Genomic DNA, 121896 nt, shown 5'->3' with positions numbered 1-121896 from the left:
CCAACTGTTTCAATTCTTGACCCCCCAAAGACCCCCTGACCCGCCAGCTGCTGTGACAAATTGTTCAAGAAAACCATAAATATATATTCATTTTTTTTTTTTTTTTTTTTTTATATATATTTTTTTTTTTTTTTTTTTTTTTATATATATTTTTTTTTTTTTTTTTTTTTTTAAAGAAAAAACTCATAACCAAATGTAGGGCGGGAGGGAGGGAACTTCTACCAACAGGGAAAATTCTGGAATGATTTCCCAACAGCCTGTGCAACATCCCAACCCTTTCCTGCTCCACCCACACACCTGACCTGCTCCTCCAATAAGGTAAGCTGCCCTTTTTCCCCCTAACTAACTCAGTAAAAACTTAACCCTTGCCGACCTGTTCCTCCCATAGTCATGCCGACCCTCCGTCTAGATTTTCCTCCGGGTCGCACTTGACTATAGGATTCGTCAACTGCGGTCTTACATTTATCTTATAACTATAATAACCACACAACGCTGCGTGACATGGGTTTTAATGGCCACAACAGCCTTTTATTAACCAAAATAAATATAACCATAAACATAACAATTCTTAACACCAGGAGGGGGTCTTTGGGGTCCCATTTTGCTCAATAACCACTGTGACCTCAGCTGTGCCCCAGCCGGCTCGAGGACATTGCGACTTTCCAAATTTCTCTTTCCCTTGGGACCTAAGTCCTGGGAGAACCACCAACAACAAACCAAGGTGGGATCCCATACCCTGTATGGGTCCCCCAAAATTTAACCAACTGTTTCAATTCTTGACCCCCCAAAGACCCCCTGACCCGCCATGCGAGCTTGAGTGACACCTCACTAAAGCGAGTCCCTCCACACCTGCAGAGCCCTCTGCACCCCTTCCTGCAATCCTAAAAACCAAAAATCGGTTCCAACCGCATTCAGATGTACACCGTCATCCCTCCAATACCTAATAGATAGGTCTTCTAGATCCCGATGGCGAACCACCACACCCCCAAGGCGAGACACAAAACGCCCAATCTCCCTGTTGGCCTTTATCCGTGCTTTATTCAAGCGTTCAACGGAACGCGCATGTCGCCAAGTGTGTCGTGCCACTATGTCGGACCACACTATGACGACCCCAGGGAAGTCCCGCATCAGTCGCAGAATGTCAAACTTTACATCCCGAACAATGTCCCTAGCTGCCCGGACCCCCATATCATTCCCTCCCACGGAGAGCACCAATACATCAGGGGGCCTGTCCACTCTAGAGTAATAGTGGAATTCCGGAAGAACCCGTCCCCACATCATGCCTCTAACCCCCAACCATTTGCATACTGCTTCACTCCGGGGAACTCCAAGCTGTCTCCCTTCGGGCCGCGCATCTGCTCTGATCGCCCCCCAGAAGACATAAGAGTCGCCCAGAATCCACACCAGGCCTTGAGGAAAACCTGTAACAGACAACCAAAGAAAACATATAGCCCAAAACATAACTCCAACAGATCAATAACATCATGAAAAAACATTATAGCATGTGCGGACGTACATAAATTTTAAAACGATCAGATTCCCATCTCCCTATGCGCATAACCATCTGTGGACTCAAACCCCAACGAGCTGCCTCCGTAGCTGCCCCTACCCTAAAAGAATGAGTGTTAAATTGAGCGGCTGGCATTCCAACCTTCAACAAGCAGCGCTTAAAAATTGCCACGAACTGGAAACGCGACAAGGATGAACCATCCTCGTGCTGTAAAAAAGGCCCTTGCACGCCCTTCCGAACCTGAGCGAAGCGCTGAACAGAACGTACCGGACACACTGCCTCCGGAAGCACCTTAAATAATGTCACATAAACCCCCTTGCCCAATTGATCAGTTTTAGATCTACTGATCAGGAGCTGAACGCTATCCGTATTGATCTGTACCTCCGAAAACAACAAACCCCCCACACCGCGTTTAGTTTTGCTCACCAGCTCCCCAATCCTCAAGGCTCCAAAGAAAGCCAAAGAAAAAGCTGCCGTAAAAAGTTGAACCTCATAAGGCGAGGAACAAACCCTGGGCAAGATTCCTACCATATCCTGTAGCAGCCCAAAGGACACTGGGCGCCTGGTATCTCTTACCACGCGTCCGCGCCGGAAACCCTTCATGGCCTGACGCACCATAAACTCCTTGGTAATATCCCGCAGGCCTTGTAGCTTATAAAGAAAAGCCAACGCAGCCAATCTCCGGTTCATTTTCGACACCGACTCTCCCTTGGAAAACTGCATCCCAATCACGTACAATAACAGTGAGAGCCTGTCCTGATCCGAAACACAACCCCCTACCGAACTTACCAGTTCGTCCCATTCCCGCCAAACCGAAGAGTAAGCCGCCCATGTTCCCGCACTCACCGAACGCTGTACCAAGCCACCAGCTATTCCAATGCCAGTCTCCACAGATGCCTGGGACAAGGAACCGACCTCTGCTCCGCCGCCGGCGCCAGCTTCCGGAACCTGTCCCACTGAAAACGAGACAAGGCATCAGCAATGGAATTCTCCACACCCGGTACATGCACAGCTTTTATAAAACAATTCAAACTCAAACAACGAAGGACCAAAAAACGTAACAAACGCACTACGGGCGGAGACGAGGCAGACAGACTAGACACAACCGCCACCACCCCCATGTTATCACAGTGAAAACAAACTCGCCGATTTTGAAAGCGAGATCCCCAGATGTCCAATGCCACCACAATCGGGAAAAGCTCCAATAGCACCAGATTACTCAAGAAGCCCGCGACACGCCACTCCTCCGGCCATGCCTCCGCACACCATGCCCCTTGACAGTACGCCCCAAAACCCAAACTGCCCGCTGCATCCGTGTACAAATCGAAATCAAAGGCCGATACCACCGGGGGCCATCCACAAGGACCTCCCGTTATAGGTGGCCAGAAACTCCTCCCATACCCGCAGATCTGCCTTGTGTTCGGCCGAAAGCCGAATAAAATGATGTGGCATTCGTACCCCCGAAGTAGCGGCACTCAGGCGACGGCAAAAAATGCGCCCCATCGGCATGATGCGGCAGGCGAAATTAAGCTTCCCCAGCAAAGACTGTAATTGTTTCAGCCTAACTTTCTTCGCCTGTAGGGCCGCCCTCACCAACAATCGCAAGTCCTCCAATTTTGCCGTCGGCAAGCGACACTCCATTGCCTGTGTATCAATAATGATACCCAAGAATTGCATCTCAGTCGACGGCCCTTCCGTCTTTTCCGGCGCGAGAGGAATCCCGAAACGCCGCGCCACGCTTTCCAATGTTCGTAACAAGACCGAACAAACCGTGGATTTTGGGGGGCCAATACAAAGAAAATCATCAAGGTAGTGCAGAACCGAGCGCACTTGTGACTCTTCCCGAACCACCCATTCGACAAAGGTACTAAATGTCTCAAAGTAAGAACAAGAAATAGAACAACCCATGGGAAGACAACGGTCAACAAAAAACTGTCCACCCCAAAAACAACCCAGCAACGGCTGGCTATCCGGATGAACCGGTAATAAACGAAAAGCGGACTCAATGTCCGTCTTAGCCAATAATGCCCCCTGTCCATATCTCTGAACCCAACTAACGGCCGTATCAAACGACGTATAGGACACCGACGTCAAATCAGGCTCAATCGCATCATTTACCGAAGATCCCTTAGGATACGACAAGTGATGAATCAGCCGAAATTTATGTGGTTCCTTCTTAGGTACTACCCCCAAAGGAGACACATGCAACCCAGGTATGGGCGGGCGATCGAACGGGCCAGCCATTCTACCCATCTCCACTTCCTTAGCTAACTTATCCGTCACCACCTGAGGAAACTGAGAAGTAGATTTCAGATTCCTGGGCATAGAATCCCCAGACAAGGGTAGCGAACAGGGAATGCGAAAACCATATGCAAAGCCCTCGGCAAGAAAAATCGCCGCCTCCGTCCTGGGATACCTACTTAGGTACGGCAGCATCTCGGACAGATTTACCGGCGTCCTCCCTTTTTGAAACGGACTCACTAGATTGCAGCTTCCCCTTCTTAAAGCATTTGGCAAAACCGTGAGAGCCTCCGCATCCGGAGCACTCGTGACGGAACCGACAGGACGCGCCAAAGCGGCACGCTCCCTCGTTGAACTGCCAACAGTAGTTTTTACGTTGTGAGGCCGGCTGCCCAGTGCCTGAACCGCCGGCCCCCCCTGGAAAGGGCTGTCCTGAAGCCCGAGCCTGCACCATGAGCTTCATCCAAAGCCCAATATCCTTATGGTCCCATCTTAGCTGAGGCCTGACAGCTTTCCGCTGACGAAACTGTTCGTCATAGCGAAGCCATGCCAGTCCTCCATATACCCTATAAGCCTCCCCAATAGCGTCTAAATAGCAAAAAAGCGGAGAACAATTCTCCGGCTCCTTTTCACCTATGACGCTGGCCAATATCGCAAAGGCTTGCAGCCAGTTAGAAAATGTCCTAGGGATAAGCCGCCAACGCCGCCTCTCCTCCTCCTCCTTTTTACTCTCATCTGCTTTTCCTTTATCTATGTTAAACTTCTCTAGCGGCAAAAGGGAGAATATCTCCACGTATTCCCCCCGCCAAATCCTCTCCCTAACTTCGGGCTTGAGATGTACCCCTAACGGACCCTCGAAGCATACATAAACCTCACCGTGTGCTCTATCACCCAAACGAACCCCATCGTCCCCCGACTCCTTAGCCTTACGCGACTCCGCGCCACTGACCCTCGCCGTCTGAGACGCAGACTCAACTACCGCTGAGGATAATGGGATTACCGTATCCGCTTGTCCTTCCCGCTGGGACGCCGTGCTCACCGCCGGCGGCAGCGTAGAACTACACGCAACAGGGGCATCACAGCCCAATCCATCCGACGTGGTCTCGGCAGGGACCCACGCCCCCGTCGGCCCTGCTACTGGTCCTGAAGGCCCAGGCGGGGCGCAACGGTCCAACAGTTCCCGAAAACCCGCAAAAAATTCCGCCAAACCCGCCACACCAGGTTCCCTCCCCATCTGACCCGCTTGCTCCCTGCCCCGTGACCCCCCCTTTCCACCCTCCGTGAACCCAACACCTTGCCCTACAAAAGTAGCAGAATTAAAATTGGACTCACCAGGCTGCCTGCGCACCGAATCCCGAGCAGCCGCACTTCCGGATCCCAGCTGACTCTGCACGGTAGGGCGCATGGCCGGTGATCGCCCATCGCCGTCATCGCTGGACACCTCGCCGGATTCTGCTGATGACTCACGCACCGACTGTGCCGCAGGCGTCCTTCCCCTCGATTCCTCTTCTTCAGCACGCCCCGGCGTACCCTCATCTTCCTCCGCCTCCATCTGACAGCTGCGGGGTCCGCGTGCACCCCCAACTGTGGAAGGGGGTCGCCGGCCCTTTAATTGAGCTTGGCCACTCCCCCGTGCAGCTGTCACTCTATCTCTGCTTGAAGATGGCTGCAATGTCTGTGTAGAAGCAGCAGAGGGCGCCAACTGCCTTCTGCTGCCTGTTTCTCCAGCCTTCCCACGCCGAGCCGACGCTTCAGCCACAGGAGAGGGAGCTGATCCTCCAGATGACGCTGCCGACGAGCGCAGGTACCGGACCTCCTGGCTCCCACAGTCCGCTCTGCCCACCGATCCAGAAGGGACAGGGCTCCCGCCCCTCCCTGCATCCGACTGTGTCCCTCGCCGAGCCGGCCTCCTGCTAGGCACATCAGCAGGAGAGCCGGCCGTGACATCCTGAATCACTGTAGAGGGGGAGGAGGGGGGAAGAGAGCGCAGCGGCCCCCCCTCCCGCAGGTCCCGCCGATGCTGGGGATTCCTCCCAGGCCCTCTGCTGTGGCCAGAAGCTGATGGCCTAGCAGGGGACACTGAAGGGTTCCGTGTGGAGCTCCCATGCGGCCGCCGGACCCGGGGGGTATGAGAAGGGCTCAAGCGCTCAGGAGGGCGAACCCTCCTAGCGCGCTTAGATGAAGGGGGAGATCCAGGAGGAGAGGGATCAACCCCCGACCCCCCTAACATGCCTAACAATTGTTGTTGGAGCCACTGAGGACCCCGTGTAGAGGCTGCAGCCCTGACCTGGTTCCACAAGGCCTCCAAATCGCTCATCCTGCCTGTATTTCTCTCCGCAGGGGCTGACAGAACTTCTACCAACAGGGAAAATTCTGGAATGATTTCCCAACAGCCTGTGCAACATCCCAACCCTTTCCTGCTCCACCCACACACCTGACCTGCTCCTCCAATAAGGTAAGCTGCCCTTTTTCCCCCTAACTAACTCAGTAAAAACTTAACCCTTGCCGACCTGTTCCTCCCATAGTCATGCCGACCCTCCGTCTAGATTTTCCTCCGGGTCGCACTGTACGTACATACACTGTTTTTGTATGTGCTTGTTCAATATCGCCCCTGCGTGGGTAAACCATGGCTTGTCATACCCTTTAAAACAGTGGTTCTCAACCTGGGGGTCGGGACCCCCTTGGGGGTCGAATGATGATTTGCCAGGGGTCACCAAATCCTTGGCTGTTCCTGAAGCCCTCACCGATCTCCCAGCCTTTTTGCGGCCGCCCAACAGGGCTTTCCCTGGAGCCCGTGGCCGCCCACTCAACCTCTTCGCAGTCGCCCATTCAGTTCATGGCATGACTGGGGGGCAGAGACTAGAGGTCAGCTGACTGGTGAGGAATGTGAAGTGAGAGGGGCTGGAGGAGACCCTGTCTCCTGATTTTGGCATAGGTGTCACTGCTACAAGACACCACAAAAAAAGAGACACTGAAGCTGGAGACACAGTGAGTAACACTACCTGTGATTAGAGTTGCCAATAAAAGTCCCCACTACAGTTCTCAGATCAGCAAATGACCTTCATCAAGAGCACCTAAGTTGGCTGATCAGAACTCCCCCCAGCACTGCCACTCATCCCATCCCCCCCACCAAGGAGTAAGAGAAGGAATAAAAATAGAGAATACGTGGAAGGGTGAGGAAAAGAGGGGGAGGAACAAAGAAAAAGGGGGAGAAAGAATAAGAGAAAGAACAAGAAAGACGGCTAGAAGGAGGGATGGGGAAAAACGAGAAATTAGGATAGAGAGAGATAAAAGGGAAAGAAAGGAGAACAAAGAGAAAGAGTGGTACATCCTAAAATGTACCATAAGCGATTTTAATACTGTATGAGTGAAAGGGACTCAGGGAGTGCTAAATGTCCGTGGGTTAGGGGCACAAATTACTTGTCTTGCCTTGGGTGCTGACAACTCACGCTACGAAAATAATTTTACTGTTAGGGGTCCCCACAACTTGGGAAATGTTATCAAGGGGTCACAGCACTAGAGAGGTTGAGAACCACTAAAAATATTGAAACAGAAACACTGTAATGTTTGAAAGTTTTTTATGTACATAGGGGCAGCCATATTTGTTCATTACATACCTAAGCTGGGTATACACATACTGAAATTGGCCGGGTCAGTAGGAACTAGCCAACTTTCAGTAAATTTGTACTGCTTTCTGTTCTCTGTTAATCAGAAGCCAGTCAATAGAGAGGGTCAGTGACAAGGCTGGTGAAGTAAGAGATTTCATGGAACTGGTTGTCACAACTAAAACTGTCTGGGAGGAAGATTGTGAGAGTGTGGATTTGGGTAAGTATTACTCTCTGTTGAATCATTCTAGGGTTCCTCCAGAGATTTTATGGTGCTGACTGTGCCATATGGTAGTATCGATAATCCCATTGCACACTTTCCAGGATAAGGCTTTACGAATAGTGGGTGCTGCAGTAACAACTAGCTTGAACTTGAAACATCACAGACCTTGGATTATCAATTCGACATGCACGACGAAGGGGTCCTGAGTGGCTCCAAAACGTTGCAATATGCCCATTGTGATGTGATCATTCTTCAATAAAGATTTGGACCTAATTGACGATCAGTGGTGTGCTGGCGAATATGTGCATTTGATCTGCCATGTGGTGCCTACATCACTTGGTAGAGTTGGCAACATGACACCAATGATATTTTTAGCTGTTTGTAAGGATAGCATTCTGACCACCACTGTAACGGGGATTCTTCTCACTGACCATCAATGTAGGGGTATTTTTCCAATTGGCAATCCATTTTTTTTGTTTTAGTAGGGGATCCCTGAGACCTGGAAACTATTTTAAGGGTTCCTCTCAGGTAAAAGGTTGAGAAAGACTGTTCTGGACAAAACTGGCACTATATTCTTCATCTGCTGGGAAAGACCAATTTAATGTTGACCTTTTAAAATGGTATATGTACATTTTACTGGGTTAGAGGTGAGGGGAAAATTATAAGGGGGTTCACTGACAGTAGGTGAAGAAACTGCAAAGTAACTTGATTGGCAAGACAATTGAGCCAAGACAGTGGGAGAGAAGAGGGCAAGCTCCACATATGTCTTGCGGCCTCTATAACTTGACATTACTATCAAGATGCTTTAGTACAAACTGTTTTACACCATAAAGGTTCTCCCCGTTAATCTCAAACACTCTGACCTGATATGTTTTTTACAGAATGTTCCATTGGTACATTTGGACCACAAACCCGTGCATTCAAAATGCATGCAAAGGTTACTCTCCTACTTTGTACATGGGTTTGTGGTTACTCTCCTACTCCTACCCACCTTCCAGAAATGGGGGACCTAATTTGATCTTGAAATACTGAACAGAACTTGGTATCATAAACAAGATACACAAGGGACTGCATTCATGGCACCTCAGTTTACACAGATACTTGACCAGAATATGATACTGTGCATTAATTTGTTATTTGTTCTCCACACTTCCCTCCAATATACCACATTGTATTCAGTACTTGTATGCTAAATAGCCACCACGCATACCATTTTCCCCACTTGTGGAACAACCCGGAGCTCCTAGACTCCTTAAACTTTACGTACCTATTGATACACAACAGTCAATAGCTCAGTGTTTTTGATGCAATCAGTGATATCAGACCAGACCTTAGGCCCCTTTCACACAGTCGGACCGTTCAGGTCCGCCTGTCAGTTTTGTCGGCGGACCTGAACGGGCACTCCATGCTAGTCTATGGAGCGACGGATGTCAGCGGTGACATGTCCACTAATGTCCGATCCGCTAAAAGCAGACGGATGCCTCTACGTTCAGATCCGTCGATGGCGGATCGGATCGGGTGAGATCTGATGAAAACGGACACGCTGTCCATTTTCGTCCGATCTTTCCATAGAAACCAGCGGCGCTCGACAAGCCCCTCCCCACTCAGTGAGCAGAGAGGGACCTGTCATCCGCCGGCTTGATCAACAGAAAGATCTCCCGCTCTCCCGGATCCGCCTCGTGAGAAGGAGGCCTTAAACTAACGACTCTCCAACTGAAACACCACTTACTTCCTGAAACATATTTTGCAATTTAATAGCCAGGTCCTTCTCCCCTTTCTACAATTACTGTCAGGTATAACACTGATGGTCACTACTTTGTATCATTCTACATACTTATCCATCATATCATACCAGAGAGGCGTGTGATTGGCCCCAAATTTATACTGCAGCAGGACAATGACCCCAAACATACAGCCAATGTCATTTAGAAATATCTTCAGTGTAAAGAAGAACAAGGAGTCCTGGAAGTGATGGTTTGGCCCCCACAGAACCCAGATCTCATCATCATGGAGTCTGTCTGGGATTACATGAAGAAACAGAAGGATTTGAGGCAGCTTCTATCCACAGAAGATCTATGCTTAGTTCTCCGAGATGTTTGGAGTTCATTCAAAAACGATGTTCAGGTGTACCTATAAGAATTGATGCCGTTTTAAAGCCGAGGGGTGGTCACGCCAAATATTAATTTGATTTCGATTTTTCTTCTCTTCCCTCACTTTGCATTTTGCAAATTGATAAAAATAAATAATAAAATATATATTTTTGAGCGCATTCTTACTTTTGCGGCATGTCTTCACACCTGCCTAAAACTTTTGCACTTTACTGTATGTATACATGAATATACAAATTGCAAACCCTGGGGAATATACTACATGAATGAGTTGTGTGAGTAAATTGTTACAGTTGAACTCAACTCTATCTGAGCACCACAAACTATAAACGCTACTTAAATCGTTTTTAATATTGAAAGCAAATTCACCCATCCATCCGTGCCTGCATGCTTTATTTTGTTGAGAAATCACTTTGAACCCACCCCCCTGAATTTTAAGGTGCAGCCATCTTGAGTAAAGGCAGGTAAATCATGCAGCATTTACTTCCTGGAATTCATCTGCCCTTAGCTCAGGCACGCAGGCAGGAGGGTGTGGTTAACTGAGAAAGCCCCTCCCTCCCCTTCTCCAGATAAAAACAAATGCCAATGAAGATTCCTTGGATGGATAAAATAATTTTGACCTAAGCCAGAAACCAGGAAGCAGCTGAAGAAATGTATAAAAAAGTAAATATGATATACTTTCCTATCTATTTATTAATACTATCAGCATAAGGATTAAAAAATAGTTAAAGGTTAATTGAGAGAGTTTAGTTCCACTTTAAGATTTAGCTTAACCGGTTGCGGATCAGCCGCCGCAGTTATGTTCTCCTGGGCGAGGCGTCGTAGCTGTACATCGAGTGCGCGGCTGCCTAGGGGGCACGCACGCGCGCACCCAGCGCACCCGCGGCGATTGGATTCGCTTCAGAACCGATCAGTTTCCAGGCCCAGGCCAATGCTTTCTGGCCTGGACCTGGTGATCAGTTCTGGCGAATAGGAGACACAAGTGTAAACACAGGCAGGGGAAGTGATGTCATCTCCCTCTCTGGAATTCTTTTCCGTTACAGAGAAAGGAGAGAGGACATCTAAACGTGAGTTGTACCAACATACACTGACACAGAACACATAGGCACACTTTTCACCCCCCCCCCCCCCCAGTTAACCCCTTCACTCCCTGTCATAAAGTCACCAAGTGCAGTTTTCATATTTTTCTTTGATTACTGTACTGGTGTCATTTGTGACACTAATCAGCGTTAGGGTACCCCCTTAATAAGGTTTAACCCCTTGATCACCCCCCTGTCAATGTGTAGTTAGCCAGGTAGCTAGTTACTGTCACTGTCAGGTTTATATAGCGTACCCGCCATATATTGCTGAATAAAGGTTTAGGGTCTGCGTCAGCCCCATGCAGCATCAGATTAGTGCCAGTAGCGCTAACACCAATGCATGCACCATACACCTCCCTTAGTAGTATAGTGTGAACGGATCAATATATTTGATCTGATCAGATCTATACTAGCGTCCCCAGTAGTTTAGGATTCCCAAAAAACGCAGCGTTAGCTGGATCAGCCCAGATATTTGCTAGCACCTGTGTTTAGCCCCTCTGCCCAACCCACCCAAGTGCAGTATCAATCGATCACTGTCACTTACAAAACACATAACTGCAACGTTCGCAGAGTCGGGCCGGATCCCTGCGAACGCTAACAGTTTTTTTGGCAGTGTTTGAAGCAGTCGCTGACAATCAGGTGCTCTTTTTTCCTGTGAGTTTCACTAGTTGTACCAGTAAATTTAGAGGCCACAATGTCCAATTGAAGGTACACTAGTGAAGAGGCCTACACGTTTCTGACCATGACAGATGAGAGTGAAGAGGAAGTCACCCACCTGTCAGATTCAGGCCCAGAATACGAACCGGTAGACAACAGCGGCACCCTGACAGATAGCTCTGACGACGGAGTAGTGGTCCCTGCCAAGGTCAGGCGTACCCGACCCTGTTCTTCTGCTGTTGTTGAGGTGCAAGAACCGCAGGGCTCTTGTATGGAGCAGAGAGCCAGTACTAGCCCTGCTCATCCTTCTGGTGAACTGGCAGGCACCAGCGGCCTAGTACATCCTGGTCCTACATCCAGCACTGCAGTAACACTTGGTAACGTGGCGAGTCCCATAAGTGCAGTTCAAATTGGTGCGGTGGCTAGCACAAGTAGTGTCCCGCAGCCACCAAAAAGACGAACACAGGCCCGTCTAGCCCATAGTGCTCTTTCCGCTGCATTTGCCAATCCGAATTGGGAGCCCACCACTTCTGCAGCGCCCGTACTTCCCCCATTCACTGGCCAACCCGGAATTCAGGTGGAAACAGTTGATTTTATGTCACTTGATCTTTATTCGCTGTTTTTCACGGAAGATCTCTATAGATCTATTGTGAACCAAAGCAATTTGTATGCTGGTCAATTCATCGCCGCTAATCCCCAGTTGGCCCTTGCCAAAGATTGGAAACCTATTACAGTTTCCGAATTTAAGACCTTCCTGGGCCTATTCCTCCTCATGGGCATAACTAATAAAAGTGAGTTGCGGTCATATTGGTCCACTGACCCAATTCATCATATGCTCGTGTTCTGTGCTTGCATGACCAGGACACGATACGAGCAGATCTTGCGATTTATGCACTTCAATGACAATGACTCTGTCGTCCTTGGAGTGACCCTGGATATGATCGGCTGTACAAAATTAGGCCCCTCGTAAACCACTTCAACCAACAGTTTGCAGCCTTGTTTACTCCTGATTAAGTTGTCTGCGTTGATGAGTCCCCTTGTCTATCAAACAGTATCTTCCCAGCAAGCGTGCCAGATATGGAGTCAAGATGTATAAGCTCTGTGACAGGGCAACAGGCTATACATGTAGTTTTATGGTTTACGAGGGAAGAGATAGTCACATGGAGCTGGAGAACTGCTCAGACTACATAGGGAGAGCTGGTAAGATTGTGTGGGACTTGGTGTCACCCTTATTCGGAAAGGGGTACCACTTGTACGTGGACAATTATTACACAAACGTGCCACTTTTTAGTCACCTTTTTGATTGTGGAATTGGTGCATGTGGCACCGTGCAATCTAATTGCCGGGGCTTCCCCCAATGGCTTGTAGAGTTGGGGGGAGAAGCCTGCTTGAGAAGTAATAATTTGCTCACAGTGAAGTGAAGGGATAATCAGAATGTTTTCATTCTGTCCTCCCTTCACGCAGATACAATAGTCCAAACTCCAACGGCGACTGGTGTTGTGGAGAAACCCCTCTGTGTCAACGAATATAACCTTAACATGGGAGGGGTGGACCTCAATGACCAGATGCTGGCGCCCTACTTAATTGCCCGTAAGGCCAGACGCTGGTACAAAAAGGCATGTTGAGTCCATGTAATATTTTATATTTTGCCACAAGTGTCGGAAAAAGAACAAACTTTTTTTTTTTTTTTTTTGCACAAAGTTGTCACTAAATGATATATTGCTCAAACATGCCATGGGCATATGTGAAATTACACCCCAAAATACACTATGTTGCTTCTCCCGAGTACGGGGATACCACATGTGTGAGACTAGCCATGTACAGGACCCCGAAAACCAATCACCGCCTTCAGGCTTTCTAAGGGCATAAAATGGTGATTTCACTTCCTTACTACCTATCACAGTTTCGAACGCCATGAAATGTCAAGAAAGCACAACCCCCCCCCCCCCCCCCCCCCCAAAAAAAAATTACCCCATTTCGGAAAGTTGACACTTCAAGCTATTTGTTGAGAGGCATGTTGAGTCCATGGAATATTTAATATTTTGCCACAAGGTTCGGGAAAATTATTATTTTTTTTTTTTTTTTTACACAAAGTTGTCACTAAATGATATATTGTTCAAACATGCCATGGCTATATATGGAATTACACCCAACAATACATTCTGCTGCTTCTTCTGTGTATGGGGATACCACATGTGTGAGACTTTTTGGGAGCCTAGCTGCGTCCAGGACCCCAAAAATCAATCACCGCCTTCAGGCTTTCTAAGGGTGTAAAATGGTGATTTTACTCCTCACTACCTATCACAGCTATGGAGGCCCTGAAATGTCAACATAGCACAAAACCCCCACAAATTACCCCATTTTGGAAAGTAGACACCCCAAGGTATCTGTTAAGAGGCATGGTGAGTATTTTGCAGCTCTCATTTGAAAATAAAGATTAAAAAAAAGGAAATTGTATTTTTCTTTTTCTTTTTTCAATTTTCAAAACTTTGTGACAAAAAATGAGATCTGCAAAATACTCAACATGCCTCTCAGCAAATAGCTTGGGGTGTCTACTTTCCAAAATGGGGTAATTTGGGGGGGGGGGGGTTGTGCTATCTTGGCATTTCATGGCCTCCGAAACTGTGATAGGCAGTGAAGAGTGAAATCAAAAATGTATGCCCTTAGAAATCCTGAAGGCGGTGATTGGTTTTCGGGGTCCTGTACACGGCTAGACTGCCAAAAAGTCCCACACATATCCCCGTACTCAGGAGAAGCAACAGAATGTATTTTTTGAGTGTAATTCCACATATGCCCATCGCATGTTTGAGCAATATATAATTTTGTGACAACTTGTCCATAAAGTGTTTTGACCTACTTTAAGGCTCGGTTCACACTGGTGTGATGCGGGAACCCCGCAAATTCAGTGTGGGTTCACCTGAATCACACACTGGTTCACACTGAGATCTGTGAAGTTAACGACACCCCCAGTTCGGTTCGCAGATCGCAGTGCAAACTGTGAAATGGTGCAGGAATCAGATCGCATGGGTGTAAACACCCATGCAATCTGATTCCAGTGCGGAACAAAAAAAGGGTTCTGCACCATTCTGGCGCGAATGTGATGCGATTTCAGCCATACATGTGATCTGCACAGCAATGCGGTGTGAATCACATACAATGTCTATTCTAAGGGCTCTATTCATAAAACATTTGTTGGCCAAATGTCAAAAAGCTTTTGTGCAAGCTGTACAAAAGTTTCTCTTTTTTTTTCTAACAGTTTATTCCTGTATCATCAGCTTCATCTAATGGCCAAAAGATGGTATTTTTTTATTGAAGTAATTTAGACAACTATACTGCATTTTGGCCACTAGATAGAGCTGATGACACAGGAATTCATCTATTAGAGAACACACAGTGAAATTTTGTTCAGCTTGCACAAATGTTTCTGACATTCATGCAATGAATGTTTATTAAATGGACCATTAAATGTATTGTAAATAGTACTTTAATCTGTGGTTGTGCATGGCTCATGTGGTCAACTACATATCAGCTTTATGACGGGGGGAGCTGAGAGTTAAAGTGGAGTTCCACTCCTAAAATTATTTTAGCATTTTTCAGCTGCATTAAAAATGATTAATAAAATTTGGAAAAATTTTTTTTTTTTACTCACCTCTTAATGCCTGTTGCTAGGGGGTCCCTCGTAATCTGCCTCCTTACTCACCTCGGCTCCTTGCGTCACTTCCCTCAGCACCGGAAGGAAGATCACCTCTACCCCTCCCTCTAGGCAATCATCTGGGACACGTCACAAGTCCCAGATGATTGCACGGCCAGTCACGGTGCGCGGCTCGCACATGCGCAGTGGGTGCCCGGCTGTGAAGCCACAGCTGGGCACCCACAGTTACAATGCTGGCGCCGCTGAGTGGAGGGGGAGACGAGCAGGGCTTTGATCCCCCCGCATCTCTGGACCCTGGGACAGGTAAGTGTCTGATTATTAAAAGTCAGCAGCTGCAGTATTTGTAGCTGCTGACTTTTATTTTATTTTTTTTAAGCGGAATTCCGCTTTAAACTATTTGGACTTTATTGCATTGCTCAGTGCTCTTTAATCTTGCCATTGGTGCTTGCTGATCGGTGGAGAGAGCTGCTGCTCCTTTACCATCCAATCACAGGCCTGGCTGAGTTGTATTACTCTGACTGCAATGGAGAACAGTGAAAGGTTAGGATTTTGAGTAGTGTTTGGCAGGGTGTCTGGATTAGAACTAGCTGTATAGAATTACAGTTTTTGGCAGGTAAGACTGGTCACACTTGTATATCAAATGTGTATTTAGCTGTTTGCTTACAGTTACACATAATTAGAACTTTTAAAAAAAGAAACTGCAATGTATCTGTAAAAGGAGATAAACCAGCCAGGTGCTGTCTGCAATTACACCCTGTACACTAGGTTAGTATTGGATATGTGTAATTGTTTTAACCTTTAAGGCCCGTACACATGGGCAGAAGGTCGGGAGACATTTGCCGGTACTGTACAAAAAACACCAGCCGTCATTCTGCCCGTGTGCATGTCGGACATGCATGCTGGAAAACCAGCAGCCGACCAACTCCCGATCAGCGCTCTCAGCCAAGGGCAAGGGGGTGGGGGGGTGCGTCCCCTTGTTAGATCACAACAGCACAATGGGGGAGATCGCTGGACTAACCTCTCATGGTTAGTACAGCCGCTTCCAACCAGAGCTGTCAGTTTTTGGGGTTGCACAAAAAAACTGTAGTGTGTATCCAGCTTTACTTTACATAGTTTTTTTTTGTCCTGGTGTTCACAATTATTTGTTTGCTGTGCTCTTCTTTGAAGGTGATATTTCACATACTGATTGGCTGAAGCACGTTCCATTGCAGCCTTTCTTTACCTACTGTATTTACCCTAGAGAATACATTTCAGGTCTTGGGGAACTGCCGCCTGTGGTTGAGCTGTCCTATTACTTTCCTTCAACCGCTACCCCCTTTAGCCGCACATACTGAACACAACCTATTCAATGAATGTGCCTGCTCTGCAAGCACCCTGCACGCGGTTGCAGCACACTGGTACAGGGATCAAGGGGTTCGAGCGGGCAGTGAGGAGGTAATACAACCCCTCCTCCCTGCCTGTCAAGCACTAGTGTGCACGAGCCCTTACAGCGGAGGTCAGAATACGACACTTATGGACAGCTAAAATGAACATTACTGTCATGTGGCTCGCTCGGCCAAGTGGAGCTGGCCACAGAACTATACAGGAATCATTACATAGCAGGTCAATCACAGCTCAAGGAACCTCCTATGAACTTCTGGTGAAACCCTGGTTAAGAATGGATGCTGTAGAGCAGCAGTTGTCAACTTATAAGCTAAAGGAGGCCTCAAATGCAACCCCTAACATCACCAAAGGGCCACACATAATGTTCAATACGTGCAATACTTTAGATGTCAGAAACTGTTGACCTAATAGAGGAAAGGAGGCTCATAGAGTGTGTACAGGATACATTTTTGGCTGGGGATATGCTGCAGAAGACAATATGAAAAAGGGAACGTGTTACATGAGGCTAATAGAGACCAATGCTACCCTAATCAATGTTCCCACTACAGACTGCTGATGTCCACAGGTCCTATAATAAAAGGCCTCATACAGCCCTTGGCCTGCAGGTTGGGTACCAGGGTTCTACATATTTGTATTTAAGAGCATATTCAGGATAGTGGTGGTGTCATTACCCAAATATGACAATGCACATATTTGGAAAAAATTGATTTTTAAAACAGCTTACCTATAAAATCCTTTTCTTGGAGTACATCATGGGACACAGCGCACCATAGTAATGACTATCTGGGTTATATGCTACCTTTAGGTGATTGGACACTGGCAACCAATAGTAAGAAGGTTCCTCCAATATAACCCCTCCCATACAGGAAGTACCTTTAGTTTTGTAGCAAGCAATGAAGATCCCAGAAAAGAAGGGAGGGACCTCTGTGTCCCGTGATGTACTCCAAGAAAAGGATTTTACAGGTAAACTGTTTTAAAAATCCATTTTTCTTTATCGTACATCACGGGACACAGAGCACCATAGTAATGACTATCTGGGATGTCCTAAAGCAATGCATTTGAGGGGAGGGAACACAGTATTCCAAGATCCCCTTCAGACCCAGGACTTAAAAGGCTGACGTCCAGTTGGTAAAACCTGGTGAACGTATGAACTGAAGACCAAGCTGCCGCTTTGCAAACCTGAGCCATAGACACCTGTTGGCGCACTGCCCATGATGTACTAACTCCTCTAGTAGAGTGAGCTTTGAAATATCTAGGTGGAACCCTGCGTTTCAACTCATAAGCTTGGATAATGAGCTGGTGAATCCACCTAGAGATAGTTGAACTAGTTGCTGCCTGTCCCCTCTTAGGACCCTCTGGCAGGACAAAAAGGGAGTCAGTCTTCCGAACGGGAGCTTACATATTTAAGTAGACCTTATCCGCTCTCACCACATCCAGTGAGTGAAGTGACTTTTCCTCTTTAGTCTTAGGATTGGGAAAAAAGGAAGGTAAAATGATATCCTGATTCAAATGAAAATTGGAAACCACCTTAGGTAAAAAATCTGGACGGGGGCGCATCACCACCTTGTCTTGATGTAAACATAGAAACGGTTCCTTACATGAAAGGGCGGCCAATTCAGACACCCTTCTAGCCGAAGTTATGGCTACCAGAAAAAACAATTTTCTGGTCAACAGGATTAAAGGTATATGCCTAATTGGTTCAAAGGGTTGAACCTGTAGGGCTGATAACACCAAGTTCAAGTCCCAAGGGCTTAAGGGAGGCTTAAGGGAGGCTTAACCGGCGGTTTTAAGTGCAGTACCCCTTCACGAAGGTTCGCACTAAGAATTGAGAAGCAATTGGCCTTTGGAAAAAAACTGATAAGGCCGAAATTTGCCCTTTAATGGTTCCTAAAGATAAGTTTAAATCAATTCCTTATTGAATAAAGGCAAGGATCCTCCCAATTGCATACTTGCGAGGATGCCATCTCTTTTTCTCGCACCAGGATATATACTTCCATATACTATATTTCCAGACCCTATGGTAGATACTTCTAGAAACTGGCTTTCTAGCATTAATCAGGGTAGATAAGACTGAACCTCTGATACCACGGTCCTTCAGTACCCTGGTCTCAATAGCCATGCCATCAAATTCAGCAACCGTAAAGAAGGATGGTATATGGGACCTTGAGATAACAGATCTGGACGGTCTGGGAGACATAGCGGGTCCTCCACCGCCATCCTCACAATCTCGGAATACCAGGATCTCCTGGGCCACTTCGGGGCCACCAGGATCACTGTACTCTGCTCCTCTTGTATCCTGCGCAACTGGTGTGGCAGCAACTGGATCGGAGGGAAAGCATAAATCAGGGAATACCTGTCCCAGGGAACCACTAATGCATCCGTTCCGATAGCGAGAGGATCCCTGGTCCTGGATACAAACCTGTCCACCTTGGCATTGAATCTGGATGCCAGAAGATCCACATCTGGCACCTCCCAATGCTGGCAGATCTGAAGGAAAACTTCGGGGTGAAGAGACCACTCTCCCGGTAGTAACTGCTGGCGACTTAGGTAGTCTGCCCGCCAATTGTCTACCCCTGGAATATAGACTGCTGACAGAAACGGCACATGTCTCTCTGCCCAAGTTAATACGTGATTTACTTCTCTTTGCGCCGCTCGGCTCCGGGTGCCCCCTTGGTGGTTGATGTATGCCACCACCGTGGAGTTGTCGGACTGAATCCGGACAGGAAATCCCTGCAGTCTGGACGTCCAAAATAGGAGAGCCAGGCGAGCTGCCCGAATCTCTAGCAGATTGATGGGTAAGGACTTCTCTGCCTGAGACCATATTCTCTGGACGGATGCCTCTTCCAGGACTGCTCCCCAGCCTAGATGACTGGCGTCCGTAGTTACTACCTTCCAGGTTACTGGTGGAAAGGATTTTCCACCATTCAAGTTGCTGGTCTTTGACCACCAAGAGAGTTCCCTCGTTATCTTTAGGGATAGAGACATAGGATGATCCAAGGTTTGAATCGACTTGACCCAGGCTTCCAGGATAGCTTTCTGGAACATGCTGGAGTGAAACTGCGCATAGGGAACTGCACTGAAGGAAGATGCCATCTTGCCCAACAGCCTCATGCATAGACGAATCAAAGGACCCTCTTCCCCCTTGACTCTCTGAACCAGCTCCACTATAAAGCTGACTCTCAAGGGAGGTAGAATTACCTTTTCTTGGGTCGAATCCAAGATCAGACCCAGATATGTTAAGGCCTGAGCTGGACGAAGGGCCAATTTGTCCATATTTAGAATCCAGCCTAAAAACCTTAGGAAACGGACCGTAGTCACAATGTTTTCTACCAAGGTGGAGTAAGCTTGATCCCTTAACAAGAGGTCGTCCAGATATCCTACCACCGAGATCTTTCGGGACCTTAGGCAAGCCAATACTGGGGCCAGAACCTTTGTGAAGACCTGAGGGGCCGTGGCTAGACTGAATGGAAGTGCCACAAACTGGAAATGACACCCTTCTACTGCAAATCGTAGGAATCTTTGATGTGGACCAAAAATCGGTACATGCAGGTATGCGTCTTTGATGTCTATGGACACTAAAAAATCTCCTTTTCTCAAGGATGCGATTACTGAACGAACTGACTCCATCCGGAAAGTTCGGACGTTTAGAAAGGAATTGAGGGATTTGAGGTCCAAGATGGGCCTTACCTCTCCGTTTGGCTTCAGCACTGTAAATAGGTTCGAGTAGAACCCCCTGTACCTTTCTTTTTGCGGAACCTTGATGACTGCCTTTCCAGCTGTTCTAAAGCCAGGAATAGGCCCATCCTTTTCTCCGGGTCTGATGGAACCCTGGATACCAAATATTGATTTGGGGGAAAATCCCGAAACTCTATTTTGTAACTTTGAGATATGGTGGAAATAACCCACTTGTTCTGAACCAATCTTCCCCAAGCATCTGCGAACCACTGCAGTCTGCCCCCCACCCGCAAGAGTGGGGGCGCCCCTTCACAAGGAAGACTTGGAATTGGTTTTAGCTGGTTTCTGGGTTCAAGGTCTCTTTGGACCTTGAGGCTTCTTAAAGGTAGGTGGCTGAGGCCGTCGATACTTCTTAGGGTAAGAGGCACCTGGCCCAGGAGCATTGGGAATCTTAAAGGAAGGCTGCTTACCCCTTCTTTTGACCGGAAGCAAGGAGCTTTTCCCTCCTGAGAGTTTTTGGATGTATTTGTCCAAATCCTCCCCAAATAGATGCTCACCGTGAAAAGGAAAGGCCGCCAGTAGCCTCTTGCATGGCGTCTCGGATGACCAATTCTTTAACCACAGTACCCTGCGCATATGAATTGAGAGTAGTGCAAACCGGGACATCTGCTGAATCGAGTCCTTTAATGCATCTACCGCAAAACATAAAGCACAAGGAAGTTCTGATGGTTCGTCAGAAACTTCCTCTTGAACAGGCAGGTTCCTGACCAATTTCTCAAAATGGTCCTTCACCACCTGACAGTTACCGATAGCCGCCACTGCCGGTTGTACTGCTGACCCAGCTACTGAAAAAGAAGCTTTTAGTAAGGATTACAGCTTTTTATCTGCCGGATCCTTAAATCCCTGGGTATTATCCACTGGGCAGGTCAGACTTTTATTCACTGAAGAAATGGCAGCATCAACCAAAGGTGTATCCCACGTCTTCCTGAATTTTTCCTCCATAGGATATAAAAAAGAAAACCTCTTTGGAGGCAAGTATGTCCTGTCTGGGTGGTCCCAGTCACCGTAAAGTACCTGTTCCAATAATGGATGTAAAGGAAACGCCTGGGAACCTGGTTGAGGACGCAAGGACCCTAATGTAGAACAGGAGGGTCCTGGTCCCTGCACCGGAGGTAATTTAAATCCAGCTCTCACCATCTCGGCCAAGGACTGGATAAATCATTTTTGAGATTCAGAGGCTGAAATTGGTTCTTCAGAACCTGAATCCCCAGCCGAGGACTCTTCAGCCTCCCCTTCCTCTTTGTCTTTAATGGCCTCCTCCTCCAAATCCTCTGTCCATTCTGGATCCAAATCACAGGGACCCATGCCAAAAGTATCCTGGTGCTCAAGTGTTTCACCACTGGGACCAGGCTCAGGGGAGGGAGATCTATGACGTTTCTTCCCTCTTCCCTGTGTTACTGTAGCAATCATACCTGCTATCTTGCCTTCAAGGCCAGCTAGGGCTGATGCTGAATCATCTTTAGTAACATAGGCTGATGCAGGGATATTGGTAGTGGCCACTACGCCTGACAACTGTAATGGCTCAGCTAGGCCAAATGCCGCAGGTCTTTCAGGGGAGACTGATGCTGTAGTAACCTGAGGTTGATCTCCTATTTTTGAAGGAGTCCCTTTAACCCCTGGACTTGCCCTGCTCCCCGTACCTCGTTTCCTGGAAGACATTGCTTACAAGTTTGAGGAAAAAAAGGCACTGCCTCTGAGTTAACTAGCTGGGACCAGCGTATAGCTGCCACCACAGCCTTACCAGCCTTCAACCTGTTGCAAATGTCCAAATTTACGCCCAGACCTCTGTGTCCCACTGCACACTAGGCTCTGTTGAGTTTAACTGACTAGCAGCAATGAACATGCAGGTGCGTAACCTCCCCTTATTGCGCCGCCCAGTGACGTACGCGTGGCCGTGCTTCTACTGCGCACGTGCACCCTGCACGACGTGCACACACAGGCACGCCGCGACCCATGCGGCGACCTCGTGCACACATGCGGCCTGTGCGTGGCACACACCGCCACGTGCGGGAGCCACACATAAGCTGCACTTGTCAGCTTGCTCTGTAACCTCAGTAACCGCTTGCAATGAGACAGAGGGCCTACTAAGACACTCTATATTAGTAACAACAGAAATATTGATAGGCCTCCCAGAGGGAGTACTCACCGGTCCTCGCTGCAGGGCCTGCACAGGCCCAATCTTCCCCCATCACGGTGGGTATTGCCACTGAGGACCTTCAGGGACCAGGTCCCCCATTGAACGGGGTCCACACCCCTGGACCTGTAAAGCACCCTTTTGGTTCCCTTGGGCAAGAAAAGACCAGGGATACCATATAACAAGGGTCCAGCGCCTAAAAGGACACATTACAAGCAAAACCTTGTTCTTGAACCAAGGCTCGGGTACCATCCACTTTAGCTTTTTATGCCATCCGAATGGATCCGATATAACATCCTCACTGGGACATTTATTTGAAGAAATTTGAAGAGCTTCCACAGCCGTGACCATCACCTTCAAGACACTGGCAAAAAACTAAAGGTACTTCCTGTATGGGAGGGGTTATATGGGAGGAACCTTCTTACTATTGGTTGCCAGTGTCCAATCACCTAAAGGTAGCATATCACCCAGATAGTCATTACTATGGTGCTCTGTGTCCCGTGATGTACGATAAAGAAATTATGGAAAACTTGTGTCACTGGGTGGGCAGGGCCTGATGGGGAACTGATAGACTAGTTCTTTATCAGGTCAACTTCTCTGTTTATTGACAGTGCTATTGGTCTGAATAGTAGCTATGGATCCTCCAACAGCTGCATGGTGTCAGTCAACAGCCAGGCAAACATGATGGGGATCAAGTCTCTCTGATTCCTATTAGGAGCTGCTCATCCCTACTATAAAACTATCCTCCGACTTCAGTGCCCGCCAGCAACAAATTCATGCATCTGTCCGTGACAAGTACTTGAATCAGCTGTCCACAATTTTGGTACAGTGGCTGACAGAATTTTAAAGGGTGTCTACAACGCCCTCTATGAGGTTCCCCCATTGTCCTTAGAGAAAGTCTTTTGACATGGCTCTGTCCATGCAGCTGCACTGGGGATAAAAGAAGCAGCTCTGCTAATGACAGCAGATATAGCTGCCTGGCATAATGTGGTAATGTAAAATGGTGCAATAAAAAATGCCTTTACAGAAAAAGTAATGCTTTATTTACTGTATGCCAACTTGATATATTTGATTGCACTGAATCTGTACTACCTTTAAAATAAAAAATAAAAATGAATTATGAGGTGAAAAGCGGGCACATAATTGTGGGTTCCCCTGTGCCTGTAGGTAGCCTTCAATTCCAAGACTTATAATGAAAATGTTGACTTTCAGCTTTGAAAGTCAGAACTCTGGCACACTCTCTGCAATACACAAATTTCTGTTGGTTATAAAGATGTGGGCACCACTGTGTGAACAGTGGGGGGGGCTGGAAAAGCTTTGACCACCATTGCACATCCAGAGCCCTGGATTGCTGGTGATTACCTATATTTTAATGTTTATTGTAATTTTCTTCAAAGACATAATTAATTAGTAGTAAACTTGAATGTTTTTAGATTATATCTACTCTGCATATTCTTTCTTGAAAGCTGAATTCCAGGAATTCGGTCACTTTGTAAGAAGTAGAGGCACACTATGAGTAAAGTTCAAGGAGATGCATGACATCTCATGAACTTATCTGTATTAGTTACAGAATTTATGACTCTGCTCAAGCATACACTGACATACACTGACACTCAAGGCACACAAAGCAGCTATGCCCGCCCCTCCCCTCTGCTGCCCATTCGGAGAAGCCTTTGTATTTTTGGATGAGTTCACATAATACAAAGGCTTCTGTGATTGGGCAGGAAGGAAAGGGAGGGGCAGGCATAGCAGCTGCACCAACTCTAATGTTGTAGATGCTTAGACCTGAAGCATCATCATCAGACTCCCACAAATACAGTGATATCCATCTTCTGGGAGTTCAATAAAACTGTCAGATGTAAACAGAGATAAGCCGAGGAGATGTCATGCAACTTAACTCATAGTGTACCTTCATGTTTTACAAAGGAGTTTAATTCCTGGAATTCGGCTTTAAAGTTGAACTTTAGAAGTACCTGTAGAAAGGTCTAATGGAAACCTTACTGGAGGGAGCATGAACTTTGCTGATTGCTGATGTCATATAAAGTGTGACAGGACTGAAAGCTAAAAATTGGCCTGGGCAGGAAGGGGCTGAAAGTGCCATGTATTGAAGTGGTTAAAGAGACCACCTGGCAGGTCTCTAAACAAGGCAAAAGGCCAGTTCCCTGTTAGAGAAGAAGTATTATAATGACCATTCTTGCAGCCCTTGACTGCTCCCTCCCTCTATCACTCTCATTAAAATTTGACACATCCAGGAGTGTCAGATGTCTGTGTACTCATGCAGATTAATGTGCATTGAGAAGAAATACTATGATCTTATTGAATGGGCTGCCAATGCTCTACAATGTACAACAAACTGGACCTACATTTTTATAACACAGTGCACGTACATTGGGATCTACTGTAGTTGCGTGTTGGGGTGCCATTGTAAAAAACTGCTCACACAACGCACCACACAAATTACTGTCCATTAGCTTGTACTGCAGATCTTTGGAACAACACCCACCTTTCAACATGACCACCAGTCACTGGAGCACCGTGGCACACTTTTAACCCACAGGAATTGTTTTCTCTCATAAAAGGACTGATTCGGAACATTTTGTATGGCAAATTCAACCAGTCTTTGCATTTTTCTTTATTCAGTACAAAGAAACACATACACCTTCTATTTATACATATATTATTTCATCGCTTAAGTTGTCAATGGGCTAGAACGGTGGTTTGCAAAGTGTCCATTAGCTAAATATCAGCTTATGAAATAATCAAAGTACAAGCTCATAAATAAAAATGCGAGGAAGCCTTCAATAATAATAAATGATTAAGGAAAATGCAATCCTTCTCATTGGACAAGCCGAGTTCCTGTAATTGCATTTGAATAGCCTGGGGTTTTGAAAGCCTCTCCATCAATAATGGGAGTAGTGTGTGCCTGTGCTGTATAACTGCTAATTTACGCCATTATATCTCTCATGAGAGATCTCTCGGAATAAATCCCATTGCAATCAGATCCGTTCCTTTCTGAAAGTCCCAGTGTGAATCCAGGGCTGCATTGTGTCACCAACAAAGAATTAAAGGTTACAGATGCTGAGATAGTTTCCAAGCCCTCTGTTATGTTTTGATGTTTGTTCTAAATTCATTTTGCTATTATTGCTTCAGATAGATTACAGACTTACAACCTGCTAATTGCTTCGAAGCGCACTGAGCTGGGGTTGATTAAGGACGACACTGATACCCCCGTGTACTAAAAATATTGAAACTAGCCCTTCCTTTTAATGCTTACCTACAATTTGCCTTTTTAGGTAACAGGTTAGCTGCAGGGCCGTATCTACAGTGCATGGAAAAAGTATTCATACCCCTTGAAATGTTCCACATTTTGTCATGTTACAACCAAGAACGTAAATGTACTTTACTGGGAAGTGGCACATATTAGTGAAGTGGAAGGAAAATGATAAATAGTTTTCAATTTTTTTTTACAAATAAATACCTGATAAGTGTGGCGTGCATTTGTATTCAGCCCCTAACTAAAATCTAGTGGAACCAATTGCCTTCAGAAGTCACCTAATTAGTAAATTAGAGTCCACCTGTGTGTAATTTAATCTCACTATAAATACAGCTGTTCTGTGAAGCCCTCAGAGGTTTGTTAGAGAACCTTAGTGAACAAACAGCGTCATGAAGGCCAAGGAACACACCAGACAGGTCAGGGATAAAGTTGTGGAGAAGTTTAAAGCAGGGTTAGGTTATAAAAAATATGCCAAGCTTTGAACATCTCACAGAGCACTGTTCAATCCATCATCCGAAAATAGAAAGCGGATGGCACAACTGCAAACCTACCAAGACATGGCTGTGCACCTAAATTGACAGGCCGGGCATAGAGAGCATTAATCAGAGAAGCAGCCAAGAATCCCATGGTAACTCTGGAGGAACTGCATTATTAGTTGTGCACTCCACAAATCTGGCCTTTATGGAAGAGTGGCAAAAAGAAAACCATTGTTGAAAGTAAGCCATAAGAAATCTTGTTTGCAGTTTGCGAGAAGCCATGTGGGGGACACAGCAAACATGCGGAAGAAGGAACTCTGGTCAGATGAGACCAAAATTGAAGGTTTTGGCCTAAAAGCAAAAGCTATGTGTGGTGTAAAACTAACACTGCACATCTGAACACACCCTCCCCACCATGAAACGTGGTGGTGGAAGCATCATGTTGTGGGGATGCTTTTCTTCAGCAGGGACAGTGAAGCTGGTCAGAGTTGATGGGAAGATGGATGGAGCCAAATACAGGACAATCTTAGAAGAAAACCTGTTAGAGTCTGCAAATGACTTGAGACTGGGGCGGAGGTTCACCTTCCAGTAGGTCAACGACCCTAAACATACAGCCAGAGCTACAATGGAATGGTTTAGATCAAAGCATATCTATGTGTTAGAATGGCCCAGTCAAAGTGCAGACCTAAATCCAAATGACAATCTGTGGCAAGATTTGAAAATTGCTGTTCACAGACACTCTCCATCCAATCTAACAGAATTTGAGCTATTTTGCAAAGAAGAATGGGCAAAAATGTCACTCTCTAGATGTGCAAAGCTGGTAGAGACATACCCAAAAGACATGTAACTGTAATTGCAGCGAAAGGTGGTTCTACAAAGTATTGACTCAGGGGGGCTGAATATAAAATGCACACCACACTTTTCACATATTTATTTGTAAAAAAAATTGAAAATCATTTATCATTTTCCTTCTACTTCACAATTATGTGCCACTTTGTGTTGGTCTATCACATAAAATCCCAATAATTTTTTTTTACCTTTTTGGTTGAAACATGACAAAATGTGGAAAATGTCAAGGGGTATGAATACTTTTTCAAGGCACTGTATGTGTGATGGATCTCCAAAGTAAAATCTTTAAGAGTGCTGCGGCAAAGCACATGTTACAGCATGCAGTAACACATAGCAGTGAAGTCCAAATTCATTTGGAATAGCATCTTAACATACATGCGGCACAACCCACAGCGATGCATAGCAACACACCATGGTGCATTGCAGCTAATTTTTTTAATTAATTGGGACTTTTTGGTGCATTGGAAGCCCGTTGATTTCAGTAGTTGGTCTTAATGCAACACATGTTGACATAATGCACAACAATGTACTGTATAAATGTTACTGGGCCCTCAAGTGTATTTTAAACCCCCCAAAAATATATATAATATAATGTAGTTTACTAGTCTTTAGATGTGGTGGCTGTATTGGGTTTCTTTTTTCAAGATTTGTTTGCTTTTTTTCACCTGATGATTCTGTCAGTAGGTAGCACCCTCCTAAGTTCAGAGTAGGCTGCTAGGTATGTAGCACCCTCCTAAGTTCAGAGTAGGCTGCTAGGTATGTAGCACCCTCCTAAGTTCAGAGTAGGCTGCTAGGTATGTAGCACCCTCCTAAGTTCAGAGTAGGCTGCTAGGTATGTAGCACCCTCCTAAGTTCAGAGTAGGCTGCTAGGTATGTAGCACCCTCCTAAGTTCAGAGTAGGCTGCTAGGTATGTAGCACCCTTCTAAGTTCAGAGTAGGCTTCTAGGTATGTAGCACCCTTCTAAGTTCAGAGTAGGCTGCTAGGTTTGTAGCACGCTCCTAAGTTCAGAGTAGGCTGCTAGTAACATTTTTAATTTAGTTAGCTCCTCTGTAAAAGTGGAGCAAGGGTTTATTATTTAGGGCTGTTCAGTGTCTCACAGTTTGCTCTTCTGTTACTCACCCCTGTTTTCCAGCAGTATAGTAGGAGGGAGTGCAGGACAGGAAACTCCAGCCAATCCATGGGGAGGTGTGCCCAGAAGGTGGAGGGAGAGCCCATATATATTCTGAGGCCTGGCAGCCAGGATGCAGAGTTCCTTGGTCCAGTTCTTCAGTTCTGCCCCCTGAGGCAGAGAGGAAGTCAGAGGAGCCTTTGAAGACATTGAGGTCCCAACTAGGTTTGACTGGGAGGGCCTAAAAAAGAGAACTGTGTTCAGAGACTGAGCAGGGCCAGAAGAGAGATGGTGGGATGGGAGGAAGCCCAACCATTCTGGGGCTGAGTGAGTAACTGATCCTGCTATACAGAGGAGAAGTGACTGTGGAGCAGTTTAATCCCCCCAAGCAAGTGCAGCTAGGAGTTGCGTAAAACAGCCAGGAGTGTACAATACTGCTTAGAACTTTGCCCAGTACAGCCAGGGAGTTGTGCAAGACAGCCAAGAGAGTATAGTGCAGACACAGCCTGCAATTTTGTACAGAACAGCCAGAAGCCAAGCAGCCTACAGTTCTAATGTATCCCATGCTCCCCATCCCTATCCAAGTTACTGTTCTAATAAAAAACCCTAATATAAACCCGTAGACTGATCTTTGAGCCAGAGGAAGAATGCTGAAAATTCTTTCTGTATGCTGTGAGTCGGGCAAATAGACTCAAATTACCAGTGACAACAATCACTTGCCTTTCTGTAATAGGACAAAAGAAAGAAGATAGGACTACAAAACCCTGCCACTTTCTTATTGTCCATAACATAGAATAGCTTTTTTCAACCTTTTTAAATTTCATGTCATGGGGAGCCCCTTGTAAATTATTACATCATTAGCCCATGGCACATTTGCATGGTCAGTACGTTGTAAATATAATAATAAATAATGGGATAAGAACGTATTGTGTAGTATATTTGATATCCAGAGCAAAAAGTTTTTAACACTAACTTGCTCTGTAAGAAAAAAAAAGTTTTACTAACAATCATGAAATGTTAAAAATATTAATAATGGCCAGGAAAAAAAAAACACCAATGGTGAAAATTGTAGTGTTCCTTCACCTTGGTGGTCAGTGGAAAAGTGCCTTCTTATATTGGTTTTCAGTGTAGTTGTCCCATACATTGGTGGTCAAAGGGAGAAGAGCCAGTTGGGGATGGACATTCTTGCATCACTGACCAGTGGAAAAACTGCCTTGCGCACAGCTAAAAATAAAAAAAAATATTAGTGTCCCCCCACGCTACAGTTTGCTCCCAGATGGGGTGTCTGGGCACGCTTGACAATACGTCGTACTTTACATTCATCATTTAGAATTGCTTACATTGTTCACATATGCTGGTTATTATTGCTCTATCATTCATACTTTTTTTGTGAAACTATTTATTAGATCCTACTGTACAGCAGACATTGTTCATTTTTATTATGTTTCTCTCGGATAAGCTTCAGAAACAACACTTTGAAATTAAACTTACAATGGCCTTTCAAAAAAGAAATAAAAAATATTAGTGGTTACTGCAAGGTAGAAACTCTTCATTGCTCAAGGAGCCCCAAACAACCTCTGGAGGTACCACAAGGTTCCATGGAAGCCTGGTTGAGAAACCTTGACATAGAGGGAAGTGGTTCTGTAGGCCCCAGAAAACAATGTAGTTGATACAATTCAGCATCAGCACAGTCAAAAATTACAAGCAGTTATTAGCTCACAAAATTTCTGGCAAGATCAACAGGTACTTTTTTGAACTTATTAAACAGGGAAAACAAAATTCCATAATTGGTGTATTGAAGCTGTGTACGCTCAAATCCCTTGCAGGGTCAAAACTTGCACAGAGATTACAGTGAAAGAGGGACTCTGGGTGGTGAACAGAGCAGCATGAAAGTCCATGGAAGGTAAGAAAAAACTTCATATCTTGCCTGCCATTTAGAAGACCTATTACTTTGCCCATGCGGGCTTAATTTAGCCCTTTCATTCAGTAGAACATTTAGGAGACTTACCACTATGATGCAAGAATTTGCACCCCTTTTGCTCATTAGAGCACCCTCAAATATCTTAGAAAATTCTCACCATATATGGCCTGAGATCCCACAGGGCTAAAGACACTTACCCAACCCCCACATGACAGCACTGGGACCTAGTGATTTCAGCCCTGGATTGTGGAAGGCTTTGTGAAACAATAAAAAAATATCTAAAGACAAAACTTGTGGTTTTCATTTTGGATGAATTTGGGAATGGCTACAATTTCTGTTTTTTTTTTTTTTTTTTTTGGGAAGGGGGATCTCTAGAATAATCAAAGGATGAGAGCACCGCAAAGCTTGAATAAGTCAAGTAAGAATTTTCTTGTTTTGAACGTGGAATAAGCAGACACGTTTTAGGGGCTCAAATCTCCCCCTCCCCCTAACAGACAGGCTAGCATCAAATATTATAAGCCAAGTATCTACGAAAATGGGAATGGTTGGGGGGGGGGGGGGGGGGGTTCTTTCACTTTCTGCTTTGTACAGACAACAGGAAATGAGAGGACATCTCTCCAAAATGAAGGAAATCACTTAAGCACAAACACAGTAGAAGACAATGTATGAGCACTCCATTACAAAAAATTACAGGTCCGGTTTTTCGTACATTGCAGGGTTTTGGCAGCCCTTTCAAAAAAATTATAATAATACTTCTTCCTCAATGTGCATTAACACACGTACGTGGTATGCAGGCATTCGACACACCCAGAAGCATCAGATGTCAATGAGAGTGACATTAGGGAGGAAATAGTCTTTGTAGGTGAACCAGCCCTAAATTTGAGCCAAGGGTGGTCCTATTGCCATCCCCTTCCCCAACATTCTTCGATCTGAAAGTTAATGGAGCCAGGTGGAAAATAGTCAACTGAACAGCATCTGGATCAAAACAGATGCAGCCATTGTTTGATTATTTGGGTATTCTGATAGCTGTGGATGCCAACTGTCAGATCACAATAGCCAGCAGGGGAGAGACCTCCACTTATGCTGTGGAATGGAAGACTCAACAGATTTCTTTTCTTCAGCCCACAGTGTTGAATGAGAGAAAACGTACAGTGTATGGCCAGCTTTAGATAGCTGTCACCAAAGAGCAATAAAAGAGGGTGCTCAACCTGTGGCCCTCTAGCTGTTGCAAAACTGCAAGTCCCATGAGACATTGCAAGGCTGACAGCTAAAAGCATGACTCCCGAAGGCAAAGGCATGATGGGACTTGTAGTTCTCCAACTGCTGGAAGGCCACAGGTTGAGCACCCATGGTCAAACCTATCCGGCAGTGGCCAGCAGCTCTGTGCTCAGTGACACTGAGCTTGTGCTTTTAACAGGCTCTGCATCACTCAAGAGGTTTGCCAGGGAGCTCAGTAATGCAGAGTCTGCGATTTTATCAGGATCAACTGTTGCACTGAGGATGGAGTGTCTGGTATGGATACTCTGGCCTCATTGCTATTCCTTCATGAGTGTCGTCTGAGGAGGTGGTCTTAATTAGCCTCTTTGGCAGCATGGCCCTGTGTGTATAGCATAAAAACATTTTTATTTTATAAACCATTTTTCCCATTATTAACACATAGTTCCCTTCTTTTCTTAGCTGTTTTTTCTATGATTATTCATAGTGCCCCTTTACACTAATACGTTGCATTGCAGTGCATTACCGTGTGCACATTAACTTGTGCTATTTTGTGAGTAAACATGTGTTGTGTTAAAACAGCCTCTTCATTTAGAATGGAATGACAATGCACAGAAAAAGATGGAAACCAGATATGCATAAAAAAAAAAAAACCTATAGCATGTAGGTTGTGGTGTGCAGCAGGGAAAGTAAATTACTGTCCATGTACACTGGGATGCCATGGCACTGCAATGCATCGCAGCAGAGAGTGCTGTTATTGTTCACCGCTCAGACACTGTACATGCAGATGTGTAAGCTCCATCTGTCTGGGTATAGCTTCAATCATGCAAGAATGGTAGCCCAACTCTTTATATAATATTCATTTGTTTCCATCTAGTGGTGTATATACAGTATTATAACCAATGTGTTAATATTCATTTGTTTCCATCTAGTGGCGTATATACAGTGTTTATTATAATCAATGTGTTAATATTCATTTGTTTCCATCTAGTGGTGAATTTATTTATTGCAATCAGTGTGTTAGCAATCATTTGTTGTCATTCTAGTGGTGAATGTGTTTATTGTAATTATTGCATTTGATGAAGATTTGCTGTTTGAATCAGTGCAACACTACAAACCTTTTAAATTCACTGTTATTGATAATTTTCCATCAGATTCCATTGGTACCTATTGTTACTGAATTTGAATTTTCCATTGATAGTTTTCATTGAATACAGGTGAAAGTACCACAAGGAATACATGTCCAAAGGCTTGATGACTAAATTGTATTTGGGAACATATTTAACAATTTATTAAAGTGGAATTAAACTCATCAATTTAACGATAAAAAAAAAAACAGTTACATTCCTGGCTGGATTTGCCTTTAGTAAATAATCCCCATATTGAGTTTACCCACTAGCCAACCAGCTCACACAGATATACTGCGGCAGGTTGGCTCTCCTGCGTGAATCAACGTACCTGTACGTTGGTCCGCGCAAAGAATATAGCAGGCGTGCACGCAACCTGCCACATGCCGCAGGAGCATGCCCGCGGGTCCCACGGACTCGATGTCTGCTGGCGACCCGTGATCGTAGTGAGGAGTTGCAGAACGGGGAACTGCCTATGTAAACAAGGCGATTCTCCGTTCTGCCTAGTGACATGTCAGAGATCTACTGTTCCCAGTGATCGGGAACAGCGATCTCTGTCATGTCTCTGGCAGCCCACCCCACCTACAGTTAGAACACACACAGGGAACACACTTAGCCCCTTGATCGCCCCCTAGTGTTAGCCCCTTCCCTGCCAGTGCCATTCTTACATTGATCAGTGCATTTTTATAGCACTGATCAATGTAATAATGTCACTGGTGCCCAAAAAGTGTAATTTTGGGTCAGATTTGTCCGCCGCAATGTCACAGTCCTGCAAAAAAAATTGCAGATCACCACTATTACCAGTAAAAAAAAATAAAAGTCCCTAAATCTATCCCGTAGTTTGTAGATGCGACAACCAATCAATATATGCCTATTGAGATTTTTTTTAACCAAAAATATGTAAAAGAATATATATCGGCTTAAACTGATAAACAAATTAGTTTTTTTATATATTTTTTTTGGACATGTATTATAGCATTATATACACTTTAGAGGTCGACCGATATGGGTTTTTCTCTGGCCAATGCTGATATTTAGAAATCGCGGCGGCCGATGGCCGATATACGATGCTGATTTTTTTGGGCCGATATGTTAGGCTGATTTTTTTTTCTTCTTTTTCCCCTTCATCTCATAAAATCTAACAGTTATGCCCCGTACACACGGTCGGATTTTCCGATGGACATTGTCCGATCGGAGCGTGTTGTCGGAAATTCCGACCGTGTGTGGGCGCCATCGGACATTTTCCATCGGATTTTCCGACACACAAAGTTGGACAGCAGGAGATAAAATTTTCCGACAACAAAATCCGATCGCGTCAATTCCGACCGTGTGTGGCCTGTTCCGACGCACAAAGTGCCACGCATGCTCAGAACAAATTCCGACACGGGACAGCTCGTTCTGGTAAACTTAGCGTTCGCAATGGATACAGCACTTTCGTCACGCTGCAATGTAAAAAATGGTTTAATACAGCGCACTCTCTTCTTCTTTATAATGTGACAAGAATTAAGTAGTTTTGCTGCTCATATTCACACACACTTCTCACAAAGTTTTATTTGTGTTTTTTTAGTGGGATTCCCTCAATATATTGTTATTAGTTGTCACATCTGACAGTTTTATATTTTTTATGTTTTTTTTATTTTGGATTTTAAGCCTTTTTTTTTCTTTAATGTTTGGATTTTTTCCAAGGCTGATCTTTGTTCAATGTTATTTTTATTTTTACTCCAGAATATTTTTGTGTGTGTTTTGTGTGGCAAGTTACCCCAACACCATTGATATCTTTTATTATTTAATCTCCATGAGATTTTTTGTTGTTGGTGTCCCTTGTTCATTTCACATTGTATATTGTACCTGAATCCTCACAAACAAACCATCATTTTTGAAGTAAAACACATAGGAGAGTATAATTCAAAACAAAAATCCTTTATTAAGGGCTCAGAACCAAACAAAGAGGAAGGCAACACTGGATCAACAGGAGAAATTAGTGAAGCCTGGGACCCCCACGGCAGACATCAATTCTTAAACCTCAAAATTGGTGGCCTGAGGAGTCCATATGTAAGGGAGGGCAGTCTGGTCCGGGATTCACAGAGACTCGGATAGCAGCAGATGACATCAGTGTCCCCAGGCTGTGGTACCACAAGAGGCTGCATCTTTTGGCCGACCAGACTGGATCCAGGGTCCTCACTGTCTGGTCTTCCTTTCACACTTCCTTCCGGGCTGTGGCTGTGCAGTTGGAGATGTGGCAGGAGGAGGAGTAGGACCTGGAGGAGGAGTAGGACCTGCAGGAGGAGGATGAGGACCATCGCGAAGGTGTGTTTGAGGTGTAATTTGGCCCCTCATACCTTTCGCCAGAGCCTCTGATATGAGGGCCTCACACATGGCTTTTTGGCCCTCCTCCATCCTCTGCATTTTATATGCTATGAATGCAGCAAAGTTCTCCTGCCTGGTGTGTGGTGCTCCCAGGACCTCTGTAGCCCTACAAAAAAATCTGATAGCCGCCTCCTCTAGGGTACTCCTCCTACTGCCACTTTCTCTTTCCAGGGGGGATGGAGGGACCTGCAGATCAGCCAGCCGGCTCGGCCCGGCCACCTCCTGGCTGAGACTTCCCTGTGTATGAAAAAGGACATGGTTTTAGTTTTTGCATCATCAATCACAATCCTAAATTAGTACTCCCAACTAACATCTAGTTCACATCATTGATTGGACAAGCAGAAATATTTAGAGGAATGCTATACCTGGCTCAATCTGGGCTCCTCCACATGTGGCCTGGAAGGCCCAGGTTGGGCGTCAGAAGCCTCAGCCGGGGGGGAAGGAAGCGTGGAAGGAAGACTGGAGAGTGATGACCTGGGTTCAGTCTGGCCTGCCAGAAAGTGCAGCCTGTCGTAGTACAACATCCTGGGGACATAGATGTCATCTGCTGCTCCGGATCTCTGCGAATCCAGGACTTTATTGCGCTCCCTCAGATATGTGCTCCTCAGGCCACCAATTAATATCTTTAAATAAGTGATGTCTGCCGTGGGGATCACCTGCTTCACAATTTCACACAATTGCTCCAGTGCTGCCTTCCTCTTTGTTTGGTTCTTGTAATGGGGGTGTTTAATCTCCCACAGACAGGGCAGCTCCCTTAGCATCTCTATGAAGACTGAAATGAAGTCCTGATCTTTCAGTACCATATCCATGTTCACTGCAAGACACAACACAAGACAAAGCCTAATGTCACACCAAACTCTCCTAATCTTGTTACAATATAGGCCTCAATCTATAGAAGCAGTATAGGCCCAAGTTTGTCTCTTACCTTCGTTCTTACGATCGCCGCGTTCAATGCTCCTTCCTCCGCTCACAGATCAAACGTAATACGCACGCGTGTTACGCTTTATATACACTGCGCATGTGTGTAACTCCGCCCGCCCCTGACGTTCTTTCTAGTGTATTCCCCGCCCCTTTTCGTTCGGCGCAGTGGGGGAAGAGCATGATGGCGGACATACAGCAGGTGCGGGCTAATTGTAGCAACGAGGAGGAGGAGGAAAGGGCGGATCCAGGCACGTCCCGATCCAGAAGGAGACGTTTTAAGGCCACAAATATGTCGTTTGGGGAGATGTTGGAGATGGTCGACATCATGAGGAAGTCCGACTATGACGGAAAATATGGGCCTTACCCCAACCCCAATATCCGAAAGGCCAAAATCATGGCGAAAGTGGTCAGGAGTCTAGAGCGGAATTTCGGGGTACGAAGGTCTAAAGATCAGCTCAGGAAGCGGTGGTCGGACCTGAAGTTGAGAGAGCCAGAGCAGTACCGAAAGATCCGGAGAGTGCTGCAAAAAAGTAAGTAGTTGTGCTGTGTTCCTATTCTTTCTGTCTTTATTACGTTCGTTCTGCTCCATATGCTTTGATTAGTTGTAACGTTTCCAAAGGTCAACTTTAATGTTCATGGGCACATTATTCGTTCGTATCAAACATTTTTCTTTCGGCCTCTAGAACACCATTGTTTAGGCCATATGCATTTTCACACATTTTTGGGGGCCTACTTGGATGCCAAATATTTGTTTGTGTAGATGGGTTTGTTACTAGAATGAAATGCAAACTAGATTGTGTGTAAGGAGAGGACACTGAGCAGCTGTTTTCACATCTGGACACTGGAGCACTAGTGTGGGACACAAGAACACCATTTTTATTAGGGGGGCACACAGGTGCTCCAGTGTATACTATAGGGGGGTCTCCATCTGTGAAGCTTGTACCAAACAGGTAAAGTATTGCAGCTTGACAAAGGGCAATAAAAAATATACATCTTGGAACTCGGCTAAAATAGACAATTGTACCCCACTTCCAAGCAATGTTTCCTATTTCTATAGTTCTGCCATCAAATATCTGTGTGCTAAGTATACCATTTTTGTTTTACATAACATACATTGATGTTTTGGGGTGAATTTAAAACCCACAAAATCACCTGTTTTATCGTACCAAACTTTTTTCAATGTTTAGAAAAGCCAAATTTGGAGGATGCACACAGTGTGCCAACATGTGCTATCTGCCATCACGGGAGATCAATGGATGCGTTTTGGGGGGGCAACCCCTTCCTCAATTATAAAGTAGCATTGAGGAAGGGCTTGCTCCCCCCAAACACGTCCCTTGATCCCCCATGATGGCAGATAGCACATGTGGACATTTGTAAATTGGTGTGCATCTTCCAAATTTGGCTTTTCCAGGGGTGATTTCCCCCCATCTGAACGCTATATCAAACCCAGCTCCTAAATACTGATGTCTGATATAGCCTTCAGGTTTTACCTAATGTGAACTTTGTAAGTTCAAGTTTTTTGGCTTTCTTGTTGGTTTTACACAGGCCTGTTTTATCTGAAATGGATATTTTGATTTTTCATAATGCTACTGCAAACATTGTTATACAACAAACATGTTGGTTTGTTTTAAAAACCTTTGGTAAATGCGCATGTGATTGTGCAGGTATAAAAAAGTGCCTTACTCAAGAATGTGTGGATTATTGTCTCAGCACTACAACACTTTTGGGGTGATGTAATTGTTGTTTTATGCACAAATGGGGGTTATTTCCTAAGGGCAAATCCTCTTTGCACTACAAGTGCAGGTTCAGTGCAGTTGCAAGTGCACTTGTAGTGAAATGTGTTTTTGCATTTAGGAAGTACCAGCCAACACTGTTTTTTATAAGGTTACCCAATCACGACATTTTCTGCACTCAACACATTTCTGTCAGGGTCAGCTAAAACAAACACAAGCAGTAAATGGCCACCAAGAATTTCTTTTGGTTGTTTTTTATTTGAAAAAGGTGTCACATATTGTCTGGCATATTGATAGCCCCCCTACCTGCAAAGAACTCCAGGTATCGTAACCGGACATCAGGGGCATTCAGGGAGGGCAAGCCAGGACGGCCGCTTTCAAGTGCCGTCATTGTTGATGTATTTGGGATTCCGGCCTCAGGCCCAACTGAGCCAGCATAGTTGGCTGAATGTTTTCGTAGAAAATTATGGAGAACACAGCAGGCAAGTATTATATGGTTCAGTTTATACTCCGCCATATGGATGGGTGTCATAAATAATCGGAACCGGCTGGCCAGGATTCCAAATGTGTTCTCCACCACTCTTCGGGCTCTGGCCAGCCGGTAATTAAAAACCCTCTGTTCCGGGGTGAGGGTCCTCATCGGGAATGGCCGCATCAGGTGGTCCCCAGCGCAAATGCTTCATCAGCAACGAACACAAATGGGAGACCTTCAACATTGTCCTCTGGAGGTGGCAAGTCCAAGCTGCCATTCTGGAGACGCCTGTAGAACTCCGTCTGGGCGATCACTCCACCATCGGACATCCGGCCATTCTTCCCCACGTCCACATACAAGAAGTCGTAATTAGCCGACACCACCGCCAACATCACTATACTATTAAACCCCTTGTAATTATAATAGTACGACCCCGAGTTGGGTGGTGGGACGATGTGGACGTGTTTCCCATCAATTGCCCCTCCGCAGTTAGGAAAGTCCCACCGCTGGGCAAAGTGGGAGGCCACAGTCTGCCATTCCTGTGGCGTGGAAGGAAACTGTTGAGGAAAAAACAATAAACATTACTATTTTTTCACAGAAACCTGGCAAGCAGATTAGACACAAACATTATGGGTCAACCTCCAGATAGCATTTATTAAGGGGAATTTAACAACAACAAAGTATAAGGTACACCTATCATATTCCCCCCCGCCCCCCTCTCATGGGCCATTTCTAACATTATAGGGGGGGGAACTCTTGGACAGGTAACCCTCTCCACTTCATTGAGAGATGAATGCCTAAATACAGGGTATTACTTGGAACAGCCCCTCCTTAGTTACACTATTGGCAGACCACTGGACAGGTAAGAAGTGTCATAATACAAAGATATAAATACACACTGTACACATTTGAGCACATTTGGACATTCTGCTATTACCTATCAAGATCATAATAGGATACAAGAACTTTAAACAGTACCATTGGAAAGTATACAGGCAGGCCCTTGCACTACATGCTTTGGGGAATTCATCCATAAATCTGAGCACAAAATAGATGGGTATAGTGTGTATGGGTTTGGCAAAGTCAGCAGATAGATGACTGAGGATAGAGAATTGGGATCAGCCGACTTAGCAGTTGGGGGGAGGGAGGGTTACCAAAAATTTGGGGACACCACAAAAAAAAGCCTCTGGCCCTCTGCCTGAATTTAAATCAAAAATAACATTTCCAAACATTTTAGGGGGTGTTTGGGGTAAAGCACTACTATGGAGCTGATAAAATACATTGTTAAGTGACTACATGAGGTGAATATAGGCCAGGAGACACCATGCTGGGGAGGTTATTGAAGGGCAAATATGTATGAAGGACCTAAAATAATAATTACATAAAAATCCAGCATGCATGAGGACAAAGGGGACATTCACAGCATAATACAATCATGTTAATTAGGGAATGAGGAAAGAAATACAATATATTATCAAACATTCAATACAATAAAATGTGATATAAAAGGATAAAAATCTTACCTTCATATACTCCTTCTGTAGGACCTGGATGATGGCAGAACAGGTCTCTGGGATAATGATCCCCAGAGCCTGGGGGGAGATGCCTGTCGAGAACTTGAGGTCCTGCAGGCTTCTGTGGCCAAATACCGCAAGGTAGCGACCAACCTCTGCTCCGGAGTGATGGCTTGCCTCATGCAGGTATCCTGCCTGCTGATATAGGGGGTCAGCGAAGCCAACAAACGGTGAAATACGGGGTCCGTCATCCTGAGAAAGTTCCTGAAATCATCAGGATTATTCTCACGGATCTCACGGAGCAAAGGCATATGACAGAACTGGTCACGCTGAAGCAACCAATTCTTGGTCCATGAACTCCTCCCCACCCTGTTCATGGACTGGACTTGTGTCAAGGTCAGGACCCCAACACCAAGCCCCCGCACAGCACGAACTCTACGAGGAGTACGCATACGCAACATGGCTAGAAAACGGTCGGCTGCTCAGAACGAAGTAACAGAACGCACTGAAGAACAGCAAGGCCTGTGAAGAGCGACCTGAAAAACAGCAACGAGCGGACAAGATCGCACAGAAAACTCCAATACGAACTGACTGCACGCACTGAAGAGCAGATACAAACCCACAAGCACAAACTGAACGGCAGAAAACGATCTGAAAGCCACGAGTCTGAAAAAGCGCAAATCGTCTCTCACCAAACTTTTACTAACACGAGATTAGCAAAAGGAGCCCAAAGGGTGCCGCGCTTGGTTCTGAACTGGCCTTTTCTAGTCTCGTCGTACGTGCTTGACGTCACCGCATTCTTGGCGATCGGAAATTCCGACAACTTTGTGCGACCGTGTGTAGGCAAAACAAGTTTGAGCCAACATCCGTCGGAAAACATCCGAGGATTTTGTTGTCGGAAAGTCCGAACAAAGTCCGACCGTGTGTACGGGGCATTAGACCCCTTTCACACTGGGGCATTTTTCAGGTGCTTTTGGACTAAAAACAACGCCTGTAAAGTGCCTGCAAAACAGCTCCCCTGCGGTCTCAGTGTAAAAGCCTGAGTGCTTTCACACTGGCAGCGCTGGCAGGATGTTAAAAAAAAAAAAGTCCTGCAAGCAGCATCTTTAGAGCGTTGTATACCCTCCTCCACCACTTCTACCCACTGAAATGAATCACTTTGCAGGTGGTTCGGCAGCGGCGCTTCACGGGCGCATTTAACCCCTTCCTCGGCCGCTAGCTGGGTTATAAGCGCCCCGCTAGCAGCCGAATAGCGCCGCTAAAATGACGGTAAAGCGCCGCTAAAACTAGCAGCATTTTACCGTCAATGTCTGCCCGCTCCAGTGTGAAAGCAGCCTTAAGTAATAAGTGATGCAGAAAATTTCTTACATTTAAACATTTATTAACCACTTCAGCCCCGGAAGGATTTACCCCCTTCCTGACCAGAGCACTTTTTACAATTTGGCACTGCGTCGCTTTAACTGCTAATTGCGCGGTCATGCAATGCTGTAACCAAACGAAATTTGCGTCCTTTTCTTCCCACAAATAGAGCTTTCTTTTGATGGTATTTGATCACCTCTGCCGTTTTTATTTTTTGCGCTATACACGGAAAAAGACCGAAAATTTTGAAAAAAAATGATATTTTCTACTTTTTGTTCTAAAAAAAATCCAATAAACTCAATTTTAGTCATACATTTAGGCCAAAATGTATTTGGCCACATGTCTTTGGTAAAAAAAATGTCAATAAGTGTATATTTATTGGTTTGCGCAAAAATTATAGCGCCTACAAACTAGGGTACATTTTCTGGAATTTACACAGCCTTTAATTTATGACTGCCTATGTCGTTTCTTGAGGTGCTAAAATGGCAGGGCAGTACAAAACCCCCACAAATGACCCCATTTTGGAAAGTAGACACCCCAAGGAAATTGCTGAGAGGCATGTTGAGCCCATTGAATATTCATTTTTTTTGTCCCAAGTGATTGAATAATGACAAAAAAAAAAAAAAAAATTACAAAAAGTTGTCACTAAATGATATATTGCTCACACAGGCCATGGGCATATGTGGAATTGCACCCAAAATACATTTAGCTGCTTCTCCTGAGTATGGGGATACCACATGTGTGGGACTTTTTGGGAGCCTAGCCGCATACGGGGCCCCGAAAACCAATCACTGCCTTCAGGATTTCTAAGGGCGTACATTTTTGATTTTACTCCTCACTACCTATCACAGTTTTGAAGGCCATAAAATGCCCAGATGGCACAAACTCCCCCCAAATGACCCCATTTTGGAAAGTAGACACCCCAAGCTATTTGCTGAGAGGCATGTTGAGTCCATGGAATATTTTATATTTTGACACAAGTTGCGGGAAAATGACAATTTATTTATTTTTTTTTTTTGCACAAAGTTGTCACTAAATGATATATTGCTCACACAGGTCATGGGCATATGTGGAATTGCACCCCAAAATACATTCTGCTGCTTCTCTTGAGTACGGGGATACCACATGTGTGGGACTTTTTAGGAGCCTAGCCGCGTACGGGACCCCGAAAACCAATCACCGCCTTCAGGATTTCTAAGGGTGTACATTTTTGATTTCACTCTTCACTGCCTATCACAGTTTCGGAGGTCATGGAATGCCCAGGTGGCACAAACCCCCCCCAAATGACCCCATTTTGGAAAGTAGACACCCCAAGCTATTTGCTGAGAGGCATGGTGAGTATTTTGCAGCTCTCATTTGTTTTTAAAAATGAAGAAAGACAAAAAAAAAATTTTTTTTTTTCTTTTTTTAATTTTCAAAACTTTGTGACAAAAAGTGAGGTCTGCAAAATACTCACTATACCGCTCAGCAAATAGCTTTGGGTGTCTACTTTCCAAAATGGGGTCATTTGGGGGGGTTTTGTGCCACCTGGGCATTCCATGGCCTCCGAGACTGTGATAGGCAGTGAAGAGTGAAATCAAAAATTTACGCCCTTAGAAAGCCTGAAGGCGGTGCTTGGTTTTCGGGGTCCCATACGCGGCTAGGCTCCCAAAAAGTCTCACACATGTGGTATCCCCGTACTCAGGAGAAGCAACAGAATGTATTTTGGGGTGTAATTTCACATATTCCCATGGCATGTTTGAGCAATATATCATTTAGTGACAACTTTGTGCAAAAAAAAAAAAAAAAAATTTGTCTCTTTCCCGCAACTTGTCACAATATAAAATATTCCATGGACTCGACATGCCTCTCAGCAAATAGCTTGGGGTGTCTACTTTCCAAAATGGGGTCATTTGGGGGGGGGGGTTTGAACTGTCCTGGCATTTTATGCACAACATTTAGAAGCTTATGTCACACATCACCCACTCTTCTAACCACTTGAAGACAAAGCCCTTTCTGACACTTTTTGATTACATGAAAAAATTATTTTTTTGTGCAAGAAAATTACTTTGAACCCCCACACATTATATATTTTTTTAAAGCAAATGCCCTACAGATTAAAATGGTGGGTGTTTAATTTTTTTTTTTTCACACAGTATTTGCGCAGCGATTTTTCAAACGCATTTTTTGGGGAAAAAACACACTTTTTTACATTTTAATGCACTAAAACACACTATATTGCCCAAATGTTTGATGAAATAAAAAAGATGATCTTAGGCCGAGTACATGGATACCAAACATGACATGCTTTACAATTGCGCACAAACGTGCAGTGGCAACAAAATAAATACATTTTTAAAAGCCTTTAAAAGCCTTTACAGGTTACCACTTTAGATTTACAGAGGAGGTCTACTGCTAAAATTACTGCCCTCGATCTGACCGTCGCGGTGATACCTCACATGCATGGTGCAATTGCTGTTTACATTTGACGCCAGACCGACGCTTGCGTTCGCCTTAGCGCGAGAGCAGGGGGGACAGGGGTGCTTTTTTTTTTTTTTTTTTTTCTTTATTATTTTTTTGCTTTTTTATCTTATTTTAAAACTGTTCCTTTCATTTTTTTTTTTTTTTAATCATTTTTATTGTTATCTCAGGGAATGTAAATATCCCCTATGATAGCAATAGGTAGTGACAGGTACTCTTTTTTGAAAAAATTGGGGTCTATTAGACCCTAGATCTCTCCTCTGCCCTCAAAGCATCTGATGACACCAAGATCGGTGTGATAAAATGCTTCCCCAATTTCCCAATGGCGCTATTTACATCCGGCGAAATCTAAGTCATAAAATGCTCGTAGCTTCCGGTTTCTTAGGCCATAGAGATGTTTGGAGCCACTCTGGTCTCTGATCAGCTCTATGGTCAGCTGGCTGAATCACCGGCTGCATTCTCAGGTTCCCTGTTGAGACAGGAGAGCCAGAGAAAAACACGGAAGACGGTGGGGGGGGGGCATTCTCTCCCACTGCTTGTAAAAGCAGTCTAGAGGCTAATTAGCTGCTAGGATTGCTTTTACATGAAAGCCGACCGCTGGCTGAAAAGAATGATACCAAGATGATACCTAAACCTGCAAGCATCATTCTGGTATAACCACTCAAAGTCGTGAATGGTGTACCTGAAGACAAAAAAATGGCTAACAATAAAGCACAGTAAACGGTAAAGTATAAAAAATTGCATACCTGAAAAGCAAACATGATAAAACATAATAACAATAAAACATTGCAGAATAGAATACAGTAAAAAAGAGCAGAACAATAGAGAGAATAGAGAGAGAGAGAATAGAGAGAGAACAATAAAACGACAACTATTATTTTTTATTTTATATTTTTGTTTATGTTTTTTTTTTTTTTTTACACTTTTTTTGTAACTGTAACTTTTATAACTGTAACCGGTTCCAGGTTCGGGTCTCTCAAAATGCGATGGCATCTTGGGAGACCCTGTGAAAGTGTGTCCTAGTCTGTGCAATGCTGTACCCTACGCTGAGACCCCATTCACACAGGGACGACTTGTCAGGCGACCTAGTCGCCTGACAAGTCGCCTCCCGTTCTGTACTATGGAGCCGTTCTAAGGGGAGCGACGCAAGTCGCTCCGACTTAGAAAAAGGTTCCTGTACGACTTCGGGGGCGACTTGGGGCGACTTGCATAGACTTCTATGCAGAAGTCGTTTTGCAAGTCGCCCGGCCATTCGTTTGCAGGTCGCCTCGCTGAAGCGACCGGCAAGTCGTGTTGCCCCTGTGTGAATGGGGTCTAATACTCAACTAGTGAATGGTAGCGTTCAAAACATTCACCAATGCAAAGACCAGGATTGACAGGAGGGACAATAATAGTGGGTGTCACGCCTATATCCGCGTTTGCTGCAGACACAACATCTTTTTTGGGGGGGGTTCGTTGGGTAGGGGTACTCGGGAGGACATAAAAATGCCTCTCATGCAGCCGACTGCATTTGGTTGGGGATGTGAATGGGGGAAGTACGGGCGCTGCAGAAGTGGTGGGTTCCCAATTAGGATTGGCGAATGCAGCAGGAAGGGCACTATGGGCACGACGAGCCTGTGTTTGTCTTTTTGGTGGCAGCGGGACACTATTTGTGCTTGCCACCTCACCAGCTTGAACTGCACTTATGGGACTCGCCACGTCACCAAGTGTTACTGCAGTGCTGGTTTGACTACGACCGGGGTGTACTAGGCCGCTGGTGCTTGCCAGTTCACCAAAACGCTACCAAAAAAACTGTTAGCGATCGCAGGGATCAGGCCTGACTCTGCGAACGCTGCAGTTATGCGTTTAGTGTTTTGTAAGTGACAGTGATCGATCGATACTGCACTTGGGTGGGCTGGGCTGGGCCGGGCGGAGGGGCAAAACGCAGGTGCTAGCAGGTATCTGGGCTGATCCCACTAACACTGCGTTTTTGGGAACCCTAAACTGCTGGGGACGCCAGTATAGATCTGATCGGATCAGATCAGATATTGATCAGTTCAGATACTATACCACTAAGGGAGGTGTACGGTGCGTGCGTGGGTGTTAGCGCTACTGGCACTAACCTGACGCTGCCTGGGGCTGGTGCTTGCCAGTTCACCAAAATGCTACCAAAAAAACTGTTAGCGATCGCAGGGATCAGGCCTGACTCTGCGAACGCTGCAGTTATGCGTTTAGTGTTTTGTAAGTGACAGTGATCGATCGATACTGCACTTGGGTGGGCTGGGCTGGGCCGGGCGGAGGGGCAAAACGCTGGTGCTAGCAGGTATCTGGGCTGATCCCGCTAACACTGAGTTTTTGGGAACCCTAAACTGCTGGGGACGCTAGTATAGATCTGAACGGATCAGATATTGATGCGTTCAGATACTATACCACTAAGGGAGGCGTATGCTGCGTGCGTGGGTGTTAGCGGTACTGGCGCTAATCTGACGCTGCCTGGGGCGACGCATATCACCGCCGGGCGATCAGGGGGCTAAACCTTTATTCGGTAATAAACGGCGGGTGCCCTGACACTATAAAAAATAAACAAACTAACCAGCGTCACCCGTAACGGTTATACGGTGATCAGTGGTGAAAGGGTTAACTAGGGGGCAATCAAGGGGTTAAAACATTTATTAGATAGTATATGGGGGTCCCTGTCGCTATAAAACGCTGACGGCAAACCTAAATATTTACGTCCCTAACTAGCGTCACCAGCGACACTAATACAGCGATCAGAAAAATGATCGCTTAGCGACACTGGTGACGGGGGGTGATCAAGGGGTTAAAACTTTATTAGGGGGGGTTAGGGGGGTATCCTAGACCTAAAGGGGGCCTAACACTCACTGCCCTAACACTGTAACTGTCACAAACTGACACCAATACAGTAATCAGAAAAAAAAAAAAAAAAAAACCTGCTTGGTGTCAGTTTGTGACAGGGGGGGGTGATTGGGGGGGGATCGGGGAGCGATCGGGGGGGGGGGGTCGGGGTGTTTTGTGTGCCTGGCATGTTCTACTGTGTGTGTGTTGGTGCACTCACATTACAGTCTTCTCTCCTCGGCCCGGAACAGAAAATACCGAGCCGAGGAGAGATGACATCATTTCCTCTGCCTCTGTGTACAATACAGAGGCAGGGAAATGATCCCATTGGCTGGGAGCGATCGCGAGGGGGGGGCCATGAATGGATGGCCTCCCCCTCACCACCGATCGCCGGGGGAGATTTGCCGACCGCCACAGGCACCGGGGGGGGTCCGATCGGACCCCCCACCCGCGGGCAGGCAAGGACATACCTGTAAGTTCTTTTGCCTGCCCGTGCCATTCTGCCGACGTATATAGTCGTGCGGCGGTCGGCAAGTGGTTAAACAAAACAAACCTCCAATCAGTTCACTTGTATGTAGAATTTAGATAAAAAAAACCTAAATATTAAATACACAAAAACAGGTAACTTTACTGTTTTAGTTTTTTTTTTTAATTCATTAGTGTATTTTTTCCCAAAAAATTGTGTTTGAAAGACCGCTGCACAAATACCGTGTGACATAAAATATTGCAACAACCGCTATTTTCCCTAGGGTCTCTGCTAAAAAATATATATATATAATTTTTGGGGGTTCTAAGTAATTTTCTAGCAGAAAATACAGGATTTTTACTTGTAAGCAACAAGTGTCAGAAAAGATTTAGTCTTTAAATGGTTGAACTGAGAACTCCTACACACAGAGTTCAGTCCATTGATAAGTAGAAACATTGGGGGGTTATTTAGGAAAGGCAAATCCACTTTGCACTACAAGTGCAAACTACAAGTGCAAAGTGCACTTGAAATTGCACTGAAAGTGCACTTAGAAGTAAAGTCGCTGTAGATCTGAGGGGAACATGCAAGGAAAATAAAAAAACAGCATTTTAGCTTGCACATGATTGGATGATAAAATCAGCAGAGCTTCCCCTCGTTTCAGATCTACCCCTCAGATTTACAGCGACTGCACTTCCAAGTGCACTTTCAGTGCAATTTCAAGTGCACTTTGCACTTGTAGTGCAAAGTGGATTTGCCTTTCGTAAATAACCCCCATTGTATCTCTTTTTGGTTCTTTTATCAGACTTGGCAGACTGCCCAGAGAGGAGTCGCTCCACGGGAAGACTTCAGGCAACTTGCATTGACTTCTATTACAGAAGTCATTTGCAAGTTGCGCTGAAGTTATAATCGGCCTTTTTTATCAGCACAATCGGCCGATGCCGATTAATTAAAAAAACGCCAAATGTCGGCCGGCCGATATATCGGTCGACCTCTAAAACACTTCATCATTTATTTTTACAACCTTGAATGGTCTTGTTAGCGTACAATCCTTGCATGTCGAGGGAGTGGAGGGCAGGGACCTTCATCTTGAATCTGGATCTTGGCAATCCGCTCTCTGAAAAATATGTACAAGATTTAAAACCTGGCTGTATGACAAAACAATGTAGATCTAAACAGAAAAAAGCAACAAATTATTCCTAATTATTATTTGGCTATCATTATTATCAATTCATGATTTTGGACTTCCTTCATTGCTAGATTCTTGCGGCTCATTTAAGTGGCGCTCTGGATCGCATCCTCTTTCTGATGCGATCTTTGTGTTTTTTTCTACAGCAGGAGGGGCAGAGAAGCCAGCACGGTGGTCATGTCCCCTCCGGGCTGATGTCAGAGGGAGAGCTCGACCCCTCCCTCTATAACCCGGGGATCGCAGTCACGTGGCCGGCCTGAAGGTCTCTCTAAAAAAAAAAAAAAAAAAAAATATTATTTATATATATATATATATATATTATAAAAAAGTATTTAGAGACATCTATTGCAATAAACACTTACACTGTGCATTATCGCCTGATAAGGGGGAGGGGCTGACAGTGAATTGATTTATAAGGGTTACAACACGATAAAACCTGGAAACTGATTGGTTTCTAAGCAGAGCTGCACCAGATTTTGCACTTTCCAGAAGTGGCGCTGGTGCTAAAAATGTTTGGGGGGTGCAAACTGAAAAAGTCTGAATAAAAAACATAAATTGCAGCTTCACTGTGCCCATCAAATGCAGCCACTGTGCCCAAACGCAGCCACTGTGCCCATCAAACGCAGCCACTGTGCCCATCAAACGCTGCCACTGTGCCCATCAAACGCTGCCACTGTGCCCATCAAACGCAGCCACTGTGCCCATCAAATGCTGCCACTGTGCCCATCAAATGCTACCACTGTGCCCATCAAATGCTGCCACTGAATCTATCCATCAGTCATAGAGGGGGGTGGATGGAGTGAGGGGGCGGTGCCCGTGTGCCCTTAATGGACGCACCGCCACTGCTCTCCAGTTTTAGTAAATCAGGTCCTCTGTGCTGCTCAGCATTATTGAACTTCCACCCAGCCACAGAATGACATCAGCGAATATCCCTGATTCTTTTGTGGAATCGCCTGGCTGGCAACTGAATGAAGACAGGTATGAGTGATTGGTCACTAGACCAGGGCTTGACAAATTTGCTTTGAATCTAGGAGCCAGCTGCCTGGAACTGCATGTCAGAGGCTTGGGGCAATAGGAATTCGACAGCAATGTCACAGCCCCATATATTCAGCAGAGATCCCAAAAACATCAGCTCTTAGCGGAATTGTGCAGCAGCAGCAATGTAGCACCTACACACTCAATGGGCAGGCCGTCCTCGAAAGCTCCCCCTTCCTCTTCACCGCAACTGACCAACTAAGCTCCGATCCTGACTCCGTGATGCAACTCTTCGGTCAGTTTGACTGAACCGCGCTCCACCATCGGTCATGTGACCTGCAATACCGCGCCAACCTACTGTCGCCAGCCAAACAAAGGTAGCTGTAGCGGAGCTGTCAGATCAGGACTCCAGGGGTGAGAGCGCACAGCGGGCGTGGAACAGTGGATGGGTTGACAATTTCTAGTTGCAATTGCAACCATAGGCGTGCGCACAGGGTGTGCCGGGTGTGCTTGGGCACACCCTAATCACCCCATGTGCATTAGCATTATCCAGGGGTGGCACCAGGTGGGTGGTTGGGGTGCCGGTGGCCAGTGTAAATGCCCCCATTATATTAAAGGCTAGGTTCAACTGTAGGAACATATTACACCTATACTTAGGATTTAAGGTAATAGGCTCCCGATCAACTGTCTCCCACCATCAGAGCCTCCTCCCTGTGACAGCAGGTGGCGTTCATGTGTATTTGAGCTTTGGGGTGCACACCCTAATGCAATAGGCTGCGCACGCCTATGATTGCAACCCAGCGCCTGGGATTTGTCGAGCCCGGCACTAGGCCCTGTGTGGGAAGAAGGTGGTAGTAAGAGCTACATGATTTTTCTGCACATGTCATGAATAAAGATGGGCTCAGGCGTGTTTGTAAACAGCACGTGCAGAGTCCGCCAGGAAGTTGGCACTGCGCTAATCATAGGCAGTAAGACATTTTCCCAATCCCTGGCTGCAGAGACTGCCTGTGATTAGCGAAGCACAGTGCCGACTTTCTGGCAGGCTCTGCACTTTTCGGTTTGCGAACACGCCTGAGCCCATCCTTACCCAGGAACAAAAATGGAATACATTGCTGCTTACTGGTTCAAGGTGGTGGCTGCATTAGTCCCTCCCCCAAATCTGCTGATCTTACCAGTAACACACTTCCTGTTCTAGGGTGCTCACTCATCATGCTGTATAGAGGCGCAACCTTTTCACCCTAGGACAGGACTACAGAACATCTCCCTGTCTCCTAGGTGGTAGTTGTTTTGTAGTTCTCAGAGATAGTACAGAACAATGCTAACTAACCTGAGTGCAGTACAGACACAGTGGGCATTAAGTTCTGCTCACTAGATGTCTGGCAAAATCAAAAGTTCAAAATATTTTTTTTTCTTTGCGCACTAATTGAACCAATAAAACAAACAATTTCATGAGATATGGGGAAGCTTTGAGGGGATGAAGGCTGTGGAGAGATATGTGTGCAGGGTTGGGGGATGGCAGTGAGTGGTGCAGGTCAGAGCCAAGGAGGAGTGGAAGTGAAATGTGGACAGCCTTTGAAAGGAAGCTGAACCCTGCATACTGTGCAATTTGTATGTAGCACACTCAACTCTGCACTCTGCACACAGCATATCCCTGAACTTTGCACTTTGTATGTAGTGCACCCCTGAACTCTGCGTACAGCACATCCCCGAACTTTGCACTGTGTATGTAGTGCACTCCTCAACCCTGCACTCTGTACACAGCACATCCCTGAACTTTGTATATAGTGCACTCCTCAACCCTGCACTCTGTACACAGCACATCCCTGAACTTTGTACTGTGTATGTAGTGCACTCCTCAAACCTGCACTCTGTAGACAGCACATCCCTGAACTTTGTACTGTGTATGTAGTGCACTCCTCAACCCTGCACTCTGTACACAGCACATCCCTGAACTTTGTACTGTGTATGTAGTGCACTCCTCAACCCTGCACTCTGTACACAGCACATCCCTGAACTTTGCACTGTGTATGTAGTGCACCCCTGAACTCTGCACTCGATACGGAGTGCTACCCGAAACTGTATTCTGCATGTAACGCATTTATTTTTATTTTATTTTACACAGACCCTTACATTTTTTTTTTTTGGATCACTTTTATTCCTATTAGAAGGAATGTAAACATCCTTTGTAATAGAAGAAAGGGATGACAGATCCTCTTTATGGAGAGATCTGGGGTCTATACCAACGGTGGCTGGTGCTCTAGCTGGGGGCAGGTGGTACTCACGCGGTCGTGCTCTGTGTCGGGCCGAGAGATCGCTCGGATGAGGGCGGTCATCTCCCGGATATCCCTGTACATCCTCCCCCTTGCCCGGCCAATACGGTCGCTTCTCCTCTCGGCCAATCGAGTCTCAGGACCCACTTCCTGATTGGCCGGGAAGGAGAAGCAGGAAGACAATAGCGAATATTATATCATAGAGAAGATCAGCGATGATCTGGAATTTGGTTCACCTCTATGGCCAGCGGTGCGAACTGTCAGATTGTTTCCTGGGCTTGTTGGTAAGAGTGGTGCGCCCGAGAAACAACAGCTGGGGGGTTTCCCCCCACCATTATGCATCTAAAAGCGATCCAGCAGCTAATCAGCCGCTTGGATCACTTCTATGAGAAACAATCGCTGACGGAAAAAAAAATAAAAAATATCGGGGTTATAGCTGATAGCTGCAGCCATAACCCTGGTAAACCACTTCAAAGCTGCAACGTAAATTTACATAGTGTGGTCGGTGAGTGGATAATAAATAAGATATCCAACAAAATGACACGTGGGGGCCTGCTGGGGGGCCAATTGCAATGACATCTCCACAATAAGAGATCTTGACCTTGGAGGTCTGGTGTGGTCCTTTTTCATACACATTTCATAGTGCAAAACATAAACATACAGTTTTCTATATATTAAAGGATAAGGTCGCCTTTCGGAGCATATTGAGGGTGTTCCTATGTATCTACCTCCTGCCAACGCTTCCGGCTCTGTGACAGCTGACTATTCTGCCCATACTCGCTGTCACAATTTGAAAACAGTGCGGCCATGTGGAGTTCCACCCACACGGCGGGGTCATTCATTCACAGTTTTCTGTGAATAAATAGACTACAAGTACTGTCAGCCATTGCAGCTGGTGGATTGTAGTTCTCAAACAGCTGTGAGAGTGCTGATGAGTGCTCCTGTAGTCCATTGATCTTTCTGCTTTCAGGTAATATGATCTGATGCCTGTCCATATCAGAAAGAAAGAAAGAAAGAAAGAGAAAAACGCACAAGCATTGTGTGACACCTTCATAAAACCTTTATAAAGAATAGCAAAAACTGATGCTTTGTCATATAAAATAAGAGACGTGTGGTGAGCACAGCAAAGGTCCCTGCTGTAGTATTGGGGTCTGATTGGTTTGGGTAGAGTCGGAATAAAACCAAACAAGGACCGATGCGGGTTAATGGATTTGGGCCCCCTCCCCCACTGTCACTATGAACATGTAGCCTCCTTTTCATCTATTCCAATTGTATCAAGACAATAACAGATTGAGGAGAAGCTCTTGAGATGAAGAAATCAATTTTATTCTGTATCTTCTGATAGATTGTAAATGATTTTATCTCTCTTGCATTTTGCTTGTCCCTTACATCCCAATAGATTGTAAGCTCTTCTGCCCTCTGTATCCTCCCTTATACCACAATAGATTGTAAGCTCCTCTGCCTTCTGTATTCTCCCTTATACCACAATAGATTGTAAGCTCTTCAGTATCCTCCCTCGTAAGATTCTTCATCCCTCTTTTGTACCTTAACCAGCTGTAAGCTCTTATTATGACTTTCGTCTCCTGTGGAACTCTCATACTCCCCTCCCAGTGATTTCAGCGTTGTCCTCTTGTGATGCCACACACCTCTCCGCCATCTTCTTCTGATCTCATGGGGGGAGGGGGTGCTCTCTCTTCCGCACTCAGGAAGCCCCCGGATAACGAGCGCCGGGTGCGTCCCCCACGGATGTAGAATTTGAGGTTTGCTGACAAATGTGATGTGATGTGGAGCTGACCACCAGGTGAATGCAATGGTTGGAGATTCTTCTGAATGAAGAAATAATTTAGGGATAATAAGGGATATACATCTCAGGCCCAACAACACAGCCACTCCCCCAATCTACACTCCACATCCCTCTTCTTATCGGTGTAATGATGAATCTGACCTCCCCCACCCTGTGATCACCTTTCAGGTGTGTCCTGTGTCAGTACCTAGGAATACACATAGATCTGAATATACACAGGGGGTGTGAGGATCGGGACCACCACAAGTGAACTGTGTGACCGCTGAAGAGGAAGATTCCAACATAGAAATTTAGGGGGGGCGGAATCTCCAATTTTTCCACCCAGCAATTGTACTCCTCACTCGTCTCCATACCCAGCAAGTGACCTCCGCCGCTGCCAGCGGCTCCGGTAAGCCCCCTCTCCCGCCGCCGATAAAAGTGATCTCGCAGCGAATTCGCTGAGGAGACCACTTTTAACTTGTAGCGGACCACCCGCTGAAGAAGGGGATACCGCAGTTATGGCAGCTAAGTGGTTAAAAAAAAAAGAAATGATTCTCTTATTTAAAAATTATTTTTTACACTGTCACTTTAAAATTATTATTTTTGATCACTATTATTGCTGTCACAAGAAATGTAAACGTCCCTGTGTCAGGTATTTTTTTGGAGGGTATGACTAAATAATTGATAAAAACACCGGGGTCAGTAGTCAAAGATTACAGCTTATAGCGAATCAAAAACCCGTCCCACCCATCAGGGTGGGGTCCCTTAACAACACAATTTAAATACTCAAAAACGAACCTGAGGGTTTATGTTAAAGTACCGAAGTTTGGCGCCATTCCACTAGCGTGTGCAATTTTGAATCATGACATGTTAGATATGTATTTAATCTGCGTAACTTCATCTTTCACATTATGCAAAACAAGTGGGCTAACTTTACTGTTTTTTTTTTTTTTTTGTTGTTTTTTTTTAAGCACAAAATTGTTTTTTTTCCCAAAAAAACACGTTCGAAAAATTGCTGTGCAAATACCATGCGAGATAAAAAGTTGCAACGACGTTCCGTCTCCGCCATCTTGCTACACCCCACACTCGGCCACAGTAAGGATATACTAAGAAGGGGAAAGCGGACATGTTGTTATACCCACCGGAGTTTTGCATTTTACACGTATTTATAACAGTAAAGTGAGTTTCTATAGTGAAATACAGTGCTTAGAACTCCGTCTGACTACTTAGATGTTGAATTTTAAAAACAGCGAACTTCTGTCAGATTAGCAAACCTGTGAGATGAGCAGGGTTGCCGCTGCTTTTAAAATTCAACATCTAAGTAGTCAGATGGAGTTCTAAGTACTGTATTTCACTATATAAACTGACTTTACTGTTATAAATACGTGTAAAATGCAAAACTCCGGTGGGTATAACAAAATGTCCCCTTCCCCCCTTCTTAGTGTACCCTTACTGTGGACGAGTGTGGGGTGTAGCAAGATGGCGGCAACGGAACGTCACTTCCGTAGTAAACTGCGATGGGCCGCTGAATATGTCGTTACGTCCTCCACCCTCACCAGTTGTGTCGATTGAAAGCTTGTGACATTAAAGTTAATTGAAAAATAAAAAAGAGGAGTGGAGGCCACATGTTAGATATGAAACGTGGAGCTCCAGTCTGCAGCCAGACTCCTCTCCCCCTCTCTCCTCTGGGCCCCTCCTTTTACTGGACCCCGCCCCACTGGCTGGTTGTTATGGGAGCCAAGAACACGCTGTCTCCTCTCCCCGCCCCCCCTGAAAGTCCCGTAGTATAGTCTCACGAGACTCTCTCCCGGTTGCCAGGAGACGGGTGTTGCTTGTATCAGGGAGAGATAAACAGCCAACATGGTGAGTGAATGAATGTGACAGGGGGCCCCTAATGTGTAGTGACTGGGGGGGCCCTAATGTGTAGTGACTGGGGGGGCCCTAATGTGTAGTGACTGGGGGGGCCCTAATGTGTAGTGACTGGGGGGCCCTAATGTGTAGTGACTGGGGGGGGCCCTAATGTGTAGTGACTGGGGGGGCCCTAATGTGTAGTGACTGGGGGGCCCTAATGTGTAGTGACTGGGGGGGGCCCTAATGTGTAGTGACTGGGGGGGCCTAATGTGTAGTGACTGGGGGGGGCCTAATGTGTAGTGACTGGGGGGGGCCCTAATGTGTAGTGACTGGGGGGCCCTAATGTGTAGTGACTGGGGGGGGCCCTAATGTGTAGTGACTGGGGGGCCCTAATGTGTAGTGACTGGGGGGGCCTAATGTGTAGTGACTGGGGGGCCCTAATGTGTAGTGACTGGGGGGGCCTAATGTGTAGTGACTGGGGGGCCCTAATGTGTAGTGACTGGGGGGGGGGGCCTAATGTGTAGTGACTGGGGGGGCCCTAATGTGTAGTGACTGGGGGGGCCCTAATGTGTAGTGACTGGGGGGGCCCTAATGTGTAGTGACTGGGGGGGGCCCTAATGTGTAGTGACTGGGGGGGCCCTAATGTGTAGTGACTGGGGGGGGCCCTAATGTTTAGTGACTGGGGGGGGCCTAATGTGTAGTGACTGGGGGGGCCCTAATGTTTAGTGACTGGGGGGGGCCTAATGTGTAGTGACTGGGGGGGCCCTAATGTGTAGTGACTGGGGGGGGCCCTAATGTGTAGTGAATGGGGGGGCCTAATGTAGTGACTGGGGGGGGCCTAATGTGTAGTGACTGGGGGGGGCCCTAATGTGCAGTGACTGGGGGGGCCTAATGTGTAGTGACTGGGGGGGGCCCTAATGTATAGTGACTGGGGGGGGCTAATGTGTAGTGACTGGGGGGGCCTAATGTGTAGTGACTGGGGGGGGGGCCCTAATGTGTAGTGACACCAATGAATGGGGTCCATTTACCAGTGACACCAATGAGTAGGACCTCCAATGTAATGGGGGAATTTATACTGACCTCCATCATACAGCAGAATGTACAGTGATCTGTAGGGTGTCATTCACACAGGTTTTGGGTCTGTATTCAGTAATCTGGCCGCTGGGGGGGCGTCTGTGCAATCAGAACGAATGTCTGTCTATGCAGCCGCTGAGCCCCCAAATACTGACATGGGCTGTAATATCAGGGGACACAACCATAGAGGAGATACCGGGACATGAGGGGAAGTCATTTTGGGGCCACATGATGAGGACACAGAGATGATCAGTGTGGCCCCTGTACAGAATGACCTCACTGAGCAGTAAAACGATTGTACTTTTTGTTTCCCCAATAAATATCACCATCACTCGTTTGTAGTTCTGCCATAATTATACCACCGATATCCATAGCAACCTGTAGGAGGAGGGGGTTGAACTTCATGCAGAACTGGGAGTGGGTACCTGTCAAAACCAGGTCACCCGCTCCCCCCTCCTCCCCAAAAGGTGGCAAATGTGGAGGGGGAGGTGGCAGACAAGCGGAGCTTCCCCTTTTGGGTGGAGCTCTGCTTTAAACAACAAATAACTTTTTTTTGCAAAAAAAAAAAAAAATACAGTTACACCCAAGCACAACCCCCCCAAATTTTTTTTAGAGCCCTCCCTACCCCCACATATACGCATATACGAACGCAAACACACGCGTCAGGGTCGCCTACGCTTGAAAACGTTGATTGCGATACACATGTTGCATATCGCCACGCACGCTGGAGTGAGAGCAATAATTCTAGCACCTGACCTCCTCCATAACACTAAACTGATGACCTATAGCGGGCTTTTGAAGTGTCGCCTATAGTGTATAGTGTACCAAAGTTTGTCATTTCACGGGCGCACGCAAATTTAGGATTTGACATGTTGGGTATCTATTTGCTCGCTGCAACCTCATCTTTCACATTTTACCAAAAATGTGGGTAGTTTATTGCATTTGTTTCCCTTTAAATTCACTTTAGTGTATTTTGTACAGAAATTTAGCATTTCCTAGATTTTTGCGGTAATATCATGTGACATAAAAAATGAAAACTACCACTATTTTATTCTCTAGGGTGTCTGCCTTCAGAAAATACATCATGTTTGTGATTATTTTAACGGTATCTGCAAAAAATTTTTTGCAAAAACAGCCCTGGCAGCGAAAGGGTTAAAGTTGATTTAAAAAAAAAAAAAAACTGTGGAGGTCACTTGATTGCTGTGGGGGGCGGAGCTCCAGTGTGCAGCAAGATACCCAGGAAACATGTGACCTCCACTTCCACCAGTTATGTCTACTGAATGCTTGTGACATTAAAGCGGAGGTCCGGCAGCTGCTATCTTTTAATATATGGACACTTACTTGTCCAGGGAACCGGCGATGTTGGCACCCCAGCCAATCTTCGGATCGGCTGTCGTGTGCAGCCGCCATCATTCCTGGTAAGGGGACCCGGCAGTGAAGCCTTTCGGCTTCACAGCCGGTTCCCTTCTGTGCATGCGCTGCGCAAATTGGTCTGGCGGCGGAGGAAGGAGGAGGGGGCCGAACTTCTGAGAGATGGGGCTGTGGCCCTTGTCTCCGTGAAGTGGGGAATGGTACCTGTAAAAATGTGGCATCAGTGGGGTGGGGGGGTGGAAGTGACGGATAAGCGGAAGTTTTGCGTGGAACTTCTTTTAAAGTTAATTAAAAACACAGGACAGCTCCGCCTACCAGTGTGAAGTAAATGTCTTCTGTTGTATGTGACCTGTCCTGTGTTGCCTCTCCAGCCTCCAAAGAAGAAAGGAGGGAAGAAGAAGGTGTCGGCAAAGGGGAAGAAGAGCCCCGGATTGGTGGATGGACTGTCCACTGAGGACATGAGCAAAGATCAGGTAGGTACTTCTTACTAGGAATGAGGTCAGCTAAGTGCGACAAAATGGTATTTGCCTCCAGTGGGAAAGTCTTCTAGTAACAGCAACCGTCATTCATCCACATAGGGCAGGGGGTGACAAATGCTCTGGGTCCCTGGTGCCCAACCTGTGGCCCTTTGGTATATGATGTGTGGCCCTCAGCAGTCTGTAGTGGGAACAATGATTAGGGTAATGGCATTGATCTCTACCAGTCTCATGTAACATCTTCCCAGTCTGGCATTGTCTTCTGCAGTATATCTCCAGCCAACAATTTATTCTGTCCACAGCCAACCCCCCCCCGGAATACCCCCCTCCATCATGTCCACATTCTCTCTGACCCTCACAGCTCTAGGTATAGATATGTAAAATTTCCAGAAATTTTGAAGCCATGGGGAAAAAAAAAATCGTTTTTTATTTTTTTTTTTTTTCTGGAAAAAAAATGGAATTTTCACAAAAATTGTAAAAAAAATTCAGTGTGAAGTAGTTTTACTAATTAAAAAAGTATCCCAACAATCATCCAACTGTAGGAGATACAAGATGGAGCCCACAAGCAAACTCAACTGGATCCTTTCCGCTGCAGTGCCCCCTAGTGGCAGAAATGCATATTTCTCTTGTTTGAAAACTGCATTGAGAAGTACAGTGTTACTTGAATTGTATTCCAGGATTTGTTTGTCTTCTGCTAAGAGAACTTGCAATAATTTAAGACCCCTTTCACACTGGGGCGCTTTGCAGGCGCTATAGCGCTAAAAATAGCGCCTGCAAGGCGCCCTGAAAGAGTTGCTCCTCACACTCCAGTGTGAAAGCCCGAGGGCTTTCACACTGGAACGGTGCACTGGCAGAACACTAAAAAAAAGTCCTGCTAGCAGCATCTAAGGAGCGGTGTGTATACCGCTCCTTCACCGCTCCTGCCCATTGAAATGCATGGGGCATCGCGGCTATACCGCCGGCAAAGCGCTGCTGCAGCAGCGCTTTGCGGTGGTTTTAACACTTTCTTGGCCGCTAGCGGTCAAATACCGCTGCTAAAATGACGGTAAAGTGGCGCTAAAAATAGCGCAGTTTTACCGCCGGAGCCCGCACCGCCCCAGTGTGAAAGGGGCCTAAGACTTTAAATTCTCAGAAATCTTTCATTGAAAGAGAAGTTTGGGCTTTTTTTTTTTTTTGAATCATAATTGCCTAGGTGGATGCTGCATCTTTCCCCCGCCGGGTCTAAGACTGAGAATTGAGTGATCAGACACCACCATTCCCTTGGTTCTAAGGGGCTTCCTGAGCAGAGAGCTGGTGACTGCTGGTGACTTTCCGTAAAGAAACCGCTTTGAAAAAAGCCTGTTTTTTTTCCCCAATTTTTCAGTTTTTTGTCCATACCTTCCCCTCTCTATCTAGGTACACCACATTCTGTATTCTGTCATTATTATATTATTAGGGTCACACTATGGCGGCTCAGCAGACCTTGTTTGCACGAGTTTGGCATCCCTCTCATTTGAATGGGCTGCTGTGCAGAAAAAGGTTCCTGCATCATTTTTAAAATGCAGCAGGGAAATCGCATGATACTTTTTGATACTTTTATCCCAGTGGTTCCCACAACCAACCGCAATAGTGTGAACCTTCCTGCTGTGATTGTACTGTACGCTGTAGATGTCGTCGTTTTTAGTGAGGTCTGAGAACAGTTTCAGGGTTCTTCTGGGGAAGAAGGTTGAAGGAAGCCACTTTATGGACATAACATTTTGTGATTTCTCTATAGCTGGAGGAGCACATAGTGCGCCTGCGGGAGGAACTGGACAGAGAACGTGAGGAGAGGAACTACTTCCAGCTAGAGAGAGACAAGATACACACCTTTTGGGAGATCACCCGCCGCCAGCTAGAAGACAAGAAATCAGAACTGCGGAACAAGGATCGTGAGATGGAGGAGGCGGAGGAGAGGCATCAGGTGGAGATCAAGGTGAGGACATCGCTTCTTCTGTGTCACTTTACCACACCGACATCTTCCTCAGAGCTACCAGACATAACATTGTCATACATGTCCTTCACATATTAGTCATGATGATACAACGGTGTTGGTGGGGGGGTTAGGGACAGGCCCTACATGCCTCCCACTCACTCTGTCACCTTTAAGTGGAACGTTACCCATAACAACTTGATAAAAATTTAGCAAGGAACATACATTTCACATTAATAATTCTGCTACCAAAATGAGTGTGTGCTGTTAATTGCCTCCAGCGTTGCTCCCGTTTCTTCTTGCCAGAGGTAGCCATTTTGTTGAAGCCCAGAGCAAGGTATTTCAGGTGATAGAAAGAGCCGCGAGATCACCGTTATCGGCGGCGGGAGAGGTACCACCCCCCCTCCCGCCGCTCTCCCGCACCCTCCGCCGCTTACCGGAGCTGTCGGTAGCGGCGGAGGAGATTGGGACCTGTCACTGCTGAGGTACGGAGACGAGTGAGGCCAAGATGGCCCCCACCCGCCCCTATACCATGTGACGGCCGGAGCGACGTCATTACGACGGCTCCGCCCACTTCTCTTAAAGGCACAATTTTTTTTGTGTCATTTTTTTAAACGACTTTTTTTTTTTTTTTTTTTTTTTGCATTTTAGTGTAAATATGAGATCTGAGGACTTTTTGACCCCAGATCTCATATTTAAGAGGACCTGTCATGTTTTTTTCTATTACAAGGGATGTTTACATTCCTTGTAATAGGAATAAAAGTGATCCAATTTTTTTTTTTTTTTTAAAACAGTGAAAAAATAAATAAAATAAAGTAAAATAAATAATAAAAAAAAAAAAAAATTTTTTTAAAGCGCCCTGTCCCGACGAGCTCGCGCGCAGAAGCGAACGCATACGTGAGTAGCGCCCGCATATGAAAACAGTGGTCAAACCACACATGTGAGGTATCGCCGCGACCGGTAGAGCGAGAGCAATAATTCTAGCCCTAGACCTCCTCTGTAACGCAAAACATGCAACCTGTAGAATTTTTTAAACGTCGCCTATGGAGATTTTTAAGGGTAAAAGTTTGACGCTATTCCACGAGCGGGCGCAATTTTGAAGCGTGACATGTTGGGTATCAATTTACTTGGCGTAACATTATATTTCACAATATAAAAAAAAATTGTGCTAACTTTACTGTTGTCTTATTTTTTTATTCAAAAAAGTGATTTTTTTCCAAAAAAAGTGCGCTTATAAGACCGCTGCGCAAATACGGTGCAAAAAAAAGTATTGCAATGACCGCCATTTTATTCTCTAGGGTGTTAGAAAAAAAACCATAAATAATGTTTGGGGGTTCTAAGTAATTTTCTAGCAAAAAAACCTGTTTTAAACATGTAAACACCTAAAATCCAAAACGAGGCTGGTCCTTAAGTGGTTTTAATAATAATCCGCGCCACCCAAATTACTAAACAAGTATGTGACCTCCTAGTGTAAGCGAACCTGTATCTGCACTCCAATGTTGACACAATGTCCTCCTGTGTAATCCTCCAGTTTCAGCTTTGTCACTGTGTAGGTGATTTCACAACACCCAAATGCAAATTAAACATCCCAAAAATTAAGTGCAGCGCAACTCAAAATCATCAAATGTCTATAACGTATACATTGCCATGTTATTCATACATGAAGTCCATGTGCAATTCAAAAGTCCCAATAATATATACACCGCAATGCATACAGTGCAAATGACAATCTTCAGGACTTGTGACACATTCAGTGACCACCACCACTAGATGAAAAACCTGCTCACCTCAACTTCAGACCCCACAACAGAGTCTATCAAGCACCCACAATTCTCATCCTCGCTGCCTCCTTTTCCATATCCTCTTACAAGAAGGGAATTTTTAGTAGGCCTACCAAGGCAGCCCAAACACAGGGCGCAACACGTGTAGGTGGGAGGAGTCAAGCTTGTGACGTCATCATCCAGGAAATAGTGTACCATTGCATGCAGTTTTAAAGAAGTTTGTAAGTTTTTTACCCCTTTTTTTAATAATAAATGTGGAAATAGAGAGCACTATGGGTCTCTTATGTTTCCCATCATGAGGATATGCTAACCTCAAAGTCCCTGATCGTAGGAGGATACAGAGGAGGAGACTTGCTGTTCCAGGTACAGAGAGGATGATAATTGTGGATGCTTATTAGACTCTGTTGTGAGGTCTGAATTTGAGGTGAGCAGGTTTTTCACCTAGTGGTGGTCACTGAATGTTCCACGAGACCGAAGATTGTCATTTGCACTGTATGCACGGCGGTGTATATATTATTGGGACTTTTGAATTGCTCGTGGACTTTATAATGTATGAATAACATGGTGATGTATACGTTATAGATATTTGGTGATTTTGAGTTGTGCAGCAATTCAAAAACACAAAATGTAAACGTTTATAGTAGAGAACTTAACACATCAACTATTGGAAGCAATGGAATAGTTTTTGTTGAATTTGGAATTCCTCTCTCTCTCTCAATAAAAAAAGAATCTATCATGAAAATAAAAAAATAAACCTGTTGCAGGTATAAAATATAGGCACATAGCTACCAAACCCTCGCATGACAACCGAATCATGAATGATTTTTACAGCCAAAGTTCTGACACTTGTGAGTATGGCCCATTACTAAGATGGGGAGCCACACCAGCCAAAAGACTATGCAGGAGGCAGGAAGGCTGGGGGGGGGGGGGGCTTTGGCACTGTTAGGAAATGCTGAAGTTTTGCCTGTTAAGTGCCAGGACAGTGATGGTGGGTTTGGAGGACTTCAGGTGCGTATAACTCAAGGTGTCTGCTCTCTATACCTGCAGCAGTTTTTTTTTTTTTTAAAGGAATAGAACTTTATTGCACATTTTTTCACATACAGTTGGTAGACACTTCTATGTATCCAAAACAGTGTTTCAAAAATATGTGAAAGCATTCATGCAGCTCTATAATTACAATGTTGGTAAAATGGAAGACACAAAAGAAGAGCTTTACTTTCAACGAGGCAATGATATGTGCAGACTATTGTATTCCTTAAAGTGGAACTTTCCTCTCTCAATCAACATTGACTATTTTTAATCCTCATGCTGCTACCATTAGTAAAGTACCGTATCTATCGGCGTATAAATCAGGGGAAAATCGTGTGTGCGTGTTATACACCGAACAGCTGCCTTGGAGGGGATGGAGGGAACGAGCGCTGCCGAAATAGATAGAGCCGAATCTCCTGTGTACTCGGCTCTGCTCGCAGTCATGCCCAGTCCCACCTCCTGCAGATGAGCACTGTTCATGCTGCAAAGAGGGGCAACACTGCAGGTGGGCAATGATCAGGCTGCAAAGAGGGGCAAGACTGCAGTTGGGCACTAATCATGCTGCAAAGAGGGGCAAGATTGCAGATGGGCACTGATCAGGCTGCAATGATGGGCAAGACTGCAGATGGGCATTGATCAAGCTGCAATGATGGGCAAGGCTGCAGATGGGCACTGATCAGACTGCAATGAATGGCAAGGTTGCAGATGGTCACTGATCAGGCTGCAATGATGGGCAATGGCGAGGCTGCAGATGGGCACTGATAAGGCTGCATTGATGGGCACTGACCCTTATTTTGCTTCAAAATTCTTTATTTAAAATGTAAGTTTTTTTTCCTGAAACTTCCCTCTTAAAATTAAGGTGTGTGTTATATGCCGATTAAATACGGGTATATCATATTTACTTGTTTTACATTTTTTTTTATACATTTGTTTAGTTACTTCCTGGTTTTTATGCTTAGGCAAATGATGTCATACATTCCAGGAGTCTTCAGGAGGGGAAGAAAGGAGGAGGGGTTTTCTCAGCTAAGCACACCCTGCTGCCTACATGCCTGAGCTAAGGGCACATGGATTCCAGGAAGTAAATGCTACATGAAACATCTGCCCTTACTCAAGATGGCAGTGGCTAGAAATGCTAGGGGTGTTTTTCAAAGTGATTTCTCAGCAAATAATGCATGGAGACATGGATGGATGGAGGAGTTTACTTTGAATATTAACCACTTCCCATATAGCAGAATGATGGTCGGAAAGTGGTTGTATTATCCTGACTGGACATTATATGACGTCCAGCAGGATAAGCCGCTAGCGTGCACCCACTAGCGTGCGCCAACAGCTGATCACGTGGTAACCAGGAAGAGCTTATTTATCGGCTTTTCCGCAACTTACACTGACAAGGCGCGAGTAGAGGAGAGCCGATTAGCTGCTCTCCTGATAGGGGGTTTGCGCTGATGATCAGCGCATTGATTATCAGTGCAGACCCATCGAGGATGCCCCCTGGAAACCACCAGGGATGCCCACTGAAGGCCACCAGGTGAGCCCACCAGGGATGCCAATCAGTGCCCATTAGGATGGCACGCTGTGCCCATCAGTGATGCCTGTTAGTGCCTCCTGATCAGTGCCATCTATCAGTGCCTCCTATGTGTGCCGATTAGTGCCGCTTATCAGTGCTACATATGCTTCATCATCAGTGCCAATCAGTACTGTCTCATCAGTGCCTGTCAGTGCAGCCTCATCAGTGAAGGAGAAAACTTACTTATTCACAAAGTTTTGTAACAGAAACGAAGAAAAACTTTTTTTTTTTTAATTTTTGGTCTTTTATTTGTAGCGCAAAAAATAAAAACCCCAGTGATGATCAAATACCACCCAAAGAAAGTTCTATTTGTGTGAAGAAATTTATAAAAAATTTTTTGGGTACAGTGTTGCATGACCGTGCAATTGTCATTCAATGTGCAACAGCTCTAAAAGCTGAAAATTGGACTGGGCAGGAAGGGGGTGAAAGTGCTTGGTATTGAAGTGGTTAAAAATGAATTAAATGGAGCTTTTGATTTGTGGTGCTCAGATACAGTGTAGTTCTGCTTTACTCACAAAACGCAGAAGAACTGAGAGGGATGGGGAGGCAAAGAGTGGAAAAGAGCAAGTTTCATTATAGATTATCTTATGGTGATCCTGTTGGAATTTACTTTAATTGTTAGCAAAAGAGACTGAATATCTTATCTTTTGTGCTGCCCCCGCGCTAACTGGTTTCTCCCATTGACCTCCTACAACACTACTGCATCCACCAATGATCTGGAGGGTGGTGGGAGGAACCAGTGAGCACCGTGGGGGAACCAGGAGACCAACTCTTTCCCAGTGGAGTTCAATGGAAGACTTATCTTGGATGGAGTGTTTGCAGTTCTAGTTGTTTCAGATTGTTTTATTCTTATGACAAAGTGTCACGTTAAGATGTAAAATTAGTGAAATCCATAGGAAAGGAAAGTGATCTTGTTGCTGTGTGATCCCATACAGAGGACACAATCTTTGTAGATATCATACAGTGTGTGTTCAGTATCGCTCCTTGCCGCATCCTTTGACACCCCAGAAGCCTCTGCCTGCAGCAAAGGAAGTTTTCTATCCAGATTTTCCAATGCTTACTTTGCTATTCCAGATTCTGAGACGCAGACAAGACCTATTTCCTTCTCCTTTAAGTCAGCAGTTTCCTGGAAACAGAAGGAACTCAAACAGAAGAACTTCCCTGGAGTAAAATCCAGAGGTGGCCATATGGAGCCGGTATATCATTTATCATAATCGCATTTCACCACTAGGTATTGGGAACGAAACGTAGAGCTGCACAAAATTCTTAAAGGGCAACACCAACCAAAACCAACACTGTGGTGTCAGTGCCTCACTTCTACATTCCCCAGTTTATTTTGTTAATCTGTATAAGCTAGGCTATAATCTGTATTATAGCCTAGCCTAGTCTCAAAATACCATCCTAATTGTTTTCTTCGTTCCTCCTGCTCTCTAGTTCCCTCGTCATCTCCTCCCATGCTCGCCTCCAGGACTTTTCCAGAGCCTCTCCAATCCTATGGAACTCCTTACCCCAATCTGTCCGATTATCTCCTACTCTATTCATTTTTAGATGGTCCCTGAAAACCCTGCTCTTCAGAGAAGCCTATCCTACCCACAACTAACAACTGTATTTTCATTTTCTCCATCAGTTCATCCCCCACAGTTATCACCTTTTTTGTTTCACTTGACCCTGCCTTCTAGATTGTAAGCTCTAATGAACAGGGCCTTCTGATTCCTCCTGTATTGAATTGGGTTGTAACTGTACTGTCTGCCCTCACGTTGTAAAGCGATGTGGAAACTGTTGGCGCTATATAAATCCTGTATAATAATGATAATAGAGTGTCTATCAGCACCTTCATTTGGCTCAGTAATGGCTGCAGTTGGTCAGCAGATCTGGTACTTTGGATATGTTGACAATGTAGTCCCTAAGAGGTGCAAGTAGAAGGTAGTGATTAAAGTTGGCCCTTCAAAGCTCAGATATCCATTTTGGGAGAGCTTGCCTTATTTGTGGGGGGGCAAAGACTGGCCATAGACGGAGCCATGAATGCAGGAAAGAAAATTGCTTGATTCCCTTACCAACACCGACAGTGAGAACACAGTCCCACAGGAGAACAAAGTGATTTTTGCTAGCTGCTATAACAGCCACTGGCAGTAATTGCATGTAGAATCTGGCAGGCTGGTTGTACCCAAGTTGCTTGATTGATCAACTTGGGTACATTCAGCCTGCCCATACATGGTCCGAATCTTGGCTGGTTCCTGCTGAACTGGCTGAGATTCTAACTATCTATAGCCGACTTTAGAGTTCCTACACTAGGTTCAGGGAGCAGTAAAAACAGACAGCTGAGCCATGATATTACTGCCCCCCCCCCCCCCCCCCCCCCCCCCCCGGTACCGTACCAATACAGCCAGACAGGACTGTACACATGCTGCAGAATTTTTTCTTCGACTGCAGACTTTAATAGGCGGCACAACCAATCAAACTCGCCCATTGAGTTCAAAGGGTTCACACCGCAACCGTGAGCCAAAGGTGTAACACAGGGTCCGGGGTTTACATAACTGAGTGATCTCTGAGTCGGACTCTTCAGTAGATGATGACCTTGGATGGTGCCTGAATAAAGATGGCTCTGTCCTACTGAAGAGAAAAGCAGATGGAGGCATTGTCAGGGGGTAGAACGGTGATATCTGTGAGGGGTAATAAATACTTGTAAGGGTTACACTTACACATTTCTTAGCATACCTGGAAATTACATAAAAAAATAAAACAGATGCTAATGTAGCAAATAAAAAAAAAAAAAAAAAAGATCTATCCATCTATACATATATGTGTGTGTGTATGTGTGTGTGTATATATATATATATATATATATATATATATATATATATATATATATATATATATATATATATATATATATATCCTATACAATTGCTACACAAGTCATATTGTAATTGAATATTATTAAAACTTACCTTTCCTTTTAAATCTGCAGCCAATGTAATTTTCTGTAAATTGCAATATGGCCACCTGTAGGCGCTCTGTACACAGATGGTATACAGGGCACCCCCAAGAAATGTCATTTCCTGCTTGTGTGATTGGCTCACTGATTTTCCCAGAAGTTTGCACTAAGATACAAGTCAGATTTTTGGCATCCCGTGCAACAAACATTTCATTTTTGGGGAGATACTCTCAAAGGGAAATCACGTCTGAAAAGATGTAGACCCTGCCACTTACCTCATCGAACCCTGCAAGTGCAGCAGCTGATTGATAATTATAAAGTCGCTACAAAAAACTATTTCTTTAGAATAACAAAAGAAAGAAATTTGCAACAGTTTGTTACAATCCCTGCAATGTACATAGATGACTTAAAGGGGAGGGGTTTCTTATCAACAAAAGTGGAGTTACTCTTTAAAGTGGAGTTCCAGCCTCTAATAAAAAAAATGTAAAAGTCAACAGCTACAATTGGTTTAGACCTAGTTTTATCTTAGCCTGGAACTCCACTTTAAAGCGGTTGTATACCCCGCTTGGTCATTTTTACCTACAGGTAGGCCTATAATAAGGCTTACCTGTAGGTAAAATGAATATCTCCTATACGGTGCACAGTTTAGGAGACATTAACCCTGCATGCAGCCGCTGATGTCAGCGGCCCATGCGCTCTGAAGGTTCGGCATATCATGCCGGAACGGAGGACTCCTGTGTGCATGTGCAGGAGTGACATCATCGCGGCTCCGGCCACTCACAGCGCTGGAGCCCGCGAACCCGGAAGAAGGTAAGTATTTTATAATATGCTATTGTTTTGGGGGTTTTTTTTCCAGTGGTTTACTACTGCTTTAAGTACACATCAAACTTATTTTTGCTTGTCCTCTTCAGGTATATAAACAGAAAGTGAAGCATCTTCTGTATGAGCATCAGAGCAACCTCTCAGAGCTGAAAGCGGAGGGCAGCGTTGCTATGAAGCTGGCACACCAAGATCACCACACTCAGGAGAGCCTGCTGAGCAAAGATATGCGTAGTCTGCGGGTGGAGCTCAAAGAGCAGGAGCTGGCCAATGAGATGGTGTTGAAGAATCTCAAAATGGTAAGAGAAAAGGGGTGGAGCTAAACTAAATTCTCAGCTGCAAACATTTGTTCACCTTTATCCTCGCAGATAATCCCCCTTCACAGACTCCTAGTTTTCCTGAGCTTATGTTTTCACATTTATAATGGTGTCTCATTGCATTTGACAGAAACAAGATGAAGAAAGAACACAGCAAAGGAGTGACTTCGAGAGACAAGTAAAAGGTCAGTATTTTGATGGCTGCAGGAGGCTCATACAAGATAAGGCAGGCTGGGTTTCATGTACTTGGCTAACCCTTTCGCTGCCAGGTGCGTACGCCATATGGACCTGACAGCGGGGGGAATCACACACAGTCCAGTTGCTGCAACCACCGGGATTGTGTGTGGAACTGACAGGCAGACTCCTGCCTGTCAGGTTAGAGCATTCAGGTGGCTGCGCAGCCGCCTGATGGCCTCCACACATCCCCGGTACCGGCTTCCCCCAACGGGGGCCCATGGCCATGCTTACCAGGCTCCACTTGTTTTCTTTTTTTTTTCCAAAGAAATTAAGTTACACCTAAGTAGAGCTGCACAATTTTGGTAAAATGAGAATCACTATTTTTTTGCTTAGAATAAAGATCACGATTCTCATGGCGTAACCTCTTTGACATTATACAAAAAAAATGAGCTAACTTTACTGTTACTGTTAGTTTTTCTTTTTAATTCATTAAAGCGTATTTTTTTTTTTTAAATTGCGTTTGAAAGACCGGTGCGCAAATAAAGTGTGACATAAAATATTGCAACAACCACCATTTTATTCTCTAGGGTCTCTGCTAAAAAATATATAATGTTTGGGGTTTCTGAGTAGTTTTCTAGCAATAAATATTGATTTTAACTTGTAAGCAGCAAGTGTCACAAAAAGTTTAGTGCTAATTCACACCAGACGCAGTTCCATTCAGTTCTGTGTGCTTTTTTTCTGCACAAAATGCATGCACAGTGTTTTCCATGTATTCCAATGGCTCTAGTTCACACCATGCAGTCAGTTTTCTGCACCAGAAACTGACTGCATGGTGTGAACTAGAGCCATTGGAATACATAGGAAACACTGTGCATGCATTTTTAATGCAGAAAAAAAGTGCACGGAACTGAACGGAACTGCATCTGGTGTGAACTGTCTTTAAGTGATTAAACTTCCCTCATCTACAGACAGAAGTTGATTCCTTTGATCTAAGAACAAAATGTTACTTTGTTTATAGTTATCTGCAATGTTGTGATAAAACTTGGCAGGCTGCCTGGATTTTTTTTTTCTCCAGCTGTCAGAGAACTCTCTGCACTTGTTGGATAGAATCGGGAAATGCTGTTTTAAGATCGGGAAGGGAAAAGAATCACGGTTTTGATTCTTAACGATTAATCGTGCAGCTCTACACCCAAGCACGTAAAATCCCCACCAAATAATTTTAGGGCACCTCCACCTCCACATATACGCATGTACAGACATTAACATATGCGTCAGGGGGTGCCTACGCGTGAAAACATTGATTGCAATACACATTACATATTACCATGCACGCTGGAGTGCAAGCAATAATTCTAACACAAGACCTCCTCCGTAACACTAAACTGATACCTATAGGGGGCTTTTGAAGCGTCGCCTATAGAAAATATAGGGTACTGAAATTTGTCTCCATTTCACAGACGCACACAAATTTAAGGCTTGGCATGTAAGGTATCTATTTACTTGGTGCAACTTCGTCTTTTATACTTTACCAAAAATTTGGGTAATTTATTGCGTTTTGTTTGCCCTAAAAATCACAGTGTGTTTTCTAGTGATATTTTGCGTTTACTAGACCTTTGCGGTAACATCGTGTGACATAAAAAATTGGAACTACCACTATTTTATTCTCTAGGGTGTCTGTTTTCAGAAAATATATCATGTTTGTGGGTTTTACATCATTTTTAGGGCTAAAATTATTTTTTAAAACGTGTGCAAAAATGGCTCTGGCAGCGAAAAGGTTAATGCCACGATCTCTGAAACTCCATTTACAGAAATTGAAAACAAGTATGAGAAAAAGATGCGCGTTCTGCGAGATGAGCTGGATCTGCGCAGAAAGACTGAGATTCATGAAGTGGAGGAGAGAAAAAACGGACAGATTAATACACTGATGAAAAACCATGAAAAGGCCTTCAGTGACATCAAAAATTATTATAATGACATCACACTGAATAATTTGGCTCTGATCAACTCGCTTAAGGTACAAAGAGTGAAGAAGAAGTACGGATTCCAGTATATATCAAAGCAGCCCACTACATCTAAAATAAACATAGAATACATGGGTGTTATTAATTAAAAAGGAGTTCCAGCCTGTAAAAAAAATTAAATAAACTAAAAGTCAGCAGATACAAATACTGTAGTTGCCAACTTTTATTATAAGGACACTTACCTGTCCAGGGACCCCGGAATGTCGGCACCCCTAGCCAATCTATCTATCTATCGGCTCCGAGTGCAGGCGACTGCATCTTCACTAAGCCCCGGTTCACACTGAGGCAACGCGACTTGCCTCAGGCGACCTGGACACGACAGGGGCGGCGACTTGCAAAACGACTTCTATATAGAAGTCTATGCAAGTCGCCTCAAGTTGCCCCCAAATTAGTACAGGAACCTTTTTCTAAGTCGGAGTGACTTGCGTCGCTCCGATTAGAACGGTTCCATTGTACAGAACGGGACGCTACTTGTCAGGCGGCTAGGTCGCCTGACAAGTCTTCCTAGTGTGAACCGACCCTAAGGGAAACAGGAAGTGAAGCCTTGTGGCTTCACAGTCTGTTTCCTACTGCGCATGCGTGAGTCACTCTGCGCTTTCTGAATGGTCCCTCTGTCTTCTGAGACCTGTGTGTGTTTCCCAGAAGGCAGCGGGAGGAAGGAGGAGAGGCCAGAAATGTTGTAGATCACCGCATGATTGAGGCGATCTTACCCGGAAATGGGAGCTGGCACCGGGTTTTGACAGGTGTCTTTTCCCCCCCAGCTGAGGAAGCAAACAAGCAGAGCTTGGGTGGAGCTCCACTTTAAGTATTGAATATGAAGGTAGTATATCTACTTGCCGAATGCCTAACTGGGAAAATACGTCATGATTTTGATATTTAATACCAGAGTTATGGCTGCAGCTAGATGCCATAACCCCGGCATTAGAATTTTCCTCAGGCAGCGGTCTTTTTGCTAAAAGTGATCCGAGTGGCCGCTTTCTGCTAGTTCCTGGGCTTACCTGGCTGATCGTGAAGCCCAAGAACTGGTCCAGCACTGGCTGGCCACAGAGTAAAGATGGCCTCCACTCCGTCTCTATGACCTAGGAGGACCGGAGCGATGTCATGGTGTCACTTCCTGTTCCTGCCCAATGTAAACAACTTTTTTTTTTTTTTTTTACGCTTTAGATCAATGTTTTTTTTTTATCTAATGTTTTCCATTGTAGAGGAGAGATGTGTGGTCTTATTGACCCCACATCTCTCCATGAAGAGGACCTGTTGCCACAAGGGATGCTTACATTTCTTGTGACAGCATAAAAAGTGACAGCTTATATAGAGCTACAGGCTGACCAGAAATAATACATCATTGTCAGTGGTCTCAGCTTTCAGTATTTTCAAGTCAGCAATAGCAGCCACCATGTTTTTTTTTCTAGTACAAAACTACTGTAAGTAGAAGGAGCAGTCAGATTTTGATGGGTAAGTGTGTTACTAGCAGAATCAACAGGTAAAAAATAGAAAGAAAAAGCCTAAAAAAAGAGAACGAATGCAGCCACCACATTTTAAGGACTGGTAGGCTAGTATTTATAAACATTTGTCCTTGGTTTTAGTTTTATTTAGTTGTCAGGTGAAAAGGAAAATTAGAATTACCCGTGGTGACAGAGAGGGCAATAGTCTATTGATTTGAGGTATTTTGTCTTTGTCTGTTCTCCATCAGATAAAGCCTATTGTGTTCCCACTCACAGGAACAGATGGAGGACATGCGGAAGAAGGAGGACCGTCTGGAGAAGGAAGCGGCTGACCTCCAGTTACAGAATCGCAGACTGGCTGAACCACTACAGAAGGCCCGAGAGGAGGTGGCTGAACTCCAGAGACAACTGGCCAACTATCAAAAGGACAAGACATCCCTGGCTGTAAGTACAAGCTGTACATTTCATGGTGAAAAGCAGTGGTGGCTTTTTTTTTGGCTCCCTTCATGCTGTCGGTCGATTGCCACCACCGACTATTCATTCGCTATTGTCCCACAACTGGGTGGGCTCAGGGCGCAGTGCTCTGTGCTCCGAGCCCACCCTTTTTTGAAGCCTATTAGAGCTTCTGGCCCTAATCGCGTGCTTCAAAAAAAAAGAAACACCCCATTGGAATCCATGCATCTGGCGCCCTGCATGTAGGGGGGCTGAACGCATGGCTAGAAGGCCCGTGTGCCCCTTATGGACGGGCTGCCACTCGTGAAAAGTACATTTATATTAGTCTTATGTAGTCTGCTAGAATGTTAACCACTTCCAGCCCATAGGACGTCATATGGCATCCTGGACTTTAAGTGGTTAAATATATATGGCTGTGAGGGTATCATTTTTATAGCAGGCAATGTAAAAACAATCATAGCGGCTATTTAGCCACTTGATTTGTTTCTACAGGTGGCAGGAGGGGAGGGTCCCCCCACCCCCCTCACGCTGCCCTCCGGTGATTCTACCTGCTCGCCCCTTCGATCAGCGAGCCAGAGACTGAACCGGCCGGCAGCAGCCGTTTACCTTACAGCTGACACCTTTGGCATGTAATTTTTTTTTTTGGTGGGGTATTGGGTACCTTCTTTTGAGAGGGACTTCCTTTCCCACTTCCTGCTTCCGTTTTTCGGCCACCTAGGCGACTTATCCTCTCCCCCTAGGTAGCTCCTCCCTCCCTGCAATCGTCTGGGACACGTCACTGGTCCCAGAAGATTGCATGGCCAGTAGCAGAGCACAGCGCGGCTCGCGCATGCGCAGTGTGCTCCCGGACATGAAGCCGCAAGCTGTCACGGCCCGGTGCCCACAGTTGCTATGATGGCGCCACGGAGAGGAGGGGAAGAGGAGCGTGGCTTCAGGCGGCTGAATCGCTGGACCGTGGGACAGGTGAGTGTCTGTTTATTAAGTCAGAAGCTACACTTTTTGTAGCTGCTGACTTTTAATAAACTAAAAAACAGGTGGAACTCTGCTTTAAAGTGTAGCCTATGGAGATTTTTAGTTACCAAAGTTTGGCGCCATTCCACGAGTGTGCGCAATTTTAAAGCGTGACATGTTAGGTATCAATTTACTTGGCATAACATCACCTTTCACATTATACAAAAAAATTGGGCTTAGTTTAGTATTTTTTCTTTTTTTTTTAATTCATGAAAAAATAAAATTTCCAAGAAAATCACGTTTGAAAAACTCCTGTGCAAATACCGTGTGACATAAATTGGAAGGACCGTCATTTTATTCCCTAGGGTTTTTGCTTAAAAAAAACATATATAATGTTTTGGGGTTCTGAGTAATTTTCTAGAAAAAAAATGATGATTTTTACATGTAGGAGAGAAATGCCAGAATAGGCCCGGGTTTTGAAACAGTAAGGGGTTACTGTTTCAAAAACATGACAAAATGATCTTGTATCTGTATTTATACAAGAAAATAATTTCACATTGTGAGTGTACAGAATAAAACCCCTCACCTTCTGTAGAGGATTTAATTCCCCCATTTATCACTGCTTAGGCAAGTTGCTGTGTCATGCCATTATTTATGTTGGAAATACGGTACATTAACTCATGAATCTGCCTGACGGCCACCAGACTGAGACATCCAACTCCTCTCACTCCCTAAACACCTTGCTGTCGCTGCTCATCACGTCACAAAGCTCGGCACCGCGGAGGCGACAGCTTATAAATAAATGATGATAAAAATTGTTTCTTTTATCCCTGCAGAGTACAAAAGCACGTCTGAAATGCACAGAGAAGGAGCTCGATGATCTGAAATGGGAACACGAGGTGTTAGAACAAAGATCCCAGAAGGTGACGATTGATTGAAGTGCAGATCTGTGGTTCAGGATAATGTATTCTAGAGTTTAGGCACTAGGTGGCCATACTAAGTGTAGCTCCACAGTACATCAAGATTGGTCAATTTTCAGATATACACTATATTGCCAAAAGTATTGGGATGCCTGCCTTTGTACGCACATAAAGTTTAATGGCATCCCAGTCTTAGTCCGTAGGGTTTAAATTGAGCTGGCCCACCCTTTGCAGCTATAACAGCTTCAACTCTTCAAACACTTTATTGACATGAACTTTAATGGCATCCCAGTCTTATGCCCCGTACACACGGTCGGATTTTCCGATGGAAAATGTCCGATCGGAGCGTGTTGTCGGAAATTCCGACCGTGTGTGGGCTCCATCGGACATTTTCCATCGGATTTTCCGACACACAAAGTTTGAGAGCAGGCTATAAAATTTTCCGACAACAAAATCCGTTGTCGGAAATTCCGATTGTGTGTACACAAATCCGACGGACAAAGTGCCACGCATGCTCAGAATAAATAAAGAGATGAAAGCTATTGGCCACTGCCCCGTTTAGAGTCCCGACGTACGTATTTTACGTCACCACGTTCAGAACGATCGGATTTTCCGACAACTTTGTGTGACCGTGTGTATGCAAGACAAGTTTGAGCCAACATCCGTCGGAAAAAATCCTAGGATTTTGTTGTCGGAATGTCCGAACAAAGTCCAACCGTGTGTACGGGGCATTAGTCTGTAGGGTTCAATATTGAGTTGGCCCACCCTTTGCAGCTATAACAGCTTCAACTCTTCTGGGAAGGCTGTCCACAAGGTTTAGGAGTGTGTCTATGAGAATGTTTGACAATTCTTCCAGAAGCGCATTTGTGAGGTCAGGCACTGATGTTGGACGAGAAGGCCTACCTCGTAGTCTCCACTCTAATTCATCCCAAAGGTGTTCTATCGGGTTGAGGCAGGCCAGCCATGTTCCTCTACCCCAAACTCGCTCATCCATGTGTTTATGGACTTTGCTTTGTGCACTGGTCCAAATCATTTGTTGGAGGGTGGATTATGGTGTGGGGTTGTTTTTCAGGGGTTGGGCTTGGCCCCTTAGTTCCAGTGAAGGGAACTCTTAAGGTGTCGGCATACCAAGACATTTTGGACAATTTTGTGCTCCCAACTTTGTGTTTACAGTTTGGGGATGCCCCCTTCCTGTTCCAACATGACTGCGCACCAGTGCACAAAGCAAGGTCCATAAAGACATGGATCAGTGGGTTTGGCGTGGAGGAACTTGACTGGCCTGCACAGAGTCCTGATCTAAGCCTGATAGAACACCTTTGGGATGAATTAGAGTGGAGACTGCGAGCCAGGCCTTATGGTCCAACTTCCGTGCCTGACCTCACAAATGCGCTTCTGAATGAATGGTCAAACATTCCCATAGACACACTCCTAAACCTTGTGGACAGCCTTCCCAGAAGAGTTGAAGCTGGTATAGTTTCAAATGGTGGGCAAACTTTATATTGAACCCTACGGACCAAGACTGGGATGCCATTAAAGTTCATGTCAATAAAGTGTATATTCCATAGTTTGTGGACTTTATAACTTTCCTACAGACTAAAAAATATACACACTGATTTGGGGTATTTATACCAAAGCAATGGAGCAGAATACATTTGGCTTAAATTTATGAAGAAAGATTATTTGTTTGCCAAATTTTTTAACGAAGTAAAATTATTTTTTTTTTTTTTTCTAAATTTTCGGTCTTTTTTCATTTATTTTCCCAAAAATTATTAAACCCCAGGGGTGATTATAAACAACCGAAAGAAAGCTCTATTTGTGTAAAAAAATAATGATAAAAATGTCATATGTGTACAGTGTAGCATGACCGCGCAATTGTCATTCAAAGTGTGACAGCGCTGAAAGCTGAAAATTGGTCCGGGCAGGAAGGGGTTAAAGATATACAACATGGGAAATGCGCATGTATTGCAGTGATGTACTGAATATGTTTTTCTGTTTGCCCAGATATATGCTTTAATTAATAAGCTTGTTTTTTCTAAGTGAAACCCTATAGCTAGTGTAGTGTGGTAGCTGGCAACCAACTAGGTGGCACTATCATATAATGTGTGATTACATAGTTTACACTTCCAAACCTTTATACACAAATAATTAAAATAGTATTAGCAAAATTTGAGACTGTGGAGATTTCATGAAAGCTGGCTACACACACTACAATCAGAACATACAACCTGCATTCCAATAACAAACTATGTAATGCTAAGTTAGATCTCCATGCTACATGCTTGTTTTTTTACATTTGAAGGAGAATGTATAGAGATTTTATAATTAGATTGCAGTGTGCGTGGTCAGATAAAGGGGCAGTTCACTTGTTGATGTTTCAGTTTAAAAGTGGGTTCTGGGGGAGGGAAATGCTCTTCAATTTCTCTGTCTTGGGACCTCCTGGGGTGAGGCCTCCACATCATAGTTCCCAGCTCTTTGGAGTCTCACTCCTCCTGTTTTATTTCTTAAAGCGGACCTTCAGTCATTTTTTCATCTTTCCATGTATTAAATCTTTTGCTCTAGTTGTTTTAGCTTTGGATAGTAAAACATTCTTTTCTGCCAGTAAATACTTTATACAGCCCACTTCCTGTTTCTTGTCTGGTCATTAGCCTAGGCTTATGACATCATACACAGAGCTCTCTCTCGCTCTCTCTCTGGTGAGAGTTTGCCAGGAAGAGAGGGGGGATGAATCATAAGAGGGCCAATGAAAGCTGCAGAGCTGCAGGTGTGCCTCTGTGTGTGCCTGTGTAAATCCAGGAAGTGAACAGGCAGCAGCTTCAGCTGCCCACAGTTAAAATGGATGCAGCCAGACTCAGTGGAGGGAGATTTATGCAGCATATTTGGCAAGTACAGAATCACAGTATATATAAAATAATATGCACAGTGGTTGGAGGGAAGCTTCAGAATGGCAAAGATGTTTTTATTACAAATTCTGTGAGCAGACTGCAGTTCCTCTTTAACCTTATTGGGGATCGGCTTTCCTCTTCTCTCAGCAGACATGCAGACCTGGAAATACAAACACACAGGGGTTGATTTACTAAAACTGGAGAGTGCATAATCTGGTGCAGTTGTACATGTTAGCCAATCAGCTTCTAACTTCAGCTTCCTCAATTAAGCTTTGACAATAAAACCTGGAAGCTGATTGGCTACCATACACAGCTGCACCAGATTCTGCACTCTCCAGTTTTAGTATACCCACAGATTTTACCACCATAATACTTAGCTATCCAATAGTCACTCCCCAACATTTACCAAAGCCTGGAATTTCAGCCCCAGGTGGACTGGCCCTTTAACTATTGCTGTCTGTGTATAAGACATTCTTGTTGTCCCCCTAATACAGATACAAGTGGAACGAGATGACCTCTACAGGAAGTTCACAGCCGCCATTCAGGAGGTTCAGCAAAAGAGCGGCTTCAAGAATTTGCTGCTGGAGCGGAAGTTACAGGCGCTCGGCGACACCCTAGAGAAACAAGAGGCACAGCTCAATGAAGTGCTCGCAGCTTCCAACCTGGACCCCACCGCCCTCAGCACTGTCACCCGCAAACTAGAGGCAAGCTTTCTATTGATAGCTGACATGGAGCCAATGAATATTGTTTTTTGTTTGTGTCGGCGCGGTTTCCCTCCCTATACAGATCAGTAGGAATGCAAAATCAGCTTGAAGCAGGTTAATACAGCTTAGTACAGGGGTTCTCAACTCATGTCCTCAGGACTCACTAACAGGCCAGGCCAAGATAACTGAAATACAGTATCTCACAAGAGTGAGTAAACCCCTCACATTTTTTGTAAATATTTTATTCTACCTTTTCATGTGAAAACACTGAAGAAATGACACTTTGCTACAATGTAAAGTAGTGAGTTTGGTTTGCAGCTTGAATAACAGGGTAAATTTGCTGTCCTTTCAAAATAACTCAACACCCAGCCATTAATGTCTAAACAGCTGGCAACAAAAGTGAGTACACAGTAAGTGAAAATGTCCAAATTGGGCCCAATTAGCCATTTTCCCTCCCCTGTGTCATGTGACTCGTTAGTGTTACAAGGTCTCAGGTGTGAATGGGGAGCAGGTGTGTTAAATTTGGTGTTATCGCTCTCACTCTCTCATACTGGTCACTGGAAGTTCAACATGGCACCTCATGGCAAAGAACTCTCTGAGGATCTGAAAAAAAGAATTGTTGCTCTACATAAAGATGGCCTAAGCTATAAGAAGATTGCCAAGACCCTAAAACTGAGCTGCAGTACGGTGGCCAAAACCATACAGCTGTTTAACAGGACAGGTTTCACTCAGAACCGGGCTCCGTTCCTTGCAAGCGTCGCGACGCACGGGGGCGGAGCCTGGCGGCAAATTCAAAAAAATGTAAAAATCATAACACATACAGTACTGTAATCTTACAGATTACAGTACTGTATGAAATCATTTCACATCCCTTTTGTCCCTAGTGGTTTGTGCAATGCCCTACATGCAGTTTTATATTATATATCCTGTTCTTTCTGCCTGGAAACTTGAGATTGTCCATAGCAACCAAAAAGTGTCCCTTTACGTCGAAAGTGGCTTTAGACCAGCTAGAAAACAGCGATAGTAAATTAGAACACTTGCAGAATTGAGCGATAGTGAATCGTGGGGTAATTTATTATATTATTATTGTTTTTAATTATTTATATTTATTTATTATATTATAATTTATGATTTTGTGTTTCAAACTTCATCATACCCGGGATATCTACTAGACTCTTGGTGGACAGATTTAAGTGTGTTATTGTTAACCTCCCTGGCGGTATGATTATTTCGGATTTTAGGTGCTGAAAGCGGTACAATTATTTTGCATGGAAATTTGGCGTTTTATATTGTAGGTCTGTAAATCTTAACAATAACACACTTAAATCTGTCCAAACCAGAGTCTAGTAGATATCCCGGGTATGATAAAGTTTGAAACACAAAAACATAAATTATAATATAATAAATAAAAATAAATAATTAAAAAAAATTAAAAAAAATAGTAATAAAATAAATTTCCCCACAATTCACTATCGCTCAATTCTGCAAGTGTTCTAATTTACTATCGCTGTTTTCTAGCTGGTCTAAAGCCACTTTTGACGTAAAGGGACACTTTTTGGTTGCTATGGACAATCTCCAGTTTCCAGGCAGAAAGAACAGTGTATATCATGTAAAACTGCATGCAGGGCATGGGCCAGAGCACTGGGGACAAAAGGGATGTGAAATCATTTCATACAGTACTGTAATCTGTAAGATTACAGTACTGTATGTGTTATGATTTTGACAGTTTTTTGAATTTGCCGCCAGGCTCCGCCCCCGTGCGTCGCGCCGCTCGCAGGGAACGGAGCCTGGCACGGAGAGGCTTCGGAGGAGGACGGAGCCCTCGGACACTGCGGGGGACATCGCAGGATCCCGGGGACAAGGTAAGTAACGCTGCCCCAGGATCCTGCAATGCGATCCCGAGTGTGGCTCGGGGTTACCGCTAATGGTACTGAATTTTAACCCCGAGCCACACTCGGGAAAACCGCCAGGGAGGCTACGAATTACAGGCCTACAATATAAAACGCCAAATTTCCACGCAAAATAATTGTACCGCTTTCAGCACCTAAAATCCAAAATAATCATACCGCCAGAGAGGTTAAGGCAGTGCTGGAAAATAATGGTGGCCACACAAAATATTGACACTTTGGGCCCAATTTGGACATTTTCACCTAGGGGTGTACTCACTTTTGTTGCCAGCGGTTTAGACATTAATTGCTGAGTGTTGATTTATTTTGAGGGGACAGTAAATTTACACTGTTATACAAACTGTACACTCACTACTTTACATTGTAGCAAAGTGTCATTTCTTCAGTGTTGTCACAAGAAAAGATAGAATAAAATATTTACAAAAATGTGAGGGGTGTACTCACTTTTGTGAGATACTGTACATTCAGGGGTGAAATCATTTGCTGCTCAGTGATTGCAGTATTCTAGTCTGCTTCTCCCCAAGGTAATACTTAAAATCTGGCCTGTTAGTGGGGACAGGAGTTGAGAACCACTGGCTTAGTAGGAGGTCAAATACCAATCGACACTAGCTGTCATATATTTGACCAGTAGAGGGCAGCACTATGGCGGAGCATCCTGGCAGTTGTATGAACAAGCTGAACTAATAGGAACCTGCTAGAGTAGAGGTACACATAGGGGCAGATTTACTAAAACTGGAGCACTCAGAATCTGGTGCAGCTCTGCATGGTAACCAATCAGCTTCTAACTTCAGCTTGTTCAATTAGGCTTTCACAATAAAACCTGGAAGCTGATTGGTTTCTATGCAGAGCTGCACCAGATTCTATGTGCTCCAGTCTTAGGAAATCTCTACTGCAGATTGGCAGGTGATTGCAGGCTAACACATGTATGTCACTGCACTGCAGATTGGCAGGTGATTGCAGGCTAACACATGTATGTCATTTCGCTGCAGGTTAACTATAATATTACATTTTGATGCCATCCCATTCAAACTACCAGTGACATTTTAATGGCAAGCCCATTAGATTATAATTTGAATTTAGGTCATAATGGCAGCCTGGCATGCTGGCAATGCGCAATCAAATATTTTTTTCCTTTTTGGGGGGGTTTGCATAAAGAGGGTAAGGGTCAAAGCCTCCATCAGGATTATGAAAAACAAACACAAGGGGGTACCTCAATCTATATCTAGTGATAAAAATGCACATACATTAAAAGTGTCTCAAGGTATGTCATAAACCCCATATAGACCTTCAAAAGGACCACCGTGAGGCTGCAGAGCTCAGCAGGCATGTGGCTAGTTGAAGCTTTTCTTGGTGGAAATCAGGCTGGAACAAAAGCAAGTTTCAAGCTGGCTGCGACTCCAAACAGCACCTCTCTCATCTGGGTCATGGTGACAGACAGTGGAGGGGGTGTGGCTGCATGTTCCTGGGCAGACAGGACCGCCCCTTTATCAAATTTGCTACTTTCGCTACACCTAGATGGAGGCGCCCTCTTGTGTTTGCTTTTCATATGTGTATTAGGATCTCAAGCCCTAAACTGAGGGAAGCTGCATCCACTTCACTTGGTGTTCCCTGCCACTCTCCTGGCCCCCTTATCTGCCCCGTTAAATGACAGTTGGGTTCTAATTAGTGCAATAGCTTATTCATTTTCTTCAGTCAGGATTATTGCTGCATGTGTCCCCACACTTCCTGTTCTGTTAACAAGGAGAGGATCAGGGAATTATGGGAAGTCTTTCCAATGGGGCTATAGACGGCCAAAAAGCACTGTTTCTTATTCAGCCTCATTCATATAGCTGTCACATGCAGATGTGGTGAAAAGCCACAGCTGGAAGTAGCCATACCTTATTCTATCACCACATACACACTAGAAAGCTGCGTCCAGTTTGTATGCGGTCAGAACCATCAGCCTTGGACACAAACTGTCCTTGTTAAGGGCCAGTCAGGGGCACTAATTGCATGTAACCGCTTGGAACCACAGCAGCCCTGGGCATTGACTTGTACACAGTACAAATCTGTCTGTGGCTGTTTGCATACAGCATGTGTATGGCAGAGAAGCTGATCACCCAGCTGGCAGAGAAGCTGATCACCCGTATGAGTGAGGCCTTAGCGTGGGGAAGGGTAGAACGAATGTGATTTTTTTTTTTTTTTTTTTTGCCTTCCTGCCATGGTAAACATTGACCTAAGTTTCAGTCCCAGTGTTATAAGAGCAGAAGACTAGGAAATCTTGCCAATGGGGACAAAGCAGTAATAAAACCTGACAGAGGGTCTTCTCTTTCCCCACTTTATTTACCATTTAAAAAGAGGATCAGCTTTTAAATGCAGAGACTGCAGTGGCAGAAGTGGGGAAGGCTTAGGAGCGGGTGAGAAGTTGGAGGTGTGCCACTCCTTCCCTTCCCATGTCCCCAGATAACTTTTCTTTGGGTTGGAAGGCTTGGAAACTCCCATTGTTTTATGATGAATGTACAGAAGGAATTTTGTGAGCATGCCAGTGTTGTATCATATATCACTTTCCCGTTATGAATCAGCATGTCCTCCTTTATTCCTTACACAGGATGTATTAGACACCAAGAATAACGCCATAAAGGACTTGCAGTATGAACTGGCCAGAGTGTCCAAGGTAAGAGGGACTATGAAGGAGACCTCCTCTACTCTGCTGTATGTATCTCGGGACCTGTCCTCATTGTGTGCTCACACTGGGCTCTGTAGCACTGGAAGGTGGAGGGTGACCCCATTGTTGTCCCTACAGTGCATCTGGAAAGTATTCACAGCGTTTCACTTTTTCCACATTTTGTTATGTTACAGCCTTATTCCAAAATGGATTAAATTCATTATTTTCCTCAACATTCTACAAACAATACCCCATAATGACAATGTGAAAGAAGTTTGTTTGAAATCTTTGCAAATTTATTCAAGATAAAAAAGGAAAAAGTCCCATGTATATAAGTATCACAGCTTTTGCCATGGCACTCAAAATTGAGCTCAGGTACATCCTGTTTCCACTGATCATCCTTGAGATGTTTCTACAACTTGATTGGGGTCCACCTGTGGTAAATTCAGTTGATTGGACATGATTTGGAAAGGCACAGCCTATCTATATAAGGTCCCACAGTTAACAGTGCATGTCGGAGCACAAATAAAGCCATGAAGTCCAAGGAATTGTCTGTAGACCTCCGAGACAAGATGGTGTGAAGGCACAGATCTGGAGAAGGGTACAGAAAAATTTCTGCAGCCTTGAAGGTCCCAATGAGCACAGTGGCCTCCATCATCCGTAAATGGAAGAAGTTTTGAACCACCTGGACTCTTCCTAGAACGGGCCGCTTGGCCAAACTGAGCGATCGGGGGAGGAAGGACTTAATAAGGGAGGTGACCAAGAACCCCATGGTCACCCTGGCAGCGCTGTGAATACTTTCACTGTACAAAGTAAGAGGGTCCCTTCACTACCCCTCCACACCTTCCCCTTTACAGCCACCAGGAGCAGAGTGAAATTCTCAGTACTTCCAGGTACATCTGAGCATAGCACTCACTCCCCCTCTTCCATGTGACAGGGCTGGTGCCTCTTTATTGGCACAGCACTGTCATGTGGAGGCAGGGGAAGCGTCCATAGCCATGTGTTTGGAGCTTGCACAGAGTGGCGATTAGAGGGGTGCATGAGTAAAGAATTGGGAGCAGCAACTTAGGGGACTCTTCTACTTTACTTTGCTTATTCCAATCAAACCAACAGCAGGCAGTCCTAATATACGGTGTACTGGCGGATTCCTAATTCCCAGGAAAAGTGTTCAAATGTGGTAAAATGGCCGTCTGCCATGGTGCTACCTTTAGTAACAATCAAGACATGTAGCTTCACTGCCAGACAACCAGCAAGAGGCCGAAGCTGGCCACAATAGCAAGATGTGGCTGTTTACAGACCCCTCTTAGGTAAATGGGCAGGAAATGCACACCTTTACCAGAGCATGACACACACAGAGCAGTGTACTTCTGCTATTAGTTTAGTAGTGACAGGTGCCCATAAAAGAGAACCTGTTCTGAAAAAAGTTTAAACAGCTCTTCGAGCTAAGTCACTTGAATATGGCTTCAGTATTTTCTGAGTTACCATATTGGGAATAAACATATACGCAGGGAAGTCACAACTCCAGATCTACCTACTTCTTCAAGTACTCCTCCATTTCATTAAAGTTAACGTGCTATTAAATCTTTGTTTAAAAAAATAAACATGTTATACTCGCCTGTTCTGTAATAGTTTTGCACAGATCACTCCTGATCCTCCTCCTCTGGGGTCCCCCACACTGGGCTTTGATTGACAGCAGCAGGAGCCAGTGGTTCTCACTACTATCAATCCCCCCTGTGAGGAGGGAGAGAGCAGAGAAAGCCGCTGCTCTCATGTACAGCACTGGATGGAGACCGGGCTCAGGTAAGTATAAGGGAAATTTGGACACAATAGGTTTTTTACCTTAATGCAGTGAATGCTTAGATCAAAAACTTTAAGGCTTTAGAACCACTTTTTATAAAGCTGTGCCGCAACTGAGTGCAATGCATGTGTTTGCAATGCCCTAGTTCGACCATTTGAAGGTTAAAACAGGCGAAATATCACCGCCAAGCAGCTGTCTATCTCCACCACAGATTGCTTTTCAGAGGGGCAACAAGGGCTGCCACATCAGAGAGAATGTTTCTGGTCCCACTGTGTGTACCTAATTACTGTCTGTTGGTCTTTTCCAGGCACACAATGACCTACTCCGGACATATGAGGCCAAGATGCGGGCATTTGGCATCCCTGTGGATGAGCTGGGATTTAAACCTATGGAATGTCTGGTTCCTGGGCAGGCCATTGGTCAAGGCCCGGCTGGACTGGTAGCCGCCAGCACCTAAAACTCCTTCTCCAGGAGGATGGAAAGAGCGTCCAGACAGCTAACACCGGACCTTTCATATTAAGGCTGACCGTTCACTTGGCAGTTTTTCTGCCAGTTCTAACAACAATTCTCCAGCATTTTCCAGCACAAATGACCGAGCCGATCAGTGCAGCCTTCCACCTTCAGTTACAGACTCTCTTCGTTTAACGATTCACCTGTTTAACGACCACTTGGACTTACAACCAGCTCTTACTTTTACATTTTGGGTACTGTATATCATTGTATTTTACAGTACTGTACAGTACAGGATTTTTGTTGTTTATATTTTTGTGTTCTGTACTTGGAGTTTTGTGTTTAGACCTTTGTTTTTAGAATACAGTATGCTTAAAATATTGATTATTTGTGGCCGCTTTGTTTAACAACCAATTCGCTTAATGACCTGGTCGGTGGAACGGAACCTGGTCGTTAAATGAGGAGAGCCTGTACTTTCAAATAAATAATCAGAATTGCCGGAGTTAGAGTGCCTTTACCTATTTGTTGTTAAAATAAGTTGTTTTTTGGTGCTAAGTGGGATCCGTGTTTCCTTTACCGCCACCCAGACTGATATGGCCTCCAGGGTAGTTTTTACCCCTTCCAATCACATTCAGAGTTTATCTGCTCTTTTCAAACAATCACAATCTGGAAACCAGACATGATACCATAGATAAGTGTTATCCTGTATTTAGTATCTACTTTCTTTTTACTGGTGCACTCCAGACATGATACTATATATAGGTGTTATCCTGTATTTGGTATCCCCTTTCTTTTTACGGGTGCACTTACAGTTTTGTTATTTTGTGTTTTTTCTTTTATCCTATTTTATTTGATGATATTCGATAGATCATCTTTTCCTCACAGTATACCTCAATCAGTGGTTCTCAACTCCTGTCCTCAGGACCCACTAACAGACCAGGTTTTAAGTATTCCCTTGGGGAGATGCAGACTAGAATACTACAATCACTGAGCAGCAAATTATATCACCTGTGATTTATTTCAGTTATCATGCAAACCTGGCCTGTTAGTGAGTCCTGAGGACAGGAGTTGAGAACCACTGTACTAAGCTGTATTAACCTGCTTCAAGATGATTTTGGATTCTTATTGATCTGTATAGGGAGGGAAATAGCGCCGACACAAACAAAAGCCAATATTTATTGGCCCCATGTCAGTTATCAATAGAAAGCTTGCCTGTTAGTGGGTCCTGAAGACAGGAGTTGAGAACCACTGCTCTATATGAACATTTAACATGATCATTCTTTCTGCTTTTTTTTTTCTAGAAGATACATTTTGGCTAATTAGTTGTATATTAGGCCTCATGCACTCCGGGACATTATAAAAACGCCAGTAGCATTCGCTGTAGAAAGCTGTAGCTGTAGAATGACTTTTTCAGCATTTTTTGCAGTAGCGTTGTTTTAGCTGTAGCTCTTTTTAGCTGTTTTTATAGCAAAACTATACTCCTATAAAAGCTTATGGATCAAAGTACGCTGATAGATGCTAAATAGCTGCGTTTTTCAGTGTTTCTTTTTTGTTTAGCGGTTTTTAGCTTTTATCAGAGTTAGAGCGATTTAACAGCTCAAAAACTCTGAAAACCCTCCTAGTTCTGTGTTTTTTTTTTCCAACCAGAAAACGCCCCTGCCAAAAAACACTGAACCCCCTAAAACAGCCACTGTAAAAACGTTTAATGTGCATGAGGACTAACTTGGTTATGTATTGATGTCATGTTATCACTTGATGATTGGTCCTTTGCATTGTCAGTCTGCCTTTTTTCAATAGAATTTTGTAAACAGAAATTGCTGTGTATTTTTGTGTCGGAATGGACAACTTTCTGTATTTTTATCCAGCAGCCAATCCGTTTCTCCCTTCCTTATAGCTACAGATATTATAAAACTTAAGGAAGACTCTGATTGGTGGCCAGCCAGGCACAAAACACAGTCCTATGTCCACAGGGCCCTTCTAACGGCAAGGTAATAAAGATTTTTATTTTTCAAAGAAAACCTCATTATTTATCATTAAAAACTCAGCATTCCATTAACTATTTTTAAAACATTCTCAATACGTTTGTGTCATTATTCCTTTTTTTTTTTTAAGTTTTATTTATCAAGTTTTGCAGAAACAATTTACAAGAAACATTAACAACGAAAGCCCAACGGGCCACACACAATGTTACAACATACACTTCTTCAGCATTTGGTGTCATTATTCTGTAGCAAGGTCTCCGGCCTCCTTAAGTCTGATGAGAACCTCCCGGGCCAAAGACAGCTGACATCCTTCTGTATGTGATGGGTTGTGAGGCATAGTGGCTGCAAGATGGATAAAGTTATTGGGCGCTAGACACTTCTTGGATGCAAAAGAGGTTTTACTTCTCTTAACAGTCCTTTTGTATTTTTGGGGGAGAGAGGGTTAGGGCCAGGACACCCTTGAGTAGTTGCAAGTTCAATTAGCAGACTCCAAGACTTCAATAGGAGAACAGCCGTGCAGGGAAATGCCTCCAGCAGTTCCTAACACAAAGCATAACAGTTCTTTCACCTTCACTACAACTTCTCCTTGTAGTTCGTCAGCACACTGAGCTCCTGGTCTCTCACTAGACCCACTGATTCACTGCCACTGAATCTCTTGACCTCCTCCAATCTTCATGGTGGTATCTTCCTTAAACGTCAACCCTGCCTCTCTGCTGGGTCCCTAGCTTGACATTCCCGATACTTCTCAAGCTTCACCCCACTGGCCTGCTTGGGTCCCTGGCTTGACACACAAGGCTGCTCTGCAAGCGTCGCCTCCGCTGGGACCCTGACTTGATCACCGCCTGAAGTCTCCAGATTCTCCACCGTGCCCTTTCGGTGAGAGTACTGCTCCGTTACTTGCTTCAGTTACTCATTGTGGTCCCTGGTAATAAGGTGATTGGTCCCTTAGTGGTGACAGCTTCCCCTCTACCTCCAACCACGACAGGTTCTCCGGCCGGCGGAACCATCACTTTTGGTTGGTCTGCAAGCCGCAATCCCAACCCTGTGCTGCTCTCTTGCTTCTGGATAGGCCCTCAGACAGCCTAGCAGCCAGAACCCCCGGGATAGTCCCAATCTGCAATACAACACACGTCCACCTAGACAGCCGTCCATGTGGAACAGAACATAGATCACCTGACTCCACCCGAATATATAGGTTCTCCAAGCAGGCCAAGGGATTCACGAAAACCCCCTTCCCATTGACTGAGATACCCCATCTACCCATAACCTGACTTTGGGTTGCCCTTCTGTCTAATACCACCAAATACCCGGCCACCTAGTGGTAAAATAGAAAAGTGCAACAAGGCCAAACTTAGGGAGAAGTCAATGGATCTCTAACAATCAACCAGGATAACTACTCCTGGCAAGTAAATTTGTGAGGAGCAACTCTGCCTAATATCCAGGGTGCTAAAATTCCTTTAAAGATTTTCCATAGGCAGCATATTAGGGGCTCATTCACATGGCTGATTTGGGCGTGTGCCTCCAAGAATCAGTATCACTCTGCAGCGGGTATGGACAGGTGTGCAGCATCAGCCGTGGCCAGCAGTCTACACAAATCAATTAAATGTTTTTATATAGCCCCACATCCAAGCAGTTACATGCGATTAAATAATGTGGTCCTGGACACAGGTAGCTTGTATCCAGAGACACTCATCTGTCCCATCCTGCTCTATCCTAAACACTCTAACCCACATCTGTAATCTCCTTCTCTCCTCCGGCACCTTTCCCTTACCGCTTAAACCGCCATACCCAAAAAACCCCATACTTAAAAAAAATCCTCACTGGACCCCACCTGTTTGAATAACTTAACCAGTTCCGGACCGCCCACCGCACATATACTGTGGCAGGGTGGCCCGGCTGCGTGAAACAACGTACCTGCATGATAGAGTTGCCACCTTATCCCTTTAAACCCGAACACATATTAATTACACAGGTTCTGAGGCAGATTAAGGTGGTAATTAAACTCACTTATCCACATTAAATTTGCCTCAGAACCTGTGTAATTAATATGTGTTCGGGTTTAAAGGGATGAGGTGGCAACTCTACCGCGTGACCTGGTCTGATTAGACACAGCGTGAGCTAATCAGCGGGCCCGGTGGCCGTGATGGCCGTCGGCCTCCCGCGACTGCTCCGGGGAATGACAGAACGGAGGTCTGCTGATGTAAACAAAGCAGACCGTCCTTCTGTTTGACAGGAACAGAGAGATCTGTGCTTCCATCCCCCACACAGTAAGCACACTGAGGGAACACAATTAACCCCTTAATCACCCCTGATGTTATCCCCTGCCAGTGTCATTTATACAGTGTCGGTGCATTTTTTGAGCACTGATCACTGTATTGGTGTCATTGGTCCCCAAAAAGTGTCACTTCATGTCCAATTTGTCTGCCGCAATGTCGCAGCCCGCTAAAAATCGCTGATCACCGCCATTACTATTTAGAAATAAAAAAGTCCCTAAATCTATCCCATAGTTTGTAGACACTATAACTTGCGCAAACCAATCAATATACGCTAATTGGGATTTTTTTTTAACAAACATACGAAGCAGAATACATATTGGCCTAAATTGATGAATAAATTAGATTTTTTGCATTTTTTTTATTGGGTATGTTTTATAGCAGAATGTAAAAAAATATATATATTTTTTTTTTTAAATTTTTGCTGTTTTTTTGTTTATAGCGCAAAAAATAAAAAACGCATAAGTGATCAAATACCACCAAAGGAATGCTCTATTTTGGGAAAAAGACATCAATTTTGTTTGGGTACAGCGTCGCTGCCTGTTAAAGTAATGCAGTGCTGTATCGCAAAAAATGGCCTGGACATATAGGGGGTAAAACCTTCAAACCTTCTGGGGCTGAAATGGTTAAAGTGATTGTAAAGGCAGAAGGTGGATTCTATGCATTAAAATAAAAAGTCTTCTGTGTCCAGCAGCCGCCCTCAGCCCCCCCCCCTCAATACTTACCTGAGCCCCATCTCTATCCAGCGATGTTGTAGGAGTGTTTTGGCTGCCCGGGACTCCCCTCCTCATTGACTGAGACAGCAGCGCAATGCCATTGGCTCTCACTGCTGTCAATCAAGTCAGTCAGCCAATGAGGAGAGAAAGGGGGCGGGCCGGGGCAGGCCGCAGCTCCATGCCTGAATGGACACAGGGATCCGTGGCTCAGCTCCGGTGCCCCCATAGTAAGCTGCTTGGTGTGGCGGCACTCAACAGGAGGGAGGTGCCAGAGGAGCCAAAGAGGGACCCGAGAAGAGAAGGATCTGGGCTGCTCTGTGCAAAACCACTGCACAGAGAAGGTACGTATGACATGTTTGTTACTTTTAACAAAATAAAACAGACTTTAGTTATCACTTTAAGATCTCCCTGCTCCCGTTTGCCATTCCGGCATACTTGGTCCGGCGTACCGGAGTCCGTTGGACAATTCGATCGTGTGTGGGCTCCAGCGGACTTTTTTTTCTCAAAAGTTTGACGGACTTAGATTTGAAACATGTTTCAAATCTACCTGACGGACTCGAGTCCGGACGAAAAGTCCGCTCGTCTGTATGCTAGTCCGACGGACAAAAACCGACGCTAGGGCAGCTACTGGCTACTGGCTATGAACTTCCTTGTTTTAGTCCGGTCGTACTTTGGTTGATCGTGTGTAGGCAAGTCCGTTCATTCGGAAAGTCCGTCGTAAAGTCCGTTGAAAAGTCCACCGGGCAAAGTATGCCGTAAAGTCCGGTCGTATGTACGCGGCATTAAGCTCACCAACGACCTACTAACTGCTAAAACCAATGACCAGTTCTCCATATTCATGCTCTTGGACCTTGCTGCCTTCGACAAAGCTGACCACCCACTCCTCAACAAACTCCACTCCCTTGGCCTCCGTGTTTCTGCTCTTTCCTGGTTCTCCTACCTATCTCTGCTCACTTTTAGTGTCACATACAGTACAACACCCTCTTCTCTGCTCCTCTTCCTCTCTTTTTGGGGTACCCCAAGGCTCTATCCTTGGGCTCCTCCTATTCTCTCTTTATACCTCTTCCCTGGGCCAGTTCATATTCTCCCATGGCTTCCAATACAACCTCTATGCTGACGACACCCAGATCTATCTCTCCACTCAACTCACCCCCTCAATCCCCTCACGTATCACTAATTTACTGAGCGACGTATCAATATGGATGTCACACCACTTCCCCAAACTCAATCTTTCTAAAACCGAGCTTGTAATTATTCCTCCTCCCCAACCCCCCCACCCCATGACTTTACCATTGAGATTAACGGTACAACCATTGGTCCCTCCACAAATGCCAGGGTGCTGGGTGTAATCCTAGACTCTGACCTCTTCTTCGGCCCCCACATCCAATCACTGGCTAAATCCTGCCACCTTAAACTCAGCAACATTTCTAGAATCCGCCCCTTTCTAACGACCCTACAGAACAACTTATTTACTCCTTGGTTATTTCCTGCCTTGACTACTGCAACTCCGTCCTCACTGGCCTACCCTTCCACAGGCTAGCCCCCTTCAAGTTTAAGTAAACCCCCCCCTATTGTTTGTAGCCAAGGAAGCTGCCATCTTTGCCTCTGTTTAATCTACAACTACCATGATGCTGCACATGTGATCATTTATGACACCAGCCATTTGATGGTTTGACAGTTTGGTTGAGAGCACAACCAATGGGAGTGTTACATTTCCAGCACGTGCTGGAAATGAAACTGTTTTATGGATGGGTTTACTTCCGCTTTAAGTCTATTCTAAATGCTGCTGCTAGACTAATACACCTTACTAACCAATCTGTGACTACTGCTCCCCTCTGCCAATCTCTTCAATAGCCTCTACCCCTATCTTGCAATCCCTCCACTGGCCTCCACTCAGTGTCCCCCACCCTTCTCTCCCAATCCCTCCACTTATGCCTCGTTTCCACTGAGCAGGTCGGTTCGGTACGGTACGGTACGCTATTTTGAGTGTTTCCATTATGAAAGCGGCCCATACAACCGAACCGCACCATTCCGGGTCCTGCTTCAGATGTGGGGCCATAGAAAATGGTACGGTTCGGTTAGGGCGGAGCTACGATACATTCCATTGATTGGCGGACGTGTGACGCCATGCTAGGCATTTTTTCTAAACCCACGTATGGTCCCTGGTGGTCCGACTTGCAGTGGAAATGCTCACCTGAATAGACCGGACCATTCTAGGCCTTCCAAACTGTACCGACCCAAACCGATCCGCTCAGTGGAAACAAGGCATAAGTGTCGTCCATCCCTTTCTGCCAATCTCTTCACTGGCCTCCATTCAGTGTCCTCCGCCCCTCTCTGCCAATCCCTCCACTGACCTCCATCCCTCTCTGCCAATCCCTCCACTGACCTCCATTCATCCATTCAGTGTCCTCCACCCCTGCCAATCCCTCCACTCAGTGCCCTCCATCCCCCTTTGCAAATCTCTTCACTGGCCTCCATTCAGTGTCCTCCGCCCTTCTCTGCAATCCCTCGGCCGACCTCCATTCAGTGTCCTCCATCCCTCTCTGGCAATCCCTACACTGAACTCCATTCAGTGTCCTCCACCCCTCTCTGGCAATCCCTACACTGAACTCCATTCAGTGTCCTCCACCCCTCTCTGCCAATCCTTCCACTGACCTCCATTCAGTGTCCTCCACCCCTTTCTGCCAATCCCTCCCAATGACCTCCATTCAGTGTCCTCCACCCCTCTCTGCCAATACCTCCACGGACCTCCGTTCAGTGTCCTCTCCTCCACACCTCCCTGCCAACCCCTCTCTCCCAATCCCTCCACTGACCTCCATTCATCCATTCGGTGTCCTCCATCCCTTTCTGCCAATCCCTCCCACTGACCTCCATTCAGTGTCCTCCACCCCTCTCTGCCAATACCTCCAGGGACCTCCATTCAGTGTCCTCTCCTCTACACCTCCCTGCCAATCCCTCCACTGACGCCCATTCATCCATTCGGTGTCCTCCACCTCTCTCTGCCAATCCGTCCACTGACCTCCACTCAGTGCCCTCCATCCCCCTTTGCCAATCTCTTCACTGGCCTCCATTCAGTGTCCTCCACCCCTCTCTGCCAATACCTCCACTGACCTCCACTCAGTGTCCTTCCCCCCCCCCCCCTTCCCACCCCCTCTGCCAATCTCTTCACTGGCTTACCCCACCGTATAATATTCAACATACAATCCCGAACATACTAGGCCATCCAAACATCGCCCCCAGCTACATCATCAACCTCATCTGCAGATATCGCCTAAATCGTCCTCTATGCTCCTCCCAGAACATCTGGCTCTCTAGCTCCCTTGTTACCTCCTCCCACGCTCGCCTCCAGGACTTCTCCAGAACCTATCCATCCTCTGGAACTCCCTACCCTGGTATATCCGGTCAGCTTCTACCCTGTCTGCCTTTATTCAGGGAAGCCTACCTCACCTCCACCTAAGAACTGTACCCGAGTCACCTCCATCAGATCATCCCCTGCAGCTATTACTTTTTGTACCACCTCCCCCTCCCTCTAGATTGTAAGCTTCATGAGCAGGGCCCTCTTATTCCTTCTGTATTGCACTATATTGTAATTGTACTGCCCCCCTTTATATTGTAAAGTTCTGCGTAAACTGTTGACGCTATATAAATCCTGTATAATAATAATAATGGGTGGTCACATTAGAACAGCCACCGTGCCTGTTATTGATTTGTAGTGACTGCTGACCAAGGCTGTGCACACCTGGTCATACCTGCTGCAGGGAGACGCTGACTCTTGGCAGTACGGTTCAAGGTGATTTCAGTCCAAAGGCAGAACCAGTTTTCCAGTGCTGGGATATCACTGACATCAAATCTTTCTGTATTCTATGCTGGCAGTCTTTGGCTCTATAAAACTTCCAATCTGCACTCCAGCCAATTTACCTGAATTACGAGACTTCTTTTTTCTGAGGATGCATTCCCCAACCCCACCTACTGAAATTTGCATGAATGGCGAGGCTGCCCAAACCCGATTCTTCCTGACCGCCAGCATAAAACGATTCCAGACAGCAATTTGCCACCCCTGCTCTCTGCCTCTTCTGTCATTTTAATAGCAGGTCTGCCACGGTTCTGATTTCAGATCTCAGCTGGTGTGCAGGGGGTGACAGTTCAGTATAATAAAGTATTACAATACTCCACCCAGTATAGTTTACCTGATTCATGACCACCTGAAGTACATTTATTAGAAACGGTAACGTGGATCCTTCACGGATTTAAATCCATTTATTTAGTATAGAGGTAAAAAATCTGGAAGACAAGCAGGGCCTTAATAATGCCTCTTGATGGCCAAAACGCATAAGCTGCTGGTCTTCTGGATTTATTACCTCTGCCTATACTAAATAAATGGATTTGATGCTGTGAAAGATCTGAGATACCGATTGCATCTGTTTCAAATCTTCATTCCTGGCTTGAGGAGCCTGCTAATCGGTTACCCGAGGACAGTCTTTCCTGCTGATCAGTTACCGGAACACATTCTTTCCTGCTGATCGGTTACCGGACAAGCTTTCCTGCTGATCGGTTGCCGGAGGACAAGCTCTCCTTCTGATCGGTTGCCGGAGGACAGTCTCTCCTGCTGATCGGTTGCCGGAGGACAGTCTCTCCTGCTGATCGGTTGCCGGAGGACAGTCTCTCCTGCTGATCGGTTGCCGGAGGACAGTCTCTCCTGCTGATCGGTTGCCGGAGGACAGTCTTTCCCTCTGATCGGTTGCCAGAGAACAGTCTTTCCTGCTGATCGGTTAGCAAAAGACAATCTTTCATACTGATCAGTTACCGGAGGACAGCCTTTCCTGCTGAATGGTTACTGGAGAACAGTCTCTCCCACTGATCAGCTGCCGGAGGACAGTCTTTCCCGCTGATCCGTTGCCGGAGGACAGTCTCTCCCGCTGATCCGTTGCCGGAGGACAGTCTCTCCCGCTGATCCGTTGCCGGAGGACAGTCTCTCCCGCTGATCCGTTGCCGGAGGACAGTCTCTCCCGCTGATCCGTTGCCGGAGGACAGTCTCTCCCGCTGATCCCTTGCCGGAGGACAGTCTCTCCCGCTGATCCCTTGCCGGAGGACAGTCTCTCCCGCTGATCCGTTGCCGGAGGACAGTCTTTCATACTGATCAGTTACCGGAGGACAGCCTTTCCTGCTGAAGTTGCAGTACATCTACAGTATATCATTCCCTGTTCATTCTTGAAAGAAGGCAGAGGCAACCTCTGCCCCACTATATAATGGACAGCAGTTTTGTTTTGTTCTTTTGCCCATGAAAAAGTTACTTTAAATACTTAAAAAAAATAAATAAAAAGAACCAAGCTTGTTTCCGATTTGTCTTCATATTGACAAGTAGAAAAAAAAAAAAAAAGCATTTAATTTAATATACATTTATTTGAAAAAAAAAATTAGAAAGCTCTGCAATTTTGTAGTGTTCTCAGTCAAATGACTGGATGATGAAAACAATATGTGGCAGTGCGCCCCAAGACCTTCCATTCTCTAACTCCCTCTGTAGGTGGAATAGGCATGTGGAGTAATCAGGAGAGGCACGTGATATTTCTCTTTTGGGTCATTAATGATGAAAACAACCTAGAGGAGGACAAAATAAAATAACTACCGTAGTCAGCATTTCCATTATCATTCAATAGGTACTTAAAGTGGAACTTTAGTTAGAAAATTAGGTCCTGCTACATGACTTTAGACTGTACCCTTTTGCAGGCATAGCTATGTAAAACATTAAAAATAAGTGTCTATACTGATTAAAATCCAGCAACACACTGTCTCACCTGCTCTGCACGTGCTTAGCTGCTTTCTAATTTTTAGGTTTCTGTGCCGATCTACTGAAACCCTACAGATTTACTGCTGCTCAGGGGCTCTGGGCTTCAGCAAAATGGCCACCACCAGCAAGAAGAAACAGGAACAATGTTCAAGACAATTTACAACACATACTAATTTTGGTAGTATAATTATTAATGTGGAATGTATGTTCCTTGCTAAAGAACATTATTAATTATCAAGTTGTTATGGATAAAGTTCCACTTTAAAGAACCAATATAAAAAATATATTGTATTCTGATGGTTGTATGGATTTTATACATGTAAAAATAGTATAAATCCCCCCCCCCCCCCCCATTTCCTGTACCTTTTTATATATTTTTTCCTTAACATTTACCTGCAGGACAAACTGTTCAGCAAAAGTAGAAGATGTTGGAACAAACTAGAGCCTTGCCAGGGGTTACCATGATACAAGGTTGTTGTGATAGTGTTCCTTAAAAGCAAATCTGTGACCTCATCAAATATGGGAATGTAGCCCTTCAGATTACACAGATAGGTAAGACGTTTGATGTAAAGTGTACCTGTGGTGTTTTCAGGCTGTGAGCTGGTCCTGGACTATTTAAAGGATCCGTCAACAATTTAACTCTCACCCCAAAACTCAAGGTGTCTTGTTATGCAAATTATGACCAGAACTTAGAGGATCTCACTCTGGCTCGTCCAATCCTACACCACCTTAATAGTCACTAAATGTGTTAGTTGGCTGGCTGGCCAGTAGGAAGGTCCAGGAGGAAATCTACACGGATCAACCATAAGATTCTGACCACTGACAGGTGAAGTGAATAACATTGATTATCAATGGCTCATTGATGGCTGTTGGGATAGAAGGCTCATTGGTGGAGGTGGGGGGGGGGGGGCTTATTGGTGGAGGTGGGGAGTGGGAGGCTCATTGATGGAAGTGGGGAGGGGGAGGCTCATTGATGGAGGTGGGGAGAGGGAGGCTCATTGATGGAGGTGGGGAGAGGGAGGCTCATTGATGGAGGTGGGGAGAGGGAGGCTCATTGATGGAGGTGGGGAGAGGGAGGCTCATTGATGGAGGTGGGGAGAGGGAGGCTCATTGATGGAGGTGGGGAGAGGGAGGCTCATTGATGGAGGTGGGGAGAGGGAGGCTCATTGATGGAGGTGGGGAGGGGGAGGCTCATTGATGGAGGTGGGGAGGGGGAGGCTCATTGATGGAGGTGGGGAGGGGGAGGCTCATTGAAGGAGGTGGGGAGGGGGGGCTCATTGATGGAGATGAGGAGTGTGGGAGGGGGCTCATTGATGGAGGTGGGGAGAGGGAGGCTCATTGATGGAGGTGGGGAGGGAGAGGCTCATTGATGGAGGTGGGGAGGGGGGGGGCTCATTGATGGAGATGGGGGAGGCTCATTGATGGAGGTGGGGAGGGGGGAGGCTCATTGATGGAGGTGGGGAGGGGGGAGGCTCATTGATGGAGGTGGGGAGGAAGCTCATTTATAGAGGTGGGGAGGGAAGGCTCATTGATGGAAGTAGGAAGGGAAGGCTCATTGATGGAGGTGGGGGGGGAAGACTTATTGATGGAGGTGGGGAGAGGCTCACTGATGGTGGAGAGGGAAGGCTCATTGAGGGAGGGGGGGAGGGAAGGCTCATTTATGGAGGTGGGGGAAGTGAAGGCTCATTGATGGAGGTGGGGTGAGGGAAGGCTCATTGATGGAGGTGGGGGGAGGGAAGGCTCATTGATGGAGGTGGGGGGAGGGAAGGCTCATTGATGGAGGTGGGGGGAGGGAAGGCTCATTGATGGAGGTGGGGGGAGAGAAGGCTCATTGATGGGGAGGGAAGACTTATTGATGGAGGCGGGGGGCTGGCCTGTGTAGTCTAATCCAATAGAAGAGCTACTGGAGCTTAAATTGCTGTAGTAGTGAATGCTTTATCTTATACAAAGGTGTCAGAACACACAGAGGATCACAGTGTGTTTGTGTATGGGACTGTGAAGCCACAGACCGGTCAGGGTGCCCATGCTGACCCGTGCCCACAGCGCCTACAATGGGCCTGTGAGCATCCGAACTGGAACACGGAGCAATGGAAGAAGGTGGCCTGGTCTGATGAATCATGTGGATGGCTAGGGAAGAGATGGCACCAGGATGCAGTATGGGAAGAAGACAAGCCGGCGGAGGAAGTGTGATTCTTTGGGCAATGTTCTGCTGGGAAGTCTTGGCTCCTGCCATTCATGTGGCTGTTACTTGACACGTACCACCTACCTAAACATTGTTGGTGATCAAGTACACCCCTTCAAGTAAATGGTATTTCCTGATGGCAGTGGCCTCTTGCAGCAGGACAATGCACCCTGCCACACTGCAAAAATGGGTCAAGAATGATTTGAGGAATGTAACGAGTTTGAGGTATTGATTTGGCCTCAAGGTTCCCTGGATCTCAATCCAATCGAGCATCTGTGGGATGTGCAGGAAAAACAAGTCCGATCCATGGAGACCCTTTTCACAACTTACAGGAATTACAGGATCTGCTACTGACGGCTTGATGCCAGATATCACAGTGTACCTTCAAAGGTCTAGTGGAGTCCATGCCTGGACGGTTTAGGACTATCGTGCGGACAAAAGTGGGACCTACTCAATATTAGGTGGGCGGTCATAAAGTTCTGGCTGATCGATGTATAGTATGACCATCCATAGAAGCATCCAATCAGAGCCTGCCTTTCTTCAAGAGTCTGTGAAAGTCAGAATCTGGTTGGCTGCTCTTGACAAAGACAGTTCTCAATGAAGACTGTTTTCTAAGTAACATCAGATACCTCTGCATAGGGGTGGAAGGCATCTAGTTTTAGCTGCTTCCAGTATTCTCCCGTATCGAAGCGCAGCTGGAAGGTCCCGGCTGTAAGAGGTTCTCCACGTAGAAGTCCCGGACAACGGCCGTCCTGGTCAGTGACACTGGGCAACACGTTTAAAGCCAAATCAATGAAAGCTGAATTCTGATTCATAGTACTGAATATACCTGGGTCCAGCACACTCACCTTCTGCTCAGTACACTCACCCTCCGCTCAGTTCGCTCACCCTCCGCTCAGTTCGCTCACCCTCCGCTCAGTTCGCTCACCCTCCGCTCAGTTCGCTCACCCTCCGCTCAGTTCGCTCACCCTCCGCTCAGTTCGCTCACCCACCGCTCAGTACGCTCACCCACCGCTCAGTACGCTCACCTTCTGCTCAGTACGCTCACCTTCTGCTAAGTACGCTCACCTGTCCACAACAATCACCTTGTGCTCCATACGCTCACCTTCTGCCCAGCGCGCTCACCTTCTGCCCAGCGCGCTCACCTTCTGCCCAGCGCGCTCACCTTCTGCCCAGCGCGCTCACCTTCTGCTCAGTGCGCTCACCTTCTGCTCAGTGCGCTCACCCTCTGCTCAGTATGCTCACCCTCTGCTCAGTACGCTCACCCTCTGCTCAGTACGCTCACCTTGTGCTCCATACGCTCACCTTCTGCCCAGTACGCTCACCCTCTGCTCAGCTCGCTCACCTGCCCAGAACACTCACCTTCTGCTCAGTGCGCTTATATTATGCTCGCCTTCTGCCCGGCACGCTCGCCTTCTGCCCGGCATGCTCCCCCTCTGCCCGGCACGCTCCCCCTCTGCCCGGCACGCTCCCCCTCTGCCCGGCACGCTCACATTCTGCCCGACAGGCTCACATTCTGCCCGACAGGCTCACATTCTGCCCAGCATGCTCACATTCGGCCCAGCACGCTCACATTCTGCCCAGCACGCTCACCTTCTGCTGACTTGTTCCCATTTTGCTTCTCTGGCATTGAACTTGGACAAGGTTATTGTCAGGCCTTTAGCTGGGGTCCCTTGTGCAATGTTGAGGACATGTGTGGTCAGCAGACTCGAAGCGCCCCCCGACATTTCCTGTAGCTGAGAAGACCACATGATTTGTTAAAGGAGTATATCAATTAGATTCTGTAGTCTTTCTAAAAGTCTAAACCAGCCTTTCTCCACCCTTTTAACTTGGAGGAACCCTTAACCCTAAAAGAACTTTCTGGAAACCCCTGCTAATAATTACTATATCTATCAAGAAAGTTGACCACCATTGTTCTAAAGCCTTCTGTGACTCTACACCTAAGAGGCCATCAATTCATTCACCTAACTTTGCTGTTCGGCCCGTGTGTACTAGGCTTAGAGTCAGAATTTAAATCAAATCTCCCGACTTCTATAACTCAGAGTTTCTCAGTGTCCACAATTAGAACTTTTTAATAGGCAACCAATATATTGACCACCAAAGTGCTCTCATGCTTTATCAACTGCCATCCCCATTAGAATCTGTGACAGACCTAGCCAGGACAGAGGCTTTTGGAGGGGACTGAATGCTAGCCTCTTGCCTACCGATCATGGGCCCTGGTATTTGAGGGAACGGTGCTTTGTGAGCTGTATGCCTGAGGACCCTTGAGGTGGTGTTACTTTGGACTCAGGTCCATGTCCCCCCAAGACACACAGACTCTGGGAATCCTGTATATGCCATATTAGAAATAGTAACTGATTCATACTGTTGGGACAAATACTGTTAGATGCTAATGTCATCAACTCCAGCCACCCGTCTGTTGTCTTCTATAATGTAAATGAGTCTAGTCTGGCTTGCCACAGCTTCTAAGAGTCTTTCACCCATTGTTGTTTGTGTTGTGTTGTCTGCTCCCCGGCGGCCCCACCTCTCTTCTCGTCCTTCCCTATTTGCTTGTGACATCATCAGGGATGGACGAGAAGAGAGTAGGGCCGCCGGGGAGCAGCGTGACATGAGAGCAAACTTATCACAGATGCTTCCAGCGCTTCTCTGCATGCAGGCTAGTAAACAATGTGCTATGTGCCCCATGATGTGCCCTGATGTGTCCCATAATGTGCCCTGATGTGTCCCATAATGTGCCCTATAATGTGCCCCATGTGCCATTATATGCCCTGATGGGCTCTAATGTGCCATATGCCCCCCGTGCCCTGATGTGCTATGTGCCCTGATGTGCCATGTGCCCTGATGTGCCATGTGCCCTGATGTGCCATGTGCCCTGATGTGCCATGTGCCCTGATGTGCTCCGCGCCCTGATGTGCCCCGTGCCCTGATGTGCCATGTGCTCTGATGTGCCCCGTGCCCTGATGTGCTCCGCGCCCTGATGTGCTCCGCGCCCTGATGTGCTCCGTGCCCTGATGTGCCCCGTGCCCTGATGTGCCATGTGCTCTGATGTGCCCCGTGCCCTGATGTGCCATGTGCTCTGATGTGCTCCGTGCCCTTATGTACTATGTGCCCTGATGTGCCCCATGCCCTGATGTGCCCCGATATGCTCCGTGCCCTGATGTGCCCCGTGCCCTGAGCCCTCTGTACCCTGATGCGCTATGTGCCCTGATGTGCTATGTGCCCTGTACCCTGATGTGTTGTGCTTTGAACCCTGATGTGTTGTACCCTGATGTGTTGTACCCTGATGTGCTCGATGCCCTGATGTGCTATGTGCCCCGTGCCCTGTTGTGCCCCGTGCCCTCATGTGCCTTGTGCCCCAATGTCCTGTGCCCTGATGTGCCTTGTGCCCCGATGTGCTGTGCCTTAATGTCGTGTGCCCCGATGTACTGTGACCTGTGTCCTGATGTGCTGGGCTCTGTACCCTGATGTGCCGTGCCCTGATGTGCTGTGCCCTGATGTGCTGTGCCCTGTGCCCTGATGTACTGTGACCTGTGCCCTGATGTGCCCTAATGTGCTGTGACCTGTGCCCTGATGTGCTGTGCCCTGATGTGCTGTGACCTGTGCCCTGATGTGCTGTGCCCTGATGTGCTGTGACCTGTGCCCTGATGTGCTGTGACCTGTGCCCTGATGTACTGTGACCTGTGCCCTGATGTACTGTGACCTGATGTGCCCTGATGTGCTGTGCCCTGATGTGCTGTGCCCTGATGTGCTGTGCCCTGTGCCCTGATGTACTGTGACCTGTGCCCTGATGTGCCCTGATGTGCTGTGACCTGTGCCCTGATGTGCTGTGCCCTGATGTACTGTGACCTGATGTGCCCTGGTGTGCTGTGCCCTGCACCCTGATGTGATGTGCCCTAATGTGCTGTGTCCTGTCGCTCTGATTAGAACGGTTTCATTGCACTGAATGGGGCGTAACAAGTTTCCCCAGTGTGAACCGCGCCTAAGTCACTGATCGCCGCCAATACTAGTATTTAACAAATTCCCAGTATAGATCCCATTATCTGTAGGTGTTGTAGCTTTCACAGCGGCGGGGGGGGGCGCAATTTTCCATCTTTGCCCTGGGCACCGGATGACTTTGTCCCGGCGCTGCCTGTATGTTCCCGTACTGAGCTGTCCTATACATCCCCGTACTGAGCTGTCCTTTAGATCCCCGTACTGAGCTGTCCTATAGATCCCCGTACTGAGCTGTCCTATAGATCCCCGTACTGAGCTGTCCTATAGATTCCCGTACTGAGCTGTCCTATACATCCCCATACTGAACGGACCTGTATGTTCCCGTACTGAGCTGACCTGTCTGTCCCCTTACTGAGCTGTTCTAAATATCCACATACCAAGCTGTCCCGTATGTCCCCATACTGAGCTATCCTTTATGTCCCTGTACCGAGCTGTCCTGTATGTCCCCATACTGAGCTGTGCTATACTTCACCATACTGAGCTGTCCTATATGTCCCCGTACCAAGCTGTCCTATAGATACCTATATTAAGCTGTCCTATACATCCCTGTACTGAGCTGACCTGTATGTCCCCGTACTGAGCTGTCCTATACATCCCCGTACTGAGCTGACCTGTATGTCCCCATACTGATCTGTTCTATACATCCCCATACTGAGCTGACCTGTATGTCCCTGTACTGAGCTGTCCTATACATCCCCATAATGAGCTGTCCTGTATGATCCTGTACTGAGCTGTCCTATACTTCTCCATACTGAGCTGTCCTGTATGTCCCTGTACTGAGCTGTCCTATACTTCCCCGTACTGGGCTGACATGTATGTCCCCGTACTGAGCTGTCCTATATATCCCTATACCGAGCTGTCCTGTATGTCCCTGTACTGAGCTGTTCTATACTTCCCCATACTGAGCTGTCCTGTATGTCCCTGTACTGAGCTGTCCTATACTTCCCCGTACTGGGCTGACATGTATGTCCCCGTACTGAGCTGTCCTATATATCCCTATACCGAGCTGTCCTTTATGTCCCTGTACTGAGCTGTTCTATACTTCCCCGTACAGAGCTGTCCTGTATGTCCCTGTACCAAGCTGTCCTGTAAGTCCCCATACTGAGCTGTACTGTATGTCCCCGTACTGAGCTGTGCTATACTTCCCCGTACTGAGCTGTCCTGTATGTCCCCCTGCTGAGCTGTTCTGTAGGTCCCTGTACAAAGCTGTCCTATATATCACCATACTGAGATGTCCTATATGTCCTCGTACCAAGCTGTCCTATACGTCCCCGTACTGAGCTGTCCTATACATCCCTGTAGTGAGCTGTCCTGTATGTACTTTTATTTCGGTGTATAGAAATCCATTTGGGAAATTTCTGCATACCAACTGTCTCTTTGATTAATGTCAGACAGAACAGGAAGTTATTTTTATTATTATTATACAGGATTTATATGGCGCCAACAGTTTGCGCAGCGCTTTAAAATATAAAGGCAGAGGGTACAGTTACAATACAGTTAAATACAGAATGAATCAGAGGGCCCTGATCCTGAGAGCTGTCCTATACGTCCCCGTACCGAGCTGTCCTATACGTCCCCGTACCGAGCTGTCCTATACGTCCCCGTACCGAGCTGTCCTGTATGTGCCTGTACCAAGCTGTCCTGTACTGAGCTATGCTGTATGTCCCCGTACTGAGCTGTGCTATACTTCCCCGTACCGAGCTGTCCTATACGTCCCCGTACCGAGCTGTCCTATACGTCCCCGTACCGAGCTGTCCTATACGTCCCCGTACCGAGCTGTCCTATACGTCCCCGTACCGAGCTGTCCTATACGTCCCCGTACCGAGCTGACCTATACGTGCCTGTACTGAGCTGACCTATACTTCTCCGTACAGAGCTGTCCTGTATGTGCCTGTACCAAGCTGTCCTGTACTGAGCTGTGCTGTATGTCCCCTTACTGAGCTGTGCTATACTTCCCCATACTCAGCTGTCCTAAGTGTCCCCATACCGAGCTGTCCTATACGACCCCATACCGAGCTGTCCTATACGTCCCCATACCGAGCTGTCCTATACGTCCCCATACCGAGCTGTCCTGTACTGAGCTGTGCTGTATGTCCCCGTACTGAGCTGTGCTATACTTCCCCATACTGGGCTGTCCTATATGTCCCCATACCGAGCTGTCCTATATGTCCCCATACCGAGCCGTCCTATACATCCCCATACCGAGCTGTCCTATACGTCCCCATACTGAGCTGTCCTGTATGTCCTTTATTATCGGTGTATAGATCTCCATTTGGGAAATTTCTCCATACTAACTGTTTCTTTGATTAATGTAAGACAGAACAGGAAGTTATTATTATCATACAGGATTTATAAATGGCGCCAACAGTTTGTGCAGCTCTTTTACACTATAAAGGCAGAGGATACAGTTACAATACAGTTCAATACAGGATGAATCAGAGGGCCCTGATTCTGATAGCTGTCCTATACGTCCCCGTACCGAGCTGTCCTGTACATCCCCGTACTGAAAAAGTAAAGAATGGGTACAGCGCCAAATGCTAAACAAGCACTATCACAATCTGATGCTACTGCTAAAATTAGTATTAAACTAATAAGCAAAAATGTAAAAAACTGTTTTTTACATTTTTGCTTATTAGTTTAATACATCCCTGTACTGAACTGACCTGTATGTCCCCATACCGAGCTGTCCTGTATGTCCCCATACCGAGCTGTCCTGTATGTCCCCATACCGAGCTGTCCTGTATGTCCCCATACCGAGCTGTCCTGTAGATACCTATATTGAGCTGTCCTATACATCCCTGTACTGAGCTGACCTGTATGCCCCCGTACTGAGCTGTCCTATATATCCCCATACTGAGCTGACCTGTATGTCCCCGTACTGAGCTGTCCTATATGTCCCTGTACTGAGCTGTCCTATACGTCCCCGTACTGAGCTGACCTGTATGTCCCCGTACTGAGCTGTCCTGTATGTCCTTTTATTTCGGTGTATAGATCTCCATTTGGAAAATTTCTGCATACTAACTGTCTCTTTGATTAATGTCAGAACAGGAAGTTATTATTATTATTATTATTATTATTATAATACAGGATTTATATAGCGCCAACAGTTTGGGCAGCGCTTTACAATATAAAGGCAGAGGGTACAGTTACAATACAGGTAAATACAGAATGAATCAGAGGGCCCTGATCCTGAGAGCTGTCCTATACGTCCCCGTACCGAGCTGTCCTATACATCCCCGTACCGAGCTGTCCTATACGTGCCTGTACTGAGCTGTACTGTATATCCCCGTACCGAGCTGTCCTGTACGTCCCTATACTGAGCTGTCCTGTACGTACCCGTCCCAAGCTGTCCTGTATGTCCCTGTACTGAGCTGTCCTATACTTCTCCGTACAGAACTGTCCTGTATGTCCCTGTACCAAGCTGTCCTGTACTGAGCTGTACTGTATGTCCCCGTACTGAGCTGTGCTATACTTCCCCATACTGAGCTGTCCTATACGTCCCCATACCGAGCTGTCCTATAGGTCCCCATACCGAGCTGTCCTATACGTCCCCATACCGAGCTGTCCTATACGTCCCCATACTGAGCTGTCCTGTATGTCCTTTTATATCGGTGTATAGATCTCTCTTTGGGAAATTTCTCCATACTAACTGTTTATTTGATTAATTTAAGACAGAACAAGAAGTTATTATTATACAGGATTTATATGGCTCCAACAGTTTGTGCAGTGCTTTTACAATATAAAGGCAGAGGGTACAGTTACAATACAGTATGAATCAGAGGGCCTTGATCCTGAGAGCTGTCCTGTATGTCCCCGTACCGAGCTATCCTGTATGTCCCCGTACTGAGCTGTCCTATATGTCCCTGTACTGATATGTCCTGTATGTTCCCATACTGAGCTATCCTGTAGGTCCCCATACCAAGTTGTCCTACATATCTTGTTTTCCTAAGCCTTCAATACTCCTTCTTTAGATCAGTAATCAGGATTACCTCGCTGAGCTCCCAGCAGCAGAGCGTCCATCCAGCTCTCAGTGCAAAGGAGATATTTCCTGCTTGTAGATGACAATGTGTTGCTGGAATACTCCCATGGTGGGTGGGAGGGGTGTACAACACACAGCCATTTCAGGAGGAATAACACACAACAAGCTGCTGCTAGTTATAAACTGCAATCACAATTACCTGTGTACCCTGCAGGTGCTGCTCAATACGCTGCAGCCGGGATCTGCTCATAGTAAGAGCTGTTTGGGGCAGAATTTGGACTTTAGTACTCTATGGGTCACATGACAGAGGGGTCCTGGTTAACTTTTACCAGTCTTTGAACACAGTGACCCCTGACCATGGTTATAAACAAGGCCAAGGATAAATCCAAGGGAAAAACCAAGCTTAAATTACCGACCAACCCGCAGACAACCAAGTAAACCTGTCTAACAGTATGCATTAAAAGCAGGGGTTTAGTCTGCACACATTTGCAAATGCATGCGTAAGCCACAGAGCCTCGTCAAGGCACCCTGGTATCTGTGGTACCTAACACTAATTTATAAGTGTCCCCACAGTGGAGGCACATGCTTTCTGATGAATAGGTGAGAGCAGGTGAGTTGAAGGGGAGCCATCCTTTCTTAAAGGTACAGGGGCACACTGAACACCCAGCATATAGCACAATGGCTGCAAAGGTGTCAGTGCGTTGCCTGACCAAAAAACACGACAGTGATACAAAAAAGATGCCACTTGCTCCCATCTATAGCTGGCTATCGCAGTAAGAAGCATTGGAAGGCTAACAGATACAAACAAGGCCAAGGATAAATCCAAGGGAAAAACCAAGCTTAGCGTACCGACCAGCCTGCAAACAATCAAATAACCTGTCTAACAGTATGCGTTAAAAGCAGGGGTTTAGTCTGCACACATTTAGATCGGGCAGTCTCCTCCTTAACCTCTTACCCACTGGGCACTTAAACCCCCTTCCTAACCAGACCAATTCCAATTTTCAGTTTTCGGTGCTCTCACATTTTGAATGACAATTACTCAGTCATGCAACACTGTACCTATATGAAAATTTTGTCCTTTTTTCACACAAATAGAGCTTTCTTTTGGTGGTATTTAATCACCGCTGTTTTTTTTTTGTTTTGTTTTTTTTGCGCTATAAAAGAAAAAGACAGAAAATTCTGTAAAAAAAGGAATTTTTCTTGGTTTCTGTTATAAAATTTTGAAAATTAGTAATTTTTCTTCATAAATTTTGGCCAAAATTTATACTGCTACATATCTTTGGTAGAAATAACCCAAATCGGTGTATATTATCCCCTTCCCGACGAGCGTACGCAGATGTGCGTACTCGGCTTTCGGGGGTTATACTGGGATGATGCCCGCAGCTGCAGGCATCATCCCAGTACTGTTTTTTAGAGCCGGCGATCGGCTTTCCTGGTATAACAACTGATGCAGCTAACTCCCCCCGCCGCCTCCCGCCGCTCTTACCGGGCCTTCTGTTCCATTGGGAGGCCCGATGACCAATCGGCCGCCTCCGGCGGCTGGGGACGGACTGGAACGAAGCCGTGAGTGGCTTCATTCCAGCCTCCTAATAGTAAACACAGAAGCAACGTCATGACATCACTTCCCGTTTCCTCGGCTGCCAATGGCGCCGGTTTTAAAAAAATACACAGTATTCAGAATCACCGAAAATGGCGATCTGAATACTTTGAAGTGCAAAGCAGGGGTCGGGGGTCTTTTAGACCCCCGATCCCTCCATATAGAGTACCTGTCACCACCTATTACTATCACAAGGGATGTTTACACTTTTGGTATCTATTTACTCGGCGTAACATCATCTTTCACATTAAAAAAAAAAATTAGGGTAACTTTACTGTTTGTTTTTTTTTTAAATTCATGAAAGTGTCCCTTTTCCCAAAAAGTTGCGTTTAAAACACAGCTGCACGAATACCATGTGATAAAAAATATTGCAACAATCGCCATTTTATTCTCTAGATTCTCTGCTAAAAAATATATATATAATGTTTGGGGGCTCTAAGTAATTTTCTAGCAAAAAATACAGATTTTAACTTGAAAACACCAAATTTCAAAAATAGGCTTAGTCATGAAAGGGTTATTTGGTCTTTGTGAAAGTTATAGAGTCCACAAGCTATGGTGCCAATCTCTGAAAATTGATCGCACCTGATGAACTGACAGCCTAGCTCATTTCTTGAGACCCTAACAAGCCAGGAAAGTAAAAAATACCCCACAAATGACCCTTTTTTGGAAAGTAGACATTTCAAGGTATTTAGTAAGAGGCATGGTGAGATTTTTGAAGTTGTAATTTTTTCCCACAATTCTTTGCAATATCAAATTTTTTTATTTTTTTCACAAAATTGTTATATTAGCAGGTTATTTCTCACACGCAGCATATGCATAGCACAAATTACACCCCAAAACACATTCTGCTACTCCTCCTGAGTACGGTGATACCACATGTTTGAGACTTTTTACAGCCTGGCCACATACAGAGGCCCAACATGCACGGAGCACTGTCAGGCATTCTAGGAGCATAAATTATACATATAATTTCTTGACTACCTCTTACAATTTTGAAGGCCCTGGAGCACCAGGACAATGGAAACACCCCAAAAATGACCCAATTTTTGAAAGAAAACAACCCAACATATAATCTATGAGGCATAATGAGTCTTTTGAACATGTAATTTTTTTCTACAAGTTTTTGTAAAATGTGTAAAGAAAATGAAAACGCATTTTTTTTTTACACAAAGTTGTCCATTTATACAATATTTTTAACAAATAGCATGTACATACCAAAAATTACACCCCAAAATAGATTCTTCTACTCCTTCTGAGTACAGCGATATCACATGTGGGAGACTTTTACACAGCCTGGCCACATAGAGAGGCCCAACATGCAGGGAGCACCATCAGGGGTTCTAGGGGCATAAATGTCAAATCTAATTTGACTACCTATTACACTTTTGTGAGGCACTGTAGTGGCATGGATGAGAACTGATGTGACATGGATGAGCATGAATGGGGATGGATGAGCCATGGATGGGGATGGCTTAGCATGAATGAGTATGGCTGACTACAGCTGGGTATGGATGGGTGTGGCTGGGTGCAGCTGGGTATGGCTGGGTGCGGCTGAGTGTGGATGAGTGCGGCTGAGTATGGCTGGGTGCGGCTGGATGCGGCTGAGTACGGCGGAGCACGGCTGGGTGCGGCTGAGTGTGGCTGGGTATGGATGGGATGGCTGAGCATGGGTGGATGGATGAGTATTGCTGAGTATGGATGGATGCCTGAGCATGGATGAGTATTGATGAGTATGGATGGATGGATGAGTATTGCTGAGGATGGATGGATGGATGAGTATTGCTGAGGATGGATGGCTGAGTATTGATGAGGATGGATGAGTATTGCTAAGGATGGATGGATGAGTATTGCTGAGGGTGGATAGATGGATGAGTATTGATGAGGATGGATGGATGGACGAGTATTGCTGAGGATGGATGGATGGATGAGTATTGCTGTGGACAGATGGATGAGTATTGCTGAGGATGGATGGATGAATATTGCTGAGGATGGATGGATGAGCATTACTGAGGATGGATGGATGGATGGGTATTGCTGAGGATGGATGGATGAGCATTACTGAGGATGGATGAGTATTGCTGAGGATGGATGGATGGCTGAGTATTGATGAGGATGGATGGCTGGGTATTGATGAGGATGGATGGCTGAGTATTTATGGGTGGGTATTAATGAGGATGGATAGCTGAGCATGGATGGATGGATGGCTGGAGTTGTCACATATCAGCGCTGTGGACACTGCACATCCAGCCCACAGTGCTGCTGCCTCTGATCACTCTCCTCTCTGTACCGATCGATACAGAGAGGGGAGAGAGGAACCGGACGTGACGCCGGTTTGTTAACAAGTGATCGCTCCGTCATTTGACGGAGCGATCACATGGTAAACGGGCGCTATCAGCAGCCATTTACCATGATCCGTGATGCTCTGGGTCCTGTGGACCCGGCGGTCACGAATATTCCCGGATGCGCGTGGGAGTGTGATTCTGGGAGGACGTCAATGTACGCCCTCCCAGAGTTATCCGACTGCGCTGCAGCCGTCATTCAGCTATAGCGTGGTCGGCAAGCGGTTAAACAAGAACTTAACTTGTCCAGTGGATAACGCACAGAAAGACTCTGCTGACAAGAAACTGGAGTCATTATTAAAGGCTTCCTTTTCTTTGGCCAGTTCAGCTATTCAGCCAGCTGTCGCAGAAATTGGAGTCTGCCAGTCCTTAAAGGATCAGGTCAGACAGCCTGACAGGCCTAATCAGGAGGATGATCCTGCTGAAAACAAGGCAGATATCCCTCGAGAGCTGTGTTTTGCTGTAGATGCCTTAAAGGTTTCTTTACACCATTTTTCTCCTTTGGCTCTCCTGTCTGTACACATGTGCAGACTTGTGTGGCTTAAGAACTGGTCAGTCGAGCTTCCCTCTAAGAAGTTATTGGCAGGGTTCCCATTTCATGGCACACGTTTGTTTGGTGATGAGCTGGATAAATATATCCAAAAGATTTCTGAAAGAAAGAGTTCTTTACTTCCTGTAAAGAGAAGGACCAGGTGTGTCCCTTGTCTAAAACCTCTGGGACTTCCTCAGGTATTTCAGCACCAAGGTAGTTCCGGCGCTAACAGGGCTCTAGAGCCAAGGGCAAGCCGCAGGGCCAGAGAAAACCCTGGGTCCAGAACTCCTCTAAACCCGGCACCAAGCCCTCCTTTTGAGGGGACGCCCCCACTCTATTGGGTGGGGGGAAATCTGCTTCATATTGCGGACATTTGGAGAGCAATGGTGCAGGACGAGTGGGTCATCTTAACAATGTCCCGCGGTTGTTAGCCTTCCAATGCTTCTTACTCTGATAGCCAGCTATAGATGGGGGCAAGTGGCGTAACTTTTTTGTGTGACCCCTGACCATGCCTGACCAACCAGTGATCCAAGGGAAGAAAAAGGAAAGCTTTTTTTTTTTTTTTACTTTTTACATTTTTTACAATGCAGAATGCTAACAAAGATGTTGCAACATTGTGTAGTGTGGGCTACGACAGTGGTTTGCAGTATAGCCAACCAGATATAAGATATGGATAATTACACAGTGCCAAGCTGGACAAACACAAGTTGGCAATAAAGTAAATTCCTGGAGTTCTACTTTAAGTCCAGCACACGCTAAAACTAAAACTGTGTCTGCTGTGCCATGTACTGGTATGAAGAAGTCTCCTGTTCCAGATGTTTTTGTTGTTTAATCTTTATATTATTTCCATTCTCTGTGCTGATTGTTTGTCTTACCTGGTAATGATGGCTCACATGTATTGTTGCCACCTCATCCCTTTAAACCGGAACACATATTAATTACACAGGTTCTGTGGCTGATTAAGGTGGTAATTATACTCACTTGGTGCCTTATCTGCATTTAATTAGCATCAGAACCTGTGTAATTCAAAGGTGTTCAGGTTTAAAGGGATGAGGTGGCAACTCTACTCTCATGTTGTGTCTGCAGTTTGTGGTGTCATGCCTGACTGGTTTCCCTATGTCCGTGTATTCATCCACCTAGCTTGTCCTTATTCCCCTATGTCCATGTGTTCATTCACCTAGCTTGTGCCTATTCCCCTATGTCCATGTATTCATTCACTTAGCTTGTCTCTATTCCCCTATGTCCATGTATTCATTCACCTAGCTTGTCCTTATTCCCCTATGTCCATGTATTCATTCACCCAGCTTGTCCCTATTCCCCTATGTCCATGTATTCATTCACCTAGCTTGTTCCTATTTCCCTATGTCCATGTATTCATTCACATAGTTTGTCCCTTTTCCCCTATGTCCATGTATTCATTCACCTAGCTTGTTCCTATTTCTCTATGTCCTTGTATTCATTCACTTAGCTTGTCCCTATTCCCCTATGTCCATGTATTCATTCACTTAGCTTGTCCCTATTTACCTATGTCCATGTATTCATTCACTGAGCTTGTCCCTATTCCCCTATGTCCATGTATTCATTCACTTAGATTGTCAATATTCCCCTATGTCCATGTATTCATTCACTTAGATTGTCAATATTCCCCTATGTCCATGTATTCATTCACCTAGCTTGTCCCTATTCACTAAAAGGACAGACAATTTCCTCTCGGTCACACAGCATCCAACCTATGCCTTGCCATCTCCTCTGCGGTGCATCACAAATGTGGGAGTACTAAAGTGATGAAAACACATCTCTTCCAAAATGGAACTTCCGCTTTAAGTACTCGTGACCCCCTGAAATGCCACAGTTGGCATGTCATTTTTTTTGGGGGGGGGGGGTACCTGGTTTCCATAGGTACCCAGCTACCGCTTCCTCTCCTGGTGCGGCTGCGCTGAGCAGAAGTTCACCTCTCCCACCTCCCTCCCTGCAATCTTCTGGGACACTTCACAGGTCCCAGAAGATTGTGTGGCCATTCAAGACAGTGCGGCACAACTTGCGCATGCGCAGTGCGTGCCCGGCTGTGAAGTCACAAGCTGTCACAGCCAGGTGCCCACATTTGCAATGTCGGCACTGTGGAGAGGAGGGGGAGAGGAGCAAGGCTTGGGGCGGTCACATCGCTGGACCGTGGGACAGGTGAGTGTCTGTTTATTAAAAGTCAACAGCTACACTTTTTGTAGCTGCTGACTTTTAAATGGGTGGAACTCCGCTTTAATTGCCTGTCTGTGTCTGCGTCAGATCTAATTACTATGTAGCTCTTACCTGCACCAGCACTAGACTATAAGACCCGGGGATTGTGGGATATATAGTTTCTTTACAGGTAGTGTCAGTTCTTAGATTCATATCAGCATGCACGGAGTACAGCAGCACGGCTCCTTGTGCTGTTTCTCCCTCTCCTATTCTGACCTGTGCTGTGCTAGGACTGCAAGAAGCTGTTGCCAAGTCAAATTTGGGCACATGCACAGCTCGCATTTAAAAAAAATACATTCAGTGATGTATTATTGAATACAGAGCTGCCTTGTATACTGCCTGGAGTTCAGCTTTAATCCTTCATATTTAGCAATGTTTATACATCACAGCTTTATTCAAACTATGAAAAGTAACAAACCTGGTGGGCCAATCCCTCCACATTAACAGTGATGACCCCGGTATCAGCGGCAATGGCAAACGCATTGGCGGGCTCTTTGGGTGTTTGTTGGAGGATGGAAAGGCAAATTATCCCATTATTACTCACTTTGGTGTTATCCAAATCACTCGCTGAGATCGCCATCACAATTGTCCCTGGAAGCATCAATCCAAATGTTATTTCTAATATCAGCATTATCACCTTAGATCACCAGAACTAATCATTATCCAATCATCACCCTCAGAACTAATCATTATCCAATCATCACCCTTAAAACTAATCGTTATCCAATTAATACTCACAGAACTATCATCTCAGCTGCTGATGAATGCTGCCACCTTGTGGCTAGTATTAATACATTTGAAACTTCACGATTGGAACAGCATGTCAGCAATGCAGTGAGCATTTTTAGAAAAGAGATATCGGAAATATAATAATTACAAATGAACATGGAGAATGAATACCGTGCATCTACAGAAACAAGTTATTTTATTGCAGAAAAATATAGTGATACAACTTTGGAAAGCCTGTTACATTGTTTATTTTTATCACTATTTTTTGCACATTGCTGGGATTTATTAAAAAAAAAACATTTAGTGATCCTTATCAACACCTAATAGAGTCTCACAGCTACCACCAATTAGAAAGTCATGGTATCTCAAAAAGACCATTGAACCCAAAATTACATTTTAGTAATACTTGGATCCTGGTTGAATGAGTGAGCCGCTGGCTTCTTATCTGTCTGGGATCTCCCCACCATAATTGCTGATTAATAAAACATCCAGTAGGTGTGGAAGGGACTTCTCATTATGAGCACAGCATTGTCCACCCTATGAGTATAGCGGCCCATGCAGACAAGGGGCCCCCATATGCTACATTGCATTGCCCCTTTTTACAAAATACAGTATAACGTGACTGGCACACTTGTAGGCCTTTGCTGGTGCCCCATATGGAGCCTTCCCTATGTACCCCCATATGGTGCCTACCCTATGTACCCCCATATGAAGCATGCCCTATGTACTTCCATATGCAGGCTGCCCTATGTACTCCCATATGGAGCCTGCCATATGTACTGCATATGCAGTCTGCCCTATGTACTCCCATATGCAGCCTGCCCTATGTACCCCCATATGCAAGCTGCCCTATGTACCCCCTTATGCAGCCTGCCCTATGTATTCCCATGTGCAGGCTGCCCTATGTACTAGGCCCCTGGACAACATAATCTCTTACTAAACACATAGGGCGGAGCGACGCGCTGGCGTCACCTCGTGTGTTACATATCGTTTCCTGGAAGGACGGGTTTGTCTGATCGTGCGCCGGCCTGCACATCAGACTTCAGGCTTTTATTGACGCTACTATTGTAAGTGTAATACTTTGTATCTTTTAAAATAAATTTAAAAAAGGTTTGACACTATTTGGAGCATTTATATTTTTTATGTACTACGTGCATCCACCCACCGGTCTGAATGGTTAATGAGGCGGCCTGAAGAGTTTTGAGAGTGCTCGCTGCATATTGAAACCAAGCTGTGTTTAAACTACATGCTTTCCTTGATCCTCTGTGACGGGGGATCACGGTCATCTGGTAAAAAGTGATTTCTTCTAAATGGTGGTGGATTCAGCACAAAATAGCAGCGCTTGGAGACACCATCGCACATATGGATGGACTTCATTAATTTATTTTTTGAGCACTGGTGGACTTTATATTGATTTAGAATCTATATCATCAATTGTTATGGACTTTATTAATTTATATATTTATTGAGCACTGATGGACTTTTTATTGATGTAGAATCTATAGAATCAATTATTATTTATGATTTCAAAGGTTTAGCGCAATTCTATTTTTCTTTTAATTGCCCTATGTATTCCCTTATGGAGCCTGCCCTAAGTGCTCCCATATGGAGCCTTCCTTATGTACCCCCCATATGGAGCCTGCCCTATGTACCCCCATATACAGCCTGCCCTATGTACCTCCACATGGAGCCTGCCCTATGTACCCCCATATGCAACCTGCCCTATGTACCCCCATATGGAGCCTGCCCTATGTACTCCCATATGAAGCCTGCCTTCTGTACTCCCATATGGAGTCTGCCCTATGTACCCCCATATGAAGGCTGCCCTGTGTACTCCCATATGGAGCCTGCCCTGTGTACTCCCATATGGAGCCTGCCCTGTGTACCCCCATATGGAGCCTGCCCTATGTACTCCCATATGCAGCCTGCCCTCTGTACTCTCATATGCAGCCTGGCCTATGTATTCCCATATGCAGCCTGCCCTCTGTACTCCCATATGCAGCCTGACCTATGTACTCCCATATGCAGCCTGCCCTATGTGTCCCCCACATGGAGCCTGCCCTATGCATGCCCATATGGAGCCTGCCCTTTGTACCCCCATATGGAGCCTGCCATATGTACCCCCATATGCAGCCTGCCCTATGTACCCCCATATGGAGCCTGCCCTATGTACCCCCATATGCAAGCTGCCCTATATATCCCCATATGCAGCCTGCCCTATGTAGTCCCTTATGGAGCTTGCCCTATGTGCCCCAATATGGAGCCTGCCCTATGTGCCCCCATATGGAGCCTGCCCTATGTACACCCATATGGAGCCTGCCCTATGTACCCCCATATACAGCCTGTCCTATGTACCTCCACATAGAGCATGTTCTATGTACACCCATATGCAACTTGCCCTATGTACCCCCATATGGAGCCTGCTCTATGTACTCCCATATGAAGCCTGCCTTCTGTACTCCCATATGGAGTCTGCCCTATGTACCCCCATATGAAGCCTGCCCTGTGTACTCCCATATGGAGCCTGCCCTATGTACCCGCATGTGCAAGCTGCCCTATGTACCCCCATATGCAGCCTGCCCTATGTACTCCCTTATGGAGCTTGCCCTATGTGCCCCCATATGGAGCCTGCCCTATGTGCCCCCTGAGGAGCCTGCCCTATGTACACCCATATGGAGCCTGCCCTATGTACCCCCATATACAGCCTGTCCTATGTACCTGCAAATAGAGCATGTTCTATGTACACCCATATGCAACCTGCCCTATGTACCCCAATATGGAGCCTGCTCTATGTACTCCCATATGAAGCCTGCCTTCTGTACTCCCATATGGAGTCTGCCCTATGTACCCCCATATGGAGCCTGCCCTGTGTACTCCCATATGGAGCCTGCCCTGTGTACTCCCATATGGAGCCTGCCCTGTGTACCCCCATATGCAGCCTGCCCTATGTACTCCCATATGGAGCCTGCCCTATGTGTCCCCCACATGGAGCCTGCCCTATGTACGCCCATATGGAGCCTGCCCTATGTACCCCATATGGAGCCTGCCCTATGTACCCCCATATGGAGCCTGACATATGTACCCCCATATGCAGCCTGCCCTATGTACCCCCATATGGAGCCTGCCCTATGTACCCCCATATGGAGCCTGCCCTATGTACCCCCATATGGAGCCTGCCCTATGTATCCCCCATATGGAGCCTGCCCTATGTACCCCCATATGCAGCCTGCCCTATGTGCCCCCATATGGAGCCTGCCCTATGTACGCCCATATAGAGCCTGCCCTATGTACACCCATATGGAGCCTGCCCTATGTACCCCCATACACAGCCTGTCCTATGTACCTCCACATAGAGCATGTTCTATGTACCCCCATATGCAACCTGCCCTATGTACTCCCATATGAAGTCTGCCTTCTGTACTCCCATATGGAGGTTGCCCTGTGTACCCCCATATGGAGGCTACCCTGTGTACTCCCATATGGAGCCTGCCCTCTGTACCCCCATATGGAGCCTGCCCTCTGTATCCCTATATGGAGCCTGCCCTATGTACTCCCATATGCAGCCTGCCCTATGTACTCCCATATGGAGCCTGCCTTATGTGTCCCCCACATGGAGCCTGCCCTATGTACCCCCATATGCAGCCTGCCCTATGTACCCCCATATGGAGCCTGCCCTATGTACCCCCATATGCAAGCTGCCCTATGTACCCCCATATGCAGCCTGCCCTATCTACTCCCTTATGGAGCCTGCCCTATGTGCCCCCATATGGAGCTTGCCCTATGTACGCCCATATAGAGCCTGCCCTATGTACGCCCATATGGAGCCTGCCCTATGTACCACCATACACAGCCTGTCCTATGTACCTCCACATAGAGCATGTTCTATGTACCCCCATATGCAACCTGCCCTATGTACTCCCATACGAAGCCTGCCTTCTGTACTCCCATATGGAGTCTGCCCTATGTACCCCCATATGGAGGCTGCCCTGTGTACTCCTATATGGACCCTGCCCTCTGTACCCCCATATGGAGCATGCTCTCTGTACCCTCATATGGAGCCTGCCCTATGTACCCCCATATGCAGCCTGCCCTATGTACTCCCTTATGGAGCTTGCCCTATGTGCCCCCATATGGAGCCTGCCCTATGTGCCCCCTGAGGAGCCTGCCCTATGTACACCCATATGGAGCCTGCCCTATGTACCCCCATATACAGCCTGTCCTATGTACCTGCAAATAGAGCATGTTCTATGTACACCCATATGCAACCTGCCCTATGTACCCCAATATGGAGCCTGCTCTATGTACTCCCATATGAAGCCTGCCTTCTGTACTCCCATATGGAGTCTGCCCTATGTACCCCCATATGGAGCCTGCCCTGTGTACTCCCATATGGAGCCTGCCCTGTGTACTCCCATATGGAGCCTGCCCTGTGTACCCCCATATGCAGCCTGCCCTATGTACTCCCATATGGAGCCTGCCCTATGTGTCCCCCACATGGAGCCTGCCCTATGTACGCCCATATGGAGCCTGCCCTATGTACCCCATATGGAGCCTGACATATGTACCCCCATATGGAGCCTGACATATGTACCCCCATATGCAGCCTGCCCTATGTACCCCCATATGGAGCCTGCCCTATGTACCCCCATATGGAGCCTGCCCTATGTACCCCCATATGCAGCCTGCCCTATGTGCCCCCATATGGAGCCTGCCCTATGTACCCCCATATGGAGCCTGCCCTATGTACGCCCATATAGAGCCTGCCCTATGTACGCCCATATAGAGCCTGCCCTATGTACACCCATATGGAGCCTGCCCTATGTACCCCCATACACAGCCTGTCCTATGTACCTCCACATAGAGCATGTTCTATGTACCCCCATATTCAACCTGCCCTATGTACTCCCATATGAAGTCTGCCTTCTGTACTCCCATATGGAGGTTGCCCTGTGTACCCCCATATGGAGGCTACCCTGTGTACTCCCATATGGAGCCTGCCCTCTGTACCCCCATATGGAGCCTGCCCTCTGTATCCCTATATGGAGCCTGCCCTATGTACTCCCATATGCAGCCTGCCCTATGTACTCCCATATGGAGCCTGCCTTATGTGTCCCCCACATGGAGCCTGCCCTATGTACCCCCATATGCAGCCTGCCCTATGTACCCCCATATGGAGCCTGCCCTATGTACCCCCATATGCAAGCTGCCCTATGTACCCCCATATGCAGCCTGCCCTATCTACTCCCTTATGGAGCCTGCCCTATGTGCCCCCATATGGAGCTTGCCCTATGTACACCCATATGGAGCCTGCCCTATGTACCACCATACACAGCCTGTCCTATGTACCGCCACATAGAGCATGTTCTATGTACCCCCATATGCAACCTGCCCTATGTACTCCCATATGAAGCCTGCCTTCTGTACTCCCATATGGAGTCTGCCCTATGTACCCCCATATGGAGGCTGCCCTGTGTACTCCTATATGGACCCTGCCCTCTGTACCCCCATATGGAGCATGCCCTCTGTACCCTCATATGGAGCCTGCCCTATGTACCCCCATATGCAGGCTGCCCTATGTACTCCCATATGGAGCCTGCCTTATGTACTTCCATATGGAGCCTGCCTTATGTACCCCCATATGGAGCTTGCCCTATGTACCCCATATAGAGACTGCCCTATGTACCCCCATATGGAGCCTGCCCTATTTACTTCCATATGGAGCCTGCCTTATGAACCCCCATACGGAGCATGCCCTATGTACCCCCATATGCAGCCTGCCCTATGTACCCCCATATGGAGCCTGCCCTATGTACTCCCATATGGAGCCTGCCCTATGTACCCCCATATAGAGCCTGCCCTATGTACCCCCGTATGGACACTTCCCTATGTAACCCCATATGCAGCCTGCCCTATGTACCCCCATATGAAGCCTGCCCTATGTACTCCCATATGGAGCCTGCCCTATGTACCCCCATATGGAGCCTGCCCTATGTACCCCCATATGGAGCCTGCCCTATGTACCCCCATATAGAGCCTGCCCTATGTACCCCCATATGGACACTTCCCTATGTACCCCCATATGGAGCCTGCCCTATGTACCCCATATGGAGCCTGCCTATGTACTCCCATATGCAGCTTACCCTCTGTACTCCCATATGGTTTAGCTTTGCTTGTCCCTAATAGCTTATGGGCACAGCAGACAGACGCTCATTCTCAGCATCACAGGAGTGCAATTCCCATTTTATAAAAGCATCTCGAACGCAGTGCATGCTCTATTGCCCTATCACTCGGCTTTTTTGGGAGAGCGTGCTGTGCATGCATCAGAGAAAGGAAGCGTTGCGCTTCTGAAAAAGAGAAGCACCTGCCATAATGCTGAGAGCGAACGTCCAAACTCTGCTGTGTCCTGGAAATTCTTTGGACCAAGCAAAGTTTAACCAAATGGTGTATATTGGGCAGATTTCAGGGTGCCAGCAGAGGCCTACAGGTGTACCCCGGACATTACACTGCGATTTGCAAAAATGGCCCAATGCATTGTAATATAGCAGGGCATACAAGGAAAAAAAGGAGAAGAAAGGCCTGTGGGGCCACAGTCAGGAACAATCCAGGGGTGAAGGAAATGGCTCTATGCAATGAGACACGGGGATATGACAGATGTGTGTTCTGCAACAGTAGGAAGCATGAGAACTATTCCGGGAACTTTGGCTGGACACTAGACAGAAAAATCCATTGAAATGGCTATAACAAGGCTGCCTAATCTGAATCGGGATTGGGGATCAGTATCTGCATTCGTAAACAGAGAATGGCGCTAGGCAGCCATATATAGTGTAGTAAGTGGTATGTAGGGGTCATTTTACTCATAAGGTGGAGTCAATGATAGTTTCCAATTGCGACCCATGCTTATGTACATAGAGAGACAGTCATACTAAGGCAGGCCATACATGGTGCAAATTTCTTTCCTGCAACCTGTAGTGAAATCCGCACGATTCCCCTATCAACACAGACAGTGTTGACAGGGGAACCCTCCTGACGAGAAATTGTTTGATAATCAGAAGAGAATCTGGATGGCTGGTTGTACCCAATCAACTTCGAATGATCAACTTGGTACATTCAGACTGTTCATTAATGGTTTGAATCTCAACCGGTTCCAGTTGACCTGGCCTTACTCATTATCTACTCGGGTTATCCCTTCTGCTTTGCTACTCAAATTTAGATCCATGTGTGCCCACTGCAGATGAACAAAAGTTGATCTACTGATTGACCCCTATTCAACCACCCTGTTATAAATAAAAGTCATTTGATGTGCTGATCTGTGTATACTGACAGTGGGGGAGTGTCTCCGCTGTCAAAATACAATAACGCAGTGAGGAGGATTCGAGATGGATGGGGGAATTAGTACAGTTTTTTTCGTTCAGCCTGCTGACTGATCTGCTGCATCCAATCGGAGCGTCTGTGCCTTCAGCAGGTGACGGGTATATATTAATTCGCTTTCCTAATACACCTGGGTGGACTCCGAGTGCAATGCTCTGCGCTCAGAGTCCACCTTTTTTGAAGTTTATTAGAGCCTATGGGTCTAATCAGGTGCTTCAAAAAAACACCCCTGCCACTGTAATTCAGGCGCCTGGCATTTGAAAAGGGTCCGGACGCCTGAATAGGGGGTGGTGCTACAGCAGCCACGTATAGATTCATGCAATGCATGAATCTATCCATTCTACATATAGGGGATGGGTGACAGAGAGGGCGGCCCCCGAGCGCCCCTAATGGACACACTGCCACTGGGTACAAGAGATGGTCAGAGACTGAGGACATGATACAAGAGATGGTCAGAGACTGAGGACATGGTACAAGAGATGGTCAGAGACTGAGGACATGGTACAAGAGATGGTTAGAGACTGAGGACATGATACAAGAGATGGTCAGAGACTGAGGACATGGTACAAGAGATGGTCAGAGACTGAGGACATGGTACAAGAGATGGTCAGAGACTGAGGACATGGTACAAGAGATGGTTAGAGACTGAGGACATGATACAAGAGATGGTTAGAGACTGAGGACATGATACAAGAGATGGTTAGAGACCGAGGACATGATACAAGAGATGGTTAGAGACTGAGGACATGATACAAGAGATGGTTAGAGACCGAGGACATGATACAAGAGATGGTTAGAGACTGTGGACATGATACAAGAGATGGTTAGAGACCGAGGACATGATACAAGAGATGGTTAGAGACCGAGGACATGATACAAGAGATAGTTAGAGACTGAGGACATGATACAAGAGATGGTTAGAGACTACAGACTGCATTTTTCTTGACCTTTCTTGCACTAAAGGTGCCAATAATGGCCAACAATAAATTCACATTAATTTAAAATAATGATATTAATTAAAAAGTCGAATATAATACAATTATTATAAAAATATAAATATTTTTTAAAAACTGTAATTTTCAGTTTCGGAAGTGCATCCTGCATTTTCAGTTTCGGCACCAAAATTTCCATTCGGTGCACCCCTATGCTACAGTGTTGTAAATAACATGCAACTTTTTTGATTATCATTTTTCCAAATGAATGCATCCTGTTATGTCACCAGCAGGAGGCACTGCAGGTGAAAAATAATCACCATGTTTTGGAAGAATGCCCCAATTTCTGTGTTGAGCGTGCTCAATAATTTGTCTTTATTTTGTGTCGTTTCTGGGCCTCAGACGATCGTGGAGTTGTTTTTCCAGGATGTGGCTAGAAAACAGTTGTCCCAGATTTTTGCTCATTCCAGTGTCGCACAGACGCACACTCCTCTGAACTGGCCACAGCGATATCATCACTTATCTTCTTCAGCATCTGTATCCTTACCTCTGCTGCCATATGTTTGTCTACATAATGTGTATATAAACCCAAACAAATAAAATTGCATAATGTCATTTTAAAATGAAAGAACTCCAGGTTTCCTATCATTTTAAATACTTTGGGTCAGTTTGGTTAAAACAAACTCTTACCATGCCAGACCATTATGGCTCCCGGTAATGCTGTAATTCCCTGTAGTAGCATTTGCTAGATGTGGTAAGCGCTGTTGTCTTCCTAGAGAGGAACAGCCAACTTCCCCTTTGCTGCCAGGAACAGAATTGCTTGCATGTCACCTCTGCTATTCAGGAACAGTCTTGTAGTCATTGAAAAAAGCACAAAGCTGTTCATGAATGGTCGAGGTACCAGGCAAGAAATGTTCTGCTTCCAGCAGCAGAGGGAGAGTCAGCCATACCCCTCCAGGAAGACAACAGCACACCGGTATGTAGCAAATGCTTCTAATAAGACACACTCGGGTAGTAAAGGTGACCTTAATTCCTCAGGAGATCAAAGTTTTTTTACTCTTTATTTCGTTTTTTTCAGGGGTACAACACACACAGAACCAG

General features: G+C 45.8%; 2 protein-coding genes across 4 annotated transcripts; one reads left to right on the top strand and one right to left on the bottom strand.

Moving 5' to 3' along the window:
- Nucleotides 1-5447: 5447 nt before the first annotated feature.
- Nucleotides 5448-86224, top strand: DRC4 (dynein regulatory complex subunit 4). Of its 2 annotated transcripts, XM_073604437.1 has the most exons (12): nt 5448-5555; nt 6092-6206; nt 57307-57408; nt 59165-59362; nt 67583-67789; nt 67938-67992; nt 69793-69998; nt 71724-71891; nt 73688-73774; nt 77148-77357; nt 81852-81917; nt 84014-86224. In XM_073604437.1, the coding sequence occupies exons 3-12, from the start codon at nt 57394-57396 to the stop codon at nt 84161-84163; spliced, it is 1362 nt and encodes a 453-aa protein (XP_073460538.1). In that variant the 5' UTR covers nt 5448-5555; nt 6092-6206; nt 57307-57393; the 3' UTR covers nt 84164-86224. The 2 variants fall into 2 exon arrangements, with proteins under 2 accessions (XP_073460538.1, XP_073460537.1); XM_073604436.1 differs by lacking the exons at nt 5448-5555; nt 6092-6206 and adding an exon at nt 54348-54502.
- An 8283-nt stretch (nt 86225-94507) lies between these two features.
- LOC141112049 (5-hydroxyisourate hydrolase-like) lies at nt 94508-105375 on the bottom strand. Of its 2 annotated transcripts, none has more exons than XM_073604438.1 (4): nt 105266-105375; nt 98688-98830; nt 97724-97859; nt 94508-94722 (listed from the first exon to the last, which is right to left on the bottom strand). In XM_073604438.1, exons 1-4 carry the CDS (start codon nt 105314-105316, stop codon nt 94633-94635), a joined length of 420 nt encoding a protein of 139 aa, XP_073460539.1. In that variant the 5' UTR covers nt 105317-105375; the 3' UTR covers nt 94508-94632. The 2 variants fall into 2 exon arrangements, with proteins under 2 accessions (XP_073460539.1, XP_073460540.1); XM_073604439.1 differs by lacking the exon at nt 105266-105375 and adding an exon at nt 105077-105218.
- Between the last annotated feature and the right edge of the window lie 16521 nt (nt 105376-121896).

The sequence above is a fragment of the Aquarana catesbeiana genome, linkage group LG11 (genome assembly GCF_042186555.1).
Source record: "Aquarana catesbeiana isolate 2022-GZ linkage group LG11, ASM4218655v1, whole genome shotgun sequence".
NCBI classification, from domain to species: Eukaryota; Metazoa; Chordata; class Amphibia; order Anura; family Ranidae; genus Aquarana; species Aquarana catesbeiana.
This window is presented reverse-complemented; position numbering and strand designations above follow the sequence as displayed.

Coding starts and splice junctions, on each gene's coding strand:
- DRC4 (XM_073604436.1), top strand. Junction 57,409..59,164: donor AGGACATGAGCAAAGATCAG/GTAGGTACTTCT, acceptor ATTTCTCTATAG/CTGGAGGAGCACATAGTGCG. Junction 77,358..81,851: donor CTGTCACCCGCAAACTAGAG/GCAAGCTTTCTA, acceptor TTCCTTACACAG/GATGTATTAGACACCAAGAA.
- LOC141112049 (XM_073604438.1), bottom strand. CDS start 105,316: ATGAGCAGATCCCGGCTGCAGCGTATTGAGCAGCACCTGCAGGGTACA. Junction 98,831..105,265: donor AGCACCTGCAGGGTACACAG/GTAATTGTGATT, acceptor TGGTCTTCTCAG/CTACAGGAAATGTCGGGGGG. Junction 94,723..97,723: donor CCTTCCACCCCTATGCAGAG/GTATCTGATGTT, acceptor GTCCTCCTCTAG/GTTGTTTTCATCATTAATGA.